Genomic DNA, 144,179 nt, shown 5'->3' with positions numbered 1-144,179 from the left:
GATAGCACCACAGCTGGTAAAACCATACAAGTGCTACGGGGTCTCTTTAGTCGCCATGGCATCCCTCACGTCCTGGTGAGTGATAACGGACCGCAGTTCTGTTCTGAGGAATTCAGGGTGTTCCTGAAAGCGAATGGAGTCAAACACATCCGCTCCGCGCCGTACCATCCTGCCACTAATGGTTTGGCTGAGCGTTTTGTGCAGACATTCAAGCATGCACTGAAAGCTTCCAGGGGTACAGCACCTGTGCAACAACGCCTTGACACGTTCCTCTTGACATATCGCAACACTCCGCATGCAACAACTAGAGAAACGCCAGCTATATTGTGCATTGGACGCAAGCTGCGGTCTCGACTGGATTTTTTTGAAGCCCAGTGTGGCCGGAGCAGTGCGTCGATCACAAGATGCGCAACAACAATGCCGACAGCAACACTCCAGGGACAGACAGTTCACTGTTGGCGAGCCTGTCCTGGTGCGCAATTATAGGAAGGGAGAGGACAAGTGGACGCACGGTGTCGTGCTGGAGAAGACTGGGCCAGTGTCATACAAGGTGAATGTGGGAGCCCAAGGAGTGTGGAAACGTCATGTGGATCAGATGCTGACACGACCTGAGTCAGTATCTCAGCAGGTCACAGTGGATCCTCCGACAAGCTCTCAGATGTCACGAGCCCAGAGTGGTAGTGACACCATGCTTCACCCTTGTACAACTCTGCTGGAAGAGACTGTTGAACAAGTTATGGGGACCACCGTACCTCCAGAAACACCCCAGTCTCTTAAATCATCACCGACTGACTGTACACCGGTTACAGAGTCTGTAAGACGTTACCCAGTGAGAGTCACCAAGCCACCCGCTCGTTATCGTGATGGGTGAGCGTATTGAGTAGTTCAGTGAGAATGTTGGCGTTCAGAGACATTATTCTCAACTATAAAGAAATTCATACAGAAGGCAACATTAGTTCCGGTTTTCATGAATGTTGGAATAATAAAAATTTTTTTTAAAAAAGGGTACTACTTTTGTTATGGGAAATGTTTCTGCGGGTGGTGCCACGGTCGCATAGCTTAGTGGGGAGGAGATGTTATGTATGAACCAAGAATTATTGTGTGCTATGCAAGCTATCGCCAGTAGGGGGCACCACGCCCTGTTATGTGTGTGTGTTACTTCTGTGTTCCAAATAAAGAAGAAGTCAACTTGTAAACAAACTATTGTGTGTGCAGTCTGACTCCGGCATAAGCTCTAATAGTGTATTGACATACAATAGTGTAGTGGAAATATAACACTTACTACTTCATATATCTCACATCATTTGTAACGAGCCGCGGAAAGCACCACCAGGCACTGCTGACGTGAAGGCGCGTGTTCGAAAAAGCTTCTGTGCTTGAGTGAAGGGAGCGACTCGGCTGAGTAGTTCCTGTGGAGGTTTGGTGAAAACCATACTTCTCACCCGGCCTGCTGACGATGTCCAGGGGCATCTTGATTTACAACACGAATTGCTGGTGTCGCCATCATCAGCTGCAGCCACTGAAAAGACTAGAAATGAGCCTAATACATTAGATGTTGGCTAACGCGCAGCTAACTTTTACCATAAAGTAAAAGCCTTAAATGAACTATTCAGGCTCGTGTAATTTGAGCTAAATCTAGGAGCGTCTTTGAGTCTATAACTTAGCGTAAACATAAAAGAAATGCCCGTTCCCATGAAAAATAGCGGACTCGCCGCTGTTCCAGATCTACTGGCGTTTAGATCAACTGGCGTTGGTCGAACAGATGTGTGGCAGTCTTGCGTTTCAGGAGCTGCTACCGACAAACCACCAAAAACGCCAAATGTGTCACCTGTGACACTTGTGAGGTTATCTCAAGCACACTCTGTCAGTCTTGATGCTGTTGAACAACAAAATGTTTAAAAATGTCGCGAGTTTACCTGGTGATATCCTCATGCGCGACGCGATCGCGAAAACAGCAAACAAGTAACACCACACCGGTGTTGTTCACGGGACAGCAAGAGTAAACGATCGGGAGACTGTTGTCGTCGTTATCGTTCCCCTCGCACGGTTTGTTTCTCCGAATTCAGCGTTTTTGCTTCACAACTACAGCGTGCTGTTTACTTTGTGCACTAACATGGACTCGAGTCAACCAGCGCCACCTCTGGCCAAGTGCCACAGCCTACAGCCAGATCAACTTGTGACACACATCTGCACCACGTTTGAATTCGTTTCATGCACATTTGTACCTTTCAATTGTGTCTGTTTGTGTGTATGTATGAAGCACATTCTCAGTATTCTCAGTGTTCTTCTCTTTTCCGAACTCCTTAGCATTTCTCCATCACACACATCCTTAATATCGATGACGAGGAAGGATAGAGGGCTCTATGAACCCGCCCTCAGTGAAAATTGCGCACATTTTCCCTCATGCGTACAATTAGGTTTTGGTCCGGATCCTTGACGGGTGAGAGACCTGCTTAAAATATATTAATTGAAAATAAAGGCAGATCTGTTACAGTCGCGATCTTCAGCTTCATGTAAACTTTAAGACAACGGTATCTTTACACATATAGAAGAAATTAACGGATCAGCAGCGCCATAGAACACGGAAATGGCTGGTCGAGGTACATCAGTCTGCTTGACTCTGGTGTCTTTTGCCGTCCTCCCGTTTGTTTCTGCAGGTGAGTATTGTGAAAAACCAAAATAAATCCTGCGTGTCAGAAAAGTTTTACATAACAACAATATTTTTAACGACAAGCCTTTTGTTTGTGCGCACTGCGCAGGGGGGCACGAGGTTGGGTGGAGTCTATGCGGAATTGTTTATCATTGCGGTCTTGGAAATTACATCTGTTGTTGTATTACGGTTCAAACACGGTCTGTTCAACATATTCACACCCGGGTCCCTTTACAGGAAGAAAATATGTTACATAAACAACTCTGAGATGTTCGTGTAACATCTCAGAGTTTGTATACCCTTACTTGAAGGGTTTTCTGATACAAAACCTTAACTTCAACTCTGAGTCCGTCGTGCCAAATTATGTATGCCTGACAGAATTTGTTTCCACTGCGTCGGGACCTTGGCACAACATCGGACGGGATTATTTAAATAAGCCAATGGCTTGTATCCGCACAGTAACTTTAGTATATAATAAGCTAACATCTCCGAAATTTCTGGAGTAGTTGGTCATTATAAGAAGAGTTTATGAACTAAAAATCACGAATGTGGGATACTGTTTGTCGATTTCGAAAGGCCAGTGCATGATCCCGACGCAGGGGAAACAAATTCTGTCGGGGCGTGTTTGGTCGGGGATACCTAGTTACCGCGGTAAAGTGAGCCGTCATTTGTGAGCCGCGGTCAAGCCAGCCGCCTCCTATCCGCCGCATAAATTTCCTTGCGCTTTTACACAAGTCTTTACGGTAGCACCTTTTCGCTTTATATCCTGATTGAAAGCCTAGACTCGCGCACACGTGCGCGCGCGTACAGTCACACGCGCGCACACAAATTACAATGGAACAGCCCAATACAGCCATCGTGACAGTCTGGTTGCACATTCCAAAATTCATTAAAAATCATTCTTAAAAGTTGATGCCAAGCTTTCAACACAATACTCTTCTCGGACACCTACTTTACCTCTGGGCCAGTTTTTACCCAGATTTACTGTAATATTACTCAGAAATCACAGTAAACTCATATTCAGTGCAATACAGTCAATACACTACAATTAGACTACACTACAGTCAGTGCGCCCCAGGGTGGCTGTGGCTACAATGTAGCTTTCCATCACCAGTGCGTGAATGGGTGGATGACTGAATGTGTAAAGCGCTTTGGGGTCCTTAGGGACTAGTAAAGCGCTATATAAATACAGGCCATTTACCATTTATGTCTATTTCAAAAATTCATTAAAAATCATCCTGAGTAGTTGAGGTCCAACTTTCAACAGATCCCTTCTCCGGGACACCTACTGTACCTGTGTGCCAAGTTTCATCCAGATTTACTGTAGAATTCCTCAGAAATTAAAGGGTACTTGTATTCAATGCAATACAGCCAATACACTACAATTATGGAAATTTTCAAAAATTCATTAAAAATCATCCTGAGTAGTTGAGGTCCAACAACAACATAGACATCAATATTTGCTCAGAAACTCTACTTCATTGATAAGATGAATCCACTACAAATAGTCTTCTGAGAAAATATTTTAATTTTTTTCAATTTTTAAAAATATTTTCTTAAAGATTACCGCAAGGTTTAGAATGGAATATGTTTTACTTACTATACAGCGGGTGAGATGATGTAATTTAAAAGCAGACTAAAAAGCATTACATAGAGGACAACAAAACTGTGATGAACTAAAAGAGAGCCCTTTATTGTGGCTGATGGAAGAAACTTGAACATACAACAAGGCAAAAGCAATAGGTTACAATAACTGTAATTAATCCTGAAATGAGCGTGACTAAAATACGACTGTTATTAATATTACTGTGACTATGTTAACACTACTACTGACCTGAACATGATGGCGACCAGCAGTATGAGATAAAATATGAAGGGGTAAATATGAAGGAGTACCCAAGACTTGACCATAAGAAAGGAAAACAGACTCTTAAAACAGGAAACATGACGAATGTATACCTCACATTAACAAACAAGGGCGATTGGAATGAATTGTAATGGTAGGTGACACGAAACGATCTATTTAAACAAAGCAGTAAAGAATGAGCAACTATGAGCTGTCAGGGAGAATTAAAATACTGTACACAAATATACAAAATAGAATAAAATAAAATACTACATATATTAGAAGAAATAGAATAAAATATACAATAGGATAAAAAATAGAATGAAATGAGAAGACCAAGTCACATTTTTAATTACTTCAGAATTTTAACGATTCTGATAATTGCCACTGTGATAATCATTTTTTAAGTAATTAAGTAAAGTTTATCATTTTTGTCATAATGTACCAACTAGATTAAAACATCCATCTATTCATTTGCGCTTGTCCTCTTCAGGCTCGCGGGAGGTCGCTGTCATAGGGCGAGAGGCGAGGTACACCCTGGACAGGTCGCAAGTCTGTCGCAGGGCAAACACACAGGGACAGAAAACCATTAGCACTCACACCTATAATTTAGATTAATCAATTAAACACATATATTTGGACAGTGGGAGGAAGCCAGAGTACCTAGAGAGAACCCATGCAAACATGTGGAGAATATGCAAACTCCAGACAGAAAGACACCAGCCTGATGGTGGAATTGAACTCAGAACTTTCTTGCTATGGGGCAACAGTGCTAACCACCATGCCACTGTGCAACTCAGATTAAAGGATCTGACATTAAAATGAGTATTTAAAGACTATCAAAATTAGCTTTTGGAAAGCTATTCTGCAACTCAATGTAATTTTATTTATGCCAAAAATATTCTACAGAAAAATCAGAATCGGAGAAGCTTTATTAATTTGACGGTGAAATTGAATACAAGTTTCCTGTAATTTCTGTGGAATATTACCTCTATACTATATTTAAAGTAATAATGGTATTTCTGACCACTGGTATACCACAACTGTATCCTTTCAACAGCTACCAAAAGTTAAAGAACCTAGCTTGTATGAGCCTTATGGGATATTTATATAAAGATCCCCCAGCTTCAAACTGTATTACCCTTCAAGGACCTGGGCCCTATTTCAGGAAGCCGGTTTAGAAAACTCAGAGTGAAAAACGATACTCAGGGTTGAGTAACCCCGAACTGTCCAACTCGGAATATTCGGTTTCAGAAAGGCTGATAACAATTAGTTCAATCAACGCGGAGTTGCTTTAACCCCAAGTTAAGCGCGCGGACGAGGATACATAAAGCCCTGATTAGTGGAGCACAGATTAAGCGAGTCACCATGGAGACAGAGGGAAAGAAGGCGCGTTCAATGTATTTTACAGCGCTTGAGGCCGAAATTCTGATGGCAGCATATGCCGATAACATGCAAATTTTGCAGAAAAAAAGGTAACACAGCCACAGCTGCAAAAAAAAGTGAGCATGCATGGCAAAACATAGCCGACAGAGTCAATGCGTGAGTGTTAATTTAAACATTGATCTAGGGATCTCCACCCATTTAACACGTTATTTTATTATATTTTACTTTATTTTATATTTTATACATTTTATTTTGTGATGTGATGTGAGCGCAGGTGCAACCCAACAGGCCCCAAACGTGCCTGGCAGCAAGTAAAAATGAAATATAAAAATATAGTCCAAACAGGTAAGGTGTAATTGTATTATGAGCCATAGTGCTTGGTCTGTTTGTCCGATGTAAATCAATTGCAGTTAGAGGCTACATTAATTTCCCCTCTGTAAGCACTTATTGAAATTATCTGAGCACATTACAAGTACATATTTGCTTACTCTGTATGCTCAAATGTGACCCGTTATAGCCAACAGAAAAAAAGCGGAGGCCTGAAAAACAGGTGGGGGTCCTCCACCACCACCACTCACAGAGGCTGGCCACGTGGCTTCCACATTTGTGATAATGTTGGCAGCATCACATATGATCTTCACAGTGCAGAGTACACAAATTAGCATCCATTACTATAATGAAATGATTTGTTAGTTTGAAATGCTACAGGGAACTATGTACCTGTACATTAATGCTGTGGAAAGACTTCCTGTTCACATAGTCTCCTTCATTTACTGAAGGAGCAATGATTGGAATGTGAGTGCCATCTGTACAGCCAATCACGCCTGGGAACCGTGAAAATAAATGTAAAATTTAAGTAGTAGTTCAAGTATCACCACATCATACATTACGTTTTGGTCACCTTGATACCTGCAATTTTGTGGCATCCCTCTTTGATAAATCTTGTGGGTCTATGACCGGGGAACACCACAGACGAGTACAGGAGACGTTTCAGTGCAACTGTAACATTCCTGACTGCCCGACAGACGGTAGCCTTGGAAACGTGCTCAGCGTCATCAATATTATACAGAAAGCTCCCGTTTGCAAAAAACTGAAGTGCAATACAAATAATATGTACAGAACTGAGAGAATGTCCGCGATGTGTCACATGAGCAATATTAGGCCTGAGGATGTTATTCAAATAAATTAGAGATTGTGCTGAAAAACGGTAACGTTCACACAGAAAATCATCAGGAAATGATAAAATGTCCAAACGCGCTCTAATCACTCTCTCCCGGCGGAGAGCTCTGCGGAGAATTTGGGCTTCAACATCTACTGGCTCTTCAAGGAAGGGGCACGCCATGTCTGACACTTCCTACAGTCAGGTTTCTGACAAAGAGGCGGAGAACGTCAGGGTTAGTTGAAGTAAACCTGCTAGGGGGCAGGTTAGCTTCACGGAGTGTGTCGTCATAGTAACTCACTCAGGATTAATCTAAACTCGCTTTGTGAAACCGAAAACCCAGAGTTTTAACTCAGGGTATATTTAGTCAGAGTTTGCACTAAACCGGCTTCCTGAAATAGGGCCTAGGTCTTTACTAGGTTGACACAGGTCTCCTGAGGGATTTTGGCCCATTCCTCAACTGCACATTTTTCTAGCTTGTCCAAATTACATGGTTTCTTCAGATTTCCCCCCTCTTGCCCTCATCCAAGTGATGGATCGAACTTGTGAATAAAAACACATAGTAATGGACCAGGATGATACAAAACAGACTTGCATATACCCAGTGTTGGGGAGTAACGGAATACATGCACCGCCGTTACGTATTTAAAATACAAAATAACTGTAACTGTAACTGAGTAACTGTATTCTGTTACAGTTACCATTTATAAAGGTGGTATTCAGAATACAGTTACTTTGTTGAAATAAATGGATTACACTGCGGTACTTCCCTGTTTCATATTGTGGCGGGTCAGGCCTGTTTGGGTTTTGTTTGACAGCTATGTTCTGTTGTTCCAGGCGGCAGCATTACAGTTACAGGGTGATGCTCTCTCTCTGCGTGTTTCCTGGGTGAGAGAGGCCTTTTTGTTGTTGTTGTGCTAAGCTAATAGGCAGAATGCTACCGGTATAGCTCTAAAGAATGTAGCATCATGGGCAGTGTAGTCCGTGCTGCAGGGAGAATGGACTGCCATACACATTATGTGTCTGTGAGCGAGGGAGGGAGAAAAAGGAAGTACGAGCTCTCATCGAGCAAAAACGGGAGCTGGAAGCATGTAAATATAATAATAACCACTGGAGCCAAGAAGAGTGCCTGACGAGCCCAGTTGTAAGTATGAATGAATGAATATTCTTTATTGTCATTGTCACAAGTACAATGAAATTGAAAGATGTCTCCGGTCAGTGCAACATCACGAAAGATAAATACTTAAAAACTATAATAGATAGGATATAAAAAATAGAAATACATATAAAATACAGTATTCTCATACAGTAAATACACCCAAGCAATCCAGGCCTAAGGCCCCATACAGACACTCAACATACGACCTAGTTGATATATCACTCAAACAATCAATCACTCAGTCAATTTGTTAGCGCAACAAAACATGTCTGAAAGCATTCCAACATCAAGGGCACAAATGACAACAGGGGCAATGAAAGTCATCTACTTTTAGTAGCACTGAGACATGATATTGCAATTGGGTAGAAACTGTGTTTGAGTCTGTTAGTCCTTGTGTATGTTGTTCTATACCGTTTACCTGAAGGCAGCAGTTCGAACATGGAGTGTCCAGGGTATGAGGTGTCCTTTATGATGTTATGGGCTCTTTTGAGGCAGCGGGAACTGTGTAGGTCTTTCAGTTTGAGGAGAGGGCAGCCGATTGTCCTTTGGGCAGCGTTGATTACTCCCTGGAGTGCTTTCCTCTGAGTCACTGTGCAGCTAGCGTACCATATGCCTATGCAGTACGTTAGTATGCTTTCAATGGAGGCTCTGTAGAAAGACACCAGCAGTCTCTGTGTGATGTTGTTCTTCCTAAGCACTCTCAGAAAGTACAGTCTCTGTTGTGTCTTTTTCAGTAGCTCAGAGGTATTCACACTCCAGGATAGGTTTCCCTCTATGCTGACTCCCAAGAAGCGTAAGTCTGCCACCCTCTCCACACAGTCGTCGCTGATGATTAGTGGTTGGATTTCTGTCTTGTGTCTTCTGTAGTCAATTATGAGTTCTTTGGTCTTTTTCGTGTTTAGGAGAAGGTTGTTATCCTTGCACCATGAAGACAGCTGCTCCACCTCATCTCTGTAGGCAGACTCATCTCCCCCAGATATGAGCCCCACCACAGTAGTGTCATCTGCGAACTTTACAATGGTGTTGCTCTGGTGGGCGGGGGTGCAGTCGTGTGTATAAAGCGAGTAGAGCAGTGGACTAAGCACGCAACCCTGTGGCGACCCAGTGCTTAGATTTAGGGCTGGAGATGTGTAACATCCCACTCTCACTCTCTGTCTGCGGTCGGTGAGGAAGCTATTGATCCACTTACAGGTGCTGTGAGGAAGCCCTAGGTCTTTTAGCTTGGCGTCCAGTTTGTATGGAAGAATGGTGTTAAATGCCGAGCTATAATCCACAAAGAGCATACGCACATAGCTTCCTTGCCTCTCCAGATGTGTTAATGCTACATTGAGTGCTGTTGCTATGGCGTCCTCTGTCAATCGGTTTGCTCTGTAGGCAAACTGGTGTGGGTCAAGGCTGCTGGGTAGGGCTGCTGTAATGTGGTAACGCACAAGTTTCTCAAAGCACTTCATCACCACCGGGGTTAGTGCCACTGGTCTATAGTCATTTAGGCTGGAGATATGAGGTTTCTTGGGCAAGGGTATTATGGTGGAGGTCTTGAGGCAGGGTGGGACGTTTGACTGTTCAAGGGATTGGTTAAAAATCCTGGTGAAAATATAGGCAAGCTGGTCTGCGCAGTCTCTCAGCACACGTCCTGGTACACCATCTGGGCCGGCTGCCTTCCTCGGGTTAACAGCCCGCAGGGTGCGCCTCACTTCATGCTCCTCCAGAGTGATGATGGTACTGCTGCTGTGGGCTGTATGGTGTAGCTGTTCCTCTGAGGCATAGGGTGCAGTGACCTCAAAGCGTGTGAAAAAGATGTTCAGCTCCTCCGCCAATGCTGGGTCACCTTCAGCCATACCTGATTTGGACTTGTAGTTTGTCAGCTGCTGGACACCCTGCCACACCAGCCGGCTGTTCTTACTCTCCAGGTGGTTCTCGATCTTCTTCCTATAGTCCGCCTTGGCCTTCTTAATGCCTTTTTTCAGGTTGGCTCTAGCCCTGCTGTAGCTCTCCCTGCTTCCGGACCTGAAGGCGCTGTTCCTCTCTTTTAACAGCTGCTGGACTTCCCGGGTCATCCATGGCTTTTGGTTGGTGTAAACCCGGATCTGCTTATCTACTGTGACAGTGTCTATACAGTGTTTGATGTAACAGAGGACACTGTTTGTGAACGTTTCCAGGTCTTGATGTTGGAAGATATTCCAGTTGGTTCTGTCAAAGCAGTCCTGTAGCTGTTGAGGAGCGCCCTCTGGCCATGTTGTTACAGTTTTAGTGATGGCCAACGCAGTTTTCCTGATTGGGGCATATGCAGGAATTAGGAGCAGGGATAAATGGTCAGATTGGCCCAGATGTGGTAAGGGTCTTGCCCTGTAGCCCTTCTTGATGTTGGAATAGACTTTATCTAAGGTGTTAGCCCCTCTCGTGGCACACTTCACATGCTGGTGAAAATTAGGGATAGCTGTTTTTAAATCCACCTGATTAAAATCACCCGCTATAATGTGCACTGCGTCAGGGTATTTATTGAGTCTATTGTTGATGTTCGTGTGCAAAAGCGCTAGTGCCACATTAGTATTTGCATCTGGCGGTATGTAAACAGTTGTTATTACCACAACAGTGAACTCCCGTGGCAGATAGATGGGCCTGCATTTGATAGTCAGATATTCTATGTCCGGAGAACAGTGACGGTCTATGATCACTGTATTAGTACACCAGCTGTTATTCACGTATATACAGATTCCCCCTCCTTTTCTCTTACCGGAATTGTTTGTTGTGTCCTGGCGCTGTGCGGTGTAGCCTGCTAGCTCAATAGCAGAGTCCGGGATGGACTGATGCAGCCAGGACTCAGTGATCAGAAGAATACATGAGTTTTTGATGTGATTGTCCGTTGTTATTTGTAACCTTAGTTTTTCCATCTTGTTCGCCAAGGATCTGACATTCGAGAGATATAAACTCGGGAGCGGTGGTCTAAAAGGCTTCCTCCTTAGCCTGGTTAGCACGCCAGCCCGGCAGCCTCGCTTCCTCCTTCTCTCCCGTCGCCGTCTGCGTCTCCCTCCCGCCGGAATAGTAATCCAAGGAGCGCCCAGTCTCCTCGCTACTTCCTCTGGTATTTTGTGTGAGTGGATAAATTCCATGGTCACGCTCACACGGTAACTCACTCCGATCTTAAGAAGATCATGTCTGCTGAAGATGTTATTCGCTTGACCGATCGCGCACAAAGTAAGCTATTAAGACTTGACTGTACGCTGTGTTCGTGTTTTCCTCCGAAAACAATAAGTTCCGTTGGAGCAGCCTTTCAACGCCTCTCTCTGTCTCTCCCAAGAAAAGTTGACCCACACAACAAAGTAAAGCTATTTTTCGGCTACGAGCCCGACACGAACCCAACGTATTAGCCAGAGGTCTCTTTACTACAGTTCGGAGTCGCGAACCTTCAGTAACAGTAATAAATCACAGCAATAGTACATTCATGTAGTTGTAAACAGCATGATAATATATTAAGTAATCCAAAGTATTCAGAATACGTTACTCTCATTGAGTAACGTAACGGAATACGTTACAGAATACATTTCGGGGCATGTATTCTGTATTCTGTAATGGAATACATTTTAAAAGTAACCTTCCCAACACTGCATATACCTGCCCCTCAAGTGTCCTCACTCATTGAAATGTTTTGTTGAACGGAATTTACTTACCATCCTGTGAAGTTTCATTCTTGTCACGGGACTGACATACTTTGTAGAATTACATTAGAATCTGACAAAACAAATGGATACTGTATCCATTTTATACCTTGGATGGCATGCTGTAACATTATTGATATGTGACTACATAAACACATGTCAGAGAAGAAAACAGGATTTATGTAAACTATTGCAAAATCAGTTTTACCCCGGTTCTTTTATTCATCGAAACTTCCAGAGATGCCACCGGAACTCATTTCATTGTCATTGTCATTTCACAAAACCTTTATTCATCTTCATTTATGCATGCACTTCTAGAAGGGAAGACGAGGCCGGTGTCCCTCTGCAAAATCTTCACCCCTTTGTTAGTTACAGCCAGCTTTATAGAGGCGTCCCCATCATAAAACCCCCCACAGTGTGCTGCAAACTCTGTGTGTGCGCGTACCCGTATGCCTATGTGAGCGCTCATGAGTGAGTGTGTACGCATACCTGTGTGTATGTGTGTGCACGTGAGTGAGTGTGCGTGACAGTTAAAACTGTAGGTAGGTGTAGGTGACTCCCTAGAGGTCATAAAACCCATCTCCCTTCCAGACCACAGTTATCCAGTTACAAATGTTGAGACCCCCACCCAAACATCCTCTGGGGAATTTCCACTCAGCATTAACTCCTCTTTGTCTTACTTTCACAGTTCAAGTGGGGGAGGGGTCTCCTACAATCTACTCCTAAGTTCATGACACAGTCAGGCCTTTATTACATTGAGGGCAGTGTCAGTGTCTCTACAATAATTATACATTCTATGTTAACACATTTCTAAACTCTAAAATAAGCTAAACATTCCTACAAGACCATGTTATGATTTAACTGTGAAAGGTTGTCAGAATGAAAAATTAGTACTCTGTGTGTGTTTGTGTTTAGTTGTCTCTCTCTGATCCTCAATCTGACTGGGCACAAGCAGTCAGTGTTTGTGGTCCTCACTCTGATTGGCTGTTGTCAAAGTGAACAGTTGTACTTCAACCCTTTACCTCTCTGCTCTGTATTGTTTCGTCTTTCAGATCAGAACATCACAACCACGACTGGAGAGATGGTTTCTCTTCCATGTCGAGCTCCAAACAACAAGATCAGAGTCATAGAGTGGAGAAGACCTGATCTGAAGCCAGAATTGGTTCTTGTGTACCGGGGTGGTCGCTTTGTTGTAGGTGACCAGCATCCATCTTTTAAGAACCGGGTGGATCTGCAGGAAAGACAAATGAAGGATGGAAACGTGTCTCTGATGTTGAAGAATGTAACGAATAGTGATGATGGGACATACAAGTGTCGTGTCTTCATGGAGGAAGCACACTCATGGGAGCACATCAGCAGCATCACCCTGAGTGTTGTTGATCCTCCAGGTGAGTGAGTAGAGTAGAGCTGGGCGATAGAACGATAACGATATGTATCGCGATATAACTTTTACTCGATAGAGAAATTAAACTATCGCGATAGACCTCGCCGCTCTTGTCCTCTTAAAAAAAAAAAAAAAAAAAAGGTCAGCCAATCCAAATTAAGTAGCGCAGAGCCGAACCAATCACAGCCGCAGCGTCACGTCGCGAGACTTGTTACGTACAGCACAAGTGCCAAGCCGCACATGTGTATTTGTTTGGGAAGCAGCCAGCGACCGTACCGCCCGGGTAATGGAGGAAATGAGTGTGCCGACTAGAAAAATCAACCGAGCGTGACCGAAGAGAAAACAGATGATGGTTCCAATGCCGGAGAGATTGTCGAACGGAAGAGCCGTAGTGTGAAGGTATTTCGGCTATTTCAAGTCTGACAAAAAACAGAGTAGCGTGCACTGTAAATTGTGCCGAAAGCAAGTCTGGAAATACAATAAACTGGTTCATGCGTCACACTGTGCGCCACGTTATTGTTTCGGTGAAATGAATTTCTACAATACTGTTAATTCTACTCTCTGCAGTGGTTAAATGCTTACATATACACAAAGTTACTGTCCGTCCACACATACGACTCGGTTCTGCTTCTATGCCCCAGCTTTGTTTACTTTTTCCCACCGAGGCTTCTAGACTTCTGATTGGCCAACATTTCTGCACGGTTAGGAATCTAGCGCCACCTGCTGCTTTGGCATGTTCATAGCAGCGTTTTCCTTCATTTCTGCCTTTATGTGTGGACGGGATTATTTTTTAAAACGAAAACGGAAAATCTCCGTTTTCAAAAATACCCGTGTACGTGTGGACGTAGCCTCAGTCTCTGACTGGAAGCGCTAATTCGTCATTCGGCTTTTGTCAGACTAAAGTAACTGTTAAAACTGTTTGAAAAGCTAAGCTATACAACAAGGAGAGATTGAGAATTTCCTTTTAGTTCTCAGTTTATTTGATATTGACAAAAGTTAGTCAGTTTTGTCTGTTCTTCTGTAAAACAAACTAAGATTTATTTTTAGAATTAATATTTTGTTTCTAAGTGGAATTGACAATTTAGTCTGTTTCGTTTGTTCTATTTTGAAATTTAAACGCTTTAGCGGCTGCCTTTTGTGTAGTTTGCAATATTTGTATTTATTTATCTGAAAAAGTCTCATGTTCCTTAAGTACATCTACCCTGTTGAACTTATTATGGGAAATAAATATTTAAATAAAAACAAGCTGCTGATTATTTCACATTTTACTTGTGAGCAACGGCACATTTAAATCTTACAAATATAGTTATTTGGCTTATATCGTGATAGATATCGTTATCGCCTGAAATGAAAAAAACATATCGTGATATGAAAAAATCTCATATCGCCCAGCTCTAGAGTAGAGTTGAGTGTGTGTGTGATCAGAGGTGAAGCTGCTTCCTGGTTGTTGATGTTTGTTTCTAAAGATGTTGTTGATGAGACTTTGTAGAAAGCAGCTGGTCTGAGTGATGTGATCAGAGTGCAGTAGATAATGTCTGACAGCAGTTTGAAGAGGAAATGGATTCTGTTCTGTTCTTCACTCATCACCTACCTGACAGCTGACACCTCACACCTGTTTCTCACCTGCAGGTCAGCCAGGAGGACACACAGAGGATGGATCTGTTGGACTGAAAGTTGGTCTGCCAGTTTTTGGGCTTCTTGTTGTTGCTGTTGCTATTGTGTTCTAGAGAACAGCAGAATCAGGACTTGAGCAGCTGGAACATGAACATGAACATGCTGGAAATGCTTCAGACCTTTTTTTTTTTTACAGCTGAACTCTGAGCCTCGTGCTGCTTTTGCAAACCTCTCAGTTTTTCCAAACATGAAGACTATCCAACAGACAGACATCAAACATGTCCAGGTTTGATGTAGGATTAGTATTGATTATAGTTGGAAGGTCCGCTTCTCATTTTGGACTAAGTGTTTGTTACATTTATTTCTTGCTTAATGTTGAGCATCTGGGAGTTCATATTTTCAAACAAATTGAGGAAGGCTTAAAATAAGATACAAATCATTTCAGTGATAGTCCCAGCAAGATTTAGATTCCCATTGACTTCATGCAAAACTTACAGTACTTATAATACTTCGTAAAAGTCTCAAGCCACGCCTACATGTTTGTGCGTGTTTTAGTAAACATTTCTACAATTCTAATGAACCACGTTTATTCTTCAGTACAGCCTGAACTCTCCTATGCAGCTTTCTATAAACTGTCTTTAGGAAGGAAGGAAGGAAGGAAGCTGTCTTTAGGCTTGAAGGACAGTCAATACTCTAGTTGGGACTTTATGCCTTTTGTTCTGTTCTCTGTCAAGATGATCCCACACTGCTTCAATAATGTTGAGGTCCAGGCTCTGGGGAGGCCAATCTATAGTGCTCCATGGGTTATTTTTCTTTCCAGGTTTCCTTTTACTGTAAGCTCCAAACAATGGCAGAGCCTCCACTGTTTTACAGATGGCTGTGAACACTTACTATCTCCTGACCGCCTTCATTCATGCATCAGACTTGTTTTGCTAATTTTCACTCCAGTTCTTTTGTGATGTTCATATGTCAAGCTTTTGCTCTTTATTCCCTTGTGGCTAGCTGTTTTTAGACCTGGCACTTCACTGGCAATTCACTTCTATTGTTCTCCACTTATCCGGTTTTCTCTTTTGTTCTTTTTTTTGGACACATTGTGTCCACACAGTGCTGGGCATGTTACAGTATTCAGTGAGTGTCTTTACCCTCAGATTAGCTGTTTGGAAGCAGAGCCTTTAACTGCCAGGCCTGCTTTATCTTTTATGCCTGGCTTCACTCCATTGGCTGCCTGTATATCTTAGAGTTCATTTTAAAATTCTCATGTTTGTGTTTAAATGTTTAAATGGTCTTGCCCCAACTTACCTCTCTGAGCTTCTGCATCCTTACTCACCCCCCAGGTCTCTCAGGTCAGCTGACAAGCCTGGAGGTACCCAGGTCCAAGAGAAAGCTCAGAGGGGATAGGGCCTTCTCTATTGTTGCTCCTAATCTGTGGAACAATCTTTCCCAGCACATTAGAGAGGCCCCTTCACTGTCCACTTTTAAAACACGCCTTAAAACCCATTTTTACTTTTTGGCTTATGACACAGTCTGACCCTGATTTTATTGTTTTAATCTAATGTGCTGATTTTATTGTTTTAAATGTGTGGTTTTTTTTTGTTTTTATACATATATTTTACTTATCTTATATTATTATTACTATTTTCTCTCTCTCTCTCTCTTTTTTTTTTAACATGCTCATGTTTGGCATGTCAAGTGTACAGCACTTTGTTTTCAGCTGGTGGCTGATCTGAAAGCGCTATATAAATAAATTGCTTGCTTGCTTGCTTGCTTAATGACCTTATACCACCCCATTAGAGCACTTCACTCTCACACTGCAGGCTACTTGTTTCTTCTAGAGCAGTGGTTCTCAAACTTTTTACAGTGGTTACCACCTCAGAAAGTATATGGCTCTTAACCCTTTCGTGCATGAATTATGACAACCTCAATCAGGCTTTTTCTCTTAAGTATTTTTATGAATTTAATTTTATGGCATGAAAAAAAGATTTTTGGAGCCCATCTCAGCTGTCATAGGGCGAGAGGGTACACCCTGGACAGGTCACCAGTCTGTCGCAGGGCTAACACACAGGGCCAGACAAGCATTCACACTCACATTCACTCGCACATTCACACCTACTGGCAATTTGGATTACCCAATTAACCTATCCCCACAAGCTGCATGTCTTTGACTGTAGTACCACTATGAGTAAAAGGATTAAAGTATTATTTACATTTTTATTTACATATTTATTATACAATTACACCCTTATGACCGACATTAAAGTACAGTAATATAGGCCTATTTAACACCATTTACAGTTTACACAGGACAATTTTATTTCTTTTATGAATGTTATTTATTTTAACCGTCATAAACAGGATGTGAAAGTGATAATAAAATTATATTTTGTGTACTGCATTAAAACATTCACAGCAGGTGGGATATCCAATCTTTAACTGATGACGTATGAACCCTGCTTCTGGGTAAAAACTACTCTGAATTTATTAAGGCTGTTGCTTTTTTAACTTATTTTAATTCTTTGTATCTTGTTCTATTTAATCTCAACAAGCCCCTAAAAAAAAAGTTAGTGATCACTGTCGGCTTCTCTCAGTTTTTATCATCACTATTCATTTTAAAGCTCAGTTTTTATAACCTTGTGATGTAACTGCAGCCCAGCCAATCAGCAGTATTTTAATGACTAACCTTATATTGCAGTTGTTGTCCTCACTGAAGTTTGGTCCATTTACAGCATCCTGCTATGCGATTGCATTTGTCCCTAACCATCAGGAACCCTCATGCTGACTTTCATAGAGTGACAAAAAGTTCGCCTTCATCCTCCAGCTTCACTGTGTTTATGTTATGCTAACATAGCCGTGTTGCTAGCACATAATTAAATACCAGCTAGTCCAACTTCAGTAACCCTACAAACATCATTGCTTTTTAGTTTTCTGTCTTCATCATTTCTGAAGTGATAGCAGAGCTGTATTTTTAATTTTTTCAGAAATCCCTCAGTCAGAACATGCTATTTTAACTTTGAAATTTTGGGGGAGATTTCCCACGTACCACTAGAGGGAGCCCACGTATCACAAGTTGTATGCATACCACACTTTTAGATTGTCTGTTCTAGAGTATTTAAAAGTAGAATGGGAGGCAGAGCCTTCAGTTTTCAGGTCCCTCTTCTGTGGAACCAGCTTCCAGTTTGGATTCGGGAAACAGACACTATCTCTACTTTCAAGATTAGGCTTAAAACTTTCCTTTTTGCTAAAGCATATAGTTACGGCTGGACCAGGTGACCCTGAATCCTCCCATACTTATGCTGCAATAGATTCCCATGATGTACTGAATGTTTCTTCTTCACTCAATACACCTCTCTGCTATTCAATTATTAGTTATTATTAATTTCTGGCTGTCTTACCCCAACTGGCCGCCCCTCCCTGAGCCTCATTCTGTTTGAGGTTTCTTCTGTTAAAAGGGATATTTTCCTTCCCACTGTTGGCAAAAATGCTCATAGGGGGCCATATGATTGTTTGTTTTTCTGTTTTCCTGTATTATTGTACTGTACAGCCTTTACCTCACACTATAAAGTATCTCGAGGCAACTTTTTTGTGATCTGACGCTATATAAATAAATAAAATTGCATTGAATTATTTCAGTGTTCGAGTTTATGTACTTTGAAAATGTTCTGTACAGTTGAGTCTTAATGCATATTTAAAAAGTTAAATATTAAATGTATATTGTTTTAAATCTAGTATTATTCCAGTGGCACTACACAGGAAAATATAATGTTTCATTTCAAGTAAAACCTACATACCACTTATGTCAGCAGAAATATATTTGTTAATGCTTTTTCCTCTTCAGGCATGACTTCAGTGCCCTGTATGCTACAGACACTGATTCTCAAACTGATTCTCATGTAGAGATAAGTTGTTACAGTATAATTACTGCCATTGATTCTACTGTCCTTACTGTATGCTGAGCAGAATACATAGTATGGACAGCAAGCTAAACACTTGTCCAATAAAAGTCCTGAGACAGTAGCATAGGTCGAGGTAGTTTACTGGACATTTTTTGTGAAAATCAAAACACACATGGATAAAACAAAAGGAAATAAATCATAATGTGACAGTGGGGTTACATAAATTATGGATTAACATAAATTCACAACAGTTGCACACCCCATTCAGTATATAGTCAAGTGAAGCAAGTCTGCAAGGTTTGAAAGGCAGTTAACAATGTCATAGTTATTTCTGACTTACCATGTTGTTAAAACTAAATGAGTGTAATGACAAACTAATATAAAATCAAATACATTTTTTACAGTTAGTGACTGCGTCAGATGTTTCTTCCCTTTGATTTATGAAGCTCTATTAAAATTTAATGGTGACTGTTTAGTCTGTTAGTTCATTTTAATCATTTCAAAAGCTGGTCATACATTTGTGATTCTTTTTCTTTGTTAGGTATTTTCTTGTTCATTGTCATAGTCATGTCTTTGATTAAAAGAAAACATAGTATTTACTATATACTGTAACTGTAAAAGTTAATTTCCTTAGACATCTTGTGATCTATTGAACCAGTTGATTGACATTTTATCGATCAGTCATCAACATCATTAAAACTATATTTTTAAGTATTTGTTAAATATCAAAATATTGTTTAGTGAACATTGAAACAACCATTTAATAAGATGTTGATGTACAAAATCTTGATGTACACTTTATGCTGTAGCTTTCAATAACTAAAGACACATCTATGCATAGTTATGCATTGTCAATAGTTTTACTAGTTTCTTTACTCAATAAAAATGAGTCAACCACCACTTTCTTTGAACCAATAGAAAGCTGGTGCTCAGAGGAAGAGGGCGGGCTTTAGTTGGTGTCAGTGACAGAAATGAAAAAAAGCTCAAATGAGTGAGAAGGACGATGAAGGAAACATCTGTGCTGTGTCTGCTCTGTAAGTAGAATCTCTGTGTTTGTTTGAATTCTTGTACTTTGACTGTCTGCTCTCCTGATAACTGATGATGGAGGAGAAGACATGAAAAACAAATCAGGCTGAATTCAAGTTCAAACACCACGAGGACCAACTGCAGGTCTGAACTGACTCTTTATCTTTGCTCAGGAGTCGAGGAAACACAGCAGGCAGTGAAAAGATCAAATCATTCACTCATTATATCAACACAGCTGCACAGAGGACACATGACTTTTTATGGTTACTTAAAATCAGTGGGTATTTTCTATGTACTCACAGTGTAGTCTGTGCACCAAAAATTAATTATTATTTAAGTTTTTACTGTTCAAATATTTTTTTTTGTAATTTTCAGAGCTGCTTTTTCAATATACATGCCAATCTATCCGGTCTTTAAGTATCAGAATCAGAATCAGAATACTTTATTGATCCCTGGGGGAAATTATTTTTTGTTACAGTGCTCCATTTTAAACCAACATTAAGACAAGACAGACAATACGCTAACTAAGAATAGTACAATATATACATATATACATACATACATACATACATAAGTCACTCATAAATAAATAGTTGGAAAAGAAACATGTGTAGTTGTCAGGGGTCGTGTGCGGAGGCGAGGAAGGGATGACCCACATGCAGGACTCCTGGTGCACGAGGTTTATTGAATATGTAGACAAAAGATGATAGAATGGATGGCTGAACTTAACGGACTGGTAGGCTGACTGGACTGAACACACGACAGGAACAACATCATCAATGACACGACAGTGAACGAGTAGAAACACAGGGCTTAAATACACAGACTGATGATGATGATAATGAGAGACCGGTGAGTACACAGCTGAACATAATGAACTAATGGGAAGAGGACTGAACATAATGCACACAGACCAAGGCTAACACAATAAAACAGGAAGGAAGTTAGCTCACTAGCTACCATCTGAATATAATATATCATGTTCTGACTGAGGGATTTGTGGGGGGAAACTCCCACTAGGTTTAAATCTGGGACTCTCCACCATTTGACCTTAGAACTGAAGAAGCTTCTCGGATGAGAGGTGAAACGTCTTCAAGCAACTTAAAGAAGGCCAGATGCTTCCCCCCCACCCCCACACCCCACACCCCAAGCTCCTTAAACTAAATAGAACAAGATACAAAGCAATAAAACATGTTAAAAACACAACAGCTTTATTAAATGCAGAGTACTTCGAGCCCGGAAGAAGGATTCATCATGTCATCACTTAAAGACCGGATAGCTAGAGGAAACTGAATATTGTTGAGCTCTTCCAATTGTTTTGGTTCATCATTAAACACTGTCTTGATGCATGCTAAACCAACCAGATAAGTAAATCCAAAAAAAGTTTGTGTTCATCTGGACGTAGTGTTTTCAGTGGGAGAAATGTTTTGTCACTCATCCAAGTGAATTCTTCAGTCTTAGCTGACTGCAGGTTTCCCCAATCTTATTAACTGTACATTTGCACAATGACTGAAACCAGCCCACTGAAGGAACAATGGGCTGGGAGGTCAGTTCCTTGATAACTAAACTTATGCATAACGTGGGTCTGATGGTTTGTGTGGGTTAACGTTGTCCTGGTGATTGCTCAACACTCACTAATCAATGGCCATTGAATGTACCATTCACAGAGAGTTGGGGAATGGCTGCAATCAGTATTGTATGATGGTGAAGGTGTACCCTTAGGCTCCCTCCCCGATTCAGAGATGGTCTTTCCTTTTTCCCTTTCCCTTGACTCTGCGTTGGCCTGTAGGTGTAAATAGACTGCAGAGTCCTGGCCTGACGAGGTAGCTCTTCTGTGTTGTGCCATCCAGAGGTTGTTTGGTTTCCCCGATGTATAAATCCTGGCAATCCTCCTGCACTTAACAACGTACACTATGTTACTCTGTTTGTGTCGGGGGACCCGATCCTTGGGGTGGACCAGTTTTTGACGCAGCGTGTTTTGGGGTTTAAAAGCCACAGAGACCCGGTGTTTAGAAAAAATGCGTCTCAGCTCTTCCGATACTCCTGACACGTACGGGATCACTACAGGTTTATGCTTATGCAGTAGTTGTCCTTCTCTCCTGGATCGGCTGGAGCTTTCTTTAGGTGCCTTCCCAGTTTTGCCAAAAGTCCAGCTGGGATAACCACATTTACTCAGGGCCTTCTTGTTGTGATGTTCTTCTGCCTCCCTGGCTGCTGTGTCAGTGGGGATGGTGTTCGCTCTGTGTTGTAGCGTCCTAATGACACCCAGTTTGTGCTCCAGTGGATGATGAGAGTCAAACCTTAAATACTATCAAGGCCTGCGTGGCATACCGTGGGGACTCTGACTCTACTCTTTATGATGAACAGTGCGTTTATTTACAGTGCTGTAAAGAATTCACACAATTAATCCCTGTGCGCTCCCTTGACTCCCGTGTCAGGTCTCCTGAAGTCTGTGCTCACTGCTCTCTGGCCTTTTACTCTCCTCCTAGGGGAAACAATAGAGGCAGCCATCAGGACACTTCACTACAGCAGGCATACACTATCTGAACTTGTCTCACTAAGGCTACGTTCACACTGCATGCAAAAGTGCATCAAATCCGATCATGCTATGACAGTGTGAACGGCACAAATCCGATATTTAGAAATCCAATCTGGGTCACTTTCGCATGTGGTACTGAATCCGATACATATCTGATGTTTTAGAAAGCGACTGCTGTCTGAATGGTCATGTCGCATTAAATCCATCTTTTATGTCACCGACACAAGACAGACGCCAATTATCAGCGCCGGAGAAGACATCGCGAACGCTTCCTGAGCATCCAGTGTAGATGTCAGTGAAACTATTGGGAAGACAACGTTGGAGAAACGTGAACATGTTATTTGTTCTGTATAATCTGCAGATTCTGACAGAAATCTGCAGCTATCATTTGAAGCACCGCTCCTCTAAAACAGCAATAAGGATCATTATTAGGCCATACTGTATGTAAATGACAAAATAATTTTATAACTTAAAGAAAATTGGGAAACGTAAAGTCCGAAACAAGTCTTTATATTAAGGCCATCAGTCAAACAATACTGTTTGGTCTGGGTCTAAACAGAGCGCGTTGTGTGGTCTTCTTTTGCGTATGCAGCCGCTTTGAGGGTTCACACTAGAGCGCATTTGCTGTCACATTTTATTTGTAGTCGGATTGATAAAAAAAAAAAATCAGAATTGAGCATCAAGACCTGCAGTGTGAACATAGTCTACGAACACTGATGAGGAGTCTTACACAACGATCCAGGGTCGGTGGGAGCTCAGTCACACTCTTAAATAGCTCCCTGGACAAGGCTGATCAGCTGCAAGTCTGTGGCTTCAGTTGTGGCCCATTGTTCCTTCAGTGGGCTGGTTTTAGTCATTAAGCAAATGCAAGTTTATAAGATTGGGGAAACCTGCTATCAGCTGAGACTGAAGAAGTCACTTGGATGAGTTACAAAACGTTTCTCCCACAACACGCTACGTCCAGATGAACAGAATCACAGAACTTTTTAAGGGCATTAAACCCTGTTTTTTTTGTGTTGTTGTTGTTGAAAATGTTTTTAGTAGTAGAGTTGTCATACAGGTTCAGTTGTTAGTGCTGTAAAATCAACCTGAGTGTCATTTCTCTTTAGTTCTGATCTCACTGCTGAGCTGCACAACAAACCAAGGTCAGTAACCTTCTTCTGTCACAGTTTATACCTGAGAAATGCTCACTGATATGACCTGATTGAGTTCATGTTTCACAATGTAAAGTCTAACAGATCATCAGTTTTTCATTTTAACCCTCACAGCTCGTCTGACTGTGAGTCCCAGCAGCTCTCAGTTCTTTGAAGGAGACTTTGTGTCTCTGAGCTGTGAGGAGGACGACAGCTCTGCTGGATGGACTCTGAGGAGAAACACAAGCAAACAACAGAGGTCTCTGTGTGGAAGAGATGGGTGGGGAAAACCAGCTGGTTCTTCCTGTACCATCATTGTTTACCCATCTGACAGTGGAGTTTACTGGTGTGAGTCCAGAGAGCGTCCCATCAGTAACATGGTTAACCTGACAGTCACTGGTAAGCTGAGTGTGTGGAGTTAGTGTTGATGAAGCTGTGTGTAAATGGATGAAATGCTGTAGTTTGTCTCTGTGTTGAGGTGGATCAGTGATCCTGCAGAGTCCTGTCCTCCCTGTGATGGAGGGAGATGACGTCACTCTGCTCTGTAAAACAAAGACCACTCCCTCCAACCTCCCAGCTGCTTTCTATAAAGATGGCTCCCTCATCAGGAAGCAGCCTACAGGTCACATGACCATCCAGCATGTTTCCAGGTCTGATGAAGGCCTCTACAAGTGTGACATCAGCGGTCATGGAGAGTCTCCATCCAGCTGGATCACTGTCACAGGTGACACACTCACCTGTCTGTGTTTCTGCAGCTTTCAACATTCACAATGTGACGACAACTTAATGACTGTGTTTGCTTTATTTTAGACAAACACACCACAACACCTCCACCTACATCCACACCTCAACCTGGTTCCTCTCTCATACCTGTGTTGTCCTCTGTTGGATCAGTCTGTGTTGTGGTTCTACTGGTGTTACTGGTTCTGCTGGTGAGACGATGTGTTCACAGGAAACCTGAAGGTGAGACTCAGACTTCCTGAACTTTCATGTCTGAGTTTGTTTAGTTGAATACAAGACTTCTGAATGTTGCAGATTTTACATGTGTGATTTTATTTTATTGGGATTACATTTGTTTTTTAGCTGTACAGTCTTTAGGAAATCTAAACTCAAATTATAAATCTATGAATACTGAAATGTTTTTCAGTTTTCCATTTTTGTAGCGACACTTTAACAATGTGACAAGTTATTTGGAAAACAAAAATCGCAAAAGATTAAAAAAAGGGAAACAACCATTCAGAGGAATCTTTGTGGTTTTTTTTTTGTTTGTTTGTTTGTTTGTTTGTTTTGTTTTTTATAAACCAGGAGTAACTAAATTTGAATAGCAGGATGAATTGTCTTGTTCATCAGCTACTATGAAATTCTGCCAGATAGTGTTTTTGTATCACCGTCACAGAATCATGCTAATTACTGTTAAGTAGCATCCAAACACAATGTTGGATTTTCATTGGTCAAAACTGGAGCATAAACTTCTCGAGTACTCTTATCCACACAGGAGTTGTATTATCTGTAAGATAATTGCATTAAAAATGCTCCAAAACCACAAATGCAGTTCTGAGATTCAGTTCTGGGAATCCAATTGGCTGAGTTGAAACTCAGCAGACAGTAGAAGCTGTGATTTCATGTAACAATTCTAGAAGTATCAATAGACCGTTCAAAAAATGTGCAACATTTTATTTATTATTATGCATGCAATTTATGTTTCCCATTGTGAATTATGTTTCTCTCTACCCAATTAGACCCCAGCTTTGTGACAACTGCCAAATATGTAGACATATTTTTCTCTACAACAACTTTAATAAAGATTGAAAAGAGCAGGAACATTTTTGGAATTTATCTCCTCATTTCCTTCTTTGAAAACAGCTGTTTTACACCAGAATTTTCACCAAGAGATTTTAAGCAGGTCAAATTTATAAGCTAAGGTTATTTGTTTAAAGTAAAACAAATAATAAAATGATTAATGTGTTATATCTTGCTCAAGTAGTTTGATGACAGTAGCATCCGTATGGTATATGGTATAGGTTGACAGATTACTCTTTCACCCCATTAACAGCACATTGACACAAACTATTTTCAGACACATAACATTTATCTGGTGTTAATTTATTACCATGTAGTTCAAATAATTTCATGTATTTGATGGTTGGAAAATGGTTTAAATTTGCCTCAACTTTCCATGTTTACACACATTAAACATGTTCTAAGCTCACTGATCAAAGCCCACTGATCAATGGTCATGACAATTTGCATATTAATGATCAAGGAACTGACCTTCCAGCCCATTGCTCCTTCAGTGGGCTGGTTTCAGTCATTATGCAAATGTACTGCTTATAAGATTGAAACCTGCAGTCAGCTGAGACTGAAGAAGTCACTTGGATGAGTGACGAAACGTTTCTTCCACAACACTCTGCATCCAGATAAACAGAATCGACTTTGGGATATACTGTACTGTACTGTATAACTGTACTGCTTTACATTTGTGGGATATCAGTATTTATAATTCCATCTCAGTGATGTCCTCTGTGCATTTTGTGTTTTGCAGAGAATGATCGAGCTGCAGCAGATGTCAGTTATGGACAAATTATGGTCAAAGAGAAACAGAGTGAATTGAAGACGAGAGGTACAGCTACGTTTCTTCATCTCCATCATGGTTTGATTTTATAGCCAGACACTAAGGATTTGGTATTGGACTTCTGTGCTAATCACAGTTTGGCCATAACGAACACCCTGTTCGAACATAAGAGTGTCCATAAGTGCACGTGGCACCAGGACGCTCTAGGCCATAGGTCGATGATCAATTTTGTAATCGTATCACCAGACCTGCGACCATATGTTCTGGACACTCGGGTAAAGAGAGGGGCTGAGCTGTCAACTGATCACCACCTGGTGGTGAGTTGGATCAGGTGGCGGGGGAGGACTCTGGACAGACCTGGTGCACCTAAACGCGTAGTGAGGGTGTGCTGGGAACGTCTAGCAGAGGCCCCAGTCCGCGGGATCTTCAACGCACACCTCCGGCAGAGCTTCAACAGCATTCCGAGGGAGACTGGGGACATTGAGTCCGAATGGACCATGTTCAGCGTCTCCATTGCCGAAGCTGCTGCATTGAGCTGCGGCCGCAAGGTGGTTGGTGCCTGCCGTGGTGGTAATCCCCAAACCAAATGCTGGACACCAGAGGTGAAGGGAGCCACCAGGCTGAAGAAGGAGTCCTATCGGGCAGTGGCTGAAGCAAAAACTCGGGTGTGGGAGGAGTTCGGAGAGGCCATGGAAAGAGACTTTCGGACTGCCTCGAAGAGATTCTGGCAAACCGTCAGGCGTCTCAGGAGGGGAAAGCGGTGCTCTACCTGCACCGTGTATAGTGCTGGCGGAGCGCTGCTGACGTCGACTGAGAAAATTGTCAGGCGGTGGAAGGAATACTTCGAGGACCTCCTTAATCCCACTGACACGTCTTCCGAGGAGGAAGCAGAGTCTGGGGATGAGGGGAATGACCCGCCAATTTCTGGGGGCGAGGTCACTGAGGCAGTTAAACAACTCCTTGGTGGCAGAGCCCCTGGTGTTGACGAGGTCCGCCCCGAGTTCCTGAAGGCTCTGGACGTTGTAGGGCTGTCCTGGTTGACACGCCTCTGCAATGTTGCGTGGAGATCAGGGGCAGTACCTGTGGACTGGCAGACCGGGATGGTGGTCCGCATCTTTAAGAAGGGGGACCGGAGGGTGTGTTCCAACTACAGGGGGATCACACTCCTCAGCCTCCCTGGGAAAGTCTATGCCAGGGTGCTGGAAAGGAGAGTTCGTCCGTTAGTCGAACCTCGGATACAGGAGGAACAATGCGGTTTTCGTCCTGGTCGCGGAACACTGGACCAGCTCTTTATCCTCTCCAGGATACTTGAGGGTGCATAGGAGTTTGCCCAACCAGTCTACATGTGTTTTGTGGACTTGGAGAAGGCATTCGACCGTGTCCCTCGGGGTGTCCTGTGGGAGGTGTTGCGGGAGTATGGGGTGTCTGGCCCATTGCTACGGGCCATTCGATCCCTATACAACCGTTGCAAGAGCTTGGTTCACATTGCTGGCAATAAGTCGGACTCGTTCCTGGTGGGTGATGGGCTCCGCCAGGGCTACCCTTTGTCTCCGGTTCTGTTCATAATTTTTATGGACAGGATTTCTAGGCGCAGCCAAGTGGCGGAGGGCTTTCGCTTTGGTGGCCTCAGAATCTCATCTCTGATTTTTGCAGATGATGTGGTTCTGTTGGCTTCATCGGGTGAGGGCCTCCAGCTCGCAGCCGAGTGTGAAGCAGCGGGAATGAGGATCAGCACCTCCAAATCTGAGGCCATGGTTCTCAGCCGGAAAAGGGTGGAGTGCCCACTCCGGGTCGGGGATGAGTTCCTGCCCCAAGTGGAGGAGTTCAAGTATCTCGGGGTCTTGTTCGCGAGTGATGGGAGAAGGGAGCCGGAGATCGACAGACGGATTGGGGCTGCAGCTGCAGTAATGCGGACGCTGCACCGGTCCGTCGTGGTGAAGAGGGAGCTGAGTGTAAAAGCGAAGCTCTCAATTTACCGGTCAATCTACGTCCCTACCCTCACCTATGGCCACGAGCTGTGGGTAGTGACCGAAAGAACGAGATCGCGGATACAAGCGGCAGAAATGAGCTTCCTCCGAAGGGTGGCTGGCCTCTCCCTTAGAGATAGGGTGAGAAGTTCGGCCATCCGGGAGGGGCTCAGAGTAGAGCAGCTGCTGCTCCACATCGAAAGGAGCCAGCTGAGGTGGTTCGGGCATCTGACAAGGATGCCCCCTGGGCGCCTCTTGGGTGAGGTGTTCCAGGCATGCCCCACCGGGAGGAGGCCCCGGGGCAGACCCAGGACACGCTGGAGAGATTATATCTCTCGGCTGGCCTGGGAACGCCTTGGTATTCCCCCGGACAAGCTGGAGGAGGTGGCTGGGGAGAGGGAGGTCTGGGCCTCTTTGCTTAGGCTGCTGCCCCCGCGACCTGGCCTCGGATAAAGCGGATGAAGATGGATGGATGGATGGACACTAAGGAATAAAAAAAATAAATATTGTTCACTATGTGAGTAATGTTCTGCCATTTCCTGATAAGCATGAGGCTGATGGGAATATTATGAATTTCAGTAATTTGTTGTTGTATCAGTGCTGTCAAGTGATCAGCACCAAGTGATGAATTGATTAAGATGGTGGGAAAGGCTGTCAGGCATACCTGGAAAACATAAAGATTAATGAGAAGGAATTGGGAATAACTGGCAGAGAACATGGGGTCTTTAATTCCTCCCATGTGAGGAAAGCTTTTCCTTGCATCCTGGTGGGAGGTTGAGAACATTTGGTCTAAATGGGTGACTTGGAGGTCACAGCTAACAGGAGCCGTTGTTGGGGCCTCTTGACACCCAGATTACATACAGAGATGCACAAAGCAGAGGAAAGCGGCAATTAATTAACCTCTGCCTGTAAAACTATTTCAGTGTCCACTCCCTGAGACCATTAATGCTCTGCATCGGCCTAGATATCTTATGAACCTCATATGATTTGATACATAAAATCTTATTTCAGCAAATAAGTGGTATAATAACTATTGCTAATACTAATAAACTGGCAGGTAAATAACATCCAAGATACTCCTGTGGCCATGGGCTGTGGTTTGTGGCTCAACTGTAAGAGACAAAGGTGGGGCAAGATTTCTGGGGCTATACAGGGAGTGCAGAATTATTAGGCAAGTTGTATTTTTGAGGAATAATTTTATTATTGAACAACAACCATGTTCTCAATGAACCCAAAAAAACTCATTAATATCAAAGCTGAATGTTCTTGGAAGTAGTTTTTAGTTTGTTTTTAGTTTGAGCTATTTTAGGGGGATATCTGTGTGTGCAGGTGACTATTACTGTGCATAATTATTAGACAACTTAACAAAAAACAAATATTTACCCATTTCAATTATTTATTTTTACCAGTGAAACCAATATAACATCTCCACATTCACAAATATACATTTCTGACATTCAAAACAAAACAAAAACAAATCAGCGACCAATATAGCCACCTTTCTTTGCAAGGACACTCAAAAGCCTGCCATCCATGGATTCTGTCAGTGTTTTGATCTGTTCACCATCAACATTGCGTGCAGCAGCAACCACAGCCTCCCAGACACTGTTCAGAGAGGTGTACTGTTTTCCCTCCTTGTAAATCTCACATTTGATGATGGACCACAGGTTCTCAATGGGGTTCAGATCAGGTGAACAAGGAGGCCATGTCATTAGTTTTTCTTCTTTTATACCCTTTCTTGCCAGCTACGCTGTGGAGTACGTGGACGCGTGTGATGGAGCATTGTCCTGCATGAAAATCATGTTTTTCTTGATGGATGCAGACTTCTTCCTGTACCACTGCTTGAAGAAGGTGTCTTCCAGAAACTGGCAGTAGGACTGGGAGTTGAGCTTCACTCCATCCTCAACCCGAAAAGGCCCCACAAGCTCATCTTTGATGATACCAGCCCAAACCAGTACTCCACCTCCACCTTGCTGGCGTCTGAGTCGGACTGGAGCTCTCTGCCCTTTACCAATCCAGCCACGGGCCCATCCATCTGGCCCATCAAGACTCACTCTCATTTCATCAGTCCATAAAACCTTAGAAAAATCAGTCTTGAGATATTTCTTGGCCCAGTCTTGACGTTTCAGCTTGTGTGTCTTGTTCAGTGGTGGTCGTCTTTCAGCCTTTCTTACCTTGGTCATGTCTCTGAGTATTGCACACCTTGTGCTTTTGGGCACTCCAGTGATGTTGCAGCTCTGAAATATGGCCAAACTGGTGGCAAGTGGCATCTTGGCAGCTGCACGCTTGACTTTTCTCAGTTCATGGGCAGTTATTTTGCACCTTGGTTTTTCCACACGCTTCTTGCGACCCTGTTGACTATTTTGAATGAAACGCTTGATTGTTCGATGATCACGCTTCAGAAGCTTTGCAATTTTGAGACTGCTGCATCCCTCTGCAAGATATCTCACTATTTTTGACTTTTCTGAGCCTGTCAAGTCCTTCTTTTGACCCATTTTGCCAAAGGAAAGGATGTTGCCTAATAATTATGCACACCTGATATAGGGTGTGGATGTCATTAGACCACACCCCTTCTCAATACAGAGATGCACATCACCTAATATGCTTAATTGGTAGTAGGTTTTCGAGCCTATACAGCTTGGAGTAAGACAACATGCATGAAGAGGATGATGTGGACAAAATACTCATTTGCCTAATAATTCTGCACTCCCTGTAGTCTCATGTGATCATGGCCACAGTGCTGGAGTCTTTAAGTCACACTTCTTCCACCAGCCTGAAGAATTTTGCATTTGGATAGAGGGAGGTATAGTTCAGGGTACGACTTCGGCAGTGAACAGATGCACCCTCACATAGGATATGTGGTGGCAAGGTATGGTTTGTGGATCTGGTGTAGGGAGGAGATGGGTTGGATGACTGAGGGCTCAGTGCCAGCAGGTACAGCGGTACATCTTGTGTGTGGTAATTATGTTATCTTCCTTAGATTTGCAGCAGGAATGAAGGAGTGATTGGGTTTCACAGGGGGGTTGATATGAGTGGAACAAGCTGGGCTGTGTACGAAGACGGTGGAGCTGCAACCAGACCAATTCTTGGAACTGAGTTGAGCTGTAAATAAGGCACAGTATGTAGAAAAGCTCATTGCTATCCGTTGTCACTAAGAACAACCTGCTATAAAAAAAAGTCTGCTTCCAGCAGGCCACTGGTGTGAATGTCTATTGTCAGATTGTTAGTTGCTAGTGCACTGGGTCCTGGTTTCCTCCTGGTATGAAACAATGCCTTGCCTCATGCAGTGAGAGTGTGTGAATGGATGAATGACTGAATGTAGTGTAAAGCGCTTTGGGATCCTTAGGGACTAAGTAAAGCACTATACAAATGCAGGCCATTTACCATTTATCCAGGGGGTTCCTTGAAGAATTTAGGAATTGATACCATTGATTGGCCTCATGCTTCATAGTTGCATCTCAGACTGTCTAGATCTTAAGTGACGTCCTGAACCAGATCTCCCAGGACAGAATCTGCAGTTTCATTAGGGCCATGCCCTGACATTGTTAACAATACATGGAAGCTCGGGTCCTCTACCAGAGGCCTGGGAGCTTGAGGGTCCTGTGCAGTATCTTAGCTGTTCCCAGGACTGCGCTCTTCTGGACAGAGATCTCCGATGTTATTCCCGGGATCTGCTGGAGCCACTCGCCTAGCTTGGGAGTCACCGCACCTAGTGCTTGGTATTTCTCCAGCTTCTCGTGTTCCTTTCGTAGGCAAACATGGGGTTAGTATCTTGTCCAAGGATATTTGGCATGCAGCCAGGAGGCAGCCTGGAATCGATATATATATATATATATATATATATATATATATATATATATATATATATATATTGATATTGATATTGCACTTGTCATCTACCCCTGTTGATTGTCAGTCTGGGGTGGTGACGTCTCCTTCTTAACAAAAGAGGCTCATAGCATGTGATCACGCTTTCAACCTCCTACAACACCGGTACCGGAGAACAGAGTCTATCTGTTAGTTCAACCTGGAATTCCAGAGGAACATTTTTTTGTTTTTGATTGCCAATCATTGAATGAATTATGTATCCTATTCAAGCACTTGTACTTATAATTAAGAGGCATTTCTAAATATATTTTAAAGCTCTTTTAATCATTTTATTAAATTATTTTTTAATTTTGTTCTGAGTGTTTGTGGAAGCAAGACGGAGTGTAAATCATGAGAGGCTACAGTACATGTTCATAATGAAGGATTTGACAGATCAACAGTGGGACTCGGGTGTTTCAGGAGGGCATAAAGAGACTGAACACACCAATGAGTCAGTACTGACTTTTTAAAATTCTGTTTAAAAACCACACAAACTACTTCCTCTTGCTGATTCCAGATCAGGCAGTAACAGTGTTCATGTTGTCAGAACAAGTTTGCTTTTTGCTCTGTGGTGAAATATGTCAGCCTGAAAGAAGACGGCAGCTTTGTGGTCGTCTGCCCTCATTTTTATACAAACATCCCCCCAAGGTTCTGTGTGGTTACTGTGTTTCACAGAAGAGCTGCTGAGAAGGGGGGAAGAAACTATGCAGCCATAAAAAGATTTTTACTTAATCTCTTCATGAAGAACAGGACAAATATTTTGCCAAAGCTGCAGTGTAGAAAATAACAGTAATGTAATGTGTGTAAATTCTTAATTTCTGCATTTTACTCTGCAGAGAGCGATTCAACTACAATCTACTCAGAAGTGAGAACAGGCGACTTCTGCTATGGACCAAAAACCACCAGACCAAGTAGTCCCAAAGGTACAGCTGCTCTTTAACTTTGTACAGAGCCGAGCAAACCACATCTTCACTGAGGCTCAGTAAGTCTAATCTCTGTCAAAAACAATACTGTAATGTTGTTTGAACTGTGTTTGTGTTCAGACTTCAAACCAGAGACAGACGCCATCTACTCTTTACTGGTCCACCAGTCCAACCACTCATGTCCACCTGCTGGTCTCTAACTGGTCCCCCCAGCACCTCAGACCAGAGGGTATCCACACAGAATCATTAAGCTCTGGCGGTGTTCAATATAATGATGCATATGGAGCAGCAGTGCAGTATCGTCTCTAAGTAACTACATGTCATTCTTTTGTTTTCTCATAACGAATGACTATAAGGAATCATGTTTCATCGTTTTGGCTAAATTATGTGGCCTAAATATCACATCCTATTTATAACTGGTGCTTTAACTGTGTTTGTTACAAAATCAGCAATGATAAATAATATAAATATGTTCATGTGATATCTTTGATAACTTTTACTGTTATTTATATTGTATTCATGTTTGTCGTCTCCTGCAGCAGCGATGTAATTTCTCTGAAGGACTAATAAATGTTTGTATTTGTATGAATGTTTTTCTCTCAAGGGTTCAAAAAGACATTAAATGGAAAACTTGACTTGTTGGTTGTGGCTAACTGATACACATCTCTCTTCAGTACAGAAAAAAAAAATGAATAACCACAGAGTCAAAACAGCGATGAGTGGCTGAAAACTGCACAGAAAAACCCTTCAGTACAGGATGTGCACGTTTGAGACCAAAGAGTTTAATTTACATATTTATTTTTATATCACCCAAAACCAGACAGCACCAGCTCACATAGCAAAAAAGAGAAAAGATGTTGATGTTTGTTAATTTTTTCTAAACAAAAACACTAAAAAAGTGACTTCTCAGCTGACACGAAGCGTTTATTTTCCGATTCACTAAACGTGAACGTGACTCACACTGGTCATGTTTCCTGATCCAGCTCTGAGCTCCTCCTGTTAAATCTGTCAGTGCACTTTGAAATGGTCTCGAATCACATTTAAAGTCTGCTTCCATCCATCGTTAGCCTGCGTAGCTGTAAACAGGATGTGAAGCCACAAAGGGGTCAGAGCTGATGTTTAAACAATATTCAAAAACAGTTTGTCTTCAAACTGCAGAGTAACAGAACAAGTGCTGAGTGGGTTTGCTTAGCTTTGTCTCACGTTGAGGCAGCACACTGTCCTCAATTTAACAGCAGGAAATAAAAGAGATGAGCTCTGCAAACACATGAGAAGGTGACCTAAACTAAACTTGTCACCACAGATGTTTAGTATGACAGGCCACTAAAAAAGCCATCTAAGCCTTTAAGATGGGGCTCCTGTCACATCAGTTCACTGCTGGTAACATTAAACTGGGGCCTCTGGAAACACTTACCTTCACAAACTGCCGTCACCACACAACTCAGGACTCGAATGTGAGGCTGAAACAGACGTGGGTCATCCCAAAAACAATTAACAATCACATTTTATATGATTTATAAAGCTGCTGCTGTTTTCTTCCTGCTGAAAACGAGTTCTTTCTTCCCACGGGCACTAACTGCTGCTCACACGGATTGCCTAATGGTTGTGGTTTTCCTTTGGCTTATCTACTATATACAGATGCCTAGAGTTGGCTGCTGTTGTTAGTTAGTGATATAAAAATAAGACAGAATTAACATGAATACCTAGGTTTGCATTCAGTTATTTTCTATGAAGCTGTAGGCACTGGGGGACACATTTAGTGGGGGGTTTGAAAGCATCTTGAGTATCAGACGCTCAGTTTTTCACATTCTGATGAACTCGTTGTTGGTTGAGCTAATAAGTTATAACAACTAAACATGGAAGTGATGAGTGAGCAGCTCCCTTGCTTGAATTGGAAGTTTGAATTGGTTATAGATCACCTGGCTGAGGATGTGACCCATGCTCCAAGAGCCAGAGTCCCTGCTGCGGCAGCCTGGGTTTAAATTGTGGCTGGGGTGTTTCCTGCAGATTGTTTCCTCTACTTTACTGTCCGAGCCAATAAAGATAAAAACAAAAACTTGGATGCCACAGACAAACTGCTCACCCATCAAAACTCTCTAGCCTTGCTCTCTGTAGAGTCTTTGGCAGCATTGCTCAGATCCAAAGTGAACACCCCTTTTTTCCTTTAGCTCACTAAACATTTAAAATGTTGCTGCCATGACTACTTGATAATAAACTGTCTGAAAAACAAACTGTTGTAAAGTTAATGTTGACAGGTTCCCATACATTTTGCACAAATGACAGGGAGCAAGGTCAGGAAGTACAAGTGATTTTTTTAATAAGCCCTTTATAATCAGCAGCAATAATTTACTCTAGAGAAAATATTTGCAGCTTTAATTTAACTTATGAGCAAAATGTATGGTGCATCACTAAATGTAGACTTTTGGTTTACAAGTTAAACTCATGACGGAGCTCTTATAAGCCACAGAGCTTTAAAGCCAGGTTGCTTCTAACTTCTCCTTTCTGCACGGCCGCAGCTTCCTCATAGAAGTTCTGCTTTCGGCTATGATATTTCATAATCGAGTATATCTTTAGTAGTATTGTGCAATGCTAGAAAACTTGAAACTACCCCGATACCAAGTAAATACAGGACAAGTATGACCAATAAAAGTGCAGATACTGATATGTTTATTTTATGAAGGCAGATTATGTCAGTGAGAGTGTGTCATGGTCCTGGGTCGTTGGATTTATGAAGTGATTTATATTTCCTGTTTTATTGTGATAGTCTTGTGCACTTTGCGTTCCTCGATCTTGTTGTTTCTTGATTTGTTCCACCCGTGTTTCCAAACTGAGTATTTATTATTTAGACTATTTACACCTGACTTTCAGTATTTTTGTGGATTAAAGCAATAAAGTTTACGTTTGTTTAAGTTAACTTCTTTTCGCTGCAGTGCTGGGTTTGGCTTCATCTTTTGCCCAACACGCAACGAATCCTGACGCTGTTGGAATTCTTGACTGTCTGCTCTCCTGATAACTGATGATGGAGGAGAAAACATGAAAACATGAAAAACAAATCAGGCTGAATTCAAGTTCAAAACACCATGAGGACCAACTGCAGGTCTGAACTGACTCTTTATCTTTGCTCAGGAGTCGAGGAAACACAGCAGGCAATGAAAAGATCAAATCATTCACTCATTATTAGGGATGGGTACCGGTAACATGGCACCGGTTCTGACATAAACGGTAGTAACCAGACCGAAAAGCAGCGCACATTTCGGTGCTTTATTTCGGTGCTTTTTTTTTTCCTGAGCTGTGATACACTTTAGATTCTAGCCAATCATTTTACGTTTCCGAGGATAGTAGGCGGGGCCAGTTACGTTCTTTTAGAGCAGAGCTACAGATTAAAAATGACCAAGGCGAAGCGGTCAAAAGTCTGGCTGTACTTCACAGCAAAATATGCAAACTCAGCAGCCTGCAACAAGTGCTTTAAGCTGATACTGTGATACTGTCAAAGGAGGTAACACCTCGAATCCGATGAAACACCTGGCGACGCATAGCGTTTTTTTAAAAGCCGAGAAATGCAGCGTATTTGATAGCTTGCTGCGAAGCCCTCACAGTGGAGTTAGCAACATCCCCCAAAAACCCGAAGAGTAGAGTCCTGGCCCCTAGCCCTGCCAGTGTAGCAGAATGATGAGGATGATGATGGCAGCAGCAGCCGTTCTTCTCTGCATGAGTAGCTTAATGTTGTTCGTGTGTAATTACGTTGAGTAGGCTAACCACGTTATCACATTAATGCATGTAAGGTGAACTAGCAAACACCGTTGTAGTTTTGTGTTCTCCATTCTTTAAGCACCGGTTTGAGCACCGTTTAAGCACCGGCACCATTTCAAAAGTACCAGTTTGGCACCGGTATCGGATAAAACCTAAACGATACCCATCCCTACTCATTATATCAACACAGCTGCACAGTGGACACATCATCAAACAACAAATTTATTTATAAGCATATTAAATGGCCTGTATTTATATAGCGCTTTACTAGTCCCTAAGGACCCCAAAGCACTTTACACATCCAATCATCCGGTGATGGCAAGCTACATTGTAGCCACAGCCACCCTGACAGAGGCTAGGCTGCCAAACACTGGCACCACCAGGCCCTCTGACCACCACCAGTAGGCAACGGGTGAAGCTTCTTGCCCAAGGACACAACGACCGAGACTGTCCAAGCCAAGCCGGGGCTCGAACCAGCAACCTTCCGATTACAAGGCGAACTCCCAGCTCTTGAGCCACGATCGCCCTGATCATTAAAATCCAACCCAGGTTGTACACAGCCAATCAAACAAAGGAGAGCTAATATTTTCTTTCTCAACATGGCTGCCGAGTGGTTAGATTTGCTTTTAGCTAAACTTTGGTGGATCTTTATATTGTGAACCTTTATGAACACATTTTTCTCACCTTTTCCTTTTGTAATGTCTCAAACTGAGATCGATATGGAAGTAGAATCATATTTAGCTTCATGAAGATTGTTGCTGACTTCAGTAAAATGGATTATGAGGACATTACGGAGCATGTGGGGGATGATCAGCAATGTATAAATGTGGATTGTTGCAACAGTAAAACATTACAGTTTGATTATCACAGTCACATGTGTTTACCATCAACATGTGTGTCTAACTCTGTACTTACTGAGTGTTGTTCCCTGTGAGCTGGACTGTGTGTTTGTGGTCTGTGGTTAACTGAAGCTAACAGCTCTGCAGTCGTCCAGCATCCTGTTTCTGATAGAAAGAAAAAACTTCAGCTGCAGCTGTTTCAACACAGAGCTGCTCATTTTAAACACAGGAAGGAACATGGAGACATCATCTGGAAACTCTGCACACAAACTATCAGTTCATTCAAAGTTAATGATGAATTACAACAAGAACTTATTCAAATATTTTTCATCATTTTATTTTATTTTATAAATACACCCTTTAGACTCAGACGCATATTCACTTCGCACCAACATTTACATTATTTCCTCAAACCATTTTCTGAATCTGCTGGAAGGTGGTTTGTCTAATAATAGTGTTCATGCTGTGAGAACATGGTCTGTCTGGTCTTCTGGTCTGTGGTGAAGTGTCGAACAGATGATGGCAACTTTGTGGTCGTCCATCTTGTTTTTCACAGAAACACTCACAAGTTCTTTGTGGTCTCAGATGTGAAGGTAAGAAAACTGTGAGAATCTGTTTTGGTTTATTAAAAATAATCTCTTCATGAAGCTGCATTAAAAATACAGCTGAAGACGTCAGTTATGAACAAACAAGGAGGCCCAGGTACAGCTGCTGAAGATATATTTATGGAGTTTTTCTTTTCACTGAAATAGACTCAAACTCAAGAATCACACGGGTCCTTGAGGCCATGCAAAGTAAAAAACATTCAAATGTATGATTTTTTTTCTAATAATATAAAGATGATTACCCATAAAGGAAATGAAGGTATTGTTAGTGTAATCTAAAATTGTTGCTTGTCTACTCCATGGCTACTCCATCCAGGTGGTGCACTTATCTTGGCCTAATCAGAATACTGCTGCCACCAGTTTCAGTCAAACAAGATACTTTTGTCATATTTTTAATTAGTTTATAGAAGACATATTTACATGCATATATAATGTAAATTTGTTCATCTTAGTAATATAACATATAAGTTATGGCACTGCCAATATGCAGTGTATATAATATCCTCCACTGGGTCCAAAAAAAAAATATGGAGCTTACCCAAAGTAGGGTTTGATAAATGTGTCTTGTCCCCTGAACGCTCACTGTGGTTGCTGTCCATGGTTCTGATCTCCAACTACCTCACTGAACGACCACACTACGTCAGGCTGAAGGACATCACGTCTGACACCGTGGTCAGCAGCACCACAGGGAACTGTGTTGTCCCCTCTCCTCTTCACCCTGCACACCTCTAACATCTGCTGTAACTCTGAATCATGTCATATTCAGAAGTTTGCGGATGACACGGCCATCATGGGGTGTATCTGGGATGATCAGGAAGAGGAGTACAGAAGTCTGGTGAGGAACTTTGTCACATGGAGTCACACAAACCACCTGCAACTCAACACCTCAAAGACCAAGAAACTGGTTATGGACTTCAGGAGGTCCAAACCAGGTCCACTGCCAATTCAAATAGAGGGAGCGGAGGTGGCGGTGGTCAACACGTACAAGTACCTCAGGCTGTGGGTGACAACAAACTGGAGTGGTCATACAACATGTAGCACCTGAATAAAAAGGCCAAAGCAGACTGTATTTCCTCAGGAGACTGAAGTCTATGCTATATGTATGCTTATATTCATATTGTATTGATTTGTATTCTTACTTCTTTTCTATGCAAATGTCTGTCTGTGTTTTGCTACTGGAAACTGATTTTCATAGAGTCTAAACTGTAGTGACATAAAACTACTGTAACAAACGGTGCTGAAGAGAATAAAGAATGAATGGAGATGAAGCTTGACATGTAAATAGTTTATGTTTTTGTACTGAAACACTGTTGGCAGTGATGTGGTGTGCCTGTGTTATGTGATCATACAAACCTGCATAGTCCCAACCTTGCTCTCTGTTATTTGTGCAAAATGCTTAGAACCTGTTGACATCAGTTATGCAACCATCTGTTCTTCAGCAAGAGCCTTAAAGAGGAGTTAGCCAGGATTTGAGCAGTGTTTTCAAGGACTTAGCTGATGGGTGAGCAGGTTGTGCTTTTGTTTTGAAAAATCAAAATGTACATCCTGCTGCACTGGAAGAGATTTCAGAATGAGGATTTCTACAAATGCTTCAACTTATCACAGAATTGAAAAATGTTGTTTTAGAGAAACGTTTTGTTGAGGTCAATGTGCAGTTGCAGTCTGACAAATGCAAAAATTAGCCTGGAACATATGAGGGGAAGTTCACAGACTTCATGACAAGTGACAAAACGAAACAGAAACTATACGAAAAAAAAGAGCTAATAGGGGGAAATGCAGGTTGCTAGGTGGAATTAATTTAGGCTAAAAATGAAAGAAAGTAAAAATAAATACAAGACACGAGGGACAAAAGAATACCAAAATAAAACAGGAAGTGATATGAGAAACAAATTAATTATTATAGCATCTACCTTACAATATAAAATGCCTTGAGGCAAGTCTTGTTGTGATTTTGTGTCATATAAATAAAACTGAATTGTATATGAACACCTAACACAAAAATGAACTTTTGGCCGACCAACCCATAGAAAAAGACGAAGAAGAAGAGGAGGCGGAGGAGTTTTCAGTTAGATCGCTTCCTCATGTAGGATGGTCGGGGCAGCCTCACGAACAAAGATTGAAAAATCTGAGATGGAGGCATTCATTAAGCTAAATCTTTTAATCTGTATTCCCACTGTGGTGTATTTAGGACTTGCTAAATAATCCGTGGACACAGCAGTGACCAAGCTCTATTAATGAAGAGCCTGCAGAGGTGTTTTTACCCACAACAAAGGTAGCATTGCACCGCTCTGCTACTGATCAGTGAATGGCTTTAGCTTGTAAAGAAGTAAAATAAAACTTCTTGACACAGCTGTCGGATGGCGAGAGTACAGTCAAACCTCCGAAGCATAAACGCGTCACACCACGAATGTGGAAGTGTTTGTCAAAGCTGATTTCCTGTTACGACTGCGATGGCTGCTGAAAAGTATCTACCGTTTTACTCAACTTTTCTGTTTGCTGTCGTGTGTGCAGGTTACATTTAGTTGTTATAAGGTCAAACATGTTTTAAACCTGCTGTTTTTTTAAATCCTGTTTGTAACAAAGGAAAGTAGCGTTTGGTTTAAGAGTGACTCGGTTACTGGCATTTCTGGCGGCACCTACAGATGCCACAACTTACAGCAGTTTTGTCAGTAATGCGTTAAAGAGTGATGTTGAATTGAACTCCAGAGTAGGGCCGCAACGGTTCAACGAGTATTTCAAACAATTCAACTATATTAAAATTATCCACACATAACTGTTAACTTTTAAATTATAAAGCAGGCGGACTGCAGCCGTCCTATTTTACAGGGCACGAGGTGTAGATCAGATTAATTTCAAAGCTTTTGTAACATTTTTCAGATTTGAAAGTGAAACAATATAAAATCTCGTCTCAATTAAATTGTGTTAGTATTTAAAAACATTTCACAAGTAAATAAATATGGGATAGCTCAGTAGGTAGATTAGTGGCCCCATGATCGAAAGGTCAGGGGTTGGATTCCCCCGAACAGCCTGACCCTGAGTAAATTACCATCCCTACACACTGCTCTGCCCAGTGGCTGCCCACTGCTTCACTGAGTGACTGGGTCAAATTTTCCCACGGGGATCAATGAAGTATACATTATGTACGTGGGCCAGTAAAGCTCTGAGCTGCTGATTTTAGGTTAGACCGTAATAATAATTAATGTCTACTTCATGATTGTGTCTTATTTTTAGCAGGACAAAAACTTTGCATCAAAGCACAGGGCAAACTTCAGGATGCTGACATGCTTGTTTCTCTTGACTGCAGCCACCACACTCTCCTTTAGGTGTCCAGAAAATGTTTTATTTAAAAACTACAATTTAATATTGCAGATAAATACATGCCGGGTGGGGGGGGGGGGGTGAACAATCGGACTGACGAAACAAAGAACATTGCAATTTCTAGAATGAAAAGAAATGAGCAGTTCACTTTTAAATGACCTGTATTTATTTTTTCTTTCTGGGTAGAGCTTGCCTGGTTCTTTGTGTTCTTGGTGGAGGGTTAGTAAACTGAGCCATGAACATCCTGGTGTATGTCCCAGGTTGGTTGAGGTGATGCAGGATGAAGTGCAGTCCCATACTGATGCATCCTCAGCTGACTGGTTTGCTCAGTAGTGAACCTGCAGGATGTCCAGCACCGGCTCTGATGTCCTTCAGGTGTCTCAACATGAGTCTTTCAAAGGACGTCATGACCACAGACGTCAGGGAGACAGACCTGTAGTCATTTAATCCTGTGATAGTGGACTTCTTTGAGACTAGCAGATTACAAGTATTACATTTTTACTATTGTTGTCATTCGCTGCCACCATCTCAGAGCTCTTTATATTTTCTGTGGGTGGTTCATGGTTATTGCTAATTAGTGGCTCTGTTGGTAGAGAGGCTCATTTACCAACTGGAAAGTCAGGTGATCGATCACTGGCTCCTGTAGTCTGCGTGCCAAAGTATCCTTGGACAAGTATTTTCTTCTTAGGATGAACCCTGAGTTGTTCCTGATCAGAGTGTGAGAGTGCAAATCGTAGAAAACGCTTAGCCGTAGAAAAAAGTTATGACTGTGTGTGTGTGAATGATCAGCTGAGGAGAAGGTTGTTATTTGAGTAACAGTCATGTAGAAAGAAATATACTGTGTATGTATCAGATACACATCTGGATATCAGATAAAGAATAACTATACAGTTTTGGTTAGTCTGAAGTTTGCTGACTGGTAATTATGTGGTGATGCAGCTCATGCCATGTAATGAGTAACACAGAAGTAATGTAACTAGTAATAATGACTCCAATACTTGTGTGATGGCAGCATGGGCCTGGGAGGGCTCTAATGAACTATTTGACAAAGAAGTGTAATGTGTGTGTCAGTGTGATGTGTTGTAGTTTCAGGAGTCAGTATGCAGCTACAAACCTTTTTGGCTACGTTCACACTGCAGGCAAAAGCGCATAGAATCCGACTTTTTTGACCCTATGCGACCCATATCCGATCATGGTGTGACAGTGTGAACGGCACAAATCCGTTATTTTCAAATACTCTGGTTCAAATGATCTGGGTCACTTTCGTATGTGGTACTGACTCCGATACGCATCTGATGTTTTAGAAAGCGACTGCTGTTTGAACGGTCATGTCGCTGACACAAAACATGCGCCAATTACACTCAAAAAAATGAAACGTTGACTTTAATTAAAATTATTTTGTCAACAGGTTCCACGAAATTGAATGTTAGTTAAAAGCAAAAATCTTTAGTTCATCTAATTTAAAAAAAAACTACTTAAGATTAACAAGACATATTTAAGACTAACTAAATCAAGTTATGTTGTATGAACATAGATGATATATTTTCAGGTTAGATAGCTTAGATTAGTTACTTCAACACATTTCTTATTTGTGGCAGGAAAATGTTAAATTTAAGTTAGATTAATTCAAATATTATATTTTCAGCCACCTTGTGCTTTATTAATTAGTTTTACATAAATCTATTTTGTCAACAGGTTCCACACAAATGAATTAAGTACATCCAACTTGTTTTTTAAAATTTATTTTATTGCCAACACATTCAGTGAGCATTTGTGTAAACCCAGTCCAAAATAAAACACAACAGCTCATTAGGGTTAGTAATTAACAGTATGTAGACAGATGCAACATCAAGACTTTAAATTAAATGTCTGTATCTACCAGAAATAGAAGAAAAAAAAACATTGAAGATCACATAACACATTGATAAGATGACACTTGAGTTATGCACATGTGATGCTAGTAAGGTCTGTGGAGTGTCTTTTCTTTTAGTGTCTAAAATGGATAGCAAAGTTGCTATTTGCAATGATTGCTTAGGGTCAGTCCAGTAACACAACGACAATGAAGTGCTTTCCTTTAACAAGGCAAAGTGAAGTGTCCACCTCAACAGCCACAATTAAAAAAATTAATTAATGTAATAATAATGATAATAATAATAATAATAATAATAATAATAATAATAATAAATAGTCCACTGATATTAGCAACCAAAGAAAATTACATCACCATCCCAAATAAAACTTTAACAAAACATGCCAACATTATGGTCTAACAATAAAACAGCTTGTCAGCGTTCAGTTTTTTTGCAACAGGACAGCAGTAACCATTTAACACTCGCCACTGTCAACATTTATTTTACCAGTGTTTGGGCAAAAAACTTCAGATGTAAACATTTTAACATGGAAACAATTGTTCGTCTTTAAAAGTCCACAAAATATACATTCATCCTGCATTCCCAACTTACTCTTATTCTTAGTATGTATTGCAATTACCTTTACAATGCACACAATGTAACACAAACTGAATATGAACATATTTCCACCTCATAACAATATGCCTTAAACGCTAATATACACACCACCCTTCAACATTTCTGGTGCAGTATCATCTCTCAATTAAATCCTTTAAATCTCAATACTTTTGATGGTCTCTTACTAGCCCCCCCACAACAGTAAAATCTCTCAAATTGTAGTAGTTTACAAACTTTTCAAAATGTTCTAAATTTCTCTTAAATTTAATTTTCCCTTTATCTATCATTTACAAATTACCATTTTATTGCCATTCAGCCTCCAAAAAACTTCTGTCCATCTGACAGAACATTCATCATCCAAATTAAGGGTTGGCTTATTCATTCAGTTTATTCTTGAGCAACTGTACCTTGGTCAAGAGTCTGCTGACAGTGGGGGAACTTGCACAATCGGTGGCTGACTAAATACTTTTTTGCCCCACTGTATATCCCACCCATTAAGAGTGCACATGCAGAGGCCAGGTCTTCCAGGTCATGCAGGACACACTAGATGGTTATACCCACATCGGCTGGAGGAGTGCTGGCATCAGCTCTTTTGATGGTAAAGATAGCAAGGGTAATTTGTTCCAGCTCCCTCTGAACAGCTGTAGCTTAGACACAAAAACATAGAAAAATGGCATCCAGTTTTAAAAAAAGAAAGAAAAAGGGCCAAAGCTACCCTTTAATGACGTAAACACAATATTAGGAACATGCACCCCAGTGCGCCACTATTTCAGACTACAGATTCAACGATAAATATAAATAGTTTGGGTATACAAGAAGATTTCCCAAAACATTTAAACAGGTTCCATGCAAATTACAACAACAACAACACTACAACATGCAACAACATTAGTTATTCAAAATTTGGTTTAATACAGATAAAAAACTAAACTAAAATTACCAACCAATTATTCTTTGAAGAGGATGCTTGGGTCTTCATTCAGGTAAAAAGGTAGTGCCCTGAGGACACACTCCCTCCCCTTTTCAATGGTTTCCTTCTGTAGAGAGTGGCAGAGATACAGGAAGAGAAAACAGATATACTTTAGGATGACAGAAACTCACATTATACGCAAAATGAATGACATAGCCACTGCACAGATAGACATGTACACAAGACCAACTACGGTAATCATCACATGGACATGAATAGTTAACCTGTTGGGCAGGGTTTCCACCACATTATATATGTCCATAATGGAGGTAAAGACTAGAGATGGCACGATACCACTTTTTTATGTCCGATACCGATATCATAAATTTGGATATCTGCCGATACCGATATGAATCCGATATAGTGTTTTTTAATCAACAAAACTGTTTTTTAAATATCTTGCTGCATTTTGTATAAGTTCATACTCAAGTTTAAAACAACAACTACACTAAAGCTATTCTGTTATACCTGTATGCAAAAAAAAAAATATTTCATAGTTCAGCAATACTGATCAATCTAATAAACTTAGACCTACACCATCCTCCCTATTCTGGTATTTTAAAGAGTACTTAGCGTAAATATTAAGCAACCTAACTAATAGGGTTCCAACTCCCAGCAACAACAAAAATAAATAAATAAAAAATAGGGAACCACCCCTCACGCTCCACCTCATGATGCTTAATCGACGTAATCAACCTTAATTTGATGCAGTGTGAAAAAAAATGCACAGAAATCAATTATTTTTCAAGAAATATTAAATAGATTCAACATCTTTCTTCAACAAAATTGCAGACTGCACAGATGGTACCTTCCCGAAGGAAAAAGTACTATAGCTTACTAGGGTATATATATTAGACTTAATAGTCACTATATACAGTAATTGACTTCTATTCATTTTACATCAAATTAAAACTTTGGGTGTCAGATAATTATTTATTAAAAGCTAGACATTTTAAATGAGAATAAGAAAGAGAAGTATGTCTTTGTGCCCCCTTTTCCCTGTTAATGCCCTATCGGCCCCCCTGGCTAAACTTTGCTAGATCCGCCCCTGCACAGTTACCAGCGTCAGCTACATAGAAAAAGATCCTGGTGTAGAAAGTAATATTAAATAAATTCTAACAACAGCTTATCAAGCTTAAACGTGCTGCTGTTGTTCAGCCGCTGGTTTCCTCTTTCTGGTGCAAAGTGGGCCAAAAACAAACTAGAGACACGGACTCGCGACAGAAAAGCCGATCAGCTGATCATTAAGCAGTTTCACGATTGAAGTCGCAGCAAGAGGAGGCAGTCGCTTGTTAAGCTTAATGTGGGAATGCTTTACAAACATTCAGAGATGGACTTACACACTTGCTTTACTTCTCTCGGGGATAACTTTGTCAGAGATGAAATGCCAGGTTGCTAGCGAAGCTCCAAATGCTATCCAGACCACTGACAGGTCCCGCATGCCACAGCTGCTCTATCACGTGATGCATACTGCTCAGACGTGCTAACGTTCTGAGGTGAGTTACGGCGTGTTGCAAGTTTTGTGAGGTGCTTTCGTGATATTTAATGGATCGGATTACATTTTTTATTTTTCTCCGATATCCGATCCAGTAATTTGGGTCAGTATCGGACCGATACCGATACGTAATATCGGATCGGTCCATCTCTAGTAAAGACAAACTAATACATCATCTTCTTTGCATTCAAAACATAACATAAAAACATTCACTTCTGGTTTAACCTAAATTGAGGGATCAAATTTTACATATGTTTAGATAATTTAAGTTTTCCAACGTTTTGAGTACCAAACTTTGTCTTGCTTAATATAAATGTAAGTGCACTGTGCAGCTACCATACACTAGCTGTTTAAATTTGAAAATGATCTTATTAGCCATAATATTTTGCTACCAACAGAATAACGCACCTGTGTGGCAGGGGCCAAAGTTTGTCTAATTTTCTTCACTGCAGCGCCTCCTTTTTTCTTGAAGACTTTTATGAGCTGGTCAGTGTATTGGTCAAGTTGTGCAAAAAGCCTTGGAACATGTGCAGCAGTAGTAATCCTCACATATTCTGCTTCCACCTGAAAATATGTCAACAAACACAACATACTGTACTGTAAATATACATACTATATGTACACATATACAAACTAAAACTAATGTAGTAAGACCTCATTAAAGCTATAATTTTAACACAAACATTTACACAAAATGCTAAAGGAGCCATTACAGCTTTTATTATATTTATATTATATTTATTTATAAGTTCCAAAAAATATTGATCACAGCTGATCTGAAAAGAATTTCATGCCTCAGGCCCTTGAACTGCAACCTTTACAGTGGTTCAGATCTGGAGACGAAATAACAGGGGCATGGGATGGGTCACTAAAGAAAACTTAACTTATAAAACAGTTTTGTTTTTAAAAGTTCACATACCACATACAAGCTCAGCAGTACCACATACACCACGTCAGTATAGGAGGGAGCAGGTAAAGGCAGGATCTGAGATTTATAAAGTAAAACAAGAAATTCATTACTTAATTTCAAGAAGCAAATTATTGTTTGAATTACAACTAAATAAAATACTACTCAGAAGAAAAGCAAGAGATTGACACTGCCATGTGCTAACTTTCTATAGAAGCAATTATCACCAGGTCTGTCGACCTCCATTGTCTGTCCACTCATATGTCTTGAATAATTTTATTAAAAAAATTAAGTGTGTACTTTCACAAACTGTAATTTATAACTACATTGATATGTATAACTCCGCTAGGAAACATGCTGTATTTACAGACCATTTTTACATAATACAGATTACTGATAGAGCAGAACAATGGTGTCACAGTGGCTTTCGCCCTTGACTTTTTGGATTTTAAATGTCACTTTATGCGATCCTTGCTATCCTATTCGATATTTCCGACTCTCGGATTACAGAAAAGGAATCCCAAGAAAGCAAATGGAAAAATAACCCCTTGAAAGAATAACCCCATGAACCCCTGTAGCTAATCCCTTAATAAAACAAAAAACAATAAAAATGTTTCTTACACAGTCCACAAAATAAGCATGTCCAGGACCCAGTAAAACTAATGTAAAACAAGCACACGCAAACGATATAACATGTCTTGTAAGACAAACGCAAAATATAACCATGCTGGACATATAGATACTACACAACATAGTCAAAGAAAAAAGTGGTCTTACCTCTCAAAGAAACAGCAGCTTGGCGCCAAAACAGCCTTTTTCAATTAAATTTGAAGTCTTGCGCATGAGCAGGCACAAGCCGTGAAACCTTCTTGTTCTGCGCGGTTTCATTACAACTGTTTTTGCATTACTGCCACCTTGTGGATATACAAGGTATATCGATCCTAATTGACTTAACTTAAATGTTATGCGATCAAGTAACACATTAGTATTATGTACGTTGAATAATAGACACAATTACGTAGACTTGATTAGAAAAACATATGTTAACTTAACAAAAACATATATTTTAAGTAAAATGAAAATAAATAATTAATATACACTGAACAATCCACCTCATTCATTTTTTTGAGTGTATCAGCGCCAGAGAAGACATAGTGAACGCTTCCTGGGCAATCAGTGTAGATGTCAGTGAAACTGTTGGGAAGACAACGTGAACATTTTATTTGTACTGTATAATCTGCAGATTCTGACAGAAATCTGCATCTCCCATTTCCTTGCACAGAGATGCAAAAATATGCGGCCTTTCAGAGGTCTTGTCTTGATGACGTTTACCATGCGCACAGTTCTGAGTCCGCAGTTTTTCTTTTCAAATATTTATCCATCTTTGTTGTACGTCTTGCAGCTGCCACGTAGCGCGCACATCACGAACTCTGTCTTAACTCAACAAGGTGATATTGCGCTACCCACTGACATGAAAGACTCTACCAGTCACTGCATTGAAAGCACAGATGCCCAACTATGATTTTATTACTTGTAGTAATTATTAAATTGTGTTTTTTGGAGCAACTAATTAAAATTAAATAAATTCCCACGGCACACCTGACAATCTCTCTCTCTTTTTCTTAAAACACATAGTAAAATCTAGTCCCTTTAACTTCCTAATAAAGCTGCTGTAATGAAGGTTCTGTAGAAATCAAGTTATAAATCTCCACTGGGACAATGGGCCAAGGTTTCAGATCATTCATACACACTGTACTGTTTATGCACCCAGATAGATTTGACAGATTTGAGGACCCAAAATGCAGACAAGAAATACGGGCAGGAGTTTATAAATAGGTAATTTATTTGGCTGTGAAAAATGAGATGCAAACAAAGACTGCGCGAAAGGAGGGAATGTGAGACTAAACACAAACCAGATAAAATCAATGCAAAGGAGATAAGAAGACATCAAAATAAATATACAGAAAGTGAGAATAACTGAACGGGGAAACATAGAAACAGCAATGAACTTAAATATCAACAAATAACAAGAGAAACAAACACAGGGAACAACTAATGCAACCAGGAACTAACAACTGGAGGCTAAATACATTAAGACAGCCATTCATAAAATTAAGAGTGCTGTGGTCCACTTAAAAACCAGAAAATGACTTAAATCTTCACTTGAATGAAAAACAAAAGAAAGTGGCAACGATATTAAAACTGTATTTTATAAAAACATCAACAACACAGGCTGCTGGCTCTAAACTGCTGCCCAGTCATATGCAAAGTGTTAATGCTGATGTGTGACCAACCTGCTGCTGGGACACAAATTTCAATACAAGGGCAGTAAATTTGGTCCAGGGTAATGAGTAATATTACACACTAACCGCCTCCTATTACCAATTATATTATACTAACTCCATTTATACAGGTCAGTAATTTCAAACTGAATTTCTGTTACTACTGTGGCTGCAGTACCTTTGCAGTCCACAAGGGGTCGTTGGCCCACACTATGGGAATAACGCAGTAAGGAAATACATGGAGAAGCAAATATAAACACTAAGCAAATAAAGAATGGGAAAAAAAAAGTTTAAATAAAGAAAACTTGATGATGATGGTGAGGGACATGATGGGCTGGCAGAGCAACAGTTTCCATTAAAGTCTCGAACAGAAAGCTGCAAAAGAGTTTTGAGCACACACTGAAGGTAAACAACATGCACTGACATATAATTCAAAATCATGTAATATGACTAATAAAAATCTAATAACGTGGAAAAACTACACTGCGTTGGTGTATTTGTATAGTAGCTCTGAGAGGTCAAATGCACTGCAACTAAAGTAAACACTAGTAAATATAATAAATGCTGAAAAAAACACAAAACACAAAATAAATACAAAGAACTAAACAAAAGAAAATGCAGCATCAACCAATTTTTAAATCATGGAACAACAGCAACAAATTCTAATGAGACAATACAGTAAAAGGCAATCATGTATGTACTGTTTATGAATATTTGTCTGGGATGAATCAGGAGCTACAGCCCAGTGAGGAAAACCAAACCACATACACCCACAGCTATGTCATGTTCAAAATTTGTAGATCTAAAATTTATCAATGTACTGTTATCAATTCAGAACAAATTTTAAATAAATATTTGTTATATGGCTCACTGTGTACAACGGGGAAAGGGTCGTCTCAGATAATGAGAAACACTCGTGGCCTCAGGTGTGTCCAAACCTTTGACTGGTGCAGTTATTCAGTCACAACTAAATACAACAGAAATACTGAATCTATTTTTCAGTGATAAGCCACACTCAGCCACGCTCCTTAACAACGTTTTGTTTGTTTTTCTCAAAAAACATTTTTTCCTATTCTTTTTTCTCTCTGAAAACTACCAAAGAGAACTCAGTTTGACACGTAACAGTCTTGCACCGACAAGCTGATTCACTTCACCAACAGTGGAAAACCTAGCATGGTGCGCAGTGTTATTAAAAAACACTGACGAAGCTGGACAGCAGCATTGTAAAAGATGTAGCAGACCTATAAATAAAATCTACAGCAGAAAGCTGTGAAGCAGGATAAAAATCTACCACTGATCCTGTCCCAGCTCTTTCATGGTACCGCCTGTGCTTTTGCTTTATGTGCTCACGGTGTTTGAGATTAAATCTGAATTTCCAAGTTCCCCGCTGGAATTTGAAACTGGAATGCCATCTCCTCAAATCAGATTTCCAAGTTAAAAAGCCACACCTTCCCCAACTTAACACTATACAATGGGGGCAATAAATGTGAACAACGGTAAAAGTGTAAAACCTTTAATCTACCCTGCCACTGGTGTGTTTTGTTACCCATAGAGAGTTTTATTACCTATACAGAGAGGAGCAGAAATCGGTATATATTGTGCTGGCAGACGCTCTAGACTCAAATACAGTTCAGGGTTACATCGATCAGTATTATGGGTATGTGCAAGTATATACGGATGCTTCAAAGAATCCAGCTAGTCAAGTGGGGATGGCAGTAGTAATTCCAGACTTCATGGTCGAAATTGGGAAGAGGATTAATGATGGATTGTCTGTGTTTACAGGAGAAATGATAGCAATTCTATTAGCGGTACAGTGGGTGGAAGATTTGAGGCCATTTAAAACAATTATTTGTTTAGATTCAAGTGCAGCCTTGGTTACTCTACAGAACGGTCATTCGAAATGTAGGTCAGATATTTTAATAGAGGTTCAGTAAGGAGAGCCACAAGAAGGAGTTGGCAAGAGGAGGTGGTGTCAAGACTGAGATTTGGACATACAGTTTTGAACTCTACACTATTCTTGATAGGGAAACATAGGAAACATAGGGAAATGTGATTATTGTGGAGAGAAGGAAATTTTGGAGCATGTTATTGCAGTGTCAGAAGTATAAGGTAGAGAGGAGAAAATTGGTCCAAAATCTCGGTAATTAATATGAAATTGGATCTTGTTGCTGTTTCAGAAGGAGTCGGGGATAAATGTTATGAGGCTTTGTTTCAGTTTTTGAGAGAAGGAAGGTTGGAAGGATATGAAGGTTTTTTGTTTTGTTTTGTTTTTGAGCGTGATTCCTGTCCACACCAGTGGTGGCGGGGATGCACCATGCAGTTGTTTGCCAACCGCCAATAATACTTACAAGAACTACGGAAATGGCTGCTGATGTACTGATGGAAAGGATGGTGAATGAGAGATTGGTACAATTTTTAGTCAAGAAATATATTAGCATTCATAACCACTATCAGAGTGGTTTTCGTAGAGGAAGAGGGACGATGGATCCTGTCTTATGTTTGGAAGATGATATCATCTTCTTTGATGTAGAAAAGCATATGATATGCTTTGGAGAGACTAGGTCTACTGATTAAATTACATGAAGCAGGGGTAGGAAGAAGTATGTTTAATTGGGTATTGGACTTTTTATGTGACAGAACAATTCAAGTTAAAATAGGGTCGCGTGTCTGAGCCGTGTAAAACAGAAAATGGAACTCCTCAGGGAAGTGTAGTTAGCCCAGTTAGTTTGCTCACTTATGATCAATGATATTTTTAAAGATGTGTCTGATAGTTGTGGTAAATCACTTTTGGCTGACGATGGAGCGTTATGGGTGAGGGGGAAGAATGTTGACCATCTCGTCAAGAAACTTCCTGAGAGGATAGGTAAAGTAGAAAAGTGAATGAAGTAGAATGAAGAAGTAGAATGGGGTTTTAAATTTTCTGTTGAGAAAACTAAAGTAATGCTTTTCACAAATAAGAAAATAGGGGGGAATAAACTGTTATTCTTGTATGGGAAAGAGTTAGACAGGGTGGATTATTTTGTTTGTGGGTGTGGTTTTTGACAAGAGATTAACTAGGAAAAATCACATAGAGCACGTTGTGGGGAAAGTAAAAAGGTTCTTAATGTGTTGAGGTGTTTAGCAGGACTGACATGGGGTGCTAATTTTAATGCACTTAAAAGTATTTATATCACGTTAATTTAGATTATGGGTGTGTGGTATATGGATCAGCGGCTAAGACTTCCTTAAAGAAGCTGGATGTAATCCAAGCTCGAGCACTGAGACTTTGCTTTAACACAACACCACTATGTGCTCTACAAGTGGAATCAGGAGAATTGCCACTGTATATTAGAAGGCAACAGCTGATGGTTAATTATTGGATAAATTTAAAAGGTCATGATGAAAACCATCCTGTTAAGAAAGTGTTAGGGAATTGTTGGGAAAGGGAAAAGGTTTTTAAAAATAGTTTTGGGTGAATTGGGGATGATAGAGCAAGAACTTTTAACATTTAAAGTGTATGACAAAGACTTCAGTCAGACAGTGTTGTGGCCTTTACGACCCATATGGAGATTGAAATACATTAAAGTAGACAGATTGTTAACAGATACTAAGAAGAGGAAATTGACCGCAGATATTTGTCAAAAATTTTCTAACAGATTGGTGAGCAAATACAGTAACTTTTTAAAAGGTGTATACAGATCAAACGATCCTAAGACTGAAGCAACTAGTGTAGCAGTGGAAAAAGAACATCAAATTGTCTGGGTATATATGCAGTTGAGTTGTATGCCATACTTGACATACAATACCATTATTGAGTATTAAACAAGGAAACCCATCAGCAGATTTTGTATGACGTTCTTTTTGCTCATCATAGACTGTCTGATCCTAAGAAAAGGACTCCGGCTCATTGTCAATATCTGAAGGGAAAAGTATAGTTTGGACAGAAAGTAAGAATTTCTGGCAAATGGCATGGGATAATGACACAAAAGGGAGACATTTATATAGGGTGCAAAACACAATAGAAGCTAAGAGGAGTAGTGTATTAAAGAGACAGGAGGAGGTTATTATCAGTCGAATACGAACAGGCCACTGCTTTTTAAATGGCACTCTTTTTAAGATAGGGAAACATCCGACTGGGTTGTGTGATGGATGTAATGCTATGGTTGAACATGTGCTTCTTAGTTGTAGGAAGTATGCAAGTCACAGGAGGGTGATGAGGGGTGAAATGAGTGGTGGAAGGGAACTTACGTTTGAACAAGTGGTTGATAAGTTAAGTCATGGTGAAGGGAAAGAGGTGGTTTTTCGTTTTTTGAGGAATGCTCATCAAGAGGATCTGAGGACTCAGGAGTGACGGAAGATTAAAAGCCAGGAGATGGCAGTAATGCAACAATTTTGGATGCAAGCTACCGTTAAACTTGAAAGAGGAAGAAGAAGAAATGGCTGCTGGAACAGCTGCGTCACTCTACTGTTTAATGTTTGTCGGTGTCTTCGCGTTTGTCTCTGCAGGTGAGATTTAACTTTTAGAAACTAGTGATGGGTAGATGAGGCCTCGTGAAGCGTTTCAGCACATTCCCCAAACTGTGTCGATACTGTGTCGACACAGTGCTGCTGTTTTGCTCCATACTGACACCTGCTGGACCTTAAATATCATTGCAGGCAACTTACTTGAGACTCACAACAGACACTGATTCAATGACCTAGTCATTCTTGTACACTGTAAGGTATTGTACTTCCCATGGAATCATTTTATATCTTTTATATTGCAAATATTGTAGACATCTTTAAAATATAGTGTGAAAGACATTAAGTGAAAATTAAAATGAAAGTATTGTGAATGTAATATAAATTTCTATTCAGAAAAATAAGTTTATCGAATGTTTTTGCATTCAGTCTATTGCGTTTTTTTTTTTTTACACCATTTCTCCAGCTTTGGAAAACTCACAGGAACAGATGAAGCTGGGGTACACAAAAACTGTAAAGCCAGGTGGAAAAGGTTCTGATAAGAGGTCTTCCTATTCCCCCGGTACGTTAAAGGATCCTCTGATCGTGGAATGTTTCTCTCTGACACTCTCCACAATACTAAGGGGTTGGCAGTCCTTTATAATAAAATTCAGGACTGCCTGGTCCAGAGCAGTCTTCTTAGATGCTTGATTTCAAAATAATAAAACGCATATTAATAAAAGAAATGACGATAAAGCTGTTCAGTGTCTATATAGGCCAACCTGTGTTCATTCTCAGTGTGTTTGTCTCCTCATTTTCATGTTTGGCTCTGTAATGCCTGAACACTGAGGAAGTGCTTTTGTTTGTGTAAGAAACGCAGAACAGATGCAACATTTAACCTGCATCAAATGAAATAAATAATTTACACTTCAAGTCACATTGCTGTTTTCCTGTTCTGATAGATTACACTGAAACAAAGACAAACTATTATATTATATTATTTGCAGTTAAAAGATCAAAGTGATCCCACACAGCAGAAACATTTCTTTTTATTTCAGGGTCCATTTTGTTATAGAGAGATGTTTTTTGGGTTTTTTTTATCTTTGCGAGAGTAATTTTGTGGGGGTTTTTGGTGGCGACTCATTCCATTGTTAGATGCGGATGCGGTACCTTTTAAACACAGTTTGGTGCGTTGGCAATGAGCGAGACAGCAGCTGTATCGATCACGTGACTTTTTCTTAAAGCGACTTACGCACCGATACGGGCATCGCTGGGTGAGCTTGATACATGCGTCGGTTCGTCAGTGTTGCTGGACCCATCACTATTAGAAACCAAACTGTTATTTCCTCTGAGATGAAGAGGATTAAAAAGTATCGCCCTGTTTGTTTGTTTGGTTTACAGACATAGTATAACCCCTATTTCTAATCGTGTAAAAACTGACACAGTCAACATCAAATTTACCAGAAATCTAGCTCAAACTTGAGAGGAAATTACATATGAAAAGAAATAATCTCCACATTATGTGGCACATTCAGTACAGTCCACTCAGCACATCTCGTATTTTTGTTTTTGCTTAACAGAAGCTTTCTGAAGCCAATCTTTTCTTCAACAGACCCTCATCATCAGCATGAGGAATATGTTTTTTTATATTATCCCGTAACTATTATGTTTCTATGTTGTCTAATGTTCTGTGATGAACACAAAAGCAGTGTTTTTGTGTGTATGTGTGTGTGTGGCTTCTCAATCTGATTGACTCCGGTAGAAGTGAACAGTTGTACTTTAACTTTTAACCTCTCTGCTCTGTGTTGTTTCCTCATTCAGACCAGAAAAACATCACAGCTGAGTCTGGACAGGACGTCACTCTGACATGTCGAGCTCCAAACAGGAAGATCGTAGCCATAGAGTGGAGCAAAGACCTTTGGAACCTCCTTTATTACCAAATTGGTCAGTTTGATCCAGACAACCAGAATCCAGCTTATAAGAACCGGGTGGATCTGAAAGACAGACAGATGAAGGATGGAGACGTGTCTTTGATTCTGAAGAATGTGACAATTAATGATACTGGAACATACAGATGTTATGTTGCATGGGGAGAATCAAACCAAGAGGCCTGGTTGAACCTCATCTGCACCATAAACCTCAGTGTTGTTCCTCCAGGTGAGTGAGTAGAGTTGAGTGTGTGTGTGATCAGAGGTGAAGCTGCTTCCTGGTTGTTGATGTTTGTTTCTAAAGATGTTGTTGATGAGACTTTGTAGAAAGCAGCTGGTCTGAGTGATGTGATCAGAGTGCAGTAGATAATGTCTGACAGCAGTTTGAAGAGGAAATGGATTCTGTTCTGTTCTTCACTCATCACCTACCTGACAGCTGACACCTCACACCTGTTTCTCACCTGCAGGTCACAGAGGAGGAGACACAGAGGATGGAGGGAATTAGAGGACATAATGGACTGTTTGCAAGTCTGTCTGTTTGTTGTTTTGGTGACCTGCAGGAAACATAAAGAACAATCAGATCAGAATTCAAACCAGCCTCTTGTGATTCATCTGTAAGTCAAGTACAAATAAGGCAGAGAGTAAGTTCTGAATAACAATAGTTACTACAGTGTTTTTATTACAGCAGCATCAGATGTTTTCTCTATGAAATGTTATGTAAGGTTTGTTGCTTTAACATTTATAAAGCTGCTCAGATACTGTTCATTTATTTTCTTTAGCTTTTCAATGAACTTCATTTTCTAACTGTTAATAAAGTTTTACTTGTATTAATATCTAATGTTTACTAATGTTTACTAATTCTGTCTTTTTTTTAATGTAATTTCTTTAATCTGATGTTTTCTGACATGTTGAACCAGTGACTGTGTTCAACACCACCCATTCGATATGTGAGCATTTTCAGGCTCATTTCCAGTGAGTTTAGGCTCAGGTGAAGAATAAAGATGCCTGACATGATGACCTCAGGCTCAGACCCTTATGTTGTGCTTGTGGCTTCATTAAGCGATGACCTCCAACACTCGATGATGTAGAAGTTTCTAGTTTGGCGTGACGCTCAGCACCTTTAAGTCCAGTATTCTTGACTCTGACAGAGTGACACCCACGCTTCACAAGACATTTCCACCACGTAGAGTTCAGCTGATCCAAGCTTAAATAGAATAGAATAATCCTTTAATTCTCCAACAAGGGGAAATTTGGTTGTAACAGCAGCCAGAAAGACACATATACTAGGCGTCACCGTCACTAACAGAATTAGTCATGTCATCATTCTTTCAGAAAGTAACTGAGCAGGGGCGGTTCTACAGGGGTGGTGTGTGCCACCCTAAAGTAATAGCTTGTCACCCTGTTTTGCATGTAACAGTGTTATTTATTAAAATAAGATAGCATTAATACTTTGAGCCTAGCTACAGTTAACATTGAATATAAATTATAATAATATAATTATCAAATACAAAACATGTCAAACATTTGTGCTGATTTTGTTTTAAAGATATTAATAAAAGTTTAAAGGTCAAAGGTCAACCATTAGTGTTAGTGATAACTGTTTTACATCAGTTTGTTTGACTGGGGGTGGGGGGGGGGGGGGAGTTTTACACCTGTGGTCCTCTGTCTTGTGGTGGAAAAACTGTTTTTTACACCGGCAAAAATAATTTGTGTGGCATCTTAGAAATAAATGATTCTTTTGGAACTTTTAGAACTCTTTTATTCTTAACAAATAATTCTAAAAGATTCTTCACACAAGAGAACGTCCTCATTTTTTGTAGTTTAGGGTTCAGTATTTATTTAGTTTTTTCTACTTTATTTGTTTATTGTAATGCAATCCTTAAACTACGAGAGTTGCAGACAGCGTTTGTGTTTTTGTAATTTTTTAATAAAGATTTTTTTTTTTTAAAGATACATAAGTCCACTCTAGAAACTGCAATCGCGCATCTCCGCGCATTACTGGGCAAGTCTACAAGGACATGGTCAAGATCATCCAACAAGAATTATCCTAACCTAACCTAATCTAATCCTGCTGGGAAAAAGAGAATTTGAGCTTTAGGTGGACAGTGGGACACAAAGTAGCTGAACTTAATCTGGACAAGATCAACATGAGTCAAACAGTAGGATTACCTACCTACATACCACCATGGATACTTCCTGATGCAGTCGTGGATTTCACACTATTGAACAAACAAAGAAGGATATGGGTTTTATCTCACATACACGTGCAGCAGAGGACAGGAAACAATAGAACATGTTTTATTGCATTGTCAACAATATGATGCTGAAAGAAGTCAGTTGATCAAAAAGCTTGGAAGTGAAAGTTATCAGGACATATTTTGGTTTTTAATGTGGACTCATTTGTTTGTGAGGAATTTTTATTTTTTTTGGCCATTTCGTTCCACACTCCACACCAGTGGGTGGCGGTAATGCTTTTATTTTAATTTTGCTGTTTGACAACCGCCAATAAGCGGGAGCTGTCAGAGAGCGGGCATTTGAATATGCTATGGCTCATGCTGCGGTTTACGTCTGCGTTTGTCTTCTGCTGTCTGCAGCTTCAGGTGAGCTTCAGGTATCACAGAGTGTTTTCACACAAGCGGCGTTTACTGCGTTTAAATTGAACTTCGCTTCGTTTACCTCCACGATTGGGTCGCTTGTGCAGATCGCACTCAGGTGCAGGTTTTAGCTGAATAACTTTCCGTGAATGAAGAATGAATGAAGGGTCCGAACACATGGACGCGATAAGCTTTTTCAATTAGTACCTACTCGGATCGACTAGTGTTTTCTTTGCTCCAACCACATAGATCCTGATGTCTTCTGAAAACTGCAGTAGCATAGGCACACTTAAAATTTCTTAAGAAATTTTCACTGTCTAGTTTTCCTTTACAACCCAGTGTGCATGCTTGTCAACATTTAGCATAGACGGTGCGATCTTTGGCTCATTTTGAGCCGATTTTTCAGTCGTGCGACCGGTGATCGGCCCTAGTTTCGTGTCGTGCATCGTGTAGTATACGTGGCGTAACGAGAAGCGATTAATACCTCACGATCAGCTCCCGATCAGTAATCGCTTGGTCATAAAAAAATCAAACCTGTTTGAAATCTTGTCTGCCGTGATGTCACCGCAGCGTCTCACACTGCGCACGCGCAAACCCAGAAATGAAAGTGAACAGACGGAGCAGCACGTGCAGTGCAGCGTGTGATCTGGACACAAGCGATGGAGGCACAACTTGTAGAACTTTGGAAAGCTCATCCGAGCCTTTTCGATGTGGCATCACAAAATTATCACGACCACAACAACCGTGAAAATAGTTGGATCTACACTGCTGCTCAATCACAGCTGCCTGGTCATGTTTTTCATTAGCAATTTAGCAAAGTTGATGGTGGTGGTGTGTCTGTGTGAGTGAGAGAGAGAGAAAGGGAGGGTTATAGTCTGTTCTAACTGATTTTATGGAGGCACAGTGTGAGCACTCAGGTCGCATCAGAGCATCGGGTCGTATAGTGTGAGACCTGCATCGTGACCTATGAACTTCTAACCCCTGCGATGCAATCGTGCAGTTTGAGCAGGAGCTGAATCGCGCGACTGAAAAGATCGCACAGTGTCTGCCCAGCATAAGACACTAAATGTGGAGGCAGGAATAGACCTGCTGCTTGGTCTGTGGCCTTTCGTCAGACTCCGCTATCACAGTGTTGTTTTTGTAGCCATTTACTCCTTGGCGGGTTCCAAATTTGCGGTTTCGACTTTCCTGTACGACACTCATCAAGTTCCTCTACTGACCAGCCAAACGCTGGCAGACGTCTGATTTTAAATTTGTCTTTAAACGTTAGCTTTGTCTCCCTTCCTGACATATTTAAGGTGGTATTAGCACAGTTACGACACTGTTACACGAGAACATTAACAGGTTTGAGGGGCTATTAAAACGCATAACCAGAGTAAATGAACTACAGGTGTGAACGCACCTGAAGAAGACAAGAATCGCAGCAATTTAGTAATATTATCCATATATTCATTTATTTATTATCCATATATTCATTTATTTATTATCCATATATTCATTTATTTATTATCCATATATTCATTTTCATTGATTCGGTATGAACACGTTCTGAGAATAAAGAGGAAAAAACAGTTGTATCGTTTGGAAAGTAAACACATTTAATGCCGTGTAGCGCACAGTGTGGATGATTGTTCTTCTTTTAGTTTTTAATTAAATTAATAACCATAACCTACTGCTTCCATTTCTGAAGTTTAAGATTTTCTTCAAATAAAAAAATCTTTAGAACATACAAATTTAATTCAATTCAATTTTATGTATATAGTGCAAAATCACAACAATAGTCAACTCAAATTGCTTTATATTGTAAGCTCAAGACCACACATTAATACAGCGAAACCTCAACAATTATATAACCCCCAATGAGCAAGCACTATGGCAACAGTAGGAAGCAAAAACTCCCTTTTAGTAGGAACTAACCTCCAGCTGAACCAGGGTCAGGGAGGCGGCCATCGTTCGTGACAGGTTGGGGCTGAGAAGAGGAAGATATAGGACCAAGGCACGCTGGAAGAGAGCCAGAGATTAATAATAACAAATAATTAAATGCAGAGAGGTCTATACTGAGTGAAGAGGAAGCACACTAAGATAGGAGTCGGTGTTACCTTACTATAACATTGTTAATAAAGGCTCATTGAATTTTGAATTAAAGTTTAGCAAACAGTTATTTTACCGTTTTATAAATGATGAAATAATCATCTTTAATGAGGTTTTAAAGGTTGTATTAAACTTCATGTAAATTGTTATTTTATGAGTTAAACTACATTAGAAAATACAATGTATCACCTGATCAGAGCTGATAGTTATCTTCTGATAAGATCTGCACAGGTTTTCTGCTATTTGATCAAAGGTTTGTACATTAATATAAATGTGTGTTTGAATAAGATCTCATCAGTGAACACATTTCACCACCTGCAGTGTTGCTGTTTACTACCTTCAAACTCAGCATTGTTTATGATCCAGTAAGAGTTATGTTTGTGATATAGACTGATGGTATAGACAGATTTACTGTGTGCTGTAGAGTTAAACAGTTACACTTTGACCTTTAACCTCTCTGCTCTGTGTTGTTTCCTCCTTCAGGGCAGGAAATCCCAGCTGACTCAGGACAGGACGTCACTCTGACATGTCGAGTTCCAAACAACAACATCTTAACGGTAGAGTGGAGCAGAGCTGACCTGGAGCCAAAATATGTTTATGTGCACCGGGATGGGCGTTTTGATCCAGACAACCAGCATCCATCTTTTAAGAACCGGGTGGATCTGCAGGACAGACAGATGAAGGATGGAGACATGTCTCTGATTCTGAAGAATATGACGATTAATGACACTGGAACATACGAGTGTCGTGTCGTCCAGAAAGGGACAAGCAACAAGAACAGTGATCCTGTCTGCATTGTCACACTGAGTGTTGATCCTCCAGGTGAGTGAGTACAGTTCAATACCTGGCAGCCTGCATGGCTCTGCTCAGTTATACTAACTCACGTGACCACAGGACAGCTAAACACACCACGGGAGAGCAAAGTTCACATGACGTCTGAATTATGCTTTACCGTGAAATCTGTATTGTAACCTGGTATGCAACTCCCAAAAAGAAAAACAAAAGTCCCAGAATTCTGTTGTTTTCTGTTGCTTATGAAACATCAGGACACAGTAATGTGGTAATTAACACCTAATTAACAGGAGCAACGTCCTGAACTTAGAGAGAAACAAGCTAAAGTATTGATCCAATCGATTCAATACCAATAACCAATGCTGTCTCAGCACAATCAACATTTAGATCAATCTGCCCACCACTGGTCAGGTTAATAATTTCTAGTGTGTGTAATGTATACAATGTAGAATAATAATACGTTTATTCATGTCCATTTATTTATTCAGCACCTAATATTCATGACCTGCTCCTACTTAAAGTTTGTGTCATCAAAGTACCCCTACCTGATTACTGTATGACAACCTTCTTAAATTTTAAAGAGTCATGTGATCCATAAAATGCCACGCCCCTTTTTTGTTTTAATGTGAGCATGCTCAGAGCCTGAAGCAGAAAGTCCTTCTTATCAGAGACATTTAACCGTCATCATCATACCCTTTTTTTCCAACTGGTGTCTGAAATGTATTTTTTATTCTAATTTAAAGAAAGCCTTTTTTTGTTTTTAAACTTATGCAGAGAAAGCCTGTCTTTGCAGAGCTTTGTTTTGTGCACCTACCTGACAGCTGACACCTCACACCTGTTTCTCACCTGCAGGTCAGCCAAGAGGACTTGGGAAAGATGGATGTGGTGGACTGGCAGCTGGTCTATCAGTTCCTGCTATGCTTCTTGTTGCTGCTGCAGTTGTTTTTTGATCCACAGAGAACATGAAGTGATCACAGCGTCAGGATTCAGCCTCTCAGTGAACTGCAGCATGTTTGAAATGTGAAAAGAAAACATAATCTGAGAATCGACAAATTAATAATCGCAAAAGTTGATTCTGTTCATCTGGACGTAGCGTTTTCAGTGGGAGAAACGTTTGGTCATCCAATCTTATAAACAGTACATTTGCATAATGACTGAAACCATGGTGGTTTCAGTCATTATGGGGAAACCTGCAGTCAGCTGAGTGTGTTGACACTACTTCTGAAACAGTTTACATAATTTGTAGTTTTTTCTGCTCATTAAAGAATAAATATAGTCTTCATTTATAATAATAATGGATTGCATTCAAGGCCTCCATATCGCGCCATCGGCCCCTCTGGCCAACACCAGTAGGCGGTGTGTCTTGCCCAAGGACACAACGACCGAAACTGCCCAAGCTAGGGCTTGAACCGGCAACCTTCCAATTACAAGACGAACTGCCAACTGTTGAGCCACGATCGCCCTGGTGACTGAATATACAGTGATGCTGAAAAGCTACCTGCACCAGTGACCTTTAAGATGGAATGTTTAAGAGACATCATGAATTGATAAAGACACCTTAAAACTCAGTTGCTGCTCATTACCTTTCATGGTGTTGTGTTAATCTGCACTCTGTACTCTGAAAGAAATGATTTATTTTTGTACCAGAAAGTAGACTTTTTCTTCATCCAGATGTTTGTTTGTTTTTCCAGTGGGAAGAATGTTTCATTACTCATCTAAGTGACTTGTTTATTCTCAGATCAGTCATTAAAATCTGCATGTTAATGATCATGAAGCGGACCTCCTGGCCAATTATTAGTCAGTGCCAGTTACAGTCATCATATAAATGTACAGCTTGTAAGGTTGTGGGGGTGTACTCTGGGGAGAGTAACTGAGTGTGAAAGGTTAGTGATGTGGTTCCAACTTTATTTTCCTGACTTTCAAGAGGAAACGACAGGCAGGTAAAAATTGTGAGCTGTTTTGATTCGAAAGATTAGATTGCAGAGAGTTGTGCAAAGATTACCAGCGTCTGGGGAAATGAATTGCAGGTGAGCAAAGTGGTGGCTTGATGACAGAAACTATAGAGAAAATTATCATTGGTAAGTAGAAAGCATAAACATGAAGCAATGAGGCCTGGTTACCACCATGAGGTAGCTGACGAACTGGTCTTAAATACAGCCTTGCTGACTGTTGTTGATGGATATTAGGTTAGTAGGGCAAGGTGAGGAAGGAGGGTTCCGTCCAGAAGGCGGACAAAGTTGAACATAGAAAGCCTGTGGAGAAACACCAGACACTCACACAGATCCTTACAGTTTCATGGTCAACTCGAAAAACAGGACCTTATTCTCTGCCTTGGACCACATGACAATGTCTGGCTTGAGAGTAATTATCAAGACCTCTCTCTGGAAGGCCTGTTGTTTCCTGAGGTCTACCAACATCTGCCACTCTTTGAATGGTGTGAAAAGACTCATCCGTTTCAGAGGAGGTTGACTCGTGCTGCAAGGCTTCAAAAATCCTGCTTGCGTATGATTGGATGCTTCTGGCATGCAGTTTGGTATTACCTTACAGCTCTCCAGGATCTCAGTTAGATTTGTCAGCATTTGATCATGGCACCACCTGAAACAGGTCTGGAGTGTGGTGTCCTCCACATGTCTGCCTAGGTGATGTACCTTTTAACTCATTCACTGCCAGCCATTGGCAGTGAATGAGTTAAACCCATTGACTCATTCACTGCAATTGACGGCTATAGACGTCAATGGCAGTGAATGAGTTAATAGTAGAGATGGCACGATACCACTTTTTTATGTCCGATACCGATACCGATATCATAAATTTGGATATCTGCCGATACCGATATGAATCCGATATAGTGTTTTTTAATCAACAAAACTGTTTTTTAAATATCTTGCTGCATTTTGTATAAGTTCATACTCAAGTTTAAAACAACAACTACACTAAAGCTATTCTGTTATACCTGTATGCAAAAAAAATATTTCATAGTTCAGCAATACTGATCAATCTAATAAACTTAAACCTACACCATCCTCCCTATTCTGGTATTTTAAAGAGTACTTAGCGTAAATATTAAGCAACCTAACTAATAGGGTTCCAACTCCCAGCAACAACAAAAATAAATAAATAAAAAATAGGGAACCACCCCTCACGCTCCACCTCATGATGCTTAATCGACGTAATCAACCTTAATTTGATGCAGTGTGAAAAATAATGAACAGAAATCAATTATGTTTCAAGAAATATTAAATAGATTCAACATCTTTCTTCAACAAAATTGCAGACTGCACAGATGGTACCTTTCCAAAGTAAAAAGTACTATAGCTTACTAGGGTATATATATTAGACTTAATAGTTACTATATACAGTAATTGACTTCTATTCATTTTACATCAAATTAAAACTTTGGGTGTCAGATAATTATTTATTAAAAGCTCGACATTTTAAATGAGAATAAGAAAGAAAAGTATGTCTTTGTGCCCCCTTTTCCCTGTTAATGCCCTATCGGCCCCCCTGGCTAAACTTTGCTAGATCCACCCCTGCACAGTTACCAGCCGTCAGCTACGTAGAAAAAGATCCTCGAGTAGAAAGTAAGATTAAATACATTCTAACAACAGATGATCAAGCTTAAACGTGCTGCTGTTGTTCAGCCGCTGGTTTCCTCTTTCTGGCGCAAAGTGGACCAAAAACAAACAAGAGAGACGGACTCGCGACAGAAAAGCCGATCAGCTGATCATTAAGCAGTTTCATGATTGAAGTAGCAGCAGGAGAGGCAGTCGCTCCATATATCGCTTGTTAAGCTTAACGCGGGAATGCTTTACAAACATTCAGAGATGAACTTACACACTTGCTTTACTTCTCTCGGGGATAACTTTGTCGGAGATGAAATGCCGGGTTGCTAGCGAAGCTCCAAATGCTATCCAGACCACCGACAGGTCCCGCATGCCACAGCCGCTCTATCACGTGATGCATGCTGCTCCGACGTGCTAACGTTCTGAGGCGAGTTACGGCGTGTTGCAAGTTTTGTGAGGTGCTTTCGTGATATTTAATGGATCGGATTACATTTTTTATTTTTCTCCGATATCCGATCCAGTAATTTAGGTCAGTATCGGACCGATACCGATACGTAATATCGGATCGGTCCATCTCTAGTTAATAGTATCATCCCATCTTGTCCAGGCTCCTGGGTTGCCCTGAGATATAACCTTTATCATGGAAGCAGTCCAGGTCCCGTCTGGTTATCCCATCCACCACCATAGCCTACTGCTTTCTCGTGGTGGTTTTAGACCAGAACGTTGGTCCTAAGCCCAGGGCAGTGGTTGTGACTGGTTTAAATGGCCCTAACAAGTCTTCATGCCGTAGATCGGAAATGGCATGACCTAACTCTTCCTGTGGCTTCCATTTATGACCTGTACAAATGGGAACTTTGGCACTCCCGATGAGCGGGTCTCCTGAATTCTTCAGTTCCAGCACCAGGTGGGCCTTTTCCTGCCTGTACCCTAAAGTGATGGATTTAAGAAGGAGCTGCAACAGCTTGGGGGCGATCGTGGCTCAAGAGTTGGGAGTTCGCCTTGTAATCAGAAGGTTGCCGGTTTGACCCCAGCTTGGACAGTCTCGGTCGTTGTGTCCTTGGGCAAGACACTTCTCCTACTGGTGGTGGTCAGAGGGTCCGGTGGCGCCAGTGTCCGGCAGCCTCGCCTCTGTCAGTGCGCCCCAGGGCAGCTGTGGCTACAATGTAGCTTGCCATCACAAGTGTGTGAAAAGGTGTGTGAATGGGTGGATGACTGGATATGTAAAGCTCTTTGGGCTAGCCCCCTGGCAAGTTGCTGTTTGGCTAGTCAGCCTGGGGAGACCAAAAGATACACAGCAACAGGAACATCAAAACAGCTAAGGGGACGATACACAGACATAACAAAAAATCATACAGATAGAACAGAATACGACACATAAACAAGGGAGCTTGGACGAAACTTTAAACAAAACCTAACTAAGACATACTAATAATACGCTTGAACTTAACATTACGAGGAATCAAAAAATACAAAATACACTCAAAATGCAGACCCAGCCCCCTGACATTCACAAAAACCCGAGGCGACTGTGAAATGCAGCAACAAACAAGAAACCTCGCCTACCACAGACCAAACTCCTTCACTTGAGCGAAATTATTGTTGCCACCTCATGCACCACCTCATGCACCACCTTATGCATGCACTTTCTTTTGAAGAGAAGAGACCACTGAGCTGTCTAGTGGCACTGGTTTTAGAGATATGCATAATTCAATTCATTTTTATTTATATACACAATATATATATAGTGTGTTGTTAGTTGTCTCAAGTACAACAGTACAAAGAAAACAGAGACTATCCCAACAGCCTTATGACCCCTTATGAGCAAGCAGTTTGGTAACAGTGGAAAAGAAAAACTCCCTTTTGACAGGAAGAAACCTCCAGCAGAATCAGGTTCAGGGAGGGGCAGCCTGATTGGTTGGGGTGATGTGGGGAAGATTAAAAAAAACATGGTGTGGAAGAGAGTAAGAGATAAATAGTAAATGATGATTAAATAAAGAGGTGAATAAACATGAAAGAAGGAGAAAAACAGACTAAGTCTGTTGCAGTAACTAAGGAAGAATTCAGAGTCACCTGAACCAACCCTAATCGTGGGTTTTATCAAAAGGGGAAGTTTTAAGCCTATTCCTAAAAGTAGGGTGTTTGTCTCCCAGATCTAAACTGGGAGCTGTGCATGAATGTACATGGATTTATGAATGAAGAAGTCTGAAAAAAATATACTGAATTATATTTTCTCTTAATTGATTCTTTACTTTCCACAAAGAAAAGAAGTCAGTCCCACACCAGTGCCCCACAAATAAACCAATAGAGGAAGGTCCACTACATGGAAAGGAAATACTTCTCACCTCTGTGTATGAACCAATAGAAAGCTGGTGCTCAGAGGAAGAGGGCGGGCTTTACTTGGTGTCAGTGACAGAAATGAAAAGAAGCTCAAATGAGTGAGAAGGACGATGAAGGAAACATCTGTGCTGTGTCTGCTCTGTAAGTAGAATCTCTGTGTTTGTTTGAATTCTTGTACTTTGACTGTCTGCTCTCCTGATAACTGATGATGGAGGAGAAGACATGAAAAACAAATCAGGCTGAATTCAAGTTCAAACACCACGAGGACCAACTGCAGGTCTGAACTGACTCTTTATCTTTGCTCAGGAGTCGAGGAAACACAGCAGGCAGTGAAAAGATCAAATCATTCACTCATTATATCAACACAGCTGCACAGTGGACACATGACTTTGCTGGGTTATCTAAATGTAGTGGAGAGTTTGTATATAATCACACTGTAATTTTTGCTCATAATTATAATGATCACTTTAATAGCTGTTTTTTTATATAAAAAGCATGATGAGTTCAAACTATGGATACATTTATGTCACTAACAAATATAAAATAAAAGCTTGAATGCTATTAAATGATAATAAAAAGGAAAGGTTACTAAATCATATCTAACAGTACAGGTGTCACAGAGATGTAGTGGTTAGCATCCGTGTAGGTTTCCTCTCACAGTTCAAAGACATGTTTGGTTAACTGGTGATTGTAAACTGACTGTAGGTGTGAATGTTAGTCTTTTGTTGTCCAAACTTGTTGAAATAAGAAGAGAAAATGCTCTCAATTATGGAGACAGTCAAATGGTTCATTTATGTTTGATGTGTGCTTTACATTTGTGTGGCTGTTAATAAAGTTAGTGCGCTCTAGGGGGTTCATGCGTTCATCAAAAATGGCCGAAGGCTGATGTGTGTTTATTCCTCCCTAAATGTCGTTGGTGAAGTTTGCCATGCACGTCAGATTTTCCTGCGCATTTTCATACCTCTGCCAACAAAACTGTACTTAAAAGATGTTGCTGACATCTAATAGAAAATGAGCAGATATATCAGAGAGATGAGTTTGTGTGTTTGTCAGCTGTTTGTGTGGAGTTGTTCTTTATGTTCACCTCAAATCAACCTGAGTGTCATTTCTCTTTAGTTCTGATCTCACTGCTGAGCTGCTCAACAAACCAAGGTCAGTAACCTTCTTCTGTCACAGTTTAAACCTGAGAAATGCTCACTGATATGACCTGATTGGGTTCATGTTTCACAATGGATCGCAGATATAGAAGTGGGAAATGAAAAATTAAGCAATGCACCATGTTAACAGCTATGTCAGATCTGACAAAAGTAAACAGATCATCAGTTTTTCACTTTAACCCTCACAGCTCGTCTGACTGTGAGTCCCAGCAGCTCTCAGATCTTTAAAGGAGACTTTGTGTCTCTGAGCTGTGAGGAGGACGACAGCTCTGCTGGATGGACTCTGAGGAGAAACACAAGCACACAACACAGGACTCAGTGTGGAGTTGAGTGGGGAACAACAGTTGGTTCAGCGAATTGTTCTTGCAACATCACCAATACCTACAAATCAGACAGTGGCGTTTACTGGTGTGAGTCCAGAGAGGGTCCCATCAGTAACATGGTTAACCTGACAGTCACTGGTAAGCTGAGTGTGTGGAGTTAGTGTTGATGAAGCTGTGTGTAAATGGATGAAATGCTGTAGTTTGTCTCTGTGTTGAGGTGGATCAGTGATCCTGCAGAGTCCTGTCCTCCCTGTGATGGAGGGAGATGACGTCACTCTGCTCTGTAAAACAAAGACCACTCCCTCCAACCTCCCAGCTGCTTTCTATAAAGATGGCTCCCTCATCAGGAAGCAGCCTACAGGTCACATGACCATCCAGCATGTTTCCAGGTCTGATGAAGGCCTCTACAAGTGTGACATCAGCGGTCATGGAGAGTCTCCATCCAGCTGGATCACTGTCACAGGTGACACACTCACCTGTCTGTGTTTCTGCAGCTTTCAACATTCACAATGTGACGACAACTTAATGACTGTGTTTGCTTTATTTTAGGGGAACACACCACCACACCTCCACCTACATCCACCTCTCCTCTTGGTTCCACCTCCATCACTCTTCCTCCATCGCCTTCTCCTCCTGTTCTCTCTGTGTTGTCATCCGTTGGATCAGTGTGTGTTGTGGTTCTACTGGTATTACTGGTTTTGCTGGTGAGAAGATATGTTCACAGGAAACCTGAAGGTGAGACTCAGACCTGTCAGACTAATCTACACATTAATTATGATTTACATCGTGTGTGTGTGTAATTGCAAGGAGATTTTCTGTGGGTGAATCACAGGTACCTGGTAACGTCCAAACAACATCGTAGAATTTCAGTCACCAAATCTAGAGCAGACTTCTTGGACAGTGTGATAGCACAATGAACTAAAGAGAAATCCAAAGTTATTGTGAGATAATAAAATTTAAATGCTTTAAAAATCTCCAGAGCACAGAGTCTGTCTAGAGGTCCAGTTCAGCTACAGCTGCCTGTGTCACCATCAGTGTTAATACAATTTAAGATGGTGGAATATTTACTGTAGATCGAGTCATTCCTCTCTGTCCCATGGTTACGGTGTCTTTGTGTTCCTTTTTCATGTTTCTTAGGTAATAGTTTCTTATATAATAGTTCACCATGTTTGCATTGGCTAGTACACACGTACAGTAGTTAAGCTCTACTAAATATTGATGGAACAACTAAAAATGCACTCCTGAAGAGCTTTGGGGCCAGGGACTACTTCACAAGTCTACCACTAGAATGACCTGTAGTGCTGGTGCCCATCTAAACATGAGAGTCTCTAAGTGGCGTGGGAAAAACTAGAAAACAATAAGCATGTAGACATCAAAATCAGGAGTCTGTCTTTAAAGTTTAACTCTGTGCTTACTGAGTCTACACTATGCTTGAGTGTCTGTTTGTGGTCTGTGGTTAATTTTACAGCTCTGCAGTCGTATAGTTTCCTGTTTGTCTTTTTAAAAAGTCACCTGTAGGTGTTGCTCCACAGAGCTCTTAGTATTAAAACAATATAAGAGAAACTGTAATTACTAATAATTGTTCTAACTGAAATTTGGTCACTGAACTAAACTATTAAACTTTCTCTTTTAACTTTGCATTAAATGCATTATATGGCTTCTTTAGAAACGTTTATAATTACTTGTATTCCATTAGTCAGGGCGACCGTGGCTCAGGGGTTGGGAATCGCATCTGTAACCGGAAGGTCACCGGTTCGATCCCCGGGCTCTGTGTCCTGGTCGTTGTGTCCTTGGGCAAGACACTTTACCCTCCCGCCTACTGGTGATGGCCAGAGGGGCCGATGGCGCAATATGGCAGCCTTGCTTCTGTCAGTCTGCCCCAGGGCAGCTGTGGCTACAACTGTAGCTGCCTCCACCAGTGTGTGAATGAATAGTGACATTGTAAAGTGCTTTGGGTGCCTTGATTACTATTATTAGTCCCCTTCTGAATCTATATTTTATGTTTGTTATTTTCTAGTTTTGTGACTTTCTAAAATGTTGACTAAATGCAGTCCCCTGATGATAATCAATCATGTTTTCAGTGTAAACTTTATTCATCTAGACACTAAATGTAAATTAAAATTAAAATCAATGATCCACATGCTTTTGGTTTGAAGAGTTCTACAGTAGCAGAAGTGTACGACCAGTTGCGATTACGACTTCTGTGTGTGCTTTGTGTACAGGGAGGGTTTCAATTGCAGTGGATTCAACGGTGAGAACAGATGTCAGTTATGAAGAAATCATCATCGTCAAAGAAACTGAAAAAAAGTCAAAGACAAGAGGTACAGCTGCTCTTTCTCGCCATCACGGTTCTTCACAGCTTTAACACAGGGTTTAGTTCAGGCTACACGCTAACATTAGAATGCTAACACGCTGTGATAGGCTCAAAAATAATCTTTTAAAGAAAAACATGGCTGAGTGTTTGATCGTTTCTATCAGAGGCAGCGGAAGTGTATTACTTGAAATTAAAGGACACAGCGATATTGAGAAATCACATGTTTAGTGTGATTCATAACTTTGCAATTTAAAATCTCAAGTTATAATCTATCAGTTTGTCCACTTTAATAATGGAGGTCAAATATTTAAAACCTCAGTTAAAAACAATCCTGTTGAGTCAGGAAGTATGTAGATTTAAACACAATAAAACAGCCAATCAACATCCGGCAATTCTGTGTTAGCATACTCTCAGGTAAACTCTATAATTTAGCTAAGACCTCTCACAGCCTGAAACGTGAGGAATATTGATATATCCGTGACCTACAATGCACACTTCATTTGAATGGATACTTTTGATTTTCCATTGCCAGATGTCAGTGAGGAGTTTCTACTTGTAAACAGCTCATTTAGTAGTTGTGTCTATTTTGCCTTGTGCATACGTTTATCAGGCAATTCTTTATGTTTTTCTAACTCTGGTGAAAAAATTATAAAAATGTACTCAAAGGTAAAGAAGTGAATTAATACAATATAGGCCAAATGTATTGAAAGACCAAACCCATATCTGAGCAGTCGCTACAGTCTTACATGCCTCTCTGCAGCTTTCACGCCCATAGTGCACACCGAAACCCCACCTCCACAAACACTGTCCCACACCACCTGAAATTAAGGAATAAAAAAGAGACACAAAATATTTCTGTTTTGTTTGGCTCAAATATGACACATTAGCAGTCATCTTTAGGGCCACACGTACACCTTAAATGGGTCAGCCCCCTGATGTGTTGTGACTTTTGGCAGTGTGATAACTGAGCTACAAATCTAGAGGTAGCCCAGATAAGGCTCAGATGGGTGTTCTGTCTGGAGTTGATACACAAACAACTTTCAGGGTGAATAAATATGATATGTACAAAGAGACAGACTAAAGACACCAAGCAGCCTTTTACACAACGCATTAATCTGGCTTCAAGTTGTTCATGTAAAACCACAGCTGCTACTTCCCGTTCCTGTGTAGTTCTAGTCTGAAGCTGATGAAACCCTTCACCACAGAAAGTTCTGGTTTGGCCGTTGACAGTGTTCATGTTGTGAAAATGAGTTGTGCGCTTATGTGAGGTATGTTAGACGACACTGACAGAAACTGGCTGCTCTGTGGTCACTGCTTTCACACAGACGAGGTCTCTGTACTCACATATTTTTCATCAGAGACTTTAAGAAGTGAAAATAGAAAACAGTGAGAACCTGCCGCTAATTATAAATGTTGTAACTTCCGTATTAACAAAACCCTCTGAAGGGCAAAGGCTATACTAACACTTTAATGTTTTCTGATTTTTTATAACAATATGCTGACATCAGCCTGTTTTTGTAACAACACATTGATTTTTGACCTTTGCATACTAGAGTTGTATAGTTTTTTTTCTTTACCCATATGATTGGAACAGAATTGGTTGAAACCTTTGGCTTCTATTATCTATTATCTATAAAAACTAAAGGAACTTGCAGTTGTTGTATTTAAAGAATAAACAATGTGTTGTGCAGCTCTATTAAGGTCCTTTCATACGATTTATTATTTAATATTTTTTCTTGAAATGTATTTTCAAAGTCAAGACACTAATAATGGAGGTTAAGGTCACATACTTAGCCAACTCACAGCCTCATGTTCTCCAAGGCCTGGCATCGTTTTAAAGTTTGAAGAAATCTTCTCCTTTGTGTGAGAAAGAACAGGACGAGCACTGTCAGAACTACAAACGGACCTCCAGCAGGCAACTGGTTTGAATATCTCTGACCAAACAATCAGAAACAGACTTTATAAGGGTGAGCCTTGGGCCTGACCTCCTCCAGTTTAGCAATACTGGTTTGGAGGTGTGTCAGTGATGGTCTGGGAAGGCGTATCCATGGGAACACACAGATGTTTACAGGCTAGGCAACAGCACTCTGATTGCCATTATGTATTGGTATTTGGTTGCATTTGTGGGTTTTAGGCCATTGTTATTGTAAATCCTTTCAAGGTGACTCAGGTTGGATGGTGATTATCTGGGGAAAACCATATTTAAATTGTTCCAAGTCTAGGCTCTGGCTAGAATGCCCTATAACATAGAGTTGACCTTTAGCCACCACAGTGTTGTCTTTGCAGCGTGCTTAGGGTCATTCTCGTGTTGGAATATTTTCTCTTACTGCACTGTTAGCCAGCAACCAGTTTATCTCAGACTTTAACTAAAATTAATTTGAAACTAAATAAAAAGATAATAAAACCAACTACTAACTATCAATCCTCCTATCCTTTTGAGCTAGAGGCAGGGTACACTCTGGACAGGTCGCCAGTCTGTCCGATTTAGAGCTTTCAATTAACCTATCCCCAACAAGTGCATGTTTTTAAACTTCCACACAGGAAGACCACAGTCGGACGGTGGAATTGAACTTAGAATCTTCCTGCTGTGAGGTAACAGTGCTAAACATCCTGCCACCAACCCTCAAATGCAGTGTGTATTATGGCAATTTAACAAACATAACTTGTTTAAATAAATCTGCTCCTGTTGCTGCTTTATTGGGGCATGGGTGCTTTCTTTTACACAAAACTGTAGCGTTTCACGCAGCAGATCACAACATTTTTATTGATTATCTTAAAAATGGATGGGAAATGGAAAACACTGTGTATCCTTTGTATCATTTCATCAACTACAGCTTACAGTAACTGTGATGTAACAGTTTAACTTTAGGTTTTTGTGTTCATTTTGCAAGGTGTGAAATGTGGTTAAGAGTTGGGCATGCTCAAAGACTGCAGAGTTGGTTTCAAGTCTGAGACAAACATTTCTGTGTGTCATTCAGCCTTAGCTTTACCTTAAAAAAGCTCCGTGATATGTATCTGAGCTGGTTCCCAGTAAAGTCTGAACTGGGACTGTGTGTGATGCAGAGAGGTGGAGGTTGGAGGTCTTGATTGAACTACAAAGCTTGTAATCATGTTTCCTGTTGTTTGAACTGTGTGTGTTTGTGTTCAGACTTTAAACCAGAGCCAGACGTCGTCTACTCTTCACTGAAGTAGTCCACCAGTCCAACCACTGACATCCAGCTGCTGGTCTCTAACTGGTCCCCCCAGCACCTCAGACCGGAGGACATCAACAGATTTTTATGTTTTATGTCTTTTGTCTCTATTTAAATATGTATTTTACAGTAAAATCAACAATAAGAAAATAAGTATGTTTATATATTTGCGGTCATCACCATTTCCACTTATATTTATTTTATCTTTTTTGTCTTTTTGTATAAACAAAGTTCTCGATTGTTTTCCTCGTGTGGTTCTGTGGGTTTCACCAAGGTGTCAGATGGAACATTTGAGTTGTTCCTGTCTGATTGTGGTTAACTGCTACACTCCTCTCTTCAGTGGGGAAAACAAACAGAAAACATTAGACCACAACCACAGACTTAAAGCAATAGGAGCATTGTTCAGTGGTTTAAAACTGCAATGGGAATATCTGTATCTGTATCTGTGAGATGTAGATTCTTCTTTAACACTTTGTTTGCTGCTTAAAACACTGGAAAGTTTGGAGTCACTGTGTCTGACCTTGTTCTCAAAAAATTATTTAAGTGTTTTAGTACGGTTGAGTATTGGAACTCAATGATGCCTCTATGGAGACTAACTTTATGTATAGTGAATTAAAAAACAAAAACATCTGAATTTTTGTCACTCAGAAAAAACAAAACTGAAGAAATATCATTGCGAGGCATTTAAAGTCCAACATCTCCCTCTAGTGGCCAAATATAAACATGTGTGAGGATGGTGTTAATGTAAAATGTGAATCATAGTATTCCAGTCAGTCATCAGTGTGTTAAAATGTGTTCAGAGGGCCTCAGTGTCTGAATGGTTCCAGTTCAGGTCCATAACAGCAGCGTCCCTGGTTTGATTCCTGTGTTTCAGCTCATATCTGCCTCTCTCACTGAGGGGACGTAACTACATGGAAAATAAATAGTTCTCACCTCTGCGTTTGTCGGCTGTTTGTGTGGAGTTGTTCTTTATGTTCACCTCTAATCAACCTGAGTGTCATTTCTCTTTAGTTCTGATCTCACTGCTGAGCTGCACAACAAACCAAGGTCAGTAACCTTCTTCTGTCACAGTTTAAACCTGAGAAATGCTCACTGATATGACCTGATTGGGTTCATGTTTCACAATGTAAAGCCTAACAGATTTTAACCCTCACAGCTCGTCTGACTGTGAGTCCCAGCAGCTCTCAGATCTTTGAAGGAGACTTTGTGTCTCTGAGCTGTGAGGAGGACGACAGCTCTGCTGGATGGACTCTGAGGAGAAACACAAGCACACGACTCGTTGTGGAAGTACATGGGGGAAACCAGCTGGTTCTTCCTTTAACACCTCTATGATGCTTCATGACAGTGGAGTTTACTGGTGTGAGTCCAGAGAGGGTCCCATCAGTAACATGGTTAACCTGACAGTCACTGGTAAGCTGAGTGTGTGGAGTTAGTGTTGATGAAGCTGTGTGTAAATGGATGAAATGCTGTAGTTTGTCTCTGTGTTGAGGTGGATCAGTGATCAGCGGCAAATCTAGAGAAATTCTCTTAGAGGGGCATGGAAGCAATTTCTTTACACAGGTTTTATATAAAGCATATTACAAAAGGAATAAATAAAATGCAGTAAGTATACATGTTTCATATAAATATAGTCTATAACTTTATTTTCTTCAGCCCACATAATTTCAACATTTGGGTTACATAAAACATGTTTATTTTGATTTTATGTACTGTATAGTCTATATAAGAAATAAGTATGTAGGAAAGATACACAACATGAAGTGGTTCATATACAAACACGTTTTTTTTTTTGCCTACTTTTCATTTTACCTTTGTATTTCACCTTCAGATATTTTGCCGTGTTTGGTATCATTCTTTTCAGCTCAACCTCACATGTCTGAATTAACAGTTATTTTTTGTAGTAACATAACTGATCTAAAAATCACATAATATTAAAACCAAGTGGGGAAAAAACAAGCATTTTTACTGAAAAAACCACAGACATGCTTAGTGAATGATTTCCATAATGTGAAATGCAAATAGAAATTTTATATTTTAAAAAAAGAACTATGCACAAATTTTGTAAACAATAAAGTTATATACAACTATGATCCTAAAACTGCATCTGGAGTTTTTTGTATTTTGTTAAAAATACAAAAACTAAAATGAAAGAACAATCACGTGTCACAATAAGAAGGCACACAAATTGTTTGTGCCAGTGCAAAAAATAGCTTGTCTGCAACAAGACAGGAGAACACCGCAGTGATAGACCCTGCAGGCCTGACAGCAGGAGGTGTATCACTCCTCCCGTTTTCCACCTGGAGACAGTGTTACACTGCAGTCTGCCTTTGGTGTACTCCCTGCCGCTGCAGTCAAAATCTGAGTGCAATCCAACAATGACAGTTTATTGTCATTTAAAGACAGACACAAAGATCAGGGATAATCAAGGATGATCAAGAATGATCGTTGTGTATAACAGTGGTGCTGTTAGAGCAGTTCAATCGGGAGCAATGACAGTGATCTGCACTTCTTCTCATTTCTGTGTCAGACACTGCTGGATGAAGCTCTCTTCTCCACTCAGTAGCATGCCCCAGTCACAGACTGCTCTGTTTAATCACTTAGTTTCCACCTGCAGAGAGGAAAAGACAGACGGGAGATAAATATGTTTTCTCATCAGTTGTTAGTCAGATTCAGCATATCTAGTATAACAGTGGGGATTTCAATCCCATTCAGAGCAACAGCAGAGCAACTGTGCAGCACTGCTCCTCTTAGTTCTAGTCCTTTTCAGCTCTAGTGTTAATCTTTTGAAGTGGACACCCTGTCCTGTATTTGAGTCCAACCAGTCTCGGTGGGATTGACAAACTGAGCTTACATTTTGCACATTCCTAGACAGTTAGCATCAGCCCCATTTGCTCTATAGATTTCACTCAAGGTACAGTAGTAATACGATCATTAGACCTGCAATATTTGTATTTGTTTAGAGTAGTTAGTCTGCATATTAACTGTAACAATTACAGTACTGCTGAAAGCAGAATGGAGCGATTCCAACCCTCTGCTGACCTCAGAGTCCCCAGTCTAAAATCTGGGCTGTTCACAAGATCACACAGCTGCTTCATTCCTGAATCCATCAGGTTGTTGTCACAGAGATCCAGTAACCTCAAATGAGTGGGGCTGGACCTCAAAGCAGAGTCCAGAGAAGCACAACTCACAGCTGACAACCTGCACTCCCTCAATCTGGAAAACAAATAAAACATGCAAATTAAATCTCACCACCTGAAAACATTCAGCACTTCACAATATGTTAACATATGAAGAAGGTTCAGAATGTAGACGTTTAGGAAGAGTGAAGCACCAAATGGCTAAAGATAAAAGGTAAACATGATCTAAGGGGGGGGTTGGGAAGCGCATCTGTAACCGGAAGGTCACCGGTTCGATCCCTGGGCTCTCTGTCCTGGTCGTTGTGTCCTTGGGCAAGACACTTTACCCTACTGCCCCCCTGGTGTTGGCCAGAGGGGCCGATGGCGCGATATGGCAGCCTGGCTTCTGTCAGTCTGCCCCAGGGCAGCTGTGGCTACAACTGTAGCTGCCTCCACCAGTGTGTGAATGCGAGAGTGAATGAATAGTGGCATTGTAAAGCGCTTTGGGTGCCTTGAAAAGCGCTATATCAATCCAATCAATTTTTTAATTAAACAACAATCATCTGCTTATATGGATATTTAAGAGTAAATTACTAGAAAATGTTAAAGTTAGTCAAAAGGTTTCAATTATGAAAATTGTTCAGTGAATGGACTAATTCATTGAAGAAGAAAACTGCATTTACCATGTAGATCCTCAATTTGGCTCATTTTAATATCAGCCTTATCTCTGCAGATTAGCATCAGTATGTCACATTCATCCGAGCACAACTAATACATAGTGACTGACCTCAGAGTCTCCAGTTTACAGCGTGAGCTCTCCAGGAAACCACACAACTCCATCACTCCTGAATCCTGCAGGTTGTTCCCACTTAGGTCTAGATGCTTCAGATGAGAGGGGTTGGACTTCAGTGCTAAGCCCAAAGACACACAGTTGATCTTGGACAAGCTGCACCAACTCAGCCTGAAAAGGAGAATGAATTTTGCTTGACAAAAAATAGTTTTTAGTTCTTATGTGGGTCTTTGTGCACAAAGTTCAGGTGTTAAAGCTAAACCTCCCAAACATACTTTCAAAAGGACATTATTTCATACAAATTAATTTGAGCATTCACAGTAAACAGAACGTGCTGTATCTAGAAGCACTGATCAGGTTGAAACTAAAGTTAACCTCAAACACAGCTGTTTGCAACATATAGAAAAGTTGAATAATATACTGCATTAACCTCAGAGTCTTCAGTCTACAGTCTGGGTTCTCCAGGAAACCACACAGCTGCATCACTCCTGAATCCTGTAGCTTGTGATTGTAACTAAGGTCCAGCTCTATCAGATGTGATGGACGGGACTTCAGAGTAGAAATCAGGGAAGCACAGCTGATTTCTGATAACCTACAGAAAACTAACCTTAAAAAGAAAGAAAAAAAAGAAATTCAGTCTTCACTTAAAGGAAATGTGTATTACACTAGAAACATTGTCCAGTGTAATAGTGTTTACAATCTTGTCCTTTGATGATTAAATCACTGTAGAAAACAAACAATTTAAAAGTGTTTGTAAAGCATAGCAGTCACCTTTGTTAATTGTACACTGTGGTCAAAAGTTTACATGCACTTTATCCTACACTACATCTAGTGATTTCTGATATAATTTTAAATATGACCTCTCTCTAATAATGGGCTGTGTACCACAGCCTTTAAGACAGCAGTAAGTAATTTAAGGGTTACAATAAGAGATGACTCATCTGTGTGCGTACCCTGTTATACCTCAGGTCAGTTCTATTCAGTTTTATTTATACAGGGTGGGCCATTTATATGGATACACTGTAATAACATGGGAATGGTTGGCGATAGTCTCATTTGGCTCTCGGCGAAGGCAGCCGCACTTTTCTCCTCTCCACCTTCCCCTTATCTTCCCTGCTTAGCTTCTTATGTCCTTGTCTTGTCTCGTGTTTTTTTTTCCACTTCCCTGGAACACTCTCTCACAGTCTGTGTCTAAAAACCTAAAAGAATTATGGATTTGATCAACTGGTCTCTGAATGCTATTGACACCCTTTTCTCAACGAGAAGTTTGGGCTCGGGAGAGCCCGAGTACCCTGGAGGGACTTTCCCTGCCGGATACACGATGGACGGGTGGCAGAAATGGAGGATCGTGTGCCTGGCGGGACTGTCGATCGAGGACGCTGAAGATATCTACCTATTCGGAACCATGATAACAGGGTTCTTGCTGATCAGAGCTGGCTTGGCCCTGGCTTATCGGAGAATTAAGAAAGCGGAACTGGCTGTTCAAACCCCCACAAGGCTGCCTGCTGGGATTGAAACGATGGGACGAGGCGCAGCTTCTCAGAAAGGGCTCACTGAATGCAGCATGGTTAAGAACTTGGAGGCGCTTACGGCTGCAGTTAATACTCGGAACAACACCTCTGGGCGGATATTAGATTACATCAGGGAAGAATCCACTCGGAACAACACCTCCTGGCGGAAGCTGGATTACATCACGGATCAGTTGGCTGCGGTCGTGAGGTCTCAGAATCTGCTCTGTGAGCAAAGGAGTGACAAGACCACGGAATTGAAGGTTAATAACATCATGGAGAAACTGGCAGCTATCCAACGGGAGACTGAGAGACCAGTGTCGGAGTGTTAAAAAGAGCTTGAAATTCTCATGAGTTGTTTGTAAAAGAAAAACCACCATCATAATGCGGCTACCCCTTCGGCGCCAGCTGTGGGCTCAAGGCTGGAGCTGAACAAAAACTCCCTGATAACGACTGTGTTGAGTCTGTTCCTTCCCATTCCATGCAAGGCCACGTGGGTTGGCTGGTAGACTGTTTACTTAGATGGCCTGGTAAATGGCCTGTATTTATATAGCGCTTTACTAGTCCCTAAGGACCCCAAAGCGCTTTACATATCCAGTCATCCACCCATTCACACACACATTCACACACTGGTGATGGCAAGCTACATTGTAGCCACAGCCACCCTGGGGCGCACTGACAGAGGCGAGGCTGCCGGACACTGGTGCCACCGGGTCCTCTGACCACCACCAGTAGGCAACGGGTGAAGTGTCTTGCCCAAGGACACAATGACCGAGACTGTCCAAGCCGGGGCTCGAACCGGCAACCTTCCGATTACAAGGTGAACGCCCAACTCTTGAGCCACGATCGCCCCCACTTAGCCACTTAGCCTGATAGGGCAGAGGACACTGTCTCAGCTGAACTATGGACACGCACACACATACACTTACACTGAGAAGCACTCACACATCCCCCTTCCCCTTCCAATGCCTTCGATGCTTGTTGCCTCCTGGGCCCGCGCTGGAGAGTCGGCGCAGGGGCAAGATGGCTGCTGTGTTGCCTGGGATTACTCCTTATCCCCTACCCAACCCTGCTCTATATTGTTGTACTGTGGACATTTATGTGCTTTATGTGCAGAGGAGTTTTTTTGTTTCCTGTTCTCATGCTGTCCTCTATAGCCCAGCATGAGTAGAGGTGTCTTTTTTTCCTCTTGTACTTTCCAATTGTAGTGTACATTTCAGTGTTTTTTTTTCTGTAATGCAACCGTTCTCTGACTTGTATCCCCATGTGATGTCTGTGTTGTGTGTGTATGGTCGGGGGGCGGGTTCATTCCACTGCAGGGCAACCTGCCATTGCATGTGGCAAATAAAATTTGAACTTGAACTTGATATTAAAGTCCTGTTTGTGGCACATTAGTATATGTGAGGGGGAAAATGCCGCAAGATGGGTGGTGACCATGGTCGCCATTTAGAAGTTGGCCACCTTGGATACAACTTTTGTTTTTTCAATAGGAGGAGGGCCATGTGACACATCAAACTTATTGGTAATGTCACAAGGAAAACAATGGTGTGCTTGGTGAGGAGCAGATCAAAATTGTGTTGATATTTGGTGAACGCAGTAACCGGGTCATTGCAGCAGATTTCAATGCAAGACACCCTACGAGACCACCCATCTCCCATGCTACAGTTAGCAAACTGCTTGCTAAGTTTCGTGAAACTGGTTCAGTGTTGGATTTGCCAAAATGTGGACGCAAGAAAACAGAATTTGCAGAATGGGCAAAACAAAAATTGGAACAGGACCCTCAGTTCACGCAGAAGATTTTGTTCAGTGATGAGGCAAACTTTTATGTGAATGGTGAAGTTAACAAACAAAACCACCGCTATTGGTCTGACATTAACCCACATTGGATGGATCCCTCCAAGACTGTTGGGACAACAAAAGTGATGGTTTGGCGTGGTATATGGGGTACAACGATAGTGGGTCCATTCTTCATCAATGGTAACCTCAAGGCCACTGGATATTTGAAATTGCTACATGATGATGTGTTTTCCTCTTTAAGCACTGAAGCTGGCACATTCCCTGAGTTTTTCCAGCAAGATGGTGCACCACCACATTATGGGTGCCAGGTCCGAGCATTCCTAGATGAACAGTTTCCTGGAAAGTGGATTGGTTGTCGTGGGCCAGTTAAATGGCCCCCAAGGTCTCCCAATCTGACCCCCTTAGACTTTTATCTTTGGGGTCATCTGAAGGCAATTGTCTATGGTGTGAAGATACGAGATGGGCAGCACCTGAAACTACGGATACTGGATGCCTGTGCTGGCATTTCTCCTGCGGTGTTGCTATCAGTGTGTGAAGAGTGGGAGAAGAGGGTTGCATTGACAATCCAACACAATGGGCAGCACATTGAACACATTTTATAAGTGGTCAGAAACTTGTAAATAACTCATGAAAGAATAAAGTTAGGTTGAAACGTGTTAACCTCTTCGACATGTCAATGGCTGTGAACAAAGACAAATTTGTAAATAACTCACGAAAGAATAAAGTTACGTTGAAACCAAGCACACCATTGTTTTTCTTGTGACATTACCAATAAGTTTGATGTGTCACATGGCCCTCTTCCTATTGAAAAAAACAAAAGTTGTATCCAAGATGGCCGACTTCTAAATGGCCACCATGGTCACCACCCATCTCGAGGAGTTTGCCCCCTCACATATACTAATGTTCCACAAACAGGACTTTAATATCACCAACCATTCCCATTTTATTACGGTGTATCCATATAAATGGCCCACCTTGTATATCATCAAATCACAAAAGCTGCCTCAAGATGCTTAATAAAGTATGGTAAAGACCTCACAAAACACAATCAGATCACCGCTATGAGCAAGCAGTTTAACTACAATGGGAAGTAAAAATTCCCTTTTAACAGGAAGCAGCCTCTAGCAGAACCAGGCTCAGAGTGGCAGCCATCTGCAATGATCAGTTTGGGTAAACAATTCAATTCGATTTATTTAACTCCAAATCACAACAACGGTTGCCTCAATGTGCCAAACAAATGGTGAGTGAAAAGGGTGAGACTAAGGAGACACAGCGCATCATGGGAAGCACCCAGCAGCCCTAGTCGGTGGCCCTAGGTGAACATCCAGGGAGTGGACCTTGAGATAGTGGACTCTTATAGGTACCTGGGTGTTCACCTGAATAATAAACTGGACTGGAGCCACAACACTGATGCTCTTTACAGGAAGGGTCAGAGCAGACTCTATCTACTGAGGCGGCTGAGGTCATTTGGAGTACAGGGAGCGATTTTAAAGACCTTCTATGACTCTGTGGTGGCATCTGTCATTTTTTTACAGTGTGGTATGTTGGAGCAGCAGTTTATCGGCAGCTGAGAGGAAGAGGTTGGATAAACTCATCAGAAAGGCCAGCTCTGTTCTGGGATGCACCCTGGACCCAGTGCAGGTGGTGGGAGACAGAAGGACTCTGGCCAAAATAACATCTCTGATGGACAGTCTCCCACCCCATGCTGCAGAGCTCCTTCAGTGACAGACTGCTGCATCCTAGATGCATGAAGGAGCGTTTCCACAGGTCCTTCCTCCCTGCAGCTGTCAGACTGTACAATCTGAACTGCTCCAAACAAACATAGAGGTTTACATCCGCGCTGTAACTTGCACTATTTCATCAACCGATTCACACTACAACCTGGTTTGCTTCTTATTGGTAGTTATTTTTATTTAATTTAAAAACTGTACAGTACTCTGTTTAGTAGTAACCATTGTCCATATGTATGTAAATATGTAAGAAAAATTGTGTATGTTTCTGTTCTGTGTCCTGTGTATTGTTTGTTGCATATGTCTCTTTCTGGCTGCTGTTACAACCAAATTTCCCCTTGTGGGACAATTAAAGGATTATTCTATTATACACTGATTATTCAAGACCTTGTAAATCAGAATAGATATTTTTAAATGTAGTTCTGGATTTAACAGGTAGCCAGTGAAAAGAATCCAACACAGGCTAGATATGCTCTCTTTGTCATCACTCTCTGTGATGACATCACTCTGTCATCACTGTCAATTGCCATGACATGGCGTCCACGCACTGGCAAGCGAAAGCAAGGCCGACCAAAGACCACATGGCGTCGAACATTTATGGACGATCTGAGAACTGTCGACATTGCCTGGGACGAAGCTGAAGCAGTCGCTGCTGACCGACATCGATGGAGATCACTAGCTGCCCGATGCGCCGCTCGGCGTAGGAGGAACTAAGTACTAAGTAAAGTAAGTCATCACTCTCAGTACGCTTGCGTCAGCATTCTGGATCAACTGTAAACTTTTCTGGGAGTTTTATGACATAAAGAAGCTAAAGCTGTTACTGTGCTGTGAAGAGCTCCGAAGCTGATTGAAACTCTTAAGCAAACTCCTCTGCAACGGGTTTTGTGGGGATAACAGGAGAAGAGAAGCTGCAGAGAGGTGTTTAAGACTGCAACTCTGCTTCCTGGTCGGAACTCTGTATAGTCACATTTTGGGGGCTGTATTGAATTTGGCCAGATTTCTAGAAATGAGAGCTGGTCCATCCAAAGTTTGATGGATGACACCACTCATCCATAAATTTAAGGAAAACATGCGGCTAAACATGTCACTGCTTGTCTGGCTGGGGAATGACCCAGAAAAGACTAGAGTCTGACACTGGCAATATCCAACGCATGAATGGGTTGATGGTGTGCTGGGGCTTTTGTTCAAGGCTATAATTCCTCCTCGCTGTAACACTTCCATGCTATTTTTCCTGGCTGCTCGAGACTATCTGCTGAGGGAGCGAAACTACCTTTGGCTGTCACGGATCGGATCAATTTTTGGATCGGCAAAAAAAGAAAAAAAAAAAAAGAAAAAATTTTAACATTTACTTATTTAAGTATTTTTTCCCTATTTAAAAACATTCAACTCAAGACTCATTCCACGCAATTACATGAAAACAAATTAAGGAGTGTTTATGTCATTCGCTGAAATAACCCAAAAATATGGTTTGATAAGAGAAAATAATTTTTGGAAATATTTACAAATAAGGGATTGTATTACATTCGTCCGCTAGTCGAACCTCAGATACAGGAGGAACAATGCGGTTTTCGTCCTGGTCGCGGAACACTGGACCAGCTCTTTATCCTCTCGAGGATACTTGAGGGTCCATGGGAGTTTGCCCAACCAGTCTACATGTGTTTTGTGGACTTGGAGAAGGCATTCGACCGTGTCCCTCGGGGTGTCCTGTGGGAGGTGTTGCGGGAGTATGGGGTGTGTGGCCCATTGCTACGGGCCATTCGATCCCTATACAACCGTTGCAAGAGCTTGGTTCGCATTGCCGGCAATAAGTCGGACTCGTTCCCGGTGGGTGATGGGCTCCGCCAGGGCTGCCCTTTGTCTCCGGTTCTGTTCATAATTTTTATGGACAGGATTTCTAGGCGCAGCCAAGTGGCGGAGGGCTTTCGCATTGGTGGCCTCAGAATCTCATCTCTGATTTTTGCAGATGATGTGGTTCTGTTAGCTTCATCGGGTGAGGGCCTCCAGCTCGCACTGGAACGGTTCGTAGCCGAGTGTGAAGCAGCGGGAATGAGGATCAGCACCTCCAAATCTGAGGCCATGGTTCTCAGCCGGAAAAGGGTGGAGTGCCCACTCCGGGTCGGGGATCAGTTCCTGCCCCAAGTGGAGGAGTTCAAGTATCTCGGGGTCTTGTTCGCGAGTGATGGGAGAAGGGAGCCGGAGATCGACAGACGGATTGGGACTGCAGCTGCAGTAATGCGGACGCTGCACCGGTCAGTCGTGGTGAAGAGGGAGCTGAGTGTAAAAGCGAAGCTCTCAATTTACCGGTCGATCTACGTCCCTACCCTCACCTATGGCCACGAGCTGTGGGTAGTGACCGAAAGAACGAGATCGCGGATACAAGCGGCAGAAATGAGCTTCCTCCGAAGGGTGGCTGGCCTCTCCCTTAGAGATAGGGTGAGAAGTTCGGCCATCCGGGAGGGGCTCAGAGTAGAGCAGCTGCTGCTCCACATCGAAAGGAGCCAGCTGAGGTGGTTCGGGCATCTGACAAGGATGCCCCCTGGGCGCCTCCTGGGCGAGGTGTTCCAGGCATGTCCCACCGGGAGGAGGCCCCGGGGCAGACCCAGGACACGCTGGAGAGATTATATCTCTCGGCTGGCCTGGGAACGCCTTGGTATTCCCCCGGACAAGCTGGAGGAGGTGGCTGGGGAGAGGGAGGTCTGGGCCTCTTTGCTTAGGCTGCTGCCCCCGCGACCCGGCCTCGGATAAAGCGGATGAAGATGGATGGATGGATGGATGGATGGATGGATGGATTGTATTACCAAAGGAAAATTTACTCTAAGCTCAAATATGGTGGTAGAGTTTTTAAGAATTGTCCAGTACAGCACATAGAGCAGCTGTTTTCTACAAAAATGTTTAAGAATCCAAAAAAAGAGATATGTGAAAACTTGAGGATTATATGGCAGAGAGATTTGAGTTGTGCAATTTCTAAAGAAGACTGGTGTAGAATTTTGTCATTCTCTGATAAATATATAAAAGAGGCCAGGGGTAAATTTACTCAGTACAAATTAATACACAGATAGTACTTCACTCCGTCCAAACTAGAATGGGAATCAGTCCAGTAATATATGCTGGAAATGTAGTTCAGATCCAGGGACATTTATGCATGCTATTTGGGAATTTTAGGAAAGTTTATCCGTTTTGGCAAAAGTATTGGACAAAATAGGAAGGTGGATTGGTTTGATAATACCCTTGTCACCAAGACTGTGCTATTAGGGGATCGGTCGGTGTTACCTGGGGTTTCAAAATATGACTTTGTGGGGGTGATTGCAGCGGCCCGAGTTATTCTCAGTGTATGGAAGGAACCATCTCCTCCAGAACATAATAGGTGGAAAGAAAAAATGCTGAAAATGGTGTCGTATGAAAAATTCTTGGCTAGGATTAATGATAATAGGGAGGGTTTTGACAAATCATGGGGACGTGATTTTGGCTGAGATGGTTGGAATTTATTTGGCAAGGGCAATTATCTTTAGTTACATTTTATGCTTGCTGCGTTGTATGTTTGTGTAGGCACTCAGTAATGGAATAACTTAACTTAAGAATTAGATTTTATTGTCCTTTTTTTGTGGGTGTACCGATAGTAAGTAGACCCAAAATACAAAGGTGAATTAACCATGGGATTGGAAGCTGTCTTTTCTTTTTTCTTTCTGTTGTTGTTTTGTTTTTTGTTTTCATGTTTTCATGTGATTAAATGATAAAAACAAATAAAGACTTCAATTACAAAAAAAAAACAAAAAACAAATTAAGGTGCAATATATGACAGTATAGGGCTTTGTATCTACCACTCTGCTGTGATATAATGAGCGATCATGGTCACCTAGCTTTCCATTGACCTGGAGGTCCACACATTTGTAGTTGGGCAACAGAAGATGCATTTTTACTCATTTTTGAAGAGCTTCTTTTGAAGAGTTTTTCAATTGACGTCTATAGACGTCAATGGCAGTGAATGAGTTAAATGCCGCAAACTCCTCTGCTCCTCTACTTGGACCGCTAGCGCTTGCCATAACTATCGCTTGACAGACTGACCATGTGCACCATACACATACTTTTTTTCCCCTTCTTTTTCGAATCTTCGGATCACGTGCGTGCCGAACCGTGGAGTGGGATTGGTTCAGATTACGGATCAACCGTGATCCGTTGCACCATTGACCAATATTCTGAACAATGGAAAAGTCCAAGAAACTTGGAACTGTAGATTTATACAAGTTGGGAAGGTCTTTTGGAGACATTTTTAAACAACAGCCCATTCCAAGACCATCGGTTCAAACAATAATATGCAAGTTATTTGGATGTCTCAGTACTTTGCAAAGGTTATGGAAGAAGGCCCAAACTGTTACCCTCAGACAACGGTAGGAAATTGGTTAGAATATTCAGAAATAATAATCCAGGAACCACCAAGGCTCAAGCCTTTCCATTAACTGGAAACATCTGGAACACCCATGTCAATGTCCACAATCAAGCCAATTTTATTTTGGTATGGACTGAGAGGGTACTGAAAAAGGAAGAAGCCCCTGGTCCAAAATTGACAGTTTCAACATTGACTGAAATTTGCATAGGACTACATGGAAAAACCAAATGGTCAGACAAGACAAATATTGAACTATAGAGCTAAGAAGAGAAGATGATCCCAACACATTCAACTAGACTTTTGTTGGAATGGATAAAGCGGGCTAACATTACGCTTCTGGAATGGCCTTTCTAAAGCTCCAGCCTTAACCCTATTGAAGACTTTTGCACTAGGATTTAAAACTAGGTCCATGCCAGCAGATGCACTGTAATATTTCTGCCATGCAGAGTGGTCAAATATCCATTCAGAATTATACCATATACGTGTTTTCAGCTACCAAAGAATCTGGTCAAAATGTACCTTGCTAATGGACATTTAACCAAATATTAGTGGGGTGTGTACCTATTTAAGCCTATAAAGTAGATACACTCTTGAACCTGTGTGGATTTGAGAAAATCCAAATCTCAAACTGCTACACTGAGTACTCAAGCCATTAAAGATGTACGCTGTATCATTCCACCCAAGTAAAAGAACAGTTCAAATATATAATTAAAAGCCCAACTATGACTTGAGTCTTTTTTAGTTTATGCATACTTTCGACAACAACTGTATGTGGTGTCATTATTCATAAGCATGAATGTGGGTATGTTTCATCTACTCTATTTTAAAAGAGCAAAAATTATTTCCCCAACATTATAGCATGATCAGTAAGGAATGGTTAATTAATAACAAAGCTACAAGCTTGCATACTTATATTTTAAAAGGTAAAATGGTAACTGATACTTAATCACAGTTAAGATTAAAATCCAGTCTCAAAATACATTTCAATGGACAAAAGTAATTTATAAGAGCAAGTTCTATGGAGTCAATGACCTCACCTCAGAGTCTTCAGTCTACAGTTTGGACTGTCCAGACCAGATGATAGTAACGTCACTCCTGAATCATTCAGATGGTTGTTGCTCAGGTCCAGTACTGTCAAATGTGAGGGTTCGGACTTGAGAGCTGAAGCCACAACTTCAAAATGAGGGTCTAAGAGTCCACAGTTATGAAGTCTGTGAATACATATTAATGTAGTTTAATATTAAATTTATTACAGTGGGCTTTCTAATACCTGAATTGAGATGTTGGGCTAATATCTTAATACAACAAATGTAAAAATGCAACAATATAGATTAACTGTCATCTGCTGCCATTTATGAAAAAAAAAAAGTAATGAAAAAAGTAATTAATAATGAATCTTTTTTTAAATTGAATTGTCTCACATGTTTGATGCTTAGAAGATGACCTGAAGGTAATTGGGTGCTAGTATAGAAAAGGGTATGGTACCAGCTAGATAAAGTTGGGCTTAATGAACAACTCAGATTCTGGAACCAGTCTACCGGAGAAGGGCTGGGCTCTGTTCCACTCTGAAGTTGCCCTGATTATAAGACAACTGGCTTATAATCATTTAGCAACTTGGCTAACTGATGCAGTGAATGAAAGGGAGAACACCAATTAGTGTGTCTTGACGCATGCTTAATCATCCGAATGAACAAAATCATTTTCAGTAGGAGAACCATTTCATCCCTCAGCCAAGGGACTTCTTCAGACGTTTCTCCCACTGACAATGTTAAATTCAAATGAATGAAATAAACTTTTTGAGATGATTCACTGGATTATTCAACGGATTAGTGTGGCCCAGATAGAAAAACCAAGAGGCGCAGAGCTGTATTTATACACTCTGGGGGTGGTAATCTGCTACACTGTTATCTAAACAGTTCACTCTTGGAGAAACAAGAAACTTATATGATGACCTTCATTTATAGAAACATAGATACGTGCATAACCATCCACTTTCAGTAACTGGAGCATATGTAATCACTATGTATAATAACTGCACAGTCACTTCTTTTGACAAAGATGGTGATCTAACTTACATAGCCTTTCTGCAGTTCCTCACTGCTGGGAACAGCCTCAGTCTTCCCTCCTCTGATGTGTTATACTTCCTCAAGTCTAACTCATCCAGAACCTGCTCTGACATCTGCAGCATGTAGGCCAGAGCGGAGCAGTGGAACTCAGATAGCTCCTTCTCTGATCTGTTATCTGACTTGAGGAACATTTGAATGTCCTGATGGACTGAGAGGTCATTAATTTCCATCAGACAGTGGAAAATGTTGATGCTTCTGTCAGGAGAGATTTCCTCACTACTCATTTTCTTCAGGTTGTCGATGATACTCTGGATGGATTTTGAACTGTTGTCCGTCTGACCCAGCAGGCCTCCTAAGAGTCTGTGATTGGAGTCCAGACAGAGGCCATGAAGGAAGCGAACAAACAGGTCCAGGTGGCCATTTTTATTTTGGAGGGATTTCTCCAAAACTCTGCCTAGGAAAACTTTAAGTGAATTCTTATCTTCACTGCTGTCATCGTCCCTTTCTTTTTCGAAGTAATCATCATTTGTTAATTTATCTTCATCATCGCTATCATCATAAATATCTCCATAATCATCAATATTATAATCATCATGACGATCGTCATCATCGTCATCATAATCTATATTATAATCATGATGATCGTCGTCGTCGTCGTCGTCGTCATCGTCATCATGACGATCGTAATCATCATCTCTATCATCGTCATAATCATCGTCATCATAATCATCGTCATCATCATCATCGTCATAAGCATCATGACGATCGTCATCATCATCATCATCTATATTATAATCATCATCTCTATCATCATCAATATTATAATCATCATGACGATCGTAATCATCATCTCTATCATCGTCATAATCGTCATAATCATCATAATCATCGTCATCATGACGATCGTAATCATCATCTCTATCATCGTCATAATCATCGTCATAATCATCATGACGATCTCGAACATCATCGTCATCTGATTCTTCGTGATTTTCATCTTCATCACTATCATATTTGTTATCACGTCCATTAGTATTTTTCTGCAAATTCTCACTGTTTTCTTTTCCTAGGAAGTCCTGCAGCACCTCTGTCTTCTTATTGGTGTAACAGTGGAACATGTAGACTGCAGCCAGAAACTCCTGGATGCTCAGATGAACAAAGCAGTAGACTGGTTTCTGGAAGATTCCAAACTCCTTTTTGAAGATCTCTGTACAAACTCCTGAGTACACTGAGGCCTCTGAAACATCCAGACCACACTGCTTCAAGTCTTCTTGGTAGAACATGATATTTCCTTTCTCCAGATGTTCAAATGCCAGACTCCCCAGCTTCAGAAGAACTTCCCTGTCGGCCTCTGTCAGCACCTGTGGACTTGTCTCAACAAACAACTTCTCATGTCCCTCATGGTATTTGTTTTTCTTCCTCTTTGTCTGAACCAGCAGGAAGTGTGAGTACATGTCAGTCAGGGTCTTGGGCAGCTCTCCTTTCTCCTCTGTAGTCAACATGTGCTCCAGAACTGTAGCAGTGATCCAGCAGAAGACTGGGATTCTACACATGATGTGGAGGCTCCTGGATGTCTTCATGTGGGAGATGATTCTGCTGGACAGATCTTCATCACTGAATCTCCTCCTGAAGTACTCCTCCTTCTGGGCATCAGTGAAGCCTCGTACTTCTGTTACCCTGTCAACACATTTAGGAGGAATCTGATTGGCTGCTGCAGGTCGGGAAGTTATCCAGATAAGAGCAGAGGGAAGCAGATTTCCCTCGATGAGATTTGTCAGCAGCTCACTGACTGATGACTTCTGTGTGACATCAGACACAAGCTTCATGTTGGTGAAATCCAACAAAAATCTGCTTTCATCCAGGCCATCAAAGATGAACAAAATATTAAACACAGTGAGCTTCTCTGCTGTGACGCTCTGTAATGTTGGATAGAAAACATGGATCAGCTCCAGAAGACTGTACTGCTCATCTCTGACCAAGTTCAGCTCCCTGAATGAAAGCACAACCACCGCACTGATGTGTTGGTTCTCCAAGCCTTCTGCCCAGTCCAGACTGAACTTCTGCACTGAGAAGGTTTTTCCAACACCAGCAAAGCCGTTTGTCAGAACCACTCTGATGGGTCTCTGTTTATCAGGCAAGGCTTTAAAGATGTCCTGGCACCTGATTGGAGTGTCATGGAGAGCATCCATTTTGGAAGCCGTCTCCAGCTGCCTCACCTCATGTTGGATATGAACCTCTTCACTCTGTCCCTCTGTTATGTAGAGGTCAGTGTATATCTTGTTGAGGAGAGTTTTAGTTCCTGTTTCATCAGTTCCTTCAATCACATGTTGACACCGTCTCTTCAGACTGATTTTATGTTCATCTGAAACCTCCTGTAAACCAACATTTGCTGAAAGATAGAAATGTGATACCGTCATCCTTTTCTGGAGCCATAACTCCTCTAAAATGACTTATTTTTTCTTTCCATAATTAAACAATTTTGTTAGAAAACATAAAATAAATACAATTTTCCTATCAGTCTCCAGGAGGTCTGCCAGTGTTTGTGTTACATGAAAACGCAGAAACAGCAGACTGAGCCTCAGCAGATAAGCTGTAGCTGAATGTCCAAACCAATCAGTGCCTCAGTTCCTTCATCACTACATTTTTGAAGACTGCATTGTAGCATTGAAGCAGAAAATAGCCATCTGTGGTCATGGATTTCTGCTTTTAAAAACTACCAAAAATCCTTCAGGAAAATATTCAGAATCTTGGAGTTAAACAGTGTAATAAATATGAAGTTTGACCAGGTACCAAAGCAAATCATTCTTACTGTACAAATAATGTAAATATGACGGTGTATCATGAAAGATTGATGTCAAACTGATCACTTGGCCCATATTACGCTACTTGTTCTTCAAGTGAATCAACAAATGGCTGTTTCTATTTTTTATCACTTTCATCATATTTAGGAGTACATATACACTAAGTTTATTGTTAATTAATAAGAAAACTGCAGACAATTCTATTCTGAGCTGAAGAAGCTTCTGATAGGTTTGTACAGTCCATGTGAGTAAATTGGTGGCAGACCTGTGGATGCATATAAGGCAAAACACAGAGCCTGTTTCTTTGAAATGGGAAAATCAAGAGATGTCAACCAAAACACCAGGAAAAGAATTGTGGAGCTCCATAAGTGTGGCTCAATTTGAATAAAATTTGGTGCCATTTGCAATTAAGAAATACAGATAGTTTCTCTCTTTACTCTTATGAGAGCCCTTCTCATAATATCAGGGGACTTCAATCATGCCTCATTGGACTCCACACTGCCCACCTTCACCCAGTATGTGACCTGCCCAACCAGAGACAATGAAACACTGGACTTACTGTATGCCAATGCAGAAGAGGCATACAGTTCATCACCTCTCCCTCCACTGGGCAGATCTGACCACAACCTGGTGCATCTTGTCCCTGTGTATGAGCCCTTAGTGCGCAGGGAGCCACCAGCCACCCGCACAGTACAGAGATGGTCGGAGGAGAGCGAGGAGGCTCTTAAGGATTGTTTTGAGTCGACTGTGTGGGAGGTGATCTGTGACGGCCTGTGGGGCCGTCAAATCAAAAGACAAAGAGGAGTTGAAAAGGGTGCAGAGAGAGTTGAGAGAACTGATAAGGAATGGGAAGGACAGCTACAGGCAAAAGATGGAGAACCAGCTTCAGCAAAACAACGTTGGTGAGGTCTGGAGAGGCCTCAGAACCATCTCAGGCCACAAACATCAGAACTCTCTGCCTGGGAGGGATCTGAGGCAGGCAAATTAACTGAATCATTTCTTCAACAGATTTCTTTCAGCCACGAGGCAGTCTCCAACATCGGCTGCAGACTCACCCATCCCCACTGCTGCTGTTCCACCTCAGACACTTCACACCTCCTCTATTCACCCTGCTCACTCCTCCCCACCCCCAACAACAGCATCCAATACACACTCAACACAAGGCTCCAGCCTGTCTCTCTCTGAACCTGAGGCTGGGAAGAGTCCCACAGCTCTGGAAAACCTCCTGTGTTGTACCAGTACTTCACGCCCCAAGGACCTCAACAGCTACAGGCCAGTGGCTCTGACATCCCACCTGATGAAGACCCTGGAGCGGTTGGTCCTGGCTCAGCTTCGGCGCCTAACAAGCTCATCACTGGACCCACTTCAGTTTGCCTACCAGCCTGGCATTGGAGCGGATGATGCCGTCATTCACCTCCTACATCGTTCCCTCGCAAACCTGAAGACCGCTGGGAGCACTGTGAGAATCATGTTCTTTGATTTCTCCAGTGCCTTCAACACTATTCTTCCCTCGGTTCTAAAGGACAAGCTGGAGAACTCTGGAGTGGACCATCACCTCACTACCTGGATTTTGGACTACCTCACCGACCGACCACAGTATGTGAGGACTCAGGGCTGTGTGTCGGACAGGGTTGTCTGCAGTACGGGGGCCCCACAGGGAACGGTTCTGGCTCCGTTCCTCTTCACCATCTACACTGCAGACTTCTCCCACAACTCCACCCAGTGCTTCCTGCAGAAGTTCTCTGATGACTCTGCAATAGTCGGCCTCATCACTGATGGGGACGACAAGAAGTACAGAGGACTGACTCAGGACTTTGTGGACTGGTGCCAGCTGAACTACCTCCAGATCAATGCCAGTAAAACCAAGGAGCTGGTGGTAGACTTCCACAGGCACAAACATCCTCCACTGCAACCACTGAACATCCAAGGTATGGACATTGAGGCTGTGGACAGCTACAGGTACCTTGGTGTTCATCTGAACAACAGACTGGACTGGACTCATAACTGAGACGCCCTCTACAGGAAAGGGCAGAGCAGGCTGTACCTGCTGCGGAGACTCAGGTCGTTTGGGGTGGAGGGCCCACTGCTGAAGACCTTCTATGACTCTGTGGTGGCTTCTGCTATCTTTTATGGTGTGGTCTGCTGAGGCGGCAGCATCTCTGCCGGGGACAGGAAGAGACTGAACAGGCTGATCCGAAGGGCCAGCTCTGTTCTAGGATGCCCTCTGGACCCAGTGGAGGTGGTGAGTGACAGGAGAATGGCGGCTAAGCTGTCATCCCTGTTGGACAACATCTCCCACCCCATGCAGCAGACTGTGACAGCACTGAGCAGCTCCTTCAGTGGGAGACTGCGGCACCCACGGTGTGGGACGGAGAGATTTCGCAGGTCTTTCCTCCCCACTGCTGTCAGACTCCACAACAAAGAGTTTAACTAATCAAGCACACACATCCACACATGTGCAATAACACTAAGTGCAATAATCTTTTCTGGCATCGTTGTATTTTTACTCAGTTGTATACAGCATTTGTATTCTATTTTTATCTTATTGTATATTTTATTCTACTGTATATTTTTTTATTCTACTGTATATAGTATTTATTTTATTCTATTCTGTACAGTTGTGTACTGTATTTATTCTTATTGTATTCTAATTTTTGCTTCATAACTTTTGCACTGTCCACTTCCTGCTGTGACAAAACAAATTTCCCACGTGTGGGACTAATAAAGGTTATCTTATCTTATCTTATCTTACTCTTAAAGTTAACAAATATGTTTTTTATATTTATCAATCTAAAAAAAATAAACATTTAGTCTGATTTGATGTTACAATTAAAAAAAAGTGTTTTCATCTGAAGAGTTTGTAAATATCTGGTTTCAACTGTATATTTGATGATTGTCAGCACAAAGAGGGAGAGAGAGGAACAGAGAGGGAACAAGAGCAGGTGAGACACACATGTTAGTCAAATGGTTGTTTACCAAAAGTATCACCGTATCATAGGTCCTCATGTATCTCGTACCAAGTGTTTCTTTTTAGGTTTTTTACTTTTCAAATTATATATTTATTAAGTTCTGCAGGCTTGTTTGCACAACAAGGCTAAATAATTATATAAACTTTTCAGAATCTAAATAGTGGACTTTGGTAGAATTAAATAAATAAGTGTAGTGCAGGTCTATGATGATTTTTAGTGCTACTATCATCTAGTTCTGATTCTGGTTGGGATTTGGTTTAGTCCTCGTGTCTTGATACAGCCCTGATTTTGTTCCGCCTTGCTGCTTAATTAAAAAAACTATTTTTTTTAATTAAGCAGCAAACACGGGAAGAACATGCAAACTCCACATAGAAAGACCCTGGCCTGATGGTGGAATTGAACTCAGGACCTCCTTGCTGTGCGCTAACATTGCTAACCACCATATCACTGTGCTGCTGTGGAGAAATGTTAATATTTCCATCAGGTTTTTAGAAATGAGTCCATCAGCAGACAAATGTTCAGTCTTACTTTGTACACAGCTGCTCTGATTAGCTGTCTGTAGTCCAGCTCTGGTTCTGGATCTTTTTCCACACTGAGGACAAGAGGAGTCTTCTGATGAAGCAGACTGGTCCCAGTATGCGGAGATGCACTGTCTGCAGAACCAGTGTCCACAACTGGTAGAGACTGGATCCTTCAGGACGTCCTGACACACAGCACAGCAGGACAGCTGCTCCTCCTCACATACACCACTCCTTTTTCTCTTTCTGTGAACACATTTTTTTATTAGTAAAACTATTTGCTCACTGTTTTTGAAAAAACAAACCATCCAGATTTGATATTATAATGCATTTCTAACAGTCTTTAACTTTAACTTTTACTTTAACTAACACTTGCCTTTATTCTCACAGCATGGTGAGCTTTAGATGTAAATAAAATTAAAGAATTTTCTCATGGAAACAATATTCAAAACTTCAGATATTCAGCCTGAATTTGTTTAATAAAACATAAAAACATTATCCTGGCTTCTCCATCTGACACAATTTTCACACACAAACACAGTGGGAAGAAAATAAAATTGTATGTCTGGCATGAACAAATTACAAATCAAATTCTTGTGCAGGATAAGAACATCGTTATGATCCAGAATCATGTCTGCTGTTTTTTTTTTGGTCTCCTCCCATCCTTTGGAAAAGAAGTCCAGACGCTGGATGACTGAGAACCTTCACAGACTTATAGCAATGCAGCCCAAAAGTCCCATGATGTTCTTTGTATGTGACACAAACCTAAGACAACAATGGAGGACATCGAGGTGATGGTATACCTGGTGTTAACTGATGGTAAATGTCTGCACCACGTCATTGCACTACAGTGTTGGTTTGTGTGTAACCATTTTCCTTGTTGCTGGGTTTAAAAAAAAAAACTAAAAAAAAAAGAAATTGTAGGTTTGCTTGTTGTAAAAGAATCACTCACATGACATCAGGTTCTTACTTTGTGTCTGAAGATCCAAGTTCATTACTGAAGTATGGAGCTTCTTCTTTGGACCAGTCACTCTTCATAGACAAACAGCTGGAAACCTGATATGCTTTTCTCTGACCTCTGCAAACGAGATATTTTTATTCATTTCACTTCAAAAACCAATTCATTACCTATCATGGAAGGTGTCTCTGTGAGTAAATATCAATGACTATTTAGGGATGGCTGGATGTTTCACAAGGCTAAAAACATAAGATTTTTCCTCAAAGTTAGATGGACAGGCTAGAGTTCATGGAACAGAAGAGCAGCAGGTTGTGCTGGTACTGCAGTCAAGTTGTTTCTTTTCCTCTGAACTCTTTCTCTGGTGAATAAAAACAGAATTATCTTTGCTAATTTCATCTACTTAATAAAACTGTGAATCAAAATGCAGTCAGACATCAGTGGAACACATCATAGATGTTAAGCAATCTAAGCAGTATAGACTGCATATTTCCTGGTGGTGGTGCTCTGACTTGGTGTTGCCTCTCTCTCTTCCTGTCCCAATACACAGCAGAGATGTGAGTAGCTTATCTGTATGTTTCATTTAATTAAAAACTCTTGGAAGACATCTTATTCCATAACGTAATCTTGTGCTTTATCCAAAGACCAAACTCAATTGAATCACTTCTAATGATATCTTAGTCTTAGCTTAGCTCATAGTCAACTCACTAGCAGCATGGCCTCTTCACATTCCTGCTCTGCGTGTAAAATGCTTGGTTATTCCTCAGCTTCTTTTAGTTAATACTGGTAGTTCTAATAAATGTAGCCCTTTTTCCAGCTCCTGAGGCCAGGACCAATGACTTGGAGACCCAGCTCAGAACCTTTGAAAAACACATGGCCAGCCAGGCCCCTGGGTAAAGGTGAGAAGGGAACATAGGGGCCAGAGTAGGAGACACTAAGAAACCCTCAAAGTGCTAGTTAAGAGTAAATTGTAGATCAAGTAAAATGATCACATCAGGAGTAATGACATCCTGTTACTTCAACTGAAGGTCACTAAAATCAATATTGAATGGGTGTTTAACTTTGCCAAAACAATGCCGGACTAGTTTTCTCTGGTCCCCTTCCCAGTTGGATCAGGTGTGACACATTTAGTCGCATGTTCTCCTTAAATTGCTGGTGGTCTAAGTGGTGTCCAAAAAAAACAATGTGAGCTTTGTAGATAATTGGGAAACTTTCTAGGGAAAGCCTCGTCTTGTTAGGAGAGACGGCATCCAGAGATAATTCGAAGCCAGCTGAGAGACAAACTCATGAAACGAAGAGGGAAGTCTGGGCTTGGTTATATCCTGCTATAACCAGGTTTCTGTGAGGTGGAATGTTTGAATCTTGATTCATTCAAATTAGGCCTATTTCCAGGCTTGCTTTTCTTTCTCCTGGAGAAATTTGTTTAAAGTCAAATGATGTCCTTGAGGTTTAAGTCTGGTTTTAAGTCTCTTCGTAGAACAGAATCTGCCCCACTGACAGTTCTTATGACAACCTCCTGACTACAGATTCAGGGGTGGGATCTTAGTTCTCTTAGACTAAACAGCTGCTTTTGAATCAGCTGTTTCACAATCAATGAATCATAATATTCTAATATCACTATGTCGGGATTCATGCCACTACTTTGGAGGGGTTCAGATCATACCTGTCTCTGAGAACTTTTTGAGTTCATCTTTAAGATAAGGCCTCCTCCCGGTGGGACATGCCTGGAACACCTCACCCAGGAGGCGCCCAGGGGGCATCCTTGTCAGATGCCCGAACCACCTCAGCTGGCTCCTTTCGATGTGGAGCAGCAGCAGCTCTACTCTGAGCCCCTCCCCAATGGCCGAACCTCTCACCCTATCTCTAAGGGAGAGGCCAGCCACCCTTCGGAGGAAGCTCAATTCCGCTGCTTGTATCCACGATCTACTACCCAGTCACTCAGATCAGCTGACTAACTGCTCTTGGATGTGTCATGGCATTGCCATACTGGGTTCAGGATTGTGGAATTCATTGCCATTTGAGATTGCCGCTTCACTGCCAATTTTTAAATCCCTCCTTAAAACCTACCTCTTCGGCTCGGTATTTGACTCAGTTTGACAAGCTAATGTTGTTCATTTATTTTACCTGTTTGTACTTTTGTTTTACTCATGTTTAACTGTATCTTGTATTGTATTACTGCATTTTGCATTTTTATTTTACTGATTGTATAGTTTATTTTACATTTGTTTTATTTATTTATTAAAAATATATTTTGATTTCTATTCTTTTTTCTTCCTTCACCACTTTGTTCAGTGGTTATTGCTTTTAAAGTGCTTTAAAATAATCTTGGCTTGGCTCTGCAGAAGATTATTACTCAGTTCTGAAATTAGTTCTTACCCTGTGTCTGAGGGTCCAAGTTCATCACTGAAGTATGGAGATTCTTCTTTAGACTTGTCACTGTTGATAGACACAGAGCTGGATACTTGAGGTGCTATTTCTTGATTTCTGCAAACACAACCATGTTTTCATTCATTTCATGCCAAAAACTCAACAATTACCATTGAAAGGTCTTTCTGTGAGTGAATATCTGATTGTTACTCAGGAAAAGATGGTACACCAAAAGTGACTTAGGGTCACTCTCTAGTAAATGGATTTATTACAAAAACAAAACAAAACCCACAGGCAACAGTTTTTCTGTCATTACGAACAATCAATTGTCCCAAAAGGCATGTCCTTTTCATTAAGACAAAGAAGAAACTGTAAGAAAGGTAATGATGGTGGAAAACTCCATGAGATTTTATAGTTTACTATGCTTCACAGCAACATAAGGACAATAAATGAGATTAATCAAGATCATTAGAAACTCTTGTAATAAAGTAAGTAACGGTGGGCGGTATAAACGGTATGAATTTGGCCAACGGTAGAGATTTTGACTATACCGCTCTACCGTGACAGCGCATGTTGATGGTGTCATCAAACTGCGCCTGTTTTGGACAAAAGCATCACAGCAGCTGCGAGCAATATCATCTGCAAATTATGTTGGGCGACAGTATCACAAAGAGACGAAGCATGTTGCGAAATATGAGGAAAGCCAAAAACTGCGCTTCCTCCACTTCCGTACCATTGATTCATTAATGTTGAATTGGAAATTAGACGACATCCGAAGACAGTAAGAAATAATTTCATAGAGCAGGTAAAATAGTCTTACTATTTCCATATCATTGTATATCACTACATATTCCAGTGCGTGATTTGAGCTATGAGCGTACGTGTTGCTAAATCTGATTGGTCATATGTGTTTATTTGGATATGAAATTTCTGGAAAAGAAATCGAGCTTTAACAAAAAAAAGCTTTGAAATTGAAGCTCTTGGGTTTTTTCGTAACACTGGGAAGTTGTGCTCACTAGTTACAATACAGCTAAAAGGAAAGAGGAATGCATTTCATGCTATTTGGATTGATCTTTCAAATGAAGGCGAGAATTCTGGTAGAAACAGTAAAGCTGTGTTCTTGTCTTTCCATCATTTACCTGTCTTGTGCAGTCAAATTATTGCTTAAATGCTAGGTTAATTCAAATTACATACAACAATAAAAATATTTGTAGGAAATATTTTAACATAAAGTTAACCATTAAGAACAAAAAAAATGAATAGAAATAATGAACATAAATCGTAAAGGAGTTAGCAGTAGTTCTCTTCAGAGGTGTGGACTCGAGTCACATGACTTGGACTCGAGTCAGACTCGAGTCATTAATTTTATGACTTTAGACTTGACTTGAAAAAATGTTCTAAGACTTGTGACTTGACTTGGACTTTTACACCAATGACTTGGGACTTGAATTGGACTTGAACCGGTTTACTTGAAAAGACTTGATATTTTACCCCAAATATAAAATTTAACATGCATATTATATAGAGATTGAAAATGTGACGTCATTCACGGGTAGAACCGCAAAGGATTCTGGGAACTCGTGGCAAGCGGTCAAGCGGTACTAGCGCACGCAGGCTTTCAATTAAAATCAGTTAAACAGCCATAAAAAGAAACACAAAAATGTCAAGAAGCTGTTGTATTATTAACTGCAATAGCCGGTCGCATGACAGCCACGAGAAGCCGACGGGTAAAGAGATCGGTTGTTATCGGATTACGTCGTTGAAGAGAAATTGTTCGAGCCATGTTTCCAAAGTAACAAAGACGCGACGGATGGCCTGGATTGCAGCCATTCAAAGATCAAATATAACGTCCCAGAACACTCCAGCTCACAGGTTAGTCTGCTCCAAGCATTTACACGAAGGTCAGTCTGCTGTTGTAGTTAATGCGTCATTTTTCTTAACATAATTGGTGATATAGGTTACAAGCAAGTCTGGCGCTGAACAGAAATTGTCGCGCTATGCTCCTTTATTTATTGTGCATAAATAGTGAATTGTCCTGACACAATATTGCGTTTCGCTTCTGTTATTATGGTACATTGACAAAAACATATACTTTTATTCACAGGATAAAACAGGTTTTTTGTATCACTAATTGCCCAGTACGATTACAGACTGCGGTAAAGTGAGCCGTCATTTGTGAGCCGCGGTCAAGCCAGCCGCCTCCTATCCGCGCGGTGATTACAGCATACAATATTGTTGTCACTGCTACATTTCTGTAACGCTACCAGAAATTATTTCCACTACTAATTAATTACCGTTGAGCTCAAAGGTTATATTAATAAACGGTTAAGGAATGTGTATTTATGACGACGATTTGTGAGACTGGTAAACTTATGATACGTACGATGGTCTTTCGTTCTACACGGTGCATTTCAAGGTCCTGCACCCATCCGTCGGTAAACTGTACCTGGGCTTGTTGCAGTGACCGGAAGTTACTAAACTTCATGAGTGTATGCACTCACTCCAAGAACCGTATAATTATAAATATGCATATAAATATGCTAAGATGAGATAGCTGACTTCATCTAACTAGCAAATGTTGTCCAGGCTACGTTGGTGATACAGTTTTTTTAATGTGTATGATATTTTTGTCATGCGATTTTAAAGCTGGTCCTACAACCGCATCCAAGAATAACATGCAGCTTATCTCAGAACTGTCGGTGAAAATTATTCTTGGAGCTAGGTTTAATTGAGCTGCATTTTAAAGAGGTGCAATTTCACAATTTGTGTATATTTTCTAAGTTCACTATTTTGTCATGTGTTGAGAAAAACACAGATTTTAAAATTACATGGTCTAATATTTACATTTAGCATAACTGCAACATTATTTTTTCGTTTTTTTTTTTAAAGACTCGAAAGGACTTGAAATTCAAAGTTTCAGACTTGTGACTTGACTCGGACTTTTACACCAGTGACTTGAGACTCTACTCTGACTTGCCTGACATTACTTGAGACTTGACTTGAGACTTGAGGATAAAGACTTGAGACTTACTTGAGACTTGCAAAACAATGACTTGGTCCCACCTCTGGTTCTCTTACCTTTTCTCTCCGGATCCAGGTTCAAAACTGAAGATCAGTAAATTTCCTTTGGACTGTTCACTCTTTATGGGCAGACTGCTAGACCCGGCAGACTCTGCTTTGTCTTTCTCTTCATCTACAGGAACACTCATCATGAATCTGAGAAGCAAACCACAAAGACTGACGTGAACTCAGAACAAAGCGCCAGTACAAGCAAGTCTGTTAAGTCAAACAAACAGGAAGAAAATGAAGCGCCACACCCAAAATATATTGCTTTTATTTTGGTGCATCTCACTTCTCTTCCTTTTTGTACCTGTATGGTTATGTAGGCTACGGTTCAATATGCGGTTGAGATTCATCATGCCTTTAAGTGAACCTCGTAAATTCAGTAAACTACACTACGCAGCAGCTGGATAGTGTAGTGAGAAGACCACACACCTTTGAAGCGGAAATCACAAGTTCAATTCCCTCCCAGTATCCAGTAAGGCCAAACATCCACGCCCTGCAGGCTACGTCCGCAGTCTGCCCGCTTCCCTAACTTAGAGGCTGACAAGACACGCACCTTGCCTCAGCTTCACGTTTGCTTCTGTTGTCATGCGTACTTGTGATACTGATCCGATTCAAAGTACGCTCGAAGCTTCGAAGCGTGTGTCGGGTAATCGCAAGGGCGTAGATTTGGCATGGACGGAAGGGACATGTCCCCACCAATATCCAGCGATTATTGAATTGTCCCCACCAATAATTTGATCTCTTCGAGTAAAGAAAAACTAACCCGATAGAAAAAACGATCTGTCAACGTCTCATTCACCCAGCGGTGCAGAAAGAGTTAGATTACGTCCTCTACTGGAGTCCTACGTCATGTGACAAATATGGCCAACGTGATTGGCTGTGCCTTTCAGGGAGCTCTGTTTAGTTTTAGCAGCGGCAAATAGGAGGAGCGGAGGACGGCAGCAAAGAGGAAGAACCTGGATATAAGAAAGTAATTTTCAAAGAAACCTGTAAGTCACTTAAAGTCAAGTTCACTCATAAAATGTGTCCGTCATAATAACGTTACAGGCTATGCTAGGCTTTGGCCCACATCAGTCTAAAACTATGTAACCATGAATAACGTGTTTTGCAAACTAACTGCACAGCAGGCAGCACTATTAGTTCTCTCAGTCTCAGAGCAGAAATTTCTCATTTTGATTGAAACTGTCAGAGAAAACAGCAGCTTTGAGCAAGCCAGGATATTAGTTTACGTGGTGCAGATGTGTGTCACAGGTTGATCTGGCTGTAGGCTGTGGCACTTGGCCAGAGGTGGCGCTGGTTGACTCGACTCCATGTTAGTGCACAAAGTAAACTGCTCGCTTTAGTTGTGAAGCAAAAACGCTGAAACCGGAGAAACAAACCGTGCGAGGGGAACGAAGCACTTTTTGTGAGAAATGCAAGAAGTACATCTGCAGAAAGCACACAGTTACATTCTGTCCATCATGTCGACAAAACTGAAAATGTTGAACACTGAAAAACTGAGAACGTTGGGCAAGTTCAAAAGAAATGTGTTTGTAAGAACGAAAAACCAAATTGTTCCTAAAATAGTTATGGAAAGTCTAACTGTTCACTGAAAAAAATATGTTGTTGGATTTACTTAATTCAATGGTGGACATTTGTTGCACACAGATGTTTTGCTTTGGCAGCAACTTAAACAATTGAGTTAAATTAACACAATTTATTCATGTTCAATAAACTTGTGCAATTTGTGTTGATAAAATGTGACTTAAACATGTTTTGATGAAGTAATTTGAGCTCTTGGAATATTTTAATCCTTCACAATTTTCTCACGTTATCCCAACACGATTCAATAACTTTTACCCAATACTACTTGGTCACTTAAATACTACATGTTATCTTCAAATTACATTTTGCTATTATATTCTAGTATCAAATACACAATTTTCAAATGGAGGCCTTATAACAGATTGTATTGTTCTCTTCCAAGATGGTTGCTGGCATCCACCAGTAACCTTTAAAAACAAAATGTCTAATTTCACTGCATTGACAGTAGGTAAAGAATTAAACTGACATTACTCCTCTACTGAATCTATATAAATCAACAGTTAAATAATGTCAGTTCTTCCGTGTTCTCTGAAATCAATCACAGCAAAGAAATTAGACTGTTTCTTTTGAAAAATGTTGGGAAAGAACAATACAAAACATTCTATTTAAGGCCTCTAACGTCAAGATTCAGTTAAACAACAATTATGACTAAACAATTTGAGGTAATGTTAGTTTCCATTAACATTAAATTAGGTTACTGAATTGGCAAACACCTTCCTATTAACACTACCCATTTTACCCCAATAACTAAAGAAATTAGCACTTGCAGGTCAAAACCTTTATTCAAGAGACGCAAAAATAACATTGATACAGTGACTGTCAAAAATTACGGCACTGATCATACTGTGACATCTTGGTTCAAAACAGCACACTTAGAAATATTCAACGTTCTTTACTTCAACTGAATGAAACTGAAAATACCATTTCACACGACCCATATGGGATATTTAGACTGTATAACTGTTCACGCTACATCTCTTCACTAGTAAAAGAAAGAAAAAATACAAAGAGAAATTTAAAAATGCTGCCAAACAGACAAACAGAACTTGTACAGAGCAAAAGGAAAAACAAACAACAACAAAAAACGGCTCGTCCTCATGGCAGTTGCAGAGTATATAAAAATGAACCCTGCGATCCGTTCCTGGAATTGAGCTTCAAAAATGCAGCAGAACAAGTGTGAGATTTAAATGTCCTCTCACCTAGAGCTGGTCACCTCACATGCATAACAGTGAGCTTCGTTGCAGGAGCAGTTTTGTCTTAGTTGTGAGCTTTTCTTGAGAGCTGAGTTGCATCCAACTCCATTACCACCCATTGAATCACCTCAAAAGTGTAGCAGAGTTGTGATGGGTAACTCATGTTGAAGGAATAAAAAAGGTCCAAACAGCATGGCTACTGCAAAGGTCACGTTATCCAGATCTTGAAGAACAACATCAGAAAAGTCATTGCCTGGTGCATCCTCTGGAGACAGATGTTCATTGTGGTTTTCTCAATCTGTGCAGTGGCCTCAGTCAAGTCCTGGTTAAACACAAAACATTTCTTTAAGATTCCTTTTTAAACTCATCTCTTTTGAATCTACCAGTTCTAATGTTAGAGTAATTTAAACCAATGCAAGCAACATAGTAAATAGCTATAGCCAAAGAGTGGCCTGCCATGCTGCCATTCATGGTCTAACAGAGTTTCTAAGAGAGGGTGAAAAACATAATAATTTCAAATGCTTTACATTAGTTTTTGTTAGAAAGACACCGGCCCATCAGAAATCCAGGTTATGTCACTCAGAAGATGTTAGAATTTAGACTTTCAGCCCCACAATTTGGTTAGCTGTTGGTCAGTTGGTCATTTTTTCAAACAAAAGCTAATATAAATATTGGTGGGATTTTCCTTTGTTCATTAGAATGACAAATTTAAAGTTTTTTCACACTGATGTGACCCCTAATACAGGGGTGGGGATGGGGCCTCAAGGGCCGGCGGCCGAGTTCACTACCAGGCCTCATGTGAACTTCAAATTATTAAAGAGGACTACTGGTCCTAACCAGTCCAATGAGGATCAAGTGGATAACTAAATGCATTTTTAAATGTTGCAAAGCCACAATCTACTCATAAAACACTCACCATGAACTCCTGCACCAAGATGTTGCAATTGTCTTTCACACAGATGCGGAGCACTTTGATGAGGGACTCCGAGCATTAATGTCATCCTTGACTATTATAACAAAGAAAACAGAGATTTGTGAACTTTTCAGTAGCACAGAAGAAAATGATCCCAGACAAAAACTCTTGACTTTTTAAACCAGTCAACATGCAACACCAGCATCTACAAAGCAATATCAAAAGTTCCTGTTTGACATCAACTTTATGGATATATAGTTTCCAGAACATTTATTTTTAAAAAAAGATAATTTTTTCTCAGTGGGCCAGTAAATGCATGACGAAAATTATGGCATCCTTTTAGTGGAATCATTACTCACAGGTAATAGTTGACTGTTTCAATGGATGTAGCATAAAAATCTTTTACTGACCTAATGCAATACATATACACTTTGTAGTTAAAGAATTTTAAAGTTCTTACTGTCATTATGGCAGCTACATCCTTTAGCTTTGTGCCCTGTTCCCCCGATCACTTTGCAAACACTTTCAGCAGACTGTCAGAGAAAAACTCAGCTCCGTCAGAAACCTTGACTGTAAAGGCATGGTTGGGATGCACTGGAATGCTGCATTTTATCTGAAATGACATAAAATTATTTTGAAATAACAGCAGGCACTGTGCTTGGTTAATAATCAGTAATGTTTTGTTGAATAAAAACTGTGTTTCCAGATCTTATGGGATTAAAAAAATCCAAAGATGTTTGTTTCTGATTTGCAACCCAAGAACCCACAAGTTACAACCTCATTTCAGTTCAAGTGTGCATTAATGCGAGTCCAGTAATCACCTTTCTGGCAATACATACAGGTATAAGTTAAACCTATGGCAGATTTTGGATCTCTCAGTTGTATTAATAGGGTGAGTATGCATGCACCTAATAATTATAAAAAACCTATTATAATTAAGTTACAGAAACGAAAATAGAATATACTTTCTTACCATAACACCTTGAACCCACAATCCATCAGCTGACTCCTGGTGAAATGCAGAATAGAGGTCATCTCTCAATGTGCAGCAAAAAAAACAAAAACAAAAGGACAGCAGGTGAGGGCAGGAGGGGTAGGGATGTAAGCTAGCATAATGCCGCTGATGATATTAGCTAAAGCTGTTCAATGTCCAAAATCTCACTAACACCACGGTGCAGTAAATACACAATGTAACTGAAGAGTCAGTTGGCAAATCTATTCACACAGAAAACCAAATTATGTTATGAGTGCCTCGTAATTAGGTTTAATGTGATATTACGGCTCTTGTGCCAAAGACAAATTCAAATGAAAAAGCGCCAATTCTTTGACAACAGATAAAACAGCAAATAAGCTAACGGCTCTTTTTTAGCATGTTACATGGCGACACTCTAGACGTTTAACTACATTTGGCTGAATTATGGTAAAAATGAATTCAAAAAATCAAGACATACCAAAAACGTAGAGTTGGCTGCTCGACTTGACTGAGATGGATGCCTTTTTTAAACCACGATCCAAAGCCCGCGAGATGAAATCACGCGTGGTTTCACGAGATTTAACGTTGCTATCTTATTGACTTACGTCACCTGAACATGATATGAACAATTTAATACACCCTTTCTGCATATCATGTAGTTTTTACACTATATAGTTACATTTAACTTTAAAACATGAGGCAATTGTGTTAAATGCATGCAAGATGCTTACATAAATCCAAGAGATGGCCAGTCCCTTTTTTTCAGTGTTGTATGTCTGTGTTCTACATGTTTATCTAATGGAAAATAAAGTTGCTATTGTTTTATTGCAGTTTTTTGACAATTCTGAGTGGATTTACACAGTACAGGTCAAAATGACCCGCAACAAAATCAATGTCACTTTTTTGTTTTTCAACATAATACAAGGGTTCATTTCCAAAACTTGCTTATGATCTTCAATTTGTAGCAGATCCACTATCACACAGCAGCTGGAGCAGTTTCAAATGGAGCTCAGTCCACTACTACCATAGCCTACTACTAGATTAACTTGTGACACATCTGCACCTGCTGCTATGATCACAGTGAGTAGAGGCTGAGTGGCTGCACTTACCCCTGATACATCCAAATCTACCCACAAACATGTTGACAGGTGCAATGCCACCAATGTGGATTGTCAACACTAAAAACAATCAGTAAGCAAAGACAACAGGGATCATTTGTTTCTGTTTATTTAGCACCCACAACATTTGTAGTCGCCTTCTGCACAGGGGAAGTCTACACACACCGTGTGGTACCACTTTCCACAGAAGGTGCATTCAGTCTGCAAGACTGACTGAGATTGTCAGAGTCATTGTCTGACTGTTTATTACTAATCACCTGCTGTACATTCACAGTAACTGCCATCTCCTTACAAATTTTTATTAGATTAACCACACTTATACAGACTGTATATAACAACCAACTCTGAAATGTTTGTTCGCAGAGGGAAGACACAGACAGACTGCGCTAACGACATGTGATGTTACAACACTAGTGAAATATTAGTGTCATTCCATTCTTTTCAAAGGTTTATTTGCATGACGCACAAACAGACACAATTGAAAGGTACAAATGTGCATGAAACGAATTCAAACGTGGTGCAGATGTGTGTCACAGGTTGATCTGGCTGTAGGCTGTGGCACTTGGCCAGAGGTGGCGCTGGTTGACTCGACTCCATGTTAGTGCACAAAGTAAACTGCACGCTTTAGCTGTGAAGCAAAAACGCTGAAACCGGAGAAATAACCACGATAACGACGACAAGAGTCTCCCGATCGTTTACTCTTGCTGTCCTGTGAACAACATCGGCGTGGTATTACTTGTTTGCTGTTTTCGCGATCGCGTCGCGCATGAGGATATCACCAGGTAAACTCGCCACATTTTTAAACATTTTGTTGTTCAACAGCATCAAGACTGACGGAGTGTGTTTGAATTAACGTCACACATGTCACAGATGACACATTTGGCGTTTTTTTGCTGGTTTGTCGGTAGCAGCTCCTGAAACGCAAGACTGACACACATCTGTTCGACCAACGCCAGTTGATCTAAACGCCAGTAGATCTGGAACACCGGCAGCACTATTAGTTCTCTCAGTCTCAGAGCAGCGTTTCTAATTTTGATTGAAACTGTCAGAGAAAACTGCAGCCTCGAGCGAGCCAGGATATTAGTTTACAGAGGCTGTTAAAATTATATGTCTAACGTTAAAATGTTGGTGACACAATAATTTCATCCCAATGGCACTGACATATTCATAGGTCATAGTCATGAATAGTCATGATTTTGCAAATATCCACCTCCTAGTGCAGTTTGCACAACTTGTTTTAAAAATGCACTCAGCCTACAAACATTACTGATGAGTCAAAATCTGCACAAAGTGACAGAAACACTGAAGCAGCTCCACATTTTATTCTTATTGTCATGTATGTCCTATTTGTCAGGTGACAGAAGAACCAACACAAAGCTCAGAGAGTAATGGTGACACAAGATCACAGGTGAAACTGGATGAAGACTTGTTGGTTCATGACTGTATTTGAAGCACATGTGTGACTGCATGTATGTGGAATGTCTCACTGTTATTTATCAGGTGACAGAGGCAGCTCTGCCATGTTGTAGCTCAGACAGAGGTGAAGAGGCGAGGTCACAGGTGACTGACTGATGAGTTGGTGCTATAGATTAACTAGTATTTATTATCACGACAATTGTTAAGCTGCTGATGTAAATTGATTCATTAGTGTATGTTTGACAAAGAATCTGAATCGACACGTCTCACTTTTATATGGCACGAATCAATGTGTCATTTTATCAGGTGGCAATATGTCCTAGTGCAGTCAGAGGGGAGGAGCCAGGGCCAAAGGTGAGGCACATCAAGCACATAATAATAATTTTAATCTGAGGATAAAACGCATGTACTGAGGCTGAAAGAAGCTTCAGTGCTCTCAGAAGACTAAAAACATGACTAAGGTCAACAATGACTCAAATGAGATTAAACAATGCTGCTGTATGTCCACCAGGAGAGACTGGACAGTATAGATGTAAAACAAATATGCCAGCAGTTTATCTCAGTTAACGAGAGGAGCAGGCATGTGTTTGGCTGCTTCACATTGAGTTGTTGTGTGGGACACCAGTGGTTCATGTCTGTTGCTGTAACAGTAGTTCATGTATAGAATATAAAATCCCAGCTCACTGAGTTGATCGGGGCAGTAGTGCCTAAAATGTTGCATAATTTTGCTGAGAGATCTTTTACTTTGTGGTCATCTTAGATGAGTAGTTTTATGGACATAAACCACCAGGTCATTCAGTGTTCCCTTAGTGCTAATGTGTCAGAGATGTTGGTGTAACTGAAGTAATGTTGTTAAGTCCTTAAAGTCATATTCTTTTATTGTCATGACTCTATTTTTATTTTTGTATGATACCTGATTTATATGGAATATGGCTGAAGTAAACTAAAGTTTAAAATACTTAAGTAATTTAACATTATACAATTCACATATAAAATTATGAATTGTAGTTTTAAATGGTTTTAAAGCATGTAGAATAGCACATGTAGGCAAGTATGTTTCTCCTGCAAAAACAAAAAGGGGAAAAAAAAGAAACGGGCAGGGTTTGGTGGTTGAATCATCCATCCCCACCAACGCCAAAACCAAATCTACACCCTTGGAAGCGCGTATCGAGTGCTACATAGTTGAGCATTCTTCGATACAACTGAATTTTAGTAGATTTTGTCCTTTTTTTTGTTGTATTTTATTTTGAAAACCCAGAAACCGGATCTCACTCTAGCGTTTAGAAGCTGCTAAGGCTTCCGCTCCTTACAGCGCGCGTTTGCACTGTGAGGGGAAGTTCTGTAATGAAAGGCTCTGGCATTTTTATGGTTTCTGGTGTGAATGTTGTTACATAAGTTGTACATGTTGATGTATATAGGTTCATATTGATATTAAAAAGTTTCTGTGTAACCGAAACAAAGGCGGGTTGCTGTTAAACAGTGTTTCTGCCGTATTTATGCTCTTTGGTAGTAAGCTTTTGTCAGCCCCCTAGTGGTTGCTGCGCATAGCAGGAAATGTGTTTGGATTTACTGTTTTTCTGTGCTTTTTCTGATGTTGTTTTACATTGTAGGAGCTACAATTGCTGGTACCATCAGAAGACACCTGTTGAGTGTGTTTTATGTCTTCTGCAGGAATAAACCGTGAAAAGCGAACCTTTCTGAGCGTCTGTGATTTATGAAGAGCTGGAAGCGTTACAGTAATTTAACGTCTCAAATCAAAAACAAAAACAGTTCTTATTTAATTCAGTGACAGCAACAGGGACAAAGCTGTTTTTATAACTCTTTGTATCTTGGAAACAGAAACCTCCGTCATGAGGAAAGAAGCTGAAATTCACCCCCGTAGAGCTGATTTGTTTTTCATGTCTCCTCCATCATCAGTTATCACAGACCTTCCAAAAGTGTGGGGCCCGCCCCCTAAGGGGGCACAGAGCCATTGCAGGGGGGCTGCGTTTTTTTATGTTTTTAAACCAGTTTCCACAGAGAGGCATTTTTTGAAAAATGTATTGATAGCAATGTTGAATATTATTACACAGGAAAAAAACAACTACACATAAAATAATTACACTGTGACTCCTCTGCCTTTCTAAATAGAGGGACAGTAACTGCGTGGCTATATATGGGTGTGTGGTTAAAAGACAAACGCACAAAACATTTATCTTGGAAAACAAATAGGGGCCTAGCAAAAAAAAGTTTGGGAACCACTGCCGTAGAGGATTTGTAAGGGTTGATAAAACCATTCTTTGTACCTGTTTAGAGTACAGGTAGGCTAAACAAGACTGTGGCTCACCTATCAGATGACTAGACCATTAAGGCGTCATTTTTGTGCCACTATTCTGAGCACATGTAAAAAAAAAAAAAAAAAAATTGAGAGCACGTAAAAAGATTTTGCAGGTGCAAGTGTTGCATTTTGAGGAGAAATTTATTTTGAGCAAATAAAAGCAAAATTTGAGTGAACAAAATTCATTGCTGCGTGCAAAAAATGTATTTCACTGTTTGCTATTATCCACACACACACAACAGCAGCCCCTCTCGCTCAAGTTTTTGCATTTGCGCTCACTCGCAATGTGTTGCTCGCGCGCTCAACATTTCTGCCCGTGCGAGTTCAACTCTTTCTCTTCACCGTTATATTTGTGCCACAAAACCAGCCAATCACAGACTTGGATGCAAAAAAATCTGATTGGCTGTTTTGGTCTCCAATCAGCTCGAAATGACGAAATGCAATATCCCAGAATCCATTTCGTCCAAAACTCAAACGAGGCAGTAGTGGAGGAGCACAGAGTGGCGGAGTTTGAAATATTACTCTTTCCGGGGCACATGCAGGAATGGTGCTGTGTAAACTCCAAATATCTGCTCGATTTACACCATCAGAGGTCACTAAAATCAATATTGAATCGGTGTGCAACTTTGCCAAAACAATGTCGGACTCTGTAGTTTTCTCTGGTCCCCTCCCCAATCAGACCAGGAGTGACATGTTTAGCTGCATGTTCTCCTTAAATTGCTGGCTGTCTGAGTGGTGTCCCAGAAACGATGTGGGCTTCATAGATAATTGGCAAACCTTCTGGAGGAAACCTGGTCTTGTTAGGAGAGACAGCATCCATCCCACTTTGGATGGAGCAGCTCTCATTTCTAGAAATATGGACAAATTTATTTAACCCCCCAAAATATGACTATCCAGAGTTGGGACCAGGAAGCAGAGTTGCAGTCTTACACGCTTCTCTGCAGCTTCTCGCAAACAAAACTGGTATCATTCGCATTCACAGCATTGTAAGATGGCAAAAGATGTACCCTTAGGCCCCCCTTCTCGATTCAGAGATAGTCAGCATCCTGACAGCCTGATGGACGAAGCTGTCTCTCAGTCTGTGGGTTCTGGCCCGGAGGCTCTTCAGTATCCTTCCTGATGGCAGCAAACTGAAGAAGCTGTTGAAGGGATGAGTGGAGTCACCTGTAATGGAGAGGACCTTCCGGATGAGGCAGGTGCAGTAGATCTCCTGGGGAGGGAGGCAAGAGAGGTACCCACAATCCTCTCTGCTGCTCTCACTACCCGTTTTCATTTTTTCCTGCAGGACCCAGTGCAGGAGTCATACCACACAGTGATGCAGCTGGTGAGGATACTCTCAATGGTGCTTCTGTAGAAGGTGTTCATAATGGGGGTTATATCTCTTGTCAGGGGTCAGCAGAGTGAAGACAATTATTATTTGATTGATGCAGTAAAGACTGAGAACAAAGCTGAAACCACCCGTACAACACCTGAACAGAATTCAGACTCTGTTGTTGAAAATGTAGTTTTGTGAGTGAAATTATGTGAAATTAATTATCCAAACATGGAACGATGATTTTCTACCATGACGCTTATTTTTCCATTCCTCTATGACAGGCTCCAGTTCGAGGGCTGCTGGGAGCACTGGTTTGATACCAAGCTGTTCTACAGCAGGACCACCTCCAGTCTTAGACTTCCTCTGAGACTATTGGACATCCTTATCATCACTCCCATTACAGCGGCTGACTCTCAGAGGTGTTTCTCCACCTTAACGAGAAGCAGACATTCCTGTGAGATGAAGGACCGGAACGTCTGAAAGCCCTCGCCATCCTTTCATGGAGAGGAACCACCTCCTTCCTACCTCCTGAAAGCCTTTATTTTCTCCTTTACTCAATTATCGTCTCCTCTGTCCTCCCTTTCTTTCTTTTTCTTTTTTTTTACTTCCTGTTCTCCCCTTTCCTTTTATCATTTATTTTCCTTACTCTCACCTCCTTCAATCCTGCTTCCTTCCATCAGTCCCCTGTCCTTCTCTCCTTCCTCATAGTTTTCTTCGATGAGGTTAGCCTATTTTTCATGTTTATTTGAACATAAAATATTAGATTTACGTGTGTTTAGTAAATAATTGTTTTTCACTGACACTTTTTCATCTCCCATTTTTACTACATTTTAAATAAGATCAGAAGAAGCAGCAGGAAGCAACAAAAATGGATCTTTTTCATTGCTTGCTGAACTGGACCTAACCTTATATAACCTATAAAATGCAACTTTTTTGGACATTGGACTTCTTTTGCCTGCATACAAAATATAACCACAGTTCAGCAGTGGCTGAACTTGTTTGATGTTTTGTTTGTCAAAAAAAAGTATAAAGAAGAAAAAAGTTAAAAGACTTTAAGTCATTTCATTCATTAAAATGTAAATCTGGGATTTCTTTGTTTTGACTTTCAAACTAAATTTGACTCTGTTAACATTTTGATTTGACAGATGAGATGAAAGGTGAAACAGCCTGAAGGCTACAGAGAGCAGAGCTCACTGGCTGTGAGCTGTTTGTGACACCTCAGCAACTTTTCCAGTTTCCCTGCTCGTTTCAAACGTCTCACTGCCATCAAATTTCAAATGTGTGTTTAAAAACAGGAACGTTTCCAGTTTCAGAGTTTGATCTGTCTTCTCTGTAGGATTTTACCTTGAATGTGAACATAAGTGACTGCAAATCACTGCTTTGTCCGCTTTTTGTGGACATTTTACTAACATCACAGGAAGCCATGAAAGATCAGGGAACTGCTGCTCTGCTGGAGGACATCAGCTGACTGGGAGCAATGAGAAACACACTGAGGCCTCCTACAGGACATATAGGGAACAGCAGGGATGTTTGAAAAAAATGACCCGAGATCAGCTGCAAGTGCTAAACAAAATAAACATCCACGATATTTAACGTTCAGCTTCTTATAAGTTTTTTATTATTTTATTTTGATTTCATGCCAACTAGATGGACAACAGTGATAGACAACATATGCAGTGCTCTGTGCTACACACATATTTACATGTTTCTACGAGTTTTATATCCAAACTGTTACCAACACCCTGCACCATGTTGTTGTTCAACATGGGAAAAACATAAGACTAGGATTGAAGCGTTTGCTGCATATTAGATAAGACACAAGCACTTTGATCCCTCAATACAATCATATTCTGGTTATAACTGCAATAAAAAAAAAAACTAAAAGAACAATTGAGCCACTATTTTCAGCTTAAATGGCTGAAACATTTTCAAATGAGTGAAACAGTAAGAGCGCGTGGAGAGTTTGGAAAATCACATTAAGAAAGAAATCAAACATTTAGATAAATTTTAAAGAGCTTAGACTTGTTGAAAATGCAGAGGAGCTGGTTGTGAACAGAGCTACAGAGAAACACATCTGACTGGTGAAAACTGATGAGAATCATTGTTTTCACTTTATTCTCCCTTTGTTGGTACTTCAGGCTGGTCCCAGCCTCTCAGCACTCAGCTTCATCCAATCCAGGGGAGCAGCACCTACAAAGCGAAGCCTCCTACTCTACTACACATGTACTACATGATTTTTGCTATTCTCTTACCTCTCACCTAATAGCCGGTTGTCTTAATGACTGTTAAATGAAACCCTGATTAAGATGCCAGATATTGTTTTGTCTCAAGTGGTCCTAAGCGCCCATTTTATCATCAGACTTAGTGTTTCTTCACTTTGAAGCTTCTACACTGTCTACACATCTAAAATCTTAAGCTATCATTCACTATTATATATAACAATATTGATATTCACTGTGAAGTTTTAAATGGCAAAAATAGAAAGAAAAAAAAGTGGATCCTGGAATAATCGTAGCTTCCATCTTTAAAGGACTGAAGAGGAAGAAGTTTACAAGGAATCATTTAAAACATTATCTGACTGAATCCATGAATCTGAAAACATGTTTTTGGGTGAAAGAGACGTACACACTCAACTATCTGTTCAACAGTCAGAGCGTTTCTCTAACAAGAGGAAACTCTTTACACTCAACTCACCACAGACGCACTGAACCATATTGAACTTCTGATCCCTTTAAAGAAGCCTGGAGTGTAAATCCAGGATAAAGAGGTTCAGTGAATTTGGTTTTGAAGGTGTGGAGCTCAATCAGAATGTCAGAGGAGACTCTGTAGAAAGACAGAGTGCCAGCAGGACAGTCCACATACACTGCTACTCTGTTAGAGACGGAGGAGGAGGAGATGATGGATGTTTCCATACGATTGTGTTTGGCAATTTGAGGACCATCTTCAGAGCAGCACAGACTCCAGGACTGATCATTAAATCCAAACATACAGTCAGTACTGTTTCCTTTCCTTCTGATTCCTCTGTAACTCACTGAAATATCAACCCTTCCTCTCCACTCGACCTCCCAGTAACAGCGGCCAGTCAGACCATTTGTACACAGCAGCTGAGGATGAACATCAAATCTATCTGGATGATCAGGATATGACTGAACCTCCTCCACACGTGTCACCTTCCTGTTGTTGTCAGACAGTTGGAGGTTTGTGTGTACTGTGTTTGTGTCGATTGTGAGTTGACAGGAATCTGATGGAGAGAACAAACACAATCCAGCTGCAGTTATTGATCCATCATCTGTTCATTGATTGACACTTTGTTGATGACTCCTGACATGAGATGTGAATGAGTGATGTGACAGTTTGAAGATGGCTGAATGTGTGCTGCTTTGTTTTCATCAATCACATTAAAAACACACTTACACGTCCTCAGACCTGGTCTCAACCATCGGACTCCAGCAGGCCCCTCCCTGAAAGAAGGAGGGAGGGTCAGACCAGCACAGTCAGCATGCACACATGGCTCTCATACACATACTGTTAGACACTGATGAGGAAACAGTCCAACATTTTCACAAATACACTTCAATCCATATGTGGATCAAATTGCTGATGATTTAGACTGATCCAGGATCTGTCAGCACACCACTGTATTGAATGAATTATGAGTGATTCAAACTGACCTTCATTATCTTTTTGTTTAGCTGGAAAAGACACCTCCCTGCCTTTGCTGCCAGCTGTTTTTCTCCAATTGGTGTCAGTTTAGTTACTGCGCATGACCTCTGACCTCTGAGTGAGTGCAGTGTTGTTTTCATATGTTTTAATGCCGCCTGAAACCTGCTCATGTTCTGATTTAACAGCAGATTTCTCCACATGCACACAGAGAAATTTCTGCCTCTGTCACATATAGAGTGGACCATATGTTTGTTTTTGAATATATTTTATGTAGAATCTATTAAAGGATCTGTGTATTTCCTCAGTAAACACTCTGATCATCATGTTAGTGCAATGAATCGTTCTGCTGTCAGCTGACTTCACTGAGTCACCTTTCAGTCTCGTTCTGTCCTCTGAAAGTCTGAACATGTATTTGTCATTAAGATTACGTCCATTCTGAGTTACTGTCACATTACTGACAACTCAAAGAGAAACAGGAAATCATTCATTTTACAATATTTATTCTATTCCATCAAAAGAGGACAATAAATATTAAACTGAGTGCTGTTGGCTTTCATACAATGTTCAAAAATAACTTGACAGCGAAGCTTTCTGAAGAAATTTTAAGTGTGCCTATGCTAAGACATCAGGATGTGGTTGTAGCATGAACTGCAGATGAACAGCTGTGAGGGCCGGTTGCTATAGCAACTCCTGTGAGTGGCAGGCACTCCTCTGCACTTACAGTAGCTCCTTGACCCAATACATGATCCTGCTGCTGTTTCCTGACTCCATTCATGTTCTTATCTGTACTCCACACAATTTGTAGCTCATAAGTTCATAAAGTGCTGCAGTATTCCTGCTAGTATGTCCCTTTAATTTTCTCACCACTGCTAAGCTTTTTTATATTGCGTCTTCTTTTAAGCTGCCCGAATGTTGTTTCTGTCCTTTACTGCTGTGTTGGATTCTTGATCCCACCTTTGTCCTCTGTACTCTTCCTCTAATCCACATCAAATTCTTTTGTACACTAAACCCTAGCAGCTGGAATTATGACTATCAGAACGGGAAAACACACCAAAACAAAGTTCAGTTAATAAAGACATTTCAGACTGTAATGTACAGGAGGCATTAGGATTAAACAGGAGCTCTAAGTCCATGCAATGATAAAGACCCTGTATGCATGATTCTGACTTTGATGAACATAATAAAAACCAAAAAACAAGACAAAAAACATTATTTCTGAGTGATTATTTTGGTTTGTAAGTGTGGTACGTGAAAGGAAGGAGACCATTTATATAGCTGTAGAGCACCAGTGTATGTCTGCAATAGGGTCAAATACAGCAAGTCTTTTTGGATGTTTTTATGTTACATGTTAAATGTTACTAACATGTGTTTGTTTTATCCAGAAGCTGTTACTATGTAGCTTGCCATCACCAGTGTGTGTGAATGTGTGTGTGAATGGGTGGATGACGGGATGTGTAAAGCGCTTAGGGGTCCTTAGGGACTAGTAAAGCGCTATATAAATACAGGCCATTTACCATTTACCATCCAGAATAGCCAACACAGACCAGAAGAAGCCTGATCATGAAGGATCCCAAAGGGCAAACCACCATTAAACAAATGCCAATCAACTACCTGTCCATGGCATAAAAGCCCCTTTCAGGTATCATTACCACCAAGCTGAGTAGGCACTTGAGTCAACACACACACACAATAAGACCAGAAAGTCATAGTATCAGTGCCTCATAGAGCCGTATGCCAGGCAGACCTGGCCTTACTGCCTGAACTGAATACAAGAAACTCTACACTCAATGGACATCGTTTACTACTTCTACTATAATAATTTGAATTAATATTAATAGATTTACCTTTTAGTTATTATTTGCAGTTTTACAAAACATGTTAACCCACAAAATGCAAACAACTACAAAAAAAATGAAATAAAATTTTTTTTATAGCAGAGGCTAGTCACCTTTTGGTGGAAGCACATTTCTGCTCATTGTATCTATTATCTATTATCTTTTTTTTCTTTTTTTTTTAAAGACCGGTGAGATTGAAGACAGATCTATCAGTAAAGACATGTTCAGTTCTCTCGTCACCATAGTGGAGGGTGAAACATTCACACCACTGCAGCCACAGCCCAAATTAGTCTGTCTTGTTAAAGTTTTTAAGGTTATTTAAGATGAGTTTCTCATGATTCATCTCAATCTAATATATTTTTGATATAGCGTCACAACAACAGTCACCTAAAAAACATTTGTTTCCAAACCACCTGATATGTTTTGATAATTTGCTTATGTAGTGTTCTTAATGTCATATTTTTACCACTAGTCAGAGCGGTGTTGCCCAACACTTTGCTAATATATGTATCTGATGTTATGGTTATATTTGATCAACATTTTCAGTGTTGTTGGATACTATAATCAATGATGTGCCTAAAAATGAAATACAATAATTAAAAAAAAAAACTTTTAAAAAGCTAAAATATGTTAAAAATGCCAATAAATGAATAATTTTGTGTGACTGCAAGATCTTATTGCTCATTTTCTAAAAGAATAAAAGCATCACTTGATCTGACCTGATAATTGTAGAGTTTGAACTCTTCAGCATATTTAGTCCTGTATCATTCAAGTTGTTGTTACTCAGGTCCAGCTCTCTCAGGTTACAGGATGGGGAGGTGAGAGCTGAGGACAGAGCTTTACAGCCTCTCTCTGAGAGGTTACAATCACGCAGTCTGAAAACACAATGAGAGCAAACAAGAGAAAATTACTTTTTGTCACTTCTCAACACACAGGTAACAAGCTTTCACTACACTGACATATAGCTTACAGAGCTTTGCTGGAGGCTTTGACCACTGGCAGGAGATGCAGAAGAGCCTCCTCTGAAGCAGAGTATTTCGCCAGGTCAAACACATCCAGATCTTCTTCTGATGACAGTAAGATGAAGGCCAGAGCTGACCACTGAGCAGGAGACAGTTTATCTGTGGAGAGACTGCCTGATCTCAGAGACTGCTGGATCTCCTCCACTAAAGAACGATCATTCAGTTCATTCAGACAGTGGAAGAGATTGATGCTCTTCTCTGCAGACAGATTCTCACTGATCATCTTCTTGATGTACTGGACTGTTTCCTCATTGGTCTGTGAACTACTTCCTGTCTGTGTCAGCAGACCTTGTATGAAAGTCTGATTGGTCTGCAGTGAAAGACCCAGGAGGAAGCGGAGGAACAAGTCCAGGTGTCCATTTGAACTCTGTAAGGCCTTGTTCACAGCACTGTGGTGGAGAGATGGTAGGCCTGGTTTACTTAAAGTTGGCCACCAGGAGGTTGTTTGTTGTGCTTCCAGCAGATTGCGTCCAGAGTTGATGAAGGTCAGATGGACATGAAGAGCAGCCAGAAACTCCTGAACACTCAGATGGATGAAGCAGAACACCTTGTACTGGTACACTCCTCTCTCCTCTTTAACAATCTGTGTGAACACTCCTGAGTACACTGAGGCTGCTCTGATATCGATGTCACACTCTGTCAGGTCTGATTCATAGAAGATCAGGTTTCCTTTCTGCAGCTGATCAAAAGCCAGTTTTCCCAGAGACTCAATCATCTTCCTGTTCTCTGGACTCCAGTGTGTTTCTGTCTCAGCTCCTTCATCATACTTGACGTTCTTCAGTTTGGCCTGAACCACCAGGAAGTGGATGTACATCTCTGTCAGGGTCTTGGGCAGCTCTCCTCCCTCTCTGGTTTTCAGCACATCCTCCAGAACTGTAGCAGTGATCCAGCAGAAGACTGGGATGTGACACATGATGTGGAGGCTTCGTGATGTCTTGATGTCGGTGATGATCCTGCTGGCCTGCTCCGAATCTCCGAATCTCTTCCTGAAATACTCCTCTTTCTGTGGGTCGGTGAACCCTCTGATCTCTGTCACCATGCCAACACAGTCAGGAGGGATCTGACTGGCTGCTGCAGGTCGTGTGGTTACCCAGAGGCGAGCAGAGGGAAGCAGTTTCCCCTTGATGAGGTTTATCAGCAGCACATCCACTGAGGTGGACATTGTAGGGTCAGTCAAGATTGTAGTTTTGTGGAAGTCCAGAGGAAGTCGACACTCATCCAGACCATCAAAGATGAACAGAACCTGGAAGTCTTCAAAGCTGCAGATTCCTGCTTCTTTGGTTTCAGTAAAGAAGTGATGAACAAGTTCCACCAAGCTGAACTTTTCCTCTTTCAGCACATTCAGCTCTCTGAAAGTGAATGGAAATATGAACTGGATGTCCTTGTTGGCTTTGTCTTCAGCCCAGTCCAGGCTGTATTTCTGTGTTAAGACTGTTTTCCCAATGCCAGCCACTCCCTTTGTCAGCACTGTTCTGATTGGTTCTTCTCTTCCAGGTGAAGCTTTAAATATGTCTTCTTGTTTGATCATCATTTCTGGTCTGTCTGGTTTCCTGGATGCTGTTTCAATCTGTCTGACCTCATGTTCATCATTGACCTCTGCAGTCCCTCCCTCTGTGATGTAGAGATCTGTGTAGATCTGATTCAGGAGGGTTTGGTTTCCTGCTTTAGCGATCCCCTCAAACACACTATGGAACTTCTTCTTCAGAGTAGATTTAAGTTTATGTTGACCAATACCAGAAAACTGTTCTGAATGGGAAGGAAAAGAAAGAAGAAAATGTATAATATAAATTCATGTTTTATCAAATGCAAATTCAATCTTAATTTACTAAAAGGTGAGTCATTGAACACATGTATCAGTCCTTCTGTTATGACATTACTCAATGTCCCATTTATTCAGCAGTTAAAATCCTTTAGAAATCCTCTTACTTCTCTGCAGACGGTCAGCCAGTTCCTCCTGCTTCATTCTCCTCAGGAAGTCCACTGTGATCTTCACAAATGCCTCTCTGCTGCTCCTCTGTTCATCATCCTTCCTCTGACTCTCTAAACATTCTGGGTAATCTGGACTCAGAACCTTTTGCATCTTTTTCAGCTCGTTTTTCACAAAAGTGATGATTTTGTCCTCCAGCATCTGGAACAGAATACTTTATGAATGACCCAAACATCAGATCCATGTTGGACATACTGACAATCCACTGCTCTATAAAGAGAAGCACGGAGATGACTGTGAACAGAATAGATGTACAAGTAGTTGTTGTACATGTACAGACCACAAATATGGAGTCAAGTTGTGTTTGCTGCTGCTGGGCAGACTGACCACTGGGAACCTCTGAGCTCTCCTGGTCCACTCTGTGGAGGAATCATAAAGGGTTAGATCATCCATCCATCCATTTGCTTCCACTTATCCTTTTCAGGGTCGCGGGGGGTGCTGGAGCCTATCCCAGCTGTCATAGGGCGCGAGGCGGGGTACACCCTGGACAGGTCGCCAGTCTGTCGCAGGGCTAACACACAGGGACAGACAAACATTCGCACTCACATTCACTCGCACATTCACACCTAGTGACAATTTGGATTCCAATTAACCTATCCCCACAAGCTTGTGGGGTTAGATCACATTGATTCTATTCACAGAAAGACACACATAAATTAAAGTACACGAAGATGCTTTTGGTGTGCAGTGTATCCCATCAGTATACATAAAATAAGTCATCATTTTTCATTTTCATTAAGATTTCTGTGCATTTAGAACTTGTTTTTTTTCATTTTATCATGATTCTATTATTTTAACTTTAGGTTTGTTGTGTTTTTTAAGGTCTTGTTCTTTTTTTCTCTCGGAAATTCTGTGTAGTTTTTGGTGTGTGATGAGGTTGCTTTGCTGGTGATGGTTTTCATTAAACTTAACTTCCTATTTTGAGTTCATTTCTTTCATAGTTAATCCATCAGTGCTCCCTGTCTCAAATGTTTGTGTTAGTAAATTCACCGTGTTCTGCTTTTATGTGGCACTCTGTTCAGTTGTTTTTCTTCCTGGGTCAGTGAAAGGTTCATTTATTTATTTCCTGTTTTACTTTGAAAGCTGGTTTTCTTTCATGTCTTCCTTCCTCCTGTCATCAGCTCTCTGCCACTCGCTGGTTATTCCTGTTCCCTGTTAGTACACAGTTTACTTAAACTGGAGTTCAATCTTGTACTGTTCATCATACTTCTCAATTTACGGATAAATGTTCACTTAAAAAGACAACAGACAAAAATGTATTATTGTAGGATCTACCCTACAGTATAAAGTGCATTGAGGTGACTGTTGTTGTGATTTGGCATAAATATATAATATATATACAATATATAAATAAAACTGAATTGAATTAAAAACACATATCACCAGTTATGAAAACTATTTCTCTGTCTGGAAAAAAAAGTAAATTCCATCCGGACATCAAAGCAGCGCTCACATGGAGTCAAGCTCACTAAACTATTTGTCCTCTCCCATCCAGCAACACCTGAAACACCTGAGTGTAAGTTCCCCTCTACGCTGTGTTTGAATCAAACCACAAAGGAGAAACCTGCTGGAGCAGCTGGAGTCCTGCAGACACTCAGCCTCTTCACTACACAAACACTTCCTACAACATCCATTCTTTACACTCTGACTGATGTGATTGTGGAAACACTCTAACACACACACACACACACACACACACACACGTGTGAAAAAAAAGCTGAGCTGACATTAAACATGATGGACAATTTATTCTCAAACCCTGAGTCACAACAACATTTACACACACATTACCTCTCTGCAGGAGGAGAGAGGACTGATTTCCATACTAAACACAGTTTTTGTTTATAATGTAAGATGTTATTTTTTCAGGATTTTATGCAATATAGTAAGAGACAATTGGAAATTCAAAAGCAATAAGCAAATCTAGAACTGGATTTACAGATGTTGGGAATGGAAAAAAAGCTGCAGCCTCTACGGCAAAAGCAGAGGTTCTAGAAGCTGCCGTAGCTGTTGAGCAACAAAAGGGAGAAAGCGTAAAGTTTCAGTCCCATCACAAGTTGACAGACAGAGAACTATAAAGTATGTACAATATCAAACCCAGCTAAGGTCACATACGGCTGAAGATGGAACACCTCAAGTTTAACTGACAACAAAGATGACTTTATTCACTCCAAGGAAATCTGGACCAACTTCCTCCCCATCTGTACTCACACCTGGCATGAGTCCAAACAGTTGGACTCACACCAAACCGCTTCCAGTGGCTCTCAAACTGGACTTCACTGGTACATGCTATTGCCTTCTTTATTCACCAAGTTCATTCTCACTTATCAAGCAACTCGCCAAATGATTCATGTAGGACAGGGGTGTCAAACTCAGTTGCACGGGGGGCCAAAATCCAAGGCACACTTTAGGTCACGGGCCAAATAAGATAAACATTTTTTGAACACACTAAAAATATGTTTTTTAAACATAAATATGAATAAAACAGACAGGAATATTATTCCAGAATAAATACACTTAAAAAAAAACTTTAACTTTAAATATTTTGCTCCTCATAAAAATATGACCTGTCAAAATTATGCAAGTTAGAAATATGAACATGCTGCGAAAAACCCCAGAAAAAAAATAAATGAAAGCATATACATAGTTTGAGCCGCATGTAGACGGAGCAAAGTGCGCCGACTTTGCTCAACATTACTTGGCAACAGGGAAAGTGAGGCAGGTTGCACGTGCATTTGTGACAGCTTCACTTGAAATGCCTTCACCGCATCATACATGCCAACTGATCATGAACTGACAGGTTTCCTTGCTGAGCTCAAAAACTCTATTGAGAACTTTTATCCCAACTCAGCCAACGGACCTCTGTATGATGAGGAATGTCGGTAAACTCTGAATCTATTTCCCACATAAAAGATTGAAATTGACGGTGATTTAAACTTTTAGCTCAGAAAAAATGTACAGTCTACGTCACGGTGATCATTACATGCTCCATTTTTAGGACTTTACCACACAGCCTTTCCTGGTGGATGATGCAGTGATATGCTGTTAACTCACGCTACAGTTCTCCTCCTGCGTCTTTACTAGATCCTACATCCTGCACAACACCAGCGCTCCATCTGTTGTCCCAGGGCAGTTTCATGTCGGTTACACTTTGAAATACGTTTTCAAAAATGTCTTTTGCTGTCGTTGTCCCGTGCATCGATTTAATTTCCAATATTTACACTCCATGGATGAAGATGGTCAGCTGTGCAATGTCCATCATGTCTATACTTTCATCCACAGCAAGAGAGTACGCAATAAAGTTTTTGCTTTTTTCACACAACTGTGTTCTTAAATCAGTGGCCATCTCACCAACCCGATCAGCAATCGTATTTCTGCTCAGGCTCACATTTGCCAAAATCTGCGTTTTGTCTGGACACAAGACGTCGCACACCTTCATCATGCAGCTCTTCAGAGTGGTACCGGGCTGATTTGGCTCCTCTGCTACAATAAAACTTTCACAACAGCTTCACTTTGTGATTTTGCTCTGGTGAAAAACATCTGCTGAAATGTCAGATTCTTCTTTAGCTCTTCTACCTTCTGTAGTTTCTGCTTTGCATTTTGGTTTTTCAGCTTGTGTTTTGACTCGTAGTGCCGTCTTAAATTAAATCCCTTAATTACAGCCACATTAGCTCCACTAATAAGATACGGGTTTACCAGCAATGTTTGTCAACATATATTCAGCCTCCTGCGCTGGTGCTGAAAGGCTCTGTTTTCAGACTCAACTTTTCTCTTCGCCATTGTGAGGGGACAGTTTTGCAATAACAGAAGTTTGACTTGACTGATGCGAGAATATTCCCAGGCAGCCTAGCGTTTGGCAAGGAGGCTGCAGGGCTGCATTATGGGATCTTTAAGTTGTAGTTTGTGTGTTATTAGCGCCTCCATATCGCCGGGGCATGCATAACAATAATAATAAATCTATATAAAATGATCTCGCGAGCTGGATATAAATGTATGCCGAGCTAGATGTGGCCCGTGGGCCTTGAGTTTGACACATGTGATGTAGGAGGTGGCATAAATGCAGAAAACCATGCACTCCAGAGGAGATGGAAGCCGCAAGTAACCTCGTTTTCCAGTCTGTTCAAAAGGACCCCTAAATGGTTGAAGGTCTCATCAAAGTTAGAGGTCACCTACAGCATGCTTCATTGGAGACATCATTAAAGAATCCAACATTCTCCCAAGCATCACAAAAAGTTGCTTGTCCTGCTCTATCATGCTAAGGTTGTGCATCAAGGCAGAAGTGTGGTTAGGCAAGCTCGACTGTGGATCGTAGACTGCAAAAGACTGGTCCCGTCCATTATCCACCGCTGTGTAACATGCAAGAAACTCAGAGGAAAACTAGAGACTCAAAAAACAGAATGTCCGATCCACAAATGCGATCAGTCAGGGGCACAAACTTCATTGCAGCAAGCGTGGGGCTTGGGATGTCAATTGTCTTCATGCCAGTGGTTGCAGATGGGAGTTCAACTACCGACATGCCTCCCACATGGGGGGTGTCTAGGAAAGGATGTTTGGGGTAACTCAGCAATTATTGGATTCTATGCTCTTGTAAAACAAACACACCCATCTGACACAAGAGGTGCTTTGTACCCTAATGGACCCTTCCTCACCATTCCTGCTGTTTCCAATGACATTGAATGACTAACCCAAAAATCAGCACGTTCCTTCTCCACCGGGAGACTTTTGTGGAAAAGACTTGCTAAATAACCGATGAAAAGCAGTGCAGGCACTCGCCAATGGATTCTGGAGTTGCTGGAGAAAAAAATATCTTAGCACCCTCCAGTCAAGGGGCAAGTGACAATATTCAGCCAGGAGACATTGTGTTGTTGAAACAAAATCAAGCACCCAGAAACGGATGGACAATGACCACCTTTCCAAGCAGCAACAGGAAAGTCAGAAAGGTCGAATTAAGGACATCATCCCAGGGAGTCTCAAAGACTTACTTCCCTTCCATTTCAGATGTTGTTATGCTCTTAGAAACTGAAGTGACTGATAAAAAGTAGGAATGGCATCAATAATGCCAAGCGGGGCTTGTTCTGTCCCAAGTAAAAGGCTAAAAATGGTTCATAATAATTTAGTGATTAAAAAAAAGTCATATTTCATCTGTAATAATTCATGTTAAAAAAAAGAGAGTGATTTAGTTAAAAATAAAATTCTATAAAGTCAGCATCTGTATCATATTTTGGAGGGGTAATCTGTGGTCGCAATGCGGCCTGGGAAGCAGAAGGCGCAGTCAGTTGGGAAAAAAACCCATTGTAAATAAAACCTGACAATCCACCTTTAAATTTTACCTCCTGTGTTCTGAATCTTTATTTACACATTCGAAAGCAATGGAAGGTGTAAATAAACAAGATTATTGAATCTTCTTGTTTGCTTTATATGTTTTTTAAGAGCTGGTTTAGAGATCGTTTTGTGAATGTGTTTGTACCAGGAATTAGGGTAATTCGTTTAGTTAAGTGCCATATTGTAACAGAACATGTCACTAGGTTTGTTGCTGCCAACAGATTTACATAACTGTATGTTAGCTAAGTACTAACAGAACCAATAACTAAGTGAAAAACTAATGAAAGTGACACATATATCGTTGTTTTTAACTTAAAGTTATTGTTGCAGCCAGGGCCAGTAAAACAGTGATCCCCTTAGATTGGTTTGTAGTTTTGGTGTATATTCTTCTGAGTTATTAATTCTGTCACTATTTAGCAACACTAAAGTAATGCATGTCCATTAGCAGAAGCCAACATTCCAACTTTGGGATGTTACATTTGGGACAAGATGGCACTAAACATGCTCTAAAGCTAAAGAGTTAAATCTACCACTGTGTTTTAGAGCAGAGCTCCATGATGTATATTAGCCTTTATGCATGCAGTGTTTCATGTCCACTTGAAGAGACAGTGTAAATGTGATTGAGGGAATGACTATGTTGGGTCTAAAGTCAGACCCCGCTGATCCCAGAACTTATTCCCGTGAAAGAAAAACAAGGCAACAGCGATCTATCTTTTTTACTTGCAAGGGAGGTGTCTTCGGTATCCTAGCTCATCACAAATGACCCCCCCTACGGCCCCCTCTCGCTCCCTTTTATTGACAACGTTCACACAATAAACAATAGTTTACAACACATACCTTCCCCACGTAACCCCCCTTGGTTACAAAAGACAAGGCACTGTGTGTGTGTGTTATGTGAGAATGTGTGTGTGTGTGTGTGTGTGTGTGTGTGTGTGTGTGTGTGTGTGTGTGTGTGTGTCAGACCTCCTGCTGACCAAAGGGTCGTAAACGCAGGAAGGTTACATCAAAAGAAGCACAAGGATGTGTCTGTGATAAAAGACCACAGCCCTCCACCTAGAACCTCGAGAATCTGGGGGGAAGGACAGTGGAGTTTCATCAGAGTTAAAACAATGTACAAATGATAAACATAAAAATGACAAACATCTAACAATTCACCCTGACAGACTGCACTTTACAGTATATCTAACAACATCAGGCAGTGAAATCAGCTCATGTTACTAACAGCTCACCTCTCTGTAGCAGATGGAACATGGACCTTAAAATTAACCGGTTCTCCTTTAGACCAGTCACTCTTTAAGGACTCACAGCTGGGTTCAGGTTCAGATTTATGTTTAGTTCGTCGTTTCTTCCTGTGAACATTGACGGATCAGTGATGTGAGTGCTGAGCTGTGACATGGAGAATCGTCATGGACAGTTAGAGATCTCACCTCTGAGCTTTGGTCTGGCTTGCATGTTCCCCACGCAGAGTAGTTTTAGAGGGAGGGACTCCCTCCTTTCTGTCCTTACACTGATCCATGCTTCTGAATTCACATCCACATCACACACCTTCTACCTTAACCTGCAGAGGAAACACAAATCATTCATGTGCACATCAACTGAAATCCTCCTTTCCATCATGTGTGCTGTCCAAATATCAGCAAATAGCAGAGTTAAAGATGCTAAGATTTTCACTGTGAGTGACCAAGAGAGACAATTAGAATTGAGTATATGGTAAATGGACTGGTTCTTATATAGCACTTTTCTACTCTTACTGAGCACTCAAAGCACTTTATTCAACTTGCACAATCACCCAATCACACCCATTCATACAAACGCTCTAAAGTTTTTAGTGCTTCTATCGCTTCTCGCATTCACACTCTGATTGATGCATCAGAAGACAACATGGAGTTTGGCATCAAACCCCAAACCTAGCAGGTGACCCACTCCACCGCCTGAAGTACAGCCACCTACAATCAGATATATCAGACGGACAGCTAAGGTCAAACACTTTGGACAGAGAGAGAGAGATATCTGGGCTTTGACTTAAATCATGACTGTTTATTAACAGAAATCAATAACTGTTATTTGGCATTATTATATATAACTACACTATATTAGTGTGCAAGTAATTATGGGTTTTTTTCATATCAACATTTTTTAAAACATATTTTTAAAATACTACTCTGATGTTAAGCTATACATGGTGAGCTCTACACATCACCACTAGTTGCTTCATTTTAGTTTACTTTGCACTCAGTACTTTAATATATGGAATTTACTTATTGCCATATATGCCAAATATATTATTTCATTATTAAATTTCGTTTTTTCATCACGCCTTACAATGTTTCTAGGAAGTGCACACATATCATCACTGCCAGGTCAAATTTCTGTTTTATGTCTTATTACTACATCTTTCTTTGGATTAGGGCCATGGGGGGAAAAAGAAAATTGGGCACTTCTTTTTTTTTTTCCCCTTTTCCAGAAGAGAGTCCCTCTTCAGAAGAGACTTGAATATCAGAGGAAATATAACTCCCTTCAATATAACCATAATTTTCCAAACCCCATAATTATGGAATCTTTAAGCAATCTCCTGGGTGACTGATTGTTCTATTGGACCTTAGCTTTCCTTTGATACCGTTGATCAAAAGATCTTAATCCACATCTTATAACATAGCTGGCATTTGCCCGATACACCCGAATTTTTCGTTTTTATGGGCCTTTTTTTTTCTTTGTTGTCTTTTTTCCCGTAACGGTGGACAGATGCTGGCAGATGTGTAAAAATAACTAAATTGTTTTGTAGTGGTTATGGCGGAGCTTTTATAGATTCAGTAAAATTAGCAAGTGGTGGAAGCCAGCAGGTGGATGAGGGAAAAGGGAGGTGGAGAAGGAGAGACCCAAGGCAGCCACCGGTCCGAGTATCAGGTGAACTGAACTTCAGGTAACAAGTTATGACCTGCAGTCTATCTGGGTCAGATAAAAACCAAGTTTAGGTGGAGTTTATTTTCGTTATGCTGACTTTTCACAGTCAGTTACAATAACTTGTACTGTGTACTAGCTAGCATGACGGAGTTTATACTGCTGGGTGGGTGCTATGATGTTACTGATGTTGAACTTTATTTTATTTATAAGGTTAGTTATTAGAGTTGCCAACCGTCCCGTAAAAAACCGAATCCTCGCGTATTCAGACAAAATATTATGCGTTTCGTATTGAGCTGAAAAGGAACACAGTTTGTCCCGTACTTCAGGTAGAATAGAAAAAAGACACAAAGCTGGAGTTATTGTGTCTTTACGCTGTCAGCTGTCTCTTCTTCTCTCATTCCCCTCCCTCTCCTTTTGCTACCACAATCATGAAACTGATCAATGATCGGCTTTTCTCTCTTGCTTGTTTATCGCCCGCTTTGTGCCAGAAAGAGGAAACCAGCGGAGGTCGCGTTGAACAACAGCAGCAGTTTAAGCTTGATCAGCTGTTGTTAGAATTTATTTAATATTAATTCCTAGTATCAGCTGATGTTTGCTGGAGCCACAGCTGTAAAAGCTTCTGGTCATGATATCGTTTTGATATTTTGTGAGAGGGAAACATGAAGATGAAACCAGGAGATGTCCTTACTGAATCATCAGAGCTGAACAGGTGGTGGAGAAACAGGTTTACCTTTTAGGTGACAGGAATGAGTTGAAGGGAAGTTATGAACTGTTTCTGAGAGACAAATAACAGCAGGATCCTTTTTTAGGTAGCTGACAGCTGATAACTGTGCAGGGGCGGATCTAGCAAAGTGTTGCCAGGAGGCCATGTAGGGCATTAACGGGGAGAGGGGGGCACAAAGAAATACTTTTCTTTCTTATTCTCATTTAAAATGTCTAGCTTTTAAAGAATAATTATCTGAATATCACAACAAACGATTGATAGATTGATGCATATATACCATCAGAACAGTGTACATCACTGTTTCATTCAAAGGCTTTATGATTTTTCCTATAATGGTGGGCCAGTCTCTAGTCAAAATGCCCGGGACAATTTTCTGTCCCAGTCCAGCCCTGTATGCAGCTCATCTGCAGTCTGGTGTTACCTACATCTTCCTATTCAGAAGGCAGAATTTCCAAGTTCTGAGTACAATCGAAAGCACCACGACTGCAGTTTTTGTGTTGGATATAAAAAGCGCACGTGACGCTGTGACGTAGGCTAGAATCATGGCAGCAGTCAATGACGGTCCAGGCGTGGGATTTCTCTCGTGGAAATATGCACATTATCTTTTCCTTTCTATTGGTAGGTGGCACAGTGCACTGTGGCAAGTAAGCAAGCTAGAAGACTGGCAAAGTTATGGAAGCAACACATTAACAAGAGAATTCTGAGTAAAACCAAAGTTACTTTCCTTAGTAACTAGTTACTCTGAAAGTAACAAGTAACTGAAGTTACATTACTAGTTACTTCTATCAAAAGTAACTAAGTTACTAATTTAAAGTAACTTACCCAACACTGGTCATTTCTAATTAGCTTTTAGTTGTTTTGTTTTTTTTAATTCAGTTAGTTTCCAGAGTGAGATTGCTTCTTTCAGTTTAGATTTTATTTTTCATTTATTATGTAATTAGGGTTTATTTTAGAGGCTGGACTGATTTAGATCAGGGGTCTCAAACACGTGGCCATTTGCAGCCCACGTCACCTCTACTTGCATATTGATGTGAAGACATAGTTTTTTTAAATTATTATACGAAAAATGATTTAATATGATGGCAGAGTGTTACAGGTGTGGCCCTTTAAGACTGTAGCCTCATGGGCGCTGCAGGGAGAACGTGTGGGACCGCCCCTCCCACTGTGTGTGTGAGCGTGAGGGAGGAAGGAAAAGTAAAGTCGAAAAGTCTGAGGTGCTACCGAGCAGAAACGGGAGCTGGAAGCATGTAAATATAATAATAACCACTGCAGCCAAGAAGAGTGCCTGATGAGCCCAGTTTAAAGTAAGCTATTAAGACTCGACTGTACACCGTGTTCGTGTTTTCCTCCGAAACAATAAAGTTCTGCTGGAGCAGCCTTTCAACGCCTCTCTCTGTCTCTCGCTAGCAAAGTTGACCCAGACAGTAAAGCTTGTTCCCGGCTTCAAGCCCGACACAGAACCCTAAGTATTAGCCGGCCTTACCACCGTTCGGAGCCGCGGACCTGGCCGAGGTAACAAGAGAGTGCAAACATGTTGATGTTAATTCAGTGAGAGATTTATTTGGAAAGAAAACAATTTTCACTTTCAGTCGAAAACTATGTTTAATGTCTCTTATGCCTGCATTTTTATTTTGTTCAATACAAACATAAATGTAACAAAAGTGCTTCCATGTGTCTGGCCAGAAAGCTGTTTATTTGGTAGTTCAATGAAACTACTGTACTACACTGCGGAGTGACTGTCTTCTGCTCGTCAAATACATTTCATTGCAATGTTGACCCTGCGCTAACTTGCATATGACAAAAATGAAAATGAAAGGCTTCAGATAGTTAAGAGTGAGAAAAAATTGCGTTCATGTTTCCAATTGTGTCTTGTTACACAATATTTGGAATTAAATAAAACAAACAAAACACTACATTTTAGGAAACATTAGTGGGTGTTTTCGTGTTTGGTTTCTTTGGACACTAAAGTGGCCCTCCAACGAGGTGACGGTGCCAGAAGTGGCCTGCGGCTCATTTGAGTTTGGGACCACTGATTTAAATTAATGCAGGTTTTTATAATAAAAACACTGACCTCTTTGAAAGCAGTGACTCACAGTCTTGGAGAAATCCAACATCTAAATAAATGTGTAAAAGGACAATAAGACATTTTTATCCTTTTTTCCTAATCAAACTAAAAAGCATTAACAAGAAATTTGTTGTTGACGTTTTTCATTGATCCTTATCAATAATTTAGGTTTTTCTGTATTTTGAGATCTAGTTTTAGTGAACTCTAAAAACTTCTTCCTGTTGGCAGCAGAGCCAACATTTGTGGCGTGGTATTTTTAAGACAGAACAGAACTAAGAACTAGAACCTCTAGGACACATCTATACAAAATAATCGTTTACAAAATCTGCTCTCCATCTTCTGCTGTTGCTGTAACTATTAAACACAGAGCTCAGAGTTTCTCCAGCGGCTCTGTGGAGACATTCAGTGTGTTTAGTCTGATTCCCAGATCACACACATCGATAAAATGGCAGACACACTATTCCTCGAGAAAGCATTACACACTGACTTTATCTGAGAAACCGGAAATAAAAACAGTTTGTTTTGTGAAGAAATCAAACATGAGCTGAACAAACAGCAAAGTTCCTAAAGACAAACTGTTAAATGAGGGCAAAGGAGGAAACAAAGCAAACTTACAGTTTCTTCAAACACACAAAAATAAGCTCCACGGCACACCTGGACACTAAACACAGACACACAGGTGAGCTTCTCTCTGGAAGGAGGCGGGACTCCACCTCTAGCTAAGGGCAGGTGGGGAGGGTGAAAAAGACCGATTTTCACAACAAGAGCACTTTTTTAAATGACTGTAACATCACACCACGGTTTTATTTTTGTCTCGGAGCAGATTCAGGATTTATTAAAATAATAAAATGACTTTTTGTTTATCACTTTTTTTAATTACTTTTTTTATCAACAAAATGATTAAAGTCTTTATCATTTGTACAGGACTGTAACAGAGTATAGATAAAGTTTTCACAGCCTGAGAGAAACATTTAGAGGATTTTAAAAGTTTCTGAATTAAATTCACTTCAGTTCATATATTTTTAGACTGTGAAATACTTTTTATTTCTCCTCCAATCAGGTAATCAGACATTTCTATCACAGCTTTTTCACACAGGTGTAGGACAGTTCTATAGGTCATGAAGAGGTGTCAAGATGAGCTGAATCCAGCTCTCAGGAGTCCTGCGTGAACTTGTTCAAGTATACAGGTCCAGACTTGCTGACTTTGGTACTTAGAAAAAGATGAACTGCTACTTTGAATGAGTCAGATCTCCACCTCTAATGGAAACAAGAGGAGAGAGTAGATCAGGGGTCCCCAATCCCAGTCCACGAGGGCCGGTGTCCCTGCAGGGTTTACCGTATTTTCACGACCATAAGGCGCACTTAAAAGTCTTAGATTTTCTTCAAAAAGTGAGGCGCGCCCTATAGCGCAGTGCGCCCTATGTGTTGTAAGGAGGACGTAGTAGAGAACACCATGAGAACGCTAAAGGGTGAAGTGTGGGCGTTGATCGTATATACCGGGACATCGCACATACCTGTATAAAAGAACAGGTATGTGCGTTATGCAGGACATCGTTGTTTTAACAACCCTGAAAATGGCAAAGAGACACGCTTATGAAGCAAAGTTTAAACTGAAGGCCATCAGCTACGCGGAGGAACATGGAAATCGAGCAGCGGCGAGAGAATTTAAGATTAACAAATCGATGGTTCGCAAATGGAGGAAGCTAGAAAACAAGCTCCGGCAGGTCAAGAAAACGCAGCTGAGTTTCCGCGGACATAAGGCGAGGTGGCCCGAGTTGGAGGAAAGACTCGAGCGGTGGATCATCGAGCAAAGAACGAGCGGGAGAAGCGTTTCGACGGTCACCATTCGGCTAAAAGCAGTTTCACTAGCTGAAGAGATGAACATTGAACATTTCCAAGGAGGTCCGTCTTGGTGCTTTCATTTTATGAAACTGTGCCATTTTTCCATCCGGACCAGGACTACGGTAGCGCAGCAACTTCCAGCGGATTATAAGGAAAAGCTGGCCATCTTCCGCTCCTACTGCAGCAAACACATCGCCGACAAACACATCCAGGCCAGCCACATCACAAACATGGACGAGGTCCCGCTCACTTTTGACATCCCGGTGAGTCACACTGTGGAGAAGAAGGGGACCAGCACGGTAGCGATACACACAACGGGGTATGAAAAGTCTTCTTTTACTGTTGTGCTTGGCTGCCATGCTAATGGACAGAAACTGCCGCCTATGGTGATTTTTAAGCGAAAGACTTTGCCTAAAGAGAAGTTTCCAGCAGGAATCATCATTAAGGCACATGAAAAGGGCTGGATGGATGAGGAAATGATGAAAGAGTGGCTGAGGGAGGTGTATGTAAGGAGACCAGGTGGTTTTTTCCACGCATCACCATCGCTGTTGATCTGTGACTCTATGCGTGCCCATCTCACAGCCGATGTGAAAAAACTAGTGAAACAAATGAACTGTGAGCTTGCTGTCATTCCGGGAGGCCTGACAAAGGAACTCCAACCGCTGGACATCGGTGTGAACTGCCCGTTCAAAGTAAGGCTGCGAGCGGCCTGGGAGCGATGGATGACCGGTGGAGACCACAGTTTCACCAAGAGTGGAAGGCAGCGCCGGGCGAGTTACGCCACAATTTGCCAATGGATTGTAGATGCTTGGGCTAACATGTCTGCTGGCACTGTTGTTCGAGCTTTTGCAAAAGCCGGGTGACCCAGGGTGAGATCTAAAACCTGCAGGGACACTGGCCCTCGTGGACTGGGATTGGGGACCCCTGGAATAGATGATGCTGATTTTCACAATAAGAGCACTGTTCTAGGAGGACTTTGAAGTATGTTGATCCACAGACGGATGAGATGGAGTGAAGTTACCTGAAACATGTTTAAATCTAAAAGCAGTTTGTGAAACAGTCCTGTAAAAGTTATTATATATGTTATATATATGTGTGTTTTTGGACACAAAATGTACGTTTTTGTCAGGGTAGGTGTAGAAAAGAGGACTCGTATGCAGGACTCCTTTGGGAGAAGACAGTGGATTTATTTACAGTGCGGTAAAGGTGCAACAGTTCAATTATATATATATATATATATATATATATATATATATATATATATATAGTGATGGGTGCCCAGGTGTGGTCTCCTCCTTTTCCTCCTAGCAGTGCTCGTGGCCGTGAAGTGAAAACACACGTAGCGACTCCCTCCAAACCCCAAGTGGAGGTCCAGCTCCCATGATCTCTCTCTCCGTTTCCCTCCGTGCTTCACACAAGCTGATCAAAGCTCGATCGCCCTGTTAAAGAAGGCAGCCCGGGAGATGGCGGATAATTGGCTACAGCTGGTCGGCTCCGATCGACAACAGGTGCGGTCAGTCTCTGCGCGCGAACACTCTCGGGAATGCTCATCACCACTCGGAGGTAAACAATAAATAAATATAAATAAAAACAAAACAAAACAAAAGGTAAACAATCCCGTTACGAGAGAGAGAGAGGGAGAGGGGAAGGGAGCGACATGCACACAATAACACATGGGCAGGCAGCCAGGTGAGGGCTGTCGGACCATGACAGTTTTATTCATGTCAGTAATTCATAAGTAATGCACTTTAATTGGAATGTGTCACCATGGTGACCAACAAAATAAAATGTATTTTGTATTTTAATCTAAACCATGTTCTTCTTTCTAAACATAACCCAGCAGCTTTAATGCCGAACTCAGTGTTAATGAATATATTTATTCATTAGATTAATGGCATCAATGGGTTTATTATTATTATTTTATTATTATTATTTCACACAGATGACTGGATTTATTTCAGCTCTAACATGAGTTTAAATTAAAACATTTTCATAAATCCATACATATATGAACTTAAAATACCGTAATCTATTAAAAACTGCATTAAAATCAGCTTCCACTTTCTGTAGAAAGGAAAACAGTAATTCCAGCTACATCTTTGGAGGGATAGAGATTTTACAATATTATTTTTTTTTCTACAGGGTAACTATAAAATGAAGATTTCTGGGCTGCAGCTTCATAAGAATAATTTTGCCCTGAGGAAACCGGCAGGCAATGACAGTTGTACTTGTCTGACCAGTTCAACAAACTAACCGTTAGTGAAAAAACAAGCTCCACAAGTTTAAACTTGCCTTTCTCACTGTGATTAATCTTCATATGAAACTCAAGTGTGTGGATACACATCCAGTGTGTGTGTGTCTGTTTGCCTTTGAACATTAAATCTGTGGGCATGTAACCATGTTTCACACACAGCTACAAATCCTTATTAATGTTCACAGCAGTTTAACTGCAGCTGTTCAACATGTGGAAGGTCCTCAGTTCATCCCCAAGCCTCCGAGGTTGTTTTTAAAAATAGTTATGTTTGTTTTAGACTTTGAGTCCACGCTGGGTTTTCTGTACAAATAATAATTTCTATACACTAAACACGGACACACAGGTGAGCTGCTTCCAGGAAGGAGTCAGGACTCGAGCTGAAGCAGGGCAGTAGGGAGGGAGCTCAGATTAAGAGACTGAACACAGCTCATCCCTGACAAATCATAAACGATGTTTGGCTGGAGCTCAGAGGTCAAAGGTCAACTGCTGCACCTTCACAATGCATAAGTCTGATCATTAATTAAACAGGAGTAGTTTGTTTATAACAAGGGTGTTGACTAGTGCCGACCTGTCACAAAGGTCCCTCCGAGTAGGTAGTAATGGAAAAGGGGCTTTAACGTCTGACACTGAAATCCTCACAAAGAGCTTAATGCAGTCATCATAAGCAGTTCATAGCAGTCCCAGTTTTTTATTTGCAGCTTTTCAGGAATTGAAGTCACTGAAGTGTCAGAGCTTGTGTGAGAAGCAGCTTTATGTACACCTGTGGAACGCTTCTTTATTATTTCTTCATAAATCAAACATACAGATGATTTAATGATGATGCGTCTTTGTGCAGTTAAAGCTGTTTGTGTGATGCCCGGACCTCCCGTGAAAGCAGCTCTGAGTGAACCAGCCAATCAGATCCATCAGCAAAAGAGAAGGAAACAGTGATAATGATGAACATAAAGATCCTTTGATGACGTGTTTGTGTTTCCTGTTACAGTAACACTTGTTCATCTGTTGCTCTCCTATACTTTCTTTTAAATAAATGAGAAAAAGTCCATTTAGTTTTATTTCCTAAATCTTAGAGTTATTCACATTCCTGCAGTGACATCAAAAAGCTTCACTTTGGTACAACATCTACATGTTAATGTGAAACACGGAGAGACTGCAAGAACATCTGGAACATCTGCACCAAACTGTTATACCGAGAATATTTTCTACATATTTCAGACATGAAGCAAACCTTTATTTTTATTTCTTGCATGTTCATGGATGGATGGACGTGTTTAAACTCGTTCAATGTCCGACGTCTTCTATTCAAATATGAACTATGAACAACACTTAATCGTCTGTAAATGGTTTGATGCACACTGAGGCCACCTACAGGGCAGATCGGAAACAGCAAGGATCTAAACTCATGAGATGTTAGTGAATGAGAGGATAGGAAAAACGGACTTAAGATGGCTCTAAGTGATAAAGGTTGATCTACAACTGAAGATAAATCCACCGATTATTTGTAAAGTTCATGAATCCTATGATGAAAGCTTTATTTCAGTAAATGTTTCTTCAAAGCTCATTTCAACATATTGAAGTCACGAATAAAAGTGCAGAGTGAGAGTGGATTACATGATGTTTAAGGTGTGTCTTGTGACATGTTAAGTTTTATCACAATGTCTAGATATGTGCCCCTTAACATATGCTACTTCCAGTGGGGAGGCTCCTGCAGAGCGCTTCGTTTCTGGTGTGATACTCGCACCTTGTTTATGGCAGGGTTTTCCAAAACAGGTCAACCAAATAGATGAATTAAGCAGTGATTTACATTTCTCAAGATGTCCTGGGCATTTACCAAATATATCTGCAGATGATGTTCATCGACTTGCCTGTGATTTAATTAATATATTGATTTGTGTCATTTATACATGAATATAAACTGAATGTCATCTTATAGCAATAAATTAGTTAAATAATGAGTTAATCCATGATGTTCTCCTTTATAGAGGACAGAAATAATTTTTTTGGAGTGGCTCAAATAATTTGTGTAGCATCTTATTGAATGCATAACAGCTGATTGTTCTGTAAATAGTTTGAAATGGTTATTTAAAAAAGGGGTAAAAGGTAAATTTATGCAAATAACTTTATTGTTTGCAAAACTTGTGCATAGGATTTTAAAATTGACAATTTATATTTGCATTTAAAGTTATGAAATATGATTCATTAAACATGTTTGTGGTTATTACAGTAAAAAATATAACTTCTTCTACACTGATTTTATGTTTTGTTGTCTGATTTTAGATCGTGTTAATACAGTATGTCAAATGAAAACATAACTGTAAATTCAATTACTAGAGTAAAAAGTTTAGAAGCAAAGACTGTGACACTTTTGACAAAAATCTGGTTCGGATTTGCTGTACAGGAGTAGCTGGTGTCTTATTTATTGATAACAAAATGTGGAAACATCATTGTACTGTATCCATGTTAGTGTTTAAAGTGCAACATCTCCCTCTAGTGGCCACATATAAACCATGTGTGAGGATGGTGTTCATGTAAAATGTGAATCATAGTGTTCCAGTCAGTCATCAGTGTGTCTCTGCACAGCTGTAATTAAAATGTGTTCAGAGGGCCTCAGTGTCTGAATGGTTCCAGTTCAGCTCCATAACAAATTCAAATTTTATTTGTCACGTACACAGTCATACACAGTACGATATGTAGTGAAATGCTTGGACAACTGCTCGTGACCTAAAGAAAACAAAAAAGAAAAGGCTATGAATAAGATAGGAAATAAATATGAAAAATTAAAGTGTAAATTTAACTAGGAAGGAATAAAATAAAATATAAAAATTAAAGTTAAAAATGAAATAACTGTACAACACAAATTAGAATGAAGGGTAAATTTAACTGGGAAAGAATAAGATAAAATATATAAATTAAAGTTGAAAATAAAATAACTGTACAACACAAATACACAATATAGAACTATATAAGAATGTATGAAGAGATATAAATATATATATACAATAACAGCAGCTGTACAAGTATTAACTGGAAATGAAGAAATGAAGAATTTAATGACCAGCAGCGTCCCTGGTTTGATTCCTGTGTTTCAGCTCATATCTGCCTCTCTCACTGAGGGGGGTGTAAACACACACACTGATAACCTCGGTGTTTGAACCAATAGAAAGCTGGTGCTCAGAGGAAGAGGGCGGGCTTTACTTGGTGTCAGTGACAGAAATGAAAAAAAGCTCAAATGAGTGAGAAGGACGATGAAGGAAACATCTGTGCTGTGTCTGCTCTGTAAGTAGAATCTCTGTGTTTGTTTGAATTCTTGTACTTTGACTGTCTGCTCTCCTGATAACTGATGATGGAGGAGAAGACATGAAAAACAAATCAGGCTGAATTCAAGTTCAAACACCACGAGGACCAACTGCAGGTCTGAACTGACTCTTTATCTTTGCTCAGGAGTCGATGAAACACAGCAGGCAGTGAAAAGATCAAATCATTCACTCATTATATCAACACAGCTGCTCAGTGGACACATGACTTCACTGGGTTATTTAAATGCTGTGGATATTTTATATATAGTGTAGTCTGTACTCATGATCACTGTGATCACATTAAAAGCTGCTTCTAAGATAAAAATTATGATGAGTTGAAACTGTCTGGATACATTGACGTCAGTAACAAACATAGAAGAAAACTCTCCTAGACATCTCAAAATCATATTAAAAAAGCAACGATTTATTTATTTATCATATGTAACAGTGCAGGTGTCACAGAGGTGCAGTGTTAGTGTATGTAAGTTTCCTCCACAGTACAAGGACGTGTTGTTAACTGGTGATTCTAAACTGGCCGTAGGTGTGACTGTTAGTCTGTGATGGATTGATGGCCCGTAGTTACTGTGTGACAGGGATGCCAAACTCATTTTACATGAAGAGTCACATCACAAGTTACGAGTGACTGAGATATCTTACTATAAGATCTTTAGTGCAGCTTCAACAGCAAATCTCGGTTTTTCTACCTGACAAATGTGAGAAAATATAGAAGAAATGCAGGTAACTCAGTGCCCAGACTGATCTGTATTGATATTAGATATTGATATTATATTATTTTTGTTGATTGATGAAAATGTTTTATTTTTCTTGAGTAGGCAGTGAACACCAGGAATGTTTTTTTCCTTTAATTGATTATCTGTTAATTAAATACTTTGGAGTAGTATTGTTCTGGCCTTATTGTGCGTCCCTTTGCCCAACTTGACAGACAGCTAGCGGTTTCAATGAACATTGGAGGTGGAAGTAAGTTTAAGGCTTTTTACTTCGTCAGTAGTTCAATGATTGACATCCTTTTCTAAATGTTACAAGATGTTTTTTCCTTTAACTCACACTTCTAGGATATGAACTATACTGTTATATATATATATATATATATATAACAGCAACTCAGTATTGATCACAATACAACTTAGTGAGTTTAGCTTCCTCAAAGATAAACATAACAGACGAAATAACTGGTTTCTAAACAAATCTCTGTAATAGAAATGCACCAAATAAACTTGTAAACATGTTGCACATTAATACTCACAAGTGTGGCGAGACGAGGATGGGGTATAAAGTAAATACTCTTTGCAGTTTTAAAAAGACAACGCCACCCTGGGAATTTCACCCAGAGAATACTGAAAGTAACACTAAATCACCAGAAAGGCACTTAGGTTCGCTATACTCAGTCCAGAGACGAGGTTCAATGATCAACAAATTCACAATTTATTAATAATTATTTAAAACACCATATAAAAGCACAATCATAAATATTCAAGTACAAATATGCTTAAAAAGGTATTCAGAGCTGAGGCTTACCAGTGGAGGGGCAGGGATGCCACACACAAACTAAAGAAAGAAAACACACCCAAAACACAAGTGCAACACACTATCACACACACTCACACTAATAAACTAAACAAGGCAGGTGTGTACACTCAAGGGATCCCACCACCAAGGCACCCTAGTCTCCTCCACGTCGGCACTCCGCATCTGAATAAAAGAAACAAAGAAAATGTTAATATATTACAACAAACTAATGTGTAGCACCGGGGGATAACCCAACTGCAGGACCACACTGGTGATCCACAGCTAGAAAAAGGGCCTCCCACCAGTGGTGTAACAGAGAATCCAAACTACAAATCAAAAAGCAATAAAACAACATACAATCTGAATAAAACTCTAAAATCTGGAGCAAACGGAATCGCCGTACTGCTCCAACTTGCCGTCCACACGACGATAAGTTAACAGTCAATCAATATGCACGCCAGCTGACTCCGATAACCGGCATGCATATGGCCGTTGTCCACGCCGACGTCCACTGTAAAAGCTGACAGCAGCAGGGAAAGAATTCTCACAACGGGAACAGACGGTAAAAGCACAGCAAGGCAAAACAGCAGCACTTCAGTTCGTGTAGCTTGGCGCAAAACTAAGGTCCACACTTCCTGCGAAACATAATAAATAATTACTATAAAAGAACAATAGAAGGCAGAGAGCGTAACAAAAATTGATTACGTACCAAGTAAGCCGGGTCACAGAACGTAAGCAGAATAGCTCAGAGGAGGCTTCTATAGCTACGACCAGCTGCGATGGAGACTTTAGAGTAACCCACAAACGATCTCTACCACACCGAGGAAGTCAGGTGACCAAAAAGGAGATCACAGGCAAGCGATGCAGAGACACTCAAATGGCCACTATTTATACCAGCGCCCCCTAATGGGCCAGGCTGAAAGTGGGTTGGACTGAGGGATAACATTCATCCTGCCACACAAGCAATAACTCTCCAAGGCAGAAATGTATTAAAGAGCATCTAAGGCAACAAACAGCATATCCTGCAGGCTAACAAGCGACCAGCTTCCTGTTTCCTCTACCCACAGGAACACAGAAAAACCCCACCAAAATATAAGCTTGTCAGTATTCCCGCTATGACCAGCAGAGGGTGCTGAAGAGAAAGAACCTATGCATGTCATAACAAGTATGAATGTCTATGGTGATATCAGCAGGAAAAGTTGGAAAACATAAAATACAGTTCAAAGTCAAAAGATTTATGTCCTGCTTCACATTTTTCAAAGCTGTCAAGCAGGCCAGATGGTCACAGTTTGAGGACCTGTGCCAGAAGCACCTGCTGACAGCTGGGATAAGCTCAAACTCTCTCTCTGCCTCAAGTCAGATAGAATGGATAAAGAGATCTTCAACCAAATATTTTTAAACATTTTGCTGGCTTTAAATTGAAAATGAGCAGATATTTCAGAGAGTTGTTCTTTATGTTCACCTCAAATCAACCTGAGTGTCATTTCTCTTTAGTTCTGATCTCACTGCTGAGCTGCACAACAAACCAAGGTCAGTAACCTTCTTCTGTCACAGTTTATACCTGATAAACTCTGACAGGTTTTACACATTTGGATTAAATCTTTCAGGGAAGATCTCCAAGACGTGATCATCAGTTTTTTCATTGTAACCCTCACAGCTCGTCTGACTGTGAGTCCCAGCAGCTCTCAGATCTTTGAATATGACTTTGTGTCTCTGAGCTGTGAGGAGGACGACAGCTCTGCTGGATGGACTCTGAGGAGAAACACAAGCAAAGAACAGAGGACTCCGTGTGGAGATGGGTGGGGAAAACCAGCTAATTCTTCCTGTAATATCACTGTTTTCCCTCATGAAAGTGGAGTTTACTGGTGTGAGTCCAGAGAGGGTCCCATCAGTAACATGGTTAACCTGACAGTCACTGGTAAGCTGAGTGTGTGGAGTTAGTGTTGATGAAGCTGTGTGTAAATGGATGAAATGCTGTAGTTTGTCTCTGTGTTGAGGTGGATCAGTGATCCTGCAGAGTCCTGTCCTCCCTGTGATGGAGGGAGATGACGTCACTCTGCTCTGTAAAACAAAGACCACTCCCTCCAACCTCCCAGCTGCTTTCTATAAAGATGGCTCCCTCATCAGGAAGCAGCCTACAGGTCACATGACCATCCAGCATGTTTCCAGGTCTGATGAAGGCCTCTACAAGTGTGACATCAGCGGTCATGGAGAGTCTCCATCCAGCTGGATCACTGTCACAGGTGACACACTCACCTGTCTGTGTTTCTGCAGGTTTCAACATTCACAATGTGACGACAACTTCATGACTGTGTTTGCTTTATTTTAGGGGAACACACCACCACACCTCCACCTACATCCACACCTCCACCTACATCCACCTCTACCCTTGGCTCCTCTCTCCTTCCCTTTTTGTCATGTGTTGGATTAGTGTGTGTTGTGGTTCTACTGGTGTTACTGGTTGTGCTGGTGAGACGATGTGTTCACAGGAAACCTGAAGGTGAGACTCAGACTTCCTGATCTTTCATGTCTGAGTTTGTTTAGTAGAATAAAGAATAAAGTTCACATTCATTATGATCACAGTAACAACTTTTGTTAAATGTAATCTCTGTTTAGATATTTAATTTATGTTATTCTTCATTTTGGATAATTTCAGCAGATCAAGAAGAAGCTGGAAAAGATGACATCATCACTCATGTCGTGTACAATATTATCAAGCTATCACATCGTCCAC

At 40.8% G+C, this 144,179-nt stretch overlaps 2 protein-coding genes and 2 long non-coding RNA genes across 4 annotated transcripts in view; 1 reads left to right on the top strand and 3 right to left on the bottom strand.

Annotated features, from left to right (window-relative positions):
* Positions 1–1,946, bottom strand: part of LOC113011289 (uncharacterized) — a 5,495-nt gene extending 3,549 nt beyond the window's left edge. The window contains exons 1-2 of the long non-coding RNA XR_003270509.1: positions 1,917–1,946; positions 1,283–1,528 (exon numbers count right to left, since the gene is read on the bottom strand). This is a non-coding gene — a long non-coding RNA (uncharacterized LOC113011289). The remainder of the gene's footprint in view (positions 1–1,282; positions 1,529–1,916) is intronic.
* Positions 1,947–76,282: 74,336 nt separating this feature from the next.
* Positions 76,283–102,529, bottom strand: LOC113010992 (protein NLRC3-like). Its single transcript, XM_026150348.1, has 12 exons — positions 102,486–102,529; positions 102,194–102,331; positions 99,125–99,232; positions 96,764–96,871; positions 95,804–96,039; positions 90,560–91,894; positions 89,515–90,070; positions 88,477–88,650; positions 78,451–78,627; positions 78,018–78,191; positions 77,154–77,327; positions 76,283–76,722 (listed from the first exon to the last, which is right to left on the bottom strand). Exons 2-12 carry the CDS (start codon positions 102,325–102,327, stop codon positions 76,704–76,706), a joined length of 3,195 nt encoding a protein of 1,064 aa, XP_026006133.1. The 5' UTR covers positions 102,328–102,331; positions 102,486–102,529; the 3' UTR covers positions 76,283–76,703.
* Positions 102,530–103,676: 1,147 nt separating this feature from the next.
* On the top strand, positions 103,677–107,635 carry LOC113011327 (uncharacterized). Its single transcript, XR_003270520.1, has 3 exons — positions 103,677–103,756; positions 105,166–105,170; positions 107,611–107,635. It is a non-coding gene; the product is annotated as an uncharacterized LOC113011327 (long non-coding RNA).
* An 11,538-nt stretch (positions 107,636–119,173) lies between these two features.
* Positions 119,174–128,514, bottom strand: LOC113010352 (protein NLRC3-like). Its single transcript, XM_026149401.1, has 6 exons — positions 128,267–128,514; positions 128,069–128,188; positions 121,798–121,876; positions 121,457–121,658; positions 119,479–121,276; positions 119,174–119,383 (listed from the first exon to the last, which is right to left on the bottom strand). The coding sequence occupies exons 1-6, from the start codon at positions 128,353–128,355 to the stop codon at positions 119,197–119,199; spliced, it is 2,475 nt and encodes an 824-aa protein (XP_026005186.1). The 5' UTR covers positions 128,356–128,514; the 3' UTR covers positions 119,174–119,196.
* Between the last annotated feature and the right edge of the window lie 15,665 nt (positions 128,515–144,179).

This window comes from Astatotilapia calliptera, chromosome 3, assembly GCF_900246225.1.
Source record: "Astatotilapia calliptera chromosome 3, fAstCal1.2, whole genome shotgun sequence".
Classification (NCBI taxonomy): domain Eukaryota; kingdom Metazoa; phylum Chordata; class Actinopteri; order Cichliformes; family Cichlidae; genus Astatotilapia; species Astatotilapia calliptera.
The sequence above is the reverse complement of the archived record's forward strand: the minus strand, read 5'-3'. Positions and strand labels throughout refer to the sequence as shown.

What these genes read in the sequence shown, in the direction of transcription:
- LOC113010992 (XM_026150348.1), bottom strand. Translation starts at nt 102,327, where the DNA reads ATGATGAGTGTTCCTGTAGATGAAGAGAAAGACAAAGCAGAGTCTGCC. An exon ending in TCAGAGCAGCTGTGTACAAA is followed by an intron (nt 91,895 to 95,803) that starts GTAAGACTGAAC and finishes TCTATCTTTCAG; the next exon opens with CAAATGTTGGTTTACAGGAG. An exon ending in TGTAGACTGAAGACTCTGAG is followed by an intron (nt 78,628 to 88,476) that starts GTGAGGTCATTG and finishes TTTCTTTTTAAG; the next exon opens with GTTAGTTTTCTGTAGGTTAT.
- LOC113010352 (XM_026149401.1), bottom strand. Translation starts at nt 128,355, where the DNA reads ATGGATCAGTGTAAGGACAGAAAGGAGGGAGTCCCTCCCTCTAAAACT. An exon ending in AGCCAGACCAAAGCTCAGAG is followed by an intron (nt 128,189 to 128,266) that starts GTGAGATCTCTA and finishes CAATGTTCACAG; the next exon opens with GAAGAAACGACGAACTAAAC. An exon ending in GTTCCATCTGCTACAGAGAG is followed by an intron (nt 121,877 to 128,068) that starts GTGAGCTGTTAG and finishes ATTCCTCCACAG; the next exon opens with AGTGGACCAGGAGAGCTCAG.